At 37.8% G+C, this 121,896-nt stretch overlaps 1 protein-coding gene and 1 long non-coding RNA gene across 7 annotated transcripts; one reads left to right on the forward strand and one right to left on the reverse strand.

Moving 5' to 3' along the window:
- Nucleotides 1-3,649: 3,649 nt before the first annotated feature.
- LOC140691318 (uncharacterized) lies at nucleotides 3,650-32,655 on the reverse strand. Its single transcript, XR_012066930.1, has 2 exons — nucleotides 32,390-32,655; nucleotides 3,650-4,649 (listed from the first exon to the last, which is right to left on the reverse strand). It is a non-coding gene; the product is annotated as an uncharacterized lncRNA (long non-coding RNA).
- Nucleotides 32,655-109,986, forward strand: C2CD5 (C2 calcium dependent domain containing 5). Of its 6 annotated transcripts, XM_072954662.1 has the most exons (28): nucleotides 32,655-33,047; nucleotides 33,204-33,322; nucleotides 41,763-41,849; nucleotides 42,423-42,594; nucleotides 45,098-45,193; nucleotides 45,776-45,931; nucleotides 47,188-47,386; nucleotides 52,439-52,590; nucleotides 55,695-55,886; nucleotides 57,519-57,604; nucleotides 63,422-63,530; nucleotides 75,325-75,439; nucleotides 78,028-78,123; nucleotides 80,607-80,798; nucleotides 84,254-84,440; nucleotides 87,356-87,520; nucleotides 89,004-89,144; nucleotides 91,285-91,348; nucleotides 91,714-91,775; nucleotides 91,976-92,074; nucleotides 92,540-92,629; nucleotides 93,063-93,150; nucleotides 94,164-94,250; nucleotides 102,602-102,652; nucleotides 103,552-103,653; nucleotides 104,957-105,147; nucleotides 107,839-107,985; nucleotides 108,675-109,986. In XM_072954662.1, exons 2-28 carry the CDS (start codon nucleotides 33,233-33,235, stop codon nucleotides 108,804-108,806), a joined length of 3,348 nt encoding a protein of 1,115 aa, XP_072810763.1. In that variant the 5' UTR covers nucleotides 32,655-33,047; nucleotides 33,204-33,232; the 3' UTR covers nucleotides 108,807-109,986. The 6 variants fall into 6 exon arrangements, with proteins under 6 accessions (XP_072810763.1, XP_072810760.1, XP_072810759.1 ...); XM_072954659.1 differs by lacking the exons at nucleotides 52,439-52,590; nucleotides 55,695-55,886 and adding an exon at nucleotides 51,321-51,445; XM_072954658.1 differs by lacking the exon at nucleotides 55,695-55,886.
- The last annotated feature ends 11,910 nt before the right edge of the window (nucleotides 109,987-121,896 follow it).

Raw genomic sequence — 121,896 nt, forward strand, 5'->3', positions numbered from 1 at the left:
AAATTCTGAATTCCAAAATATATCAAACTTCATGCGTTTCTGGCAAGTGGTTATGGACTTGTAATAGTTAAGTTTCTTTTTATAATGGGTGCTCTGTGCCAGATTATTCTAAGTGCTTTATTTTCACTTAATTTACCTCACAAAACTTGCGAGAAAGATAAAGCGGTTACTTCCATTTCACAGATGAGACAACTGACACGCAAAAAGGTGAAATAAGTTGCAAAACTAACAAGAGGTGACACCTAGCTTCAGATCACGCTCCAATCAGACAGCTGAACTAGCTGGCTTTTGAATCAGAGCACAAGACTCACTTACCAGTAAAATCAGGCTCGTTTAATGACCCATCACGCTCGGTTTTCTCACTGTAAAATGAGAATAATATTACTAGCTAGCTTATCTGAGTATTACCTAGATTAAATAAAACATGTAAATCACTTAACACAGCGGCACATGGTGCCTATTCAATGTATGTTTGCTATTGTTATAAGTGTTGGTCACTTTCAGTCAACCTGAACATATCAATCACAATGGGGACCTTGAAATAGAAGCAACTTAGAATTTGCATCCAGAAAAAAGAAAATGTCTGTTCGGACTACCTAGGAAGGCACCTTAAAAATATATAATATTCCAAATGAAATTGATTTTGTCCCTCGTGCTACGGTTTGACCTATGAAACAGTGTTTGACGTAGACCAGGAAATCAATAAATACTTCTTGAATGAACGGTGTTGTAGAGTTATAAAGAGGCAACCACATGCTTCAAATTGTGAAATGCTGATGATATATAATGGTAGATAATGAAAATGTTAATGGGTTTATTGACTTCCTGTAAACAAAGAGTAGAGTCCACAATCTGCACTTCATTAGAGTTGTGCTGGAGATCCCGCCGTGCTTGTCTGACAAGGAGTCTGTGGAAGAATAAAAGAGAGTTTTGCTGTCTGTCTCAATCCCTCAGGCTGCAGACTGGCTAAGTAGGGGAAGCCAGGTGCTTGGGTGAGCAGAAGTGGGTCAAAGGAGGCCGAATTTTAAATAACTGAATATGACTGGGAAGCTCTGGGATCTGACTGGGATGTCCTTAAGAGATGAGTCAAAGGGATGTGAAAGAACAGTTGAAATCATTTAGAAAAATATAAGCTTTCTGTTGTATTGAGGGGAGACTGATTATTAAACCAGTTATGTATATTTTTTTGACAAAAGGGCTCTGAAAATCTTTTAGAGCCCTGAAAGGGCTTAAGAACCCATAAGATACTTCAGAAGAAAATAATTTATAATATGTATGCATCACCTGATATTAACATTCGTAACTAATAGTGTACCAAACTATTACATTAGTTTCACTTATTTTTATCATGACAGAAATATCACTTGTGAATTGTGATTAATGAGTTATAATAAAAACAGTAGAACACTGGAACTATGTTCTTCCTTCAGTTTGGGCCTGAAAAAAGCTCCTACTCCTATTTCAAGTCCAGTACAGATCAACAAAATGAAAAGGCAACATATGGAATGGGAGAAAATATTTGCAAACCTAATATCTGGTAAGTGATTAATATCCAAAATATGTAAGGCACTCAGACAACTCAACAGCAAAACAAGAAATTATCTGATTGCAAAATGGGCATCGGACCCAAATAGACATTTTTTCAAAGAAGACATACACATGGGCTACAGTGTATGTCTTCTTTGGAAAGGTACTCAACAGTATTAATCATCAGGAAAATGCAAATCAAAACCCCAATGAGGTATCACCTTTTACCTGTTAGAATGGCTATCATCAAAAAGGCAAGTGCCGATAAGTACTAGTGAGGATGTGGAGAAAAGGGAACACTTGTGCACTGGTGGTGGGAATGTAAACTGATGCAGCTTCTAAGGAAAACAGTATGGAGGGGCCTCGAAAATTAAAAATAGAACTACCATATGATCCAGCAACTCCACTTCTGGGTATTTATCCAAAGAAACTGAAAACAATAACTCAAAAAGATACATGCACCTCTATGTTTATTGCAGCATTATTTATAATAGCCAAAACATGGAAATAACTTAAGTGTCCATTGATAGATGGATGGATAAAGACAATTTGGCATATTTATATATATTATTCATCCATGAAAAAGGAACAAATCATGCCATTTTCTACAACATGGATGAACCTGGAAAGGCATTATGCTAAGTGAAATAAGACAGACAGAGAAAGACAAATATTGTATGATCTCATTAATATGTGGAATCTAAAACAATCAAACTCACACAAACAGAGAGCAGACTGGGCATGGGAGGTCGGGGAGAGAAAAGAATGGGTGAAGACAGTCAAAGGGTACAAACTTCCAGTTATAAGATGAATAAGTTCTGGGGTCTGATGTTCAGAGTGGTGAGCAGTTAACTATACTGTATTGTATACTTGAAAGTTGCTGAAAGTGAATCCTAAAAATTCATACCACACCCACAAAAAGTGGTAACAATGTGAGGTGATGGATGTGTTAACCTCATTGCACAATATATACTTAAATCATCACACTGTACACCTTAAACTTATACAGTGTTGTATGTCAATTATATCTCAATAAAGATAATAAGGAAAAGAAAGTGTTTTGGAACTAGATAGAGATGAATGTACTAAATGCCACTGAATTGTTGTTTTAAATGGTTAATTTTATATTATGTCAATTTCATGTCAGTAAAAAAAGAGAAAGACCACTACAAACGTCACCTTTAGTAAAGTTATTACTAATATACCTCCACATCATATTGTATTACAAGTATCCGTTTATGTTTCTATTTCCCTAACGGGTGTATGTTCTTAAGGATAGGAACTACATTTTACTTGTTTTGTATCCCCTACCTAGCACCATGCCTCAAATAGTAGGCATTTAAGAAATCATTGAGATAATTACTGAATTGAATAAGTCACGTATATTTCTCATCAGCGAAAAGTTGAAGTTAAGTTTTGGATAACCAGCACATTTTGGGAAAGTCATTGATGTTCATGATCATGAAGTGCTAAATGTGCTAGGTTATTGAGACCTTTTTCCATAAAGTTACAGGAGATTTACTTAACAGAGCTGATAATCGACTTTATTGCTCACCAAATTGCTGACAATAACAAAGCTGTTAAAATAATGAAAAACATCTAAATTGTGTCCGCTTTTTAAAGATTGGTCTGTTTACTGCAGGCTATGATGAATTTATTACTGGAAAGTCAGTGAACAGTTCTAAGAGATCTTAATTTCCCAGTAAGATGAGAGTGAGCTCAGTGGTGGAATATGACACAAGGCTTGCAATTCAACACGAGTGTTTAACTTCTTCAGGTAACTCATTAACCATTTGCATTGCAAATATAAAGGGCATGATGCTTCTGAAAGCTTTAAATAGACTAATAAATATTTTTGGAAGTGGGAAATCCTTCACACTTTTATGCTGTAATAGTGCTTCACTGTTTGTGAGCTGCCTTTCATTCTCTGAGATGGCCCTTCAGATTTTCACTCTATGTGTAACTATCCCAGCTTCAAACATGGTGCAGTTAGTGTTGTAAAGACTACAGCTGAACTTTGTTTTGTGACTCACTTCTCATAACAAGGAACTTTCAGCTTGGCTCAGACTCAAATATGTGCATGGAACTATTCTTCAAAGAAATAAACACAGTGATACAGTAGTGAGTTAAGAAAACATTCTATTACAAAAGTTTATTTAATATTGTCTTTTTCAGATTTTTACATATGGTATACCTTTTAGATTCCAACTAAAGTAATACTGGTATTAATATGGCTATTATCTCAGTTTTATAAGCCTGGATAAAGGTATCTTCATATCTGTTGACTTGAGTAAAGAGTCTAATGTAAACATAAAATTTCCTCAAATAAAGACAGAACATTTTCAGAAGCGGTACTAAGTGAAAACCCAGCTTAGCAACAATCTAGATACTTACGTCTGTCTTGCTCATCTTTTGTTTTCCTGTGCAAAGAACCTGAATTAATTATTTTACAATTTGTGCAAATAAACTGAACAATAATTAAAGAATTTTCTTCCTTTCTGGTACATAACTATGTTTTCCACGTGTAGATTGGTATCTTGAAAACTGGACTGAATGCATCAAATTTTTATAGGCTTGTTATTAATTTATAATGTCATTAAAATAAAGACAGAAGAATAATACTCTTCTAATGAGTATGTGGATAAATATAACCAGAAAATCTAAGCTGATTATGTCTGTGCCTCCTGGGAGCAGAAGTAATATGGTAGTTACTAATACACAGCTAACATTTAATGATCATTACTCTATGGCAGCCAGTGGTCTACACACTTGTGAATATTATTAACTTTCACAAACACTATGAAAGAGAACCATGATGAGGCACATAGTGCTCTTTAAGGAAAGAACTTTTTACTAAAACTTAGCAACATGAAACAATTGAGTCTGTTCCTCAAGGATATTTCCAACATAGTAGACAATTATTTTCAGTTGTATCTTTATAGATGATGTCTAATGCCACATCTGAAACTCTGCGGTCAATTCTGGGCGAGTGAAGAAGGGGGCATCCAGGAAGGTGGAGCAGGTTATTGAAGCATTTCCTAACGTTGCTGCTTGTGGACAGGTTAAATTCACTGCAGCTCTTCGTCACAGAGAAAACAATACTTCAACAGCTGTCTTCAGACCTTGGAAGGGTATTTTAGACAGAACAGATTAGCTTTTGTTTCGTATTGCTTTGCGGCACAAAGAGGTAAATGAAATGGGAGAGTTTGTGAGTGAATGAGTTCCCTTTGCAGTGCTTGCAGAAAGCATTCAAGATTATATAAATATATTCAGATTATCTTCTATTATAGGTTATTACGAGACATTGAATACAGTTTGACTTGGTTTTCAAAGGCAACATTTGGGGAGAGAGTTGCAGCTTATGGAATTTCTTCTAATTGGTTAGTGATAAGATAACAGGGTGATGTTTCTGGAATCTTAACAATCAACCTTCTGGTTCCAACCAGTCTGGGGTCTGTGCGCTTATGGTCAGCATGTAGTCACCATCGTCTGCCTTGGGGGAGGGTCTTAGTTTCCACAAAACAACTCAGAGCCATGCATCAGATTGTTATGTTCTTTTTGGAGGAACCAAGACTCTGTCTTGTTGCAGCACTGTTGTTTAAACTATCATTACTTTTCCTGCTTGACTGCTTTTCCTTTGTTTCTGCATTCCCTCACTCCTTTAATTAGTAAACGCCCAAGTCTGCTCTTTGGAACTCAGAGAAGGCCTAGGAGACCAAAGCCTTTTTTCTACAAACAAGAAACAGGGGACACGGAGAGATCTTTGTACCCAGGAAGGCCCTGCAGGGTCCTGCTGGGTTTCAGTCTTCCCTTTTCTTTGATACTGCTCAATTCTGAGGGGAAAAGGGGCAGGACAGAAAAGAAAGAACGTTTTGGCTAGAGACGTTAATTATAAACTCCACAGGGGAGCTCAGTTTTAGGGGGATCCAGTTTCAATTCTACTTCTGTGCATTTTTCCTAGTGAAATGTTCTTCAGTAAGAGAGAAGCTGTGAGTACAAATATACTCATCACAGTGGTTTTTAAATAGTAGAAAAATAGAAATAATATAAATCCAATTATAGATGAATGGTGCATTACCAACAGTACAGTCACTTATGTATTCACCTTGTGCTGTCATCAAAATGATGCTTCAAATAATGTGAACCAGTATCGAAAAATGTTTGTTGATCAATGGAAACCCTCTTAAAGAAATATAGTTCAAAGAGCCAAATTATTTTTTAAAGGAATTCTAATAATTTACGTGGCTCTCCTCTAAAATTGTAGGTAAATTCCCATTGATACACCCCAGTAACACTGCGCGCATCTCCTTTACTCTCCTTCTCAAATTTCTGTAAGCCCATATTATCTTGGAGTCTCTTACAAACCACACTCTAATAACCTCTTCCCCCTTTCTCAAATGCTTTCCCTTTCTCTCCAGCCCTCTTTGTCACTTTTTTAAAAAAAATTACCCTAGATTGATTAGCTTTTCTAGTCTTCCCACCCCTTCCTAATTTTGAATTTTGCATCTCGAAAGTCCATCAATCCAGTCTGACAGAGTGACCTTTTCTCTGGAGGAAAAGGATATGGGAGGCTAGAAAAAAACAAAACCAACCAAACAGACCAAAAATACGCCACCAAATCAGCATTCTCTCTTTTAGCAGAGGGAGAGTCATTTCCACGTGAAGAATTGTTTATCCTTTCAATTATGAACAGGCTTACACAATTTAAGATACCAAAGATCGAAATTTGGTATCAAGTTTCAAATATTTATTAGCAAACTGGTTTTTTGTTTAAATCTATCAACTTCCAAATATTCCCACCAGAAATCCATCATATAAACCTTCATCAACATTGGGTATTTTATTTCTTTGTCTCTTTTTTTCATGAGCAACTAAGAAAAATGTGATAAATGCACAATTGCCCTCATAGTAACATAAATGAAAGTGCTAAACAGAAAGCACTAGAAAGCTCTCCTAGCAGGAAGGACCAGGATTTTTTTTAGTACAAATAAAAACTTCTATTGGACCTATGTCCTAGGATCCTGCCAATCCCTTGCTGAGTCACACAGGTCTGATCTACATATGTCCTAGTTACACTGAGGGGCCAGATGCTGAAAAGTAGCCAGTGGTTAATAGGGAATATGTCAAGAGGAAGGAAAACACAAGTGAGGGCTTAAAACTGCTTGAAATTGCTTCCTTGTTTTTTGAGTTTTTAAAAATTTCCACTTCTAAACATAATTGATGTGACTAGAGCCCTGCTGCTTTCTCTGATTAAACGAGAAAAAATTAATTGCTACCCTTTGCACCTCACGAGATACTTCCTGTAATATCCTGTTTTCTGTTAACTACTTAATCAATAATTCAATTAAAACTCAGTAGAATTATAAGTGGGTGGGATGAAGTCTCATGAGGTCTTGGATTTACTTTAAAATACTTTAGTAATAGAAAGAAAAAGAGGGTAGATTAAGTCAGTATGGCTAATACTGATCATTTTTAAAATCTTTATGTTGCATGTTTCAGAGTTCATCATTATACAAAGGTGGAGAGACTAGTATAATTGTTCATAGTAAGATTGTTTTCATAATATTTTTCTTAATAAGATTGTAATTTTTTGTAAGATTAAAATCCGTGGTTACATTGAAGGCAATTTTAAAAATTGCCTTCACTTTAAAAAAATAAAGTTTCATATCCCACCAACATCTTTTGTTACATCTTGATTTATCAAGAATAGTATTGAAAATTTCAGATATCTAAAAAGTTTCTAACTATCCAAGGTTGAAAAAAATGTATATGATAAATATCAGATTCAAGACATTTTGACATAAAAGTAATACCAATTTAAAAAAAAAAAAAGTAACACCAACTTGCATTTCCCGTCACAAGTGAAAAATCCTCTCTCCCAACTCCCATCTCGCTCCTCTTCTTGCTCTTGTAACTCTGGAAATTTAGCTCTAAATTTTTTTTTTATCCCATACCTCTACTTCCTTAAGAAAATTACCTATGTATAAAATAGTGTTGCCTGTATTTTAAAATTAAAGAAAAATAATTTAGAGTCAGTTTTAGTGACGAAAGCAAGAAGTATTTAAATCCATACCACCTGCTCCACCGCCACAGACTTCCTTGTCCTAAACCCTGACTTAGTTCCCACTTATCTAAACCCACTTAACTAAACCCACTTAATTCCTCTCTTATCTGAATGGTTCTAACGCAATTTCCCACCACAAGTCTCATTTTCACCTTAAAATCTCACCAAGCATCGCACTTCACAGAGATGCGTTTCTGCCTCTGAATTCCTATCCTGTTTACCATTCATGTTTATATTCTATCGTTAAATTTAAAGTATATGAACTAAAACATAACACATTCGGGAGCAGTGACTGCATTCTGGATCCCTCTGGACTCTTCCGGGGCTGAATGTGGTATTTTACACATAGGCTGAACATCAGACCAAGACTGATTTGGTCAGAACACATGCATTCTTCCCCTACCTCTCTGGCTTTTTTTTTTTAGCTTGGCAACCATCAGGTACAACTGAATGTGAATCTTAGGGCTGTTATTGGTCTACCTAGCAACCAGGAGGGTTCCCAAGGATACAAACCCTGAAGATGAGCCCTTTTGATATGGTAATGGATGAAACAAAGGAGGATGTCCTAAAACAGAGCACAGTTCCATATAAACCGAAATCATATGTCAATATTAGAACTGCTGTATAATTGACTGTGGCTTTATGGTCACAGGAGGAGCCTTTAACGCCTTCTATAATCAAACTTTTTTCATTACACAAATGTTATATAATACATAGCTTCCTGCAAACTGCTTCTTTGTTGAAAATTATGTACAGGTTTCCCTCACTATCCGAAAGTTCATAGAACGTTCCTATGAAAACTTTCCTAAGCCAAAATTATGTAAAGTGAAGAAACAATTTCCTTAGGACACATCCTGCTGATGCACAAAATAAGTGAAGATAGAGCACAGGTGCTCACAGACAGTTCAAAGCTATGGCAGGTTGATGCTGAGATGCTGAGTGTAATTCCCAGGGAAGGAGTTTGGCCGGGCCATTCTCACTGCTTCAGCACACACTATCTCTATAATCACTGGCTGTAAAACAAATGCTGAAGACTATTTTCACCTGTTACTTTTTTCCTAAAGGCAAAAATCCTCTTTGGATTTCTTTCAGTTAGCATAAACAGGTACTAATGTAGGTCTTTGGTAAAAGGGAAGTGTTACACCACACACTTTTGGAAAGTGAGGGATACCTGTATGTGAGCTTGATGCAAGCAGATATATGTAATAGACTCATTTTCATTGCTGCATAGGATTCCACAGAGTGAATAACATGCAATTTGCTTATCTATTCTCTCATTGAAAAGCATTTAGATTATTTCCAGTGTTTTGGAAATTACATACACAAGCAAAGCTATAGTGAATAGCTTTTATATGAAAACATGTATGAGAAATCTCTTTACTGTAAACATTTAACATGAAATGATGTTAATATGATAAATTGTCACAGATTTTTGGGGGGTTGGACCATGCTTATATTGATGGAATAAACCTTATCTGGGCATAACTTTTTTCAATTACCAGGTTGGAAAGAAATTTTGATTATGATCTATGGCTCTGCATTCATAAGTGAGGTTTGTCTATAATGTTATTTTCCTGTAGAGTCTTTACTTAATTTTGAGACTAAGGCTATACAGCTTCATAAAATAATTTGGTGAGTTCCTCACCATATTACTATTTCTAAAAAAGTCTGACTACAGCAAAAGTTATCTCACACTTTAAAAGCACTGGTGTATGTCTGTTTTGTTGATATATTCTGAACTTTTTCAATAAATATTGGAAAGTTAACTTTTCCAGATTATCCATTTAACAATGTTCTTATATTCATTGATGATTCATAATATTTTAAAAATCTAAACTAGATCTACAATTATATTCTCTTTTCATCCAAATATTATTTATCTACAGCTTATCTTTATTCTTCATTTTTGCTGAAGGCTTACTATTTTATTTCTTCAAAGAATCAGCTTCTCAATTGCTTGTCTACTCTCATTACTTTCTACTATTATTATTTCTATTTTCTTTGGCATTAGTTTATTATTCTTTTTGTAAATATTCCACATGTGCTTAAAATATACATATTTTCTGATTGTTGTGTGTAGGCCTATTAAAAGATGAATCATTCAGTTATACCACTCAAATGTTCTATATCCTTTAAAATTACTAGTTCGATTCATCAGTTTCTACTAGTGTTAGTGGAGATTTGACAGTTTTACCTTGAAATTTATTGTTAGGAAAACATATGCCAATCCTTCATTATTAAAGCTCTTAAATAGGTTGACTCCTTTCCATGATGCAGCATTCATTTTTAACGCTACTAATTTTTTTTGCCTTTAATTTTTGTCTGCTTCTAATATTTCCATATTAAGGAGAGAGAGTAGCTCAAGTGGGAGAATGTGTGCTCAGCATGCATGAGGTCCTGGGTTCAATCCCCAGTACCTCCTCCAAAAATAAAATAATTGAATAAACCTAATTACCCTCCCCTGACACACAGATTTCTTTATCAACTGTCTTTATTTTTTTTTATTTAAAAATTTTATCAACTGTCTTTAGTGTAGTATTTGTCCTTACTTAATTTTTCCTTGTTTGACTTTTTCTATCATTTTACTTTCAGTCTTTTCACGTTGTTTTGTACTCAGTATGTCTTTCCTAAGCCGCATGTAGCTATATTTTTATGAATTTCTATTTTGAAATGATTTTAGACTTGCAAAAAGTTGAAAAACTAGTGCAAAGAATTCGTATATACCCTTCACAAATCTTCCCCTAGTTGTTTACATTTTGAATAATTAGAATACAATGATCAAAATCAGGAAATTAACACCGATGCAATAGTATTAACTAACCAACAGAATTTATTGAAATTTTGCCAATTATCCACTAATGTCATTTTTTAAGCCCAGGATTCAATCTAGATATTATCTTTCTTTAATCTTGACAATTTTCCAGTCTTTCTTTGTATTTCATGACCTTAACACTTCTGAAGAGTACCGAACAGTTGGCTTACACAATGTCCTCAATTTGGGTCTGATTTTTCCTCATGACGACATTCAGGTTATATATTTTTGACAAGAATACAACGTAAGTGATATTTTATCCATCTCAGTGCATCATATCAAGACATGCATCCTACTGATATGTAAACTGTGGCCACAGGTTAAGATAATGTCTTCTAGGTTTCTCCACTGTAAAATTTCTTTTTTTCTTTTTGTAATTAACGTGTATCTTATGAGAAGATACTCTAAGACTATGTCAACATCCTGTTTCTCAACACGTATTTGCCCACAACCATTGATGACACTTGTCTACAATAATTATTACTATGGTATTTGCCAAGTGGTTATTTTCTAAACGCACCATTCTTTCTACATTTGTTAATTAAAGTTCCACTATAAAGAAGAGTTTTCCCTCTCTGCCTGTGGAATAAAAAGAAAGATATTTGGTCTTTGTTCCCAGTTCCTGGCACAGAGCTCCTAAAACCCTTGGAATTTCCTGAGTGATAAGGATGCTAGGAGTGTCTTTTGTTCTAATTCAGTGATTCTTGGCTGGCCCCTAGATAGCTTCAGGATGAGAACTGGTCTCAGAAAGACCAAACATAGATTAGAAGCTTAGTTATGGTTTAATGACAACTATAACTCTGAAGCAGGATTGAGCATAAATGATAAAGTAATCTGAAAAAATGTTAACATGAGATGAAAATATTCTTTTGGGTGGCAAATTCACTGAAACTTCTAATACTACACTGTTTTTTTGATCTACATTCATAATTGAAGAAAATATTAATTTTGGCTTAATTAGTGACGATAAGGATGTAATATATTCCCGTCCATGTTCATGAAGCTAAGGTTAAGAACCCCTGCCCTAGGGTTTCTCTTTGGCTTGAAACTGAGTCCTAAGCAACTCAGTGTTCTTACTTACAGAAAGGGGAAGAGCATGAATATATAAGTGCACACTCAGTGTTTCAAAGTTACACTCTGGCAGTATACTACTTCTGCTCAAAAGGACTCGGTCAGTGGCCACTTTTGCTACAACATAAGTTGGGAAATGTGGTCTTTAGCCCACTACCCATGTGTCCAAATATAACTATGTTACATGAGTTTTAGTAAGTAACTAGAAATCTCTTCCACGTTCTTGTAAGAAAAAATGATTTTTACAAAATTTGACATACAGAACAGATAAATGAGAGAGTGGCTTTAACTGAGCATTTCTTTGACATGAAAACTTCACAAGCATTGGAAGCATTTTTCTATGTTTTAGTTTGATGAAATATATTTTCAAATTGCAAGCCTAAGGCAAATAACCTAAGCTAGGGGAGAACCAGTTGAATTAGCTCACCACAAAGTTGTGAATTAGGTCAGATTTATTTCAGTCATTACGATATTTTTTTCCAATCCATTTTTTTTTAAATAACCTCTCCTTTTCTCTCCCAATTTATGAATCTGCATCTTTTAGACTTTATTTCCAACATTTTATTTTGTAAACTTTCAAACAAACTGGAAAGTTGAAAAAATAGTGTAAATGAATATATACCTTCCGCCTACATTCAATAACTGTTAACATTTGCTTTATCCCTCTTTATTTAATAATATATATATATGTATATATATATATATATACATATATATATATTCTAAACAATTTGAACGTAGATTACAGATGTCTGGGAAGAAGAAATTTCCGCTACCCAACTGGATGTGGTCCAAGAATGAAATTGGCATGAGACAGATTAATAGGAAGAAATCAAACAAGAGTTTATTAACATGCATATGTGAGAGAGATCCAGGAAAACTGAGTAACTTACCAAAATGGCTGAAGCCTTTACCTGAAATACCATTATCAGCTAAAGACAAAAGAGGATGTTGGGGGTAGTGGTTTGGGACTTCAAAGGGGAGGAAGGCAACTGACAAGGAGATGGAGAAGCAAGTGCTCCAGGTTGCAGGTTGGGTTCAGGTGTGCTCTGTGTGTTTCTGCAGCATCCCCAGGGGAGGATGCGGGGAGACTGTCAAGGGAGACTGGAAAGGCAATAAGGAAGTTACTGCTGGGGACTCAGAAAGAGGAACCCAGAGTGTGGAGTGGCAGAACAATTAGCAAGCCTGCCATCCATAGCAACTTGGAAGAGAACAAAGTACTCAGTGAACCTATACATTTGTGTATGGGATTTTCCAGGCAGATCATTGGAAGTGATTGTTTTCCACTAACAACAGTATATGATAAGGTATTACAAGAGAAAGGTGAGGGTAAAAAAAGGGACTGTTCTGTTTTCGAGCAAAATTTAGAAGACATATAGAGGGCCTCGGACAGTACTTTCAGCAAGCAAAAAAACAAAACAAAACAAAAAAACCCCTCAAAGCTCAGAAATATCCTGAGAGCAAAGTTAAAATTCAGATTTCTGACAGTAAAACACGCAGTTAAGAGCAAATCAAGGGTGCAGCTGTAAGACCCTTTGTTGAGACTTGAGAATGATTTAGAGAGTCTTGTGGATCCTAAGAGTTACACAGAAGGGCTTCTAAGAATCCTAAGGGCTTTGTCCCATGGCAGCCTAATATGCCCCAAATAGAGACACGTACCTCAACATTCTAATGGTAAAAAGCAGGCTGGGAGAATGACTTATGGAGAAGGAATGATAACGTAGGTGAAGCAAAGATCCCACAGAAGCCAAGCCAAGGATCAATAAAACAGTGAATTTGGATACTGGGGAATGGGCCACAGACTGTCCAGACTTCAGTGCTAGGGACCTGTGGCTTCTCTCTTTTTTTTTTTTCTCACTGGAGGTACTGGGGATTGAATCCAGGAACTGTGCATGCTAAGCATGCGCTCTACCACTGAGCTATACCCATCCCTGACCAGTGATTCTTAAGCGTCTCTCGTTTCCTTTTTCAGAGCACGAGTTCCTCCTGCAGCTATGCTATCCTTCTCTCATCAGTGTATACTGATCTGTTGGGGGGCTGGGGGTGGGGATGGGTAGACAGGTGTTTTTAACTCACAGGTCTCCAGATCAAGGTGAAGTTAACCTGAGGAATCTCATCCACATCTGGACCTAGGAGAGATGACAAGATCTTGCACTTTGAGCTAGCGGAGTAATGGGATGAGATTTGGGGCAGAGGGAGAGATGAATGTATTGTGAAGGTGGGTGGAAGGTAAATTGTGTTGCCAGAGGACAGACTGTGGTAGGCTGTTTCTAAAGATAGCTACCAACAACTCCTCCCATCTCTGTATGTGTGTGTTACTCCATCAATCAGAAGGTACAGCTTCATTCCCCTCCCCCAGAAGTTGGGCTGGACTGTGATTTACATTGACCTATAGAATGTGTTAGAAGTAGCATTCTAGAACATTCAAGCACAATGCCTTAAGAGGCTTCTGGTTTAAGAGGGTTCCAGCAGCAGTAAAAATAAGCCTGGGCTGGACTATCGAATAGTGAGAGACCAGGGACTTCAAAAGGCAACCCCTGGCTTCCAGTGCTCCTTGCCAAGTCCCCAGATGGGACAGAAGCCATCCCGGATATTTCAGCCCAGCTTAGCTCACAGATGCATGAACAACTTCAGCTGACAACATGTGAAACAGAGATAAACCATCGCATCTGAACTCTGCTCAAACTACGGAATCACAAACAAATGAATGAGTGTTTTTAAAAGGCACTGAATTATTGGGCTGGTTTGTTTTGTGGCAATAACTAAAACAAGGTGCTTGAGAACATTTTTGGGGATGGTGGAACACATTTCAGGAAACAGAGAATGATCTAATAGTTAGGGATTCAAATAGGTTGAATTTGAAATCAGAGTGGGACATATAACAGAAATGTTCTGTTGACAAATTTATAGCACCTTTAAGAAGAATAAATCAGGATTGTATATTTATGTAACACATTAAGCACTGCCTGGTTTAACAACTATTTATTGATTATCTATTATGTTCCAGGCACTGGGCTAGGGGTTGAACGACAATGTAAGTATTTCAAGATGACTTAAGTCAATTCAGCCAATTTAGCAGTTTTCAGAATACTTTTGTACACACTGGTAGCTTCTAGCAACGGTAGACAGGGCTGTTTCTCTGCGTCCCCTCCGCCTCTACTGCCAACAGCCTTGATATCAGTCATATCTTACAATGAAAGTCATGGATCAAATTCTGACAGATGTACTAACACTTACTAGAATATTGTTTTAATATATATAAAAATGTTGGTCCTTCCATGATGAGCCAACAGCATTCCATTTAAGAAATACATATTAAGATGATGAAGCAAGACAAAAATTACAATATTAATTTTTCATGGTAGGTTTGAGAATAAGCTATTTGTCTTTGGTATATTTTGATGTTTTATGTTTTACTGCTTTAAGCAGTTTGGCATATTTAATATTTTATAGATTATCCTTATGATCCCGATATAAAATGTTTTGTTGATTTATGTTTGCAATTTTAAGTTGAGAGGCATAAGACAAAGTAATTAGGTTTATAGATAGTATTCTAACTTTTAAAATAACTTGAGATTCGATATAAATATATATACATATTTAATTTTCTGGAGTTAGGAGTTATTAAAATACTTGTGAAGTTCTGCTGATCAGATAATTGAATATTTAACTAATATTATAAATGGGACTAAATATTAATCAAAAGCCTCTTAAAAGCAATTGTTAAAATTTTTTCAGATTTATAAATTAATAATTTGATTTGTAAGTGAAATTAAAAGCTTAAGAAGAAATAATTTTTTCATTTATAACTTTAATAAGTCAAACATTAATTTTAATAACCTCAAGTAATCTTCTCCTGAGTCATTGTCAAGGACACCAAAATATTCTTTTTGACATAATGTAGACTGAGAGTTCAGCAATGTTAGGTACAGCTTTTGTTGAAAAGGAAAAATGCTACCATGCATGTGTGTTCTTTTGCTTTGCTTTCATATTTGTTTAATTTAATTGTTGTTTGATTTAGTGGCTAAAATGTACATTTCTAAAATTCGGTTTGGATGTTTAAATATTTAAAGTAATAAAATGCTACAAAAGAGATTCTTCTCTTTTTTGAGTATTGCACTGAGAGCAGCAGAATTGTTCAAAAGTGGCCCAGAGAACTCGCAGCAGGTTTCCCAGACAACAATAAACAGCTATCTCCCAGGGGCTAGGGCTGCAGTCCAACTCAGCTTTTTCACCAGCTGGTGACTTCTTCTACCTAGCAGGAGGGTGACAATTTTCCACGGGTCAAAGATCTCCAGGAAGAGTTGGATCTAGGTCTTGCAGGGGCCTGAAGTTTATAGTATCCCTGTGCTAACCTTTCATTTTTATTTCCCAAATACATCTCGTTCCTTAACTATGCCATGCGACACTGTGGCGTTCACTTTTACCCTCTTCATCTTAGCTCCTGCTGTTTGTGTGCTGATCCAGGGCTATTACTTTACATCCCTTTCACAGGGAGCACTAGAGGAAATTAATTGGAAACTTTATCCTGGTCAAATACAATGGGAGTGTAAGATACAGCCTTGCAGTCACAATTATGTGTAAATGGAATGTAAGAAAGCTTAAAAAGATACTTGAAATAATTAAATTAGAAATCACCATTCCAATGAGCAAATTGTGACTGAGGTGGAAAACGTTTTAGGTATAAAAGTGGCTGTTGCTGCAAATTATGTCCTTTTGCCCTCTATAACCCTTTTTTCATTTATGCAACTTGTCTTTATTATTAATTCAGGGTCTTCAAGAGGAAACTTATCTTGAGCTGGGGATAAAAAAAAAAAACTAAGTATATGGACTTTTGTTTCTTTAGATGCTCCTGGAGTGATAAATAGTTTTAGGAAGAAGACTAAGAGAGTGGGGTTTTGGTCCTGGTTCTTCCTTTTACTTGATTTAACGTGACTTCATTTTAGATCATATGTAAAGTGGAGACAGTACAGCTGACTCTGCCAACATTTGCAAATCTCGAACTCCCAAAGTTATCTCTTCCCACCCCTTTTCCCCCAGTAACCATAAGATTGTTTACTATGTCTGTGAATCTATTTCTGTTTCGTAGATGAGTTCATTAGTGTCCTCTTTTTTCTTTTTTTTTAGATTCCACATATGAATGACATCATATGGTATTTTTCTTTCTCTCTCTGGCTTACTTCACTTAGAATGACGATCTCTAGATCCATCCATGTTGCTGCAAATGGCATTATTTTATTCTTTTTTCTGGCTAAGTAGTATTCCATTGTATAAATATACCACAACTTCTTTATCCAGTCATCTGTTGATGGACATTTAGGTTGTTTCTATGTCAAGGATTATATATAGTGCTGCTATAAACATTGGGGTACATGTATCTTTTCAAATTAGAGTTCCCTCTGCATATATATGCCCAGGAATGGGATTGCTGGATCATATGGTAAGTCTATTTTTAGTTTTTGAGAAATGGAGATAGAGACTTTAAAGCTAAATAAAGTCATAAGAGTGTAGGGAGGCCTAATCCAAAAGGACTGGTGTTCTTATGAGAAGAGGGAGAGACACCAGCAATAGGCCTGTCTCCCACAATCTATTTTCCAAGGGAAGCTAACTGAAATACATGTGCAATCATGAGACATTTCTGCTTAAAAGTCAATGGATTACTCTCAGGCTAATTCGACAAGCCCTCAGTTGGCTCAGTCTTTTTCCAGTTTCTGCTTACGATTTTCTGCTTCTCTCTGTTTCCTCTGCCTTCTTTTCTCACCATCACCATGGCTAAGATTATGTTTGAGCATGTAATAAGAATGAGCAAGTAAGAATGAACACGCTGTTCTTGAAGTTTTACCTGTATTGCCTCACCCTATATGACGAGGGGGTTAAATACTCATTTTATTTATATACTACTTTATACCCAAAGACATTGAGCTACAAACTTCCATGACTCCTCTCTTCTAGGTTTTGTAGGGGTTTTTTTTTAGGCTTTTCTACATGTTTCCACTACCTGAAAGAGTCCCTAACCTCCTTCTATGGTTCCGTCCTGTGGTAGACTAATGGCTTTCCAAAGACATCCACAGCCCAGTCCTTGGAACTTGTTGCTTTACATGGCAAAAGGGACTTTGTAGATGTGATTAGTTGGGTTAAGAATTTCAAGATACAGAGATTGTCCTGGATTACCTGAGCGGGTTCAGTGTCATCACAAAAGCCCTTACAGGAGGGAGGCAGGAAGATCAGAGGGCAAGAGAGAGAGAGAGAAAGTCATGTGGAAGCAGAGGTCAAAGTGATGCCATTGCTGGAAGTGGGCCATGAGCCAAGCAATGCAGGAGGCTTACAGAAGCAGGAAAGGACAAGGAACTGATTCTCCCCTAGAGCATCCAGAAGGAATACAGCCCTGCCGACACCTTTGAAGGAGAATTAATAAAATGGGCTGCACTTATGCTAACAGATTGCTTATTCTTATGCTTGCCCTTAAAATGGTCAACTAACCTGACTGATCAGTTGCTACTTATAGCTCCAGGCCTGTTGTTAAAATAAAGCTATTAATTTTACTGTTTCTGCTTTATTCCAGTAATTGAAAGTAATAATCATACTTGGTTTCTGAGTCGATCTCCAGGGAGGTCAGGGAACTGTAACCTTACAAAATTGCCTGAATAACCAAGGAGACCATGCCTTAGGTGCTTATGAGATAAAGAGACTGAAAAAGTGACAACCACTAGCCTCTACAGAATGGGTCGCCTGGAGGCATCGTGACGCCATTGAGTCTTACGACGAGAAAATGATTCTGTTGATTGTTATCGAAGCTTTATTGTTTAAGCTATGACTTAAAATCACCCTACCCCATCCCCAAGGTGGGTTCACAGTTTTGAAGGCACCAGCCTGCTCTGAGTTCCACTTGCTCAGCAAATAAAGCTGTCTCTTTTCTTCTAAGCTCCATGACCCCACCTCTGAGTTTCAATTCGATTCATCAGGGATGGGGGCCAATCTTTCAGCAACACCTTGACTTTGGATCTCCCATGTCCAGAAGTGCAAGATAATAAAACTGTGAGGTTTTAAAAATGGAGATACAATTAACATAGAACACTAGATGAGTTCAGGTGTATGGCATAATGTTCAGTATCCGTACATAAGGCAAAATGAGCACCACAATAAATCTGGTTAACCTCCATTGCCACACATAGTCACATTTTTCTCCCCTTGTGATGAGAACTTCTAAAGTCTCTTCTCTTAACAACTTTCAAAAATGCAATACAATATTACTAACTCTAGTTACCACGCTGTACAAATGTGTGTTGTTTGACGTTACTAACTTTGCGGCAATTTGTTACAGCAGCAATAGGAAACACTTCCTCAGGGTAGTTGATGCCCCCAGGCTGAGTCAGACCTCCTCCATGCTCCCTCCCCTCCTTGTCCTTGCCTCTCTCATAGCATTTGCCTTGCTGTGTTGCATTTCTGGGTTAGGAGTGTAGGGGAGCAAAACTTGCCACCCCCAAATGTCTCTTTGGCATGTGAATTACTTTGAGCTTAAAACAATCAAGGCCCAAAAGACTCAGGAAGCAACTTTGACCTTCCCTCCTAGCTGCTTACAAGAATTAGAGAGAGGACCTGCTCCAGGAGGGGAGATATCACCATAGGTAACTACAGTGTGAACCAGGTTTGTAGACAGGGAGGAACCTAGCAAAGTCTGTTAAGCTCCCTCTTTATGTCTCATTGTCTCTATGTGGCCCAGCAAACACTGTTTACATTTGCTTTTCTCCATGTAAATTGCCTTCCTCCCCTCTGAAGTCTCAACTCACTACCCCAGCATCCTCTTTCATCTTTGGCTGAAGATGGTGTTTCATGTGAGGGTTTCGGCCACTTGGGCGGGTTACTCAGTTTTCCTGAGTGTCTCCCATGTACACATGTTATTAACCTTTTCTTTGCTTCTTATCCTGTCCAGCAGTCTCACATCAATTTAATTCTTGGACCAGTCACAACAACACGGAGGGGTACAGGGAAATTTCTTCCTCCCCAATGGGAGACCGAGACCATCTCTACCTCTAGACTGTAAACTCCTCAGAAGAGATCGTGTCAGTTCTTTGTATCCCCAGAGCCTAACTTAAAGACTCACAGCTTCAGTTCAATAGATATTTGTTGAGTGAATGAATGAAAACATGACCTCTCAATCAGAGGGCTGAGATGATGTGTTGACTGGAATCAAAATGCGCAACAGAAAAACTGTGAGTTAAGTTTTATTTGGGGATCTTACTGAAGACGATGGCCTGGGAGACACCCTCACAGACACCTCTGAGCAACTGCTCTAAAGAGGTAAGGGGGAGTCAGGACATATATAAATTTTTTTTGTGCTTGAAGTCTGTCAAGCATAAAAATGATACTGCTAATCACAAAGAACAGGTAGCTAAAATTAATGATTTTAGTGCTTTTCTTTGGGAAGGTGCAGGAATCTGGGATCATTGAAATTTTTTTCTTAGACATGTATCTTAACTGTCTAGGGGCCCAAGATATTCAAGGCACAGAATGCTTCTTGTTTCTCTCCACCATGAATTCCTCTCAGGCTGCACTGTCGGTGGGCGACTTAGGTGGCTAATGGCTTGACCCTTGTAGAATTAGAATGACAGGCAACATTTTTTTTTTTAACCTCTGTTTATACTAAAATCATGTGTAGTGGCTATTAAGTTTAGAAGGCAGCTGAATTTGTCTTCCTGGCCAGAAAAAAAATTCAAATTAAAAAGGTATGGAGCGGGCTTTTTCCTAAACGCCCCATGAATGCAGAGAGAGGGAGTGGTTACCTTGACAACAACGAGAAACCTGCTTTCCTTAGGGAAGCAAATAAAACAACAAAGCGCGAGAGAGTGAACATTTGAGAAAAATCTAAGGTTTAACAGGGGCTTCTAAGTTTTTTACACAGTAAGACACATGCTTAGTCATGACATGGGCACCAGATGCCAGAAGTTTTTATTCATCATAATCATGAATTGAATTGGGCTGGGCTGGACTTGCTGCTACTGAATGTGACTGCTAGCTGAGTCAGGGCCACATGATGCTTTATTTACTCCTATTTTCCTTTTGTCGTGAATCTTCGCTATGCTCTAGTTTCATGATGTAATTTTGGTATGCGAATGCTCAAAGGGAGAATTTACCAAGTTGTGATGGCTTGTTACAGAGCCGCCTGAGTTTCTTTCCCATCGTCCCCCTCACCAGTCGTTCAGAAGTCCAGCCTGATGTGGCTGGGTTTCTCTTCAGAGCATCACAGAGCTGAAATCAAAGTGCCGGCTGGACTGAGATTTGTGTCTGGAGGCTCTGGGGGAAAATTCATTTCCCAGTTCATTGGTGTCATTGGCAGAATTCAGTTCCCTGAAGTTGTTGTAGGACTGAAGTCCTGTTTCCTTGCTGGCTGTCAGCCAGGGGCTACTCTCAGCAACTAAAAGCTGCCCTAAGCCCTGTTCCCCATGGCTGCCATTGACAAACTCACAACATGGAAGGCCAGTCGGTGGACAGTTCTCGAACTTTCTCTTTTTCAACTAGCCGGAGAAAATATTCTACTTTTAATCTAATTAGGTCAGGCCCACCCAGAGCGTCTCCTTATCTTAAGGTCACTTCTTTCACGTAACAACATAATCACAGGAGGAAAAACTCATCATATTCACATGCCCTGTGATTATCAGGGCATGCACAACATGTCAGTGGGAAATTTAGGGACCAATTTAGAATTCTGCCCACCATGCTACCACCCATGAAAATTTATCAGAATGGGGAAAGGGAGTATATTTTGAAAACAATCCAGTAAGTAAACAAAGAACACATAAGGATTTTCTTAGTACCTTTTTCCACATTCTCATCCAGAACCATTCCTTTAATGGAATTAAATCTGAACAACTTATAATTACATAATTAGTTTCTTTCATTATGACTTGTATGGCTAATTCAGTTCTTCCAACATGACTCAACTTCAATTGGTTACACAATGATGGTGCAGGTAATTAACCCTTGGTGGATATCCCTGTTGGCCAATGAGTTCACCTGATTTAGCTAACCCCTAAAATAACAACCAAACTTTTTTTTTTTTTTTTGGGAGAGCTGACAATATCGGGTGATGATTGTATTATTGTACTAGAGTTTTGCTTGCAAGATGCTACTTACTACTGGGTGAAACTGGGTAAAGGGTACATTGGATTTCTTTCTGTATTATGTCTGACAACTGCATGTGACTCTACAAATTTTACCTTAAAACTAAAAGTTTAATTTAAAAGCTACTCATTTTTTGGTGGCATGCTGAATCCCAGTGTCACATGTCAGCTGTCTGGAATGTAGGCATTCATTTAGTTCTTTCCAGAAGAAAAAGCTGTATGAATGAGGACAGGATAGAATTAGAAGCTTGAGGGGGTGGGAAAGGGGTTCGGAATACCCTAAGAGAGGCATCTGACAAGAGCTCAATGGACAACGAACAAAAGCCCTAGACAGGCTCTACTTCAGCTGACTTGGCAGTTTCTAGATTTTATGGAGTGGGTAAATGATCTACTCGTGCTTGGGGATTTGTGTATTTAGAAGATTAGAAATCCAAAGCTTCTCCTAAGTTCCCATTATATTATTCAGAGAACCAGATGTTTTGAGCACCACATTGTGACTTTTGTAACCAGGTGATAGTGAGTGATAGAAAAACATTTTAAGCCCCAAAGAGTGAGGTACCTATTTTCTTCTAGATGTTGCTTCTGTGATTTCAGGTACCATCACCATGTGCCAAGGAGGGCCATCAGTGTGGTCTTCTCTGTGCATAGCCACACCCAGGCAAGAAGAGAAGGCAGCTGAAATGAGGCTTTGATTTCAGTCCATTATGATTTCTACTATAAAAAGGATTTTAAGGAACTATTAAATTTTAGCTTGCTACATCATGAAACATCTAAACAAAAGTATCGTATTTTAAGGTTGACTTCAACTTCTAACTTATCTATTCTATTGGACCTGAAACAAAAATTTCCCAGGCAATTTCCAGCTGCCATCCCCCAACTCTTTTCTCCTCCCATCTTAGTTATTAAATCCTCATGCATTATTACTCCAAGCCTGTAATAACTGAGGTCATTGACGAAGGTGTCCTCACTCTTGCTAATCCCTGCTTATTTTTCACAAAATCACTAATCTTCAGGGAATATCTCAAACCATCATTTCTATTTCTGAGTCAGAAAAACAAAACGCGGAGAAGGTTACGGGTGACAAGGACTCTTGGAACATCAGACTTCAACATGGGCCATGTGACAATCTCTCCTTTATCTGGAAAGAGAGATTTGATACACTGTCATTAGAAGTTCAAGGCACCAGAAAGCTAGGATCATTCTATTCTCAATATGTAACTTTTAAAAACTAAAACAAGACCTAGGGAAACTGTATGAAGGATGTTTTTGTCTTTGTATCTTGCTCTGTGCCATGAGAATTTCTGTATGCCTGTGTTGGGGAGAGAGAAATTCTCCCTTCTATCCCTCTTGCATTCTTGTGGCTGGATTAATCATAGAATTGATACAAGACTGATTACTAGGAGAAAAAGAAACAAAATTTAATTCATGCACTGGGAGTTCTCATAGAAATGGGACCTAAGTGGCCAAAGTAGGCAGCTCTTATACCTCTTAGATAAACAAACAATAAATTTGCGAGGAATTGACAGAGCAAAGAAACTTCGGTTTTGGGAGCCCAAATGGTGAAGAATCTAAAGAGAATTCGGGCTTGGGGTGGTAAGTGAAAGACATCACCAGGTTTTTTCACACAGGCTTCCCAGCCTCAGTTGCCTATCTCTGGTGATAAGGGCTTCCTCCATCTCCAGATGAAGCGAGTGCAAATTTCACACAGATTTGTTTCCTGCCTTCAGGGAGACAGAAAGGTGTGTCAGACTATCTCTCTAGCATTGGCTGTTTCTTAAGTAACTTTATAATAATCAATATGCTACTAAAGTACATTTTGGGGTGGCCTACTCTGAACTTCAACATATGTGACACTTCAATTAAAGGAAGCCCACCTCTTAAGGCCCTAAATATGAAAAATAAAATGTTTTAATTTGATGTCATTTAAGGTATCGAGGTCACTTTGCAAGGAAAGAGGTGATCAGGTCACGAAAATGGGTCCCGACCATAGATGGACTTTTCAGACTTTGGAAGAAGGCAAGAAATTTCACCAGCAGATAGCTTTGGTCCTACTGGAATGCTGCCTCAGACTACCATGTGAGAGCTAATCTACCCTACCACAGGATGGCAGGCCATACAGAGGACACCTGGGACCCCTCAGTGACAGCCAGTGTCAAACTGCCAGCCTTATATGGACACATTCCAATTTGGCCAACCTATATACAGCTGCATGAGTGAGCCCAGCAAAACTGACAGAGGAACCTTCCAACCAGCCCACAGAACTGGCATAATAAATCCTTGCCATTAAGTCACCAAGTTTTGGGGTGGTCAAAAGAAATTGGAACCATTGAGGAAGACTTCATGGACCTCAACATGGATCAAAAGAAACAACAGGCCCCAGATGGAGTACTTATGTTAAGCCCACATCACCAAGACTTGATACTCAACTTAATTGCTATCTCAACCCCCTGGGAATGTGATCTTTAACCAGCCAACCTGGAATTACCTGGTCGGCACTAAGGGAGGTAATCTGCCCAATGGGCCCTTTCTTTCCCCTTAGGAGGGTGGCCTTGCCTGAAACTGAATTCTTTGCCAATAATTTTCTGTTTCCACCCCCTTTCTGCTTTTAGTAGCCTTTCCTTTTCTCAGGGGAGCTTTTATCTAACTGCTAGATGAATGCCACTTGACTCACGAATCATTTAATAAAGCCAATTTGACCCTTAAATTGACTCTGTTGAATTTCTGTTGTTTACCAACAGGTACAAAACTAGACTCATTTTTCTTGACTTGACTTTTTCTAGTAATGGTGCCTTCATTTCTCGTCCATTGCGTTTTGAAACAGAGGCATGTTTTCCCCTTCATTTTCTTTATTTCCCTCTGGATATATGATGTCTAAGCCTCGTCAGTTCTTCCTAATCATTTCCTCCTCAGCTCTCCCTTCTATTAACACTCTTACCATGTTCACGTTAATTTAATAACGAAAGCACAGCAATGATTCTTTGTTTTTGGTCTTCAGCAGTTCAGTTTATCCCGAATCCTCACAGAACTGTCACTGTAACAAAATATTGCTCCAGTTATTCTTCTTTCCTCCAAAAAATCCTTAAATGGCTTCCTCTGCTACATAATAATGGTCTTGCTCCTTAGCCTCATCAATTGAATCACCTCCCTCCCAAGTCTGGTTGCCATGTGTCCTCCTGAGCATAACTAACTTTCTTCCAAGTTGTTATTTTTCTCCAAAAGTCCCAATTCCATCCAAATAATCCTAGTAATTACTTCTAGACTATGCCATAAGCATTCTTTGTTTAAAAACGTTGCTCTTGATTTTATTCCTCAAACGAATCCCCACTATCTAGACCTTGATCACCCAAAAATTTCCAATCAAATTTACCTTCTACGTGAGGCTTCCTCTCAGACCATTCCCAGATTATTCTCTAATTTCTTTAATATTTTGTCCAAACGATTCAGTTAACACCCACTGTGTAATCATTTATTACAGTTACACTTGTCATGTGTAATAAATGTTTTATCCACACACCTAAATAGCAAACTTTTGGAGCTCAAGGTCCAGTATCTCCCACCTTGTAGAAGTATAAAGTGTTATCAGTAAATAGTAATTGGCATTGAAGGAGGCAGTAAGGTTTAGGTAGGTGGGGAGAGAAAGAGCATATTAAAACAAGAGTAACAAGAGAAGATGAGCTGTGTGTCCTGGAGATTGGAAAGATAACATCAAATAAAGGTTCAACTTAATTCCCTAACCACCGCCACCACAAAAGCATCACTCAGCCATTCTTCTTCCCCTTGCTTACTTTTCTCCAAGGCACAAGGGTGCTCATTTGTGCCTCAAGACTTTTACACTTGTTGTGGAAAAATGTGATCACCAAAATAGAATTTTAAAATTACTTTGTTGTTTGCAAAAGCTGTGTCACAGGAAGGAAAGAGGCGGAGTGTTCACTAACCGTAGGCAAATTACCACTCTACCCCAGTTCCTTAACATATAACATTACAGATCTATTTTATACCCTCCCCCACGCCCCCAGAGCTGCCTTGTGGTTAGCAGGGCAGGAAATGCCTTCTAACACCCAGTGCCATGGGGAAGGGAGAGCCCTGTAGTCAGAAGTTCAGGAGAGCTCTTGAAAGGGGTGTTGTTTACATGTATTTGAAACAGTCACACAGTCAGTCCAGTAAGACACTCGGGAACCACCATTTATATGAGCCCTTAACTTTCTCTAACAAATGACAGAGAAAGTTGCCTCCATTCAACAAATTCATTTATTCAACAAATAGTCTCAGTGACAACTACGGCATACACTCTTCTAGGGGAAACATGCCTCACAATAAAAATATACAAAAAAAACAAAGTTTTATGAAAGTAGGAAAAATATATATACCATGGGAATACTGAGCAAAAGAAAGCTAGTCTAGCTGTTGAAGGGGAATGGGGCGTGAGAGGATGGTCATGTCCCAGGTCTCAGGAGTTCCTGGGACTGGCCACCGAGCGAGGGTCCTTGGCTTCGTGCAGGAAAGAATTCAAGAGCAAGCCGAAGTAGAGTGGAAGTCGATCTATTCAGGGAGACGCACACTCCATAGGTAGAGTGTGGGCCGTCTTAGAAGGCAAGAGTGGCCCCAGGGTACAGGGGTAGTTAATTTTTACAGGCTGGGTAATTTCATATGCTAACAAGTGGGAGGATTATTTCAACTGTTTAGGGGAAGGGGTGGGATTTCTAGGGACTGGTCCACCACCCACTTTTTGGCCTTTTATGGTCAGCCTCAATTGTCATGGTGCCTGTGGTAGTGCCATCCAGCATACTGGTATACCACAGTGAGCGCCTAATGAGGCCCAAGGTCTACTGGAAATGGAATCTTTCACCATCTGGGGCCTGGCTGATTTTGACCAGTATTAGTCCTATCCTCAATGGCTGTGTCATTCTTTCAATGGCTGTGCCCTCTCCCCTCCTTCCCTCCTGTCTCATTGCAACATGAATATAAATGAAACATACCTTAATAAAAAAAATATTACTACCAGTTCACTTTGTAATGTTGAGATGTTCATCAGGAAGATCACAATTTTATTTCTGTATCCTCTGAATAACAGTCTCAATATATATATAAAGCAAAAAGTTTGACAGGACTGTAGTAAAAAAATAAATAAACCCACAATCATAACAGATTATAAAGGAGAAGCTAACTTCTTTACCATCCCTTTTCTCCCTACATCTTTGCTCCTTTTTTTCCCCCCAGATATTAGCTTCTTAGAGAGCTATTTTCAAGTTATTCTATTTAAAATAATGCCTCCCTATCATTCTTTATTGGATGTATACTTGCCCGAAGTCACAATATTCATTTATTGCTTATTAATTTCTCATCCACTGAAATGTATTCCATGAGGGCAGAGATGTTTCTCATCCACCATGAAATCTCTGGTTCCCTAAACAGTTTCTGTCACATAAAAATGTTTGCTGAATAACCAACAGTTAACAACTGTTGGATACTTCTGTGTACAAGAAACTTTAAATGCATTATCTTAATTCTCCCAGCAATTCATAATTTTATAGAAATCCTGATTTTTTTTTCTTTTTTTACAGAGTAATTTACTCAGGCTCACACAGTTAGTAGAAGACAGAGTTAAGATTTGAACCCAGGGACACTGTCTCCTTGCAAGTCCTTGGCAGTCCATTGAACTTGGGAATCCACCATGCTCTCTTCTTACACAGGGATGTGACATTTTATTCATCCAATAAACACGGATTAAACTGCTTACTCTGTGTAATATGCTAGAGATGCAATGGCGAGGCAGAAATAGACAGTGCCTGGTTTCATGGGGCTTCTGTGTTATTAGGGTAGGAGACTTTAAACAACTACCTGCCTAATTATTTAATCACAATTATTTTAGTATCAGAAGCAGTCACTTGAAGTACTGTGACACTGCACAAGAGGAGAAGCTGCCCTAGCCTGGGAATTCAGGGCAAGTTTCTTTGAGGAAGTGACATTTGGTTTGAAATTGATTCCAGTCATCTTTCTGATTTTAGCCCAAATATCAGGAGCACCCCTGACACAGGGCGAGTAAAGCAACTCATGGGAGAAGCAGCTTTAAAAGAAAATGTATTAATTGTGTGTACTTCTTGTAGGGGGTGAAAAAAATTTCTCCTCTTCTAGGTTCTTTGGCTGCTCTGATTATTAAATATGACAGAATAACAGGAGAAAACACTTAAATACATGTGTATGGGAGCCCCACCGAGATGGTGAGACTCAAAGACAGTCAGGAAATTGAGGCTTATATGCCATCTCGAGCTAAAGAGAAGTGGGTGGGGGGCTGGGGCTTCAAAGGGGAGGAAGAGAATTCACAGCAAGATGAGAAGAGTAGATGTTTGCTAGTCAGATGTCTGCCCTGCCATGCAAAGACTGGAGAAAAACACATTATTTGTTAAGGACAGAGCAGGCGGAGAAGACAGATGTCTGAACAGGTCGGAGAAGCTTGGAAGAGTATTTCAAGGAGAGTGTGATCAACTGTCAAGTGCCATTAAGAGTCGTGGAAAATGCAAACTCTCCACTGGATCAACAAACGGAGTTTTACTGACGGCCCTATGGAAAGCTGTTTTGGTAGAGTGGTGGTAGCCAAAGCCAGGTAGAAATAGTTTTAGGAGTGCCGGGGAGGTGAGGAGACGGCGCCAGATACGGGCAATCCTTAAGAAATCTTAACTTTGAGGGGATGGAGAGAGATTAAAAGGTTTTAGGAAGCCAGGAAAGAAGAGCGAGCAAAGCAGTAATAGTGTACGTGTTGAAATGTTACTTAGATTTAACTCCACAAACATTTCTTGATCACATAAAGGGCACAGGGCAGGGGACTGACAACTGAGAGATGAGGGAGTAGGAACCAGTCCTTCCCCTCAAGGTGCTCAAAGTTGCATAGGGGAGAGAAGGTAAACAATTATGCATTTGGAGAGTGCAGTAATGCATGGATTAGATAAAGCGGTAGCATAGGGGTGGGAATGCGGAGGATGTTTATTAGGAAGGAGAATGGGAAGACATCTTAAAGCACATTTAAAATGAGTTAGGAGTTCTTAAGCATTTTCTAGGATGACTATGAGAAAGGCATTCCAGGCAGAGAAAAGCAGTTTATCAGAAAACCAGACGTAGACTTTAAAGAGCCTGGGTTCTTGGAATCACATTGTCTAGATAGAAATCCCGCCTCCAGCATTACCAGCTCCATGACTTGGTGTAATTACCATACCTTTGCAAAGCTTCGATTTCCTCATCTATAAAATGAAAGCTGATAACTCCTATCTCAGGATTTTAGAGAGGCTTAAGAGGTGTGATGCACTGAGTTCAGTAGCTGATATGCAGCAAATACTCAACATACATTAAGTCTTGTTATTACTGTAGGATGGAAAATGCAAAAAGAGCGGCAAAGTATAAAGATGAAGGTAATTGCAGCAAAGTATAAAGCTCTGAAGATAATCAGGAGCCAGATGGTGATAGATTTGTCAGGAAAGTTAGCATTGTTCTCGGCACTAATTAAAAGAAGTGAGTACAATCATTAGAAAATAAACTAAAGTTAGGCTTAATTCTACTAAAAAAAAGTCTTCAGGAAGCATCTTAATTATAATCTCCTGTCGATGAGGCCTCAGGCAACAGCGATGTACAAGTACTTACAGGCTACTAATTAAGAGGCTGAACAGCTAACCTCTAATTGTGCAATTTGCAATTTTTTTTTTTTTACATTACAACATCTTGTTAATACGATGCCTTACTTTCCATTAAGATTGTGGCTTAACTTCAATTTTCTTTTTTCTTTATGTGTTTTGGTATTTAAAAAATAAACTAGTACCATGGCAATACTGTGATTTCAGTAAAACAAACAAACAGAAGAACGTTTTCAACTCTACTACCAAAACAAAGCAAAATACACCAGATTAGCTGATCACAGTGTGTAGATGACCTTGAGAGTATGGTCAGGGGATTTTAAGTGTACAGTTATAGACTCCACAAAAATCTGCAGGGAGATCTAAGGAAATGTGCATACGAACTGCGGTCTCCATCCTTTTTCTCACAATGTGAATGGATAAAGGTTTCGCTAGTCCAACAAGCCAGCGATTTACCTTCCAGATTTTTACTTTCAGGGACTTTTTCTTTTCTCTTTGGGGGTCAACTTCTCACTTATGTGAACAATATTCCTTCTACAGAAGAAATTTTTGCCTTGAAAAGACAGTTCTGAGTCACCACTGTCTGGAGTACTTAAACTGTTGAGTATTTTTTTTGAGGCAAAACTAGTGTATAACATTATATTAATTTCAGGTGGACAACATAATACTTTGATATTTGTATATACTCCAAAGTGACCAACACATTAAGTGTAGCTACCATTCATTAGCATACAATTGATACAGTTGATTGCCTTCACCCATTTTGCCCACCCCCACCCCTCTTCTCCTCCGGTAACCACAAATCTTTTCTCTGTATCTTTGGCTTTGGTTTTGTTTTGTTTGTTTGCGTTTTTTGTTTTTTAGATTCCATGTATAACTGAAATCATATGGTATTTGCCTTTCTTTGACTTATTTCACTTAGCATGATACCCTCAAGGACCATCCATGTTGTCACAAATGGCAAGATTTTCCTTATTTTTTATGTTTAAGTAGTATTCCATTGTGTGTTACATATATATATTATATATATACAGGCACACTTATTACATCTTCTTTATCCTTTCATCTATCATAGGACACTTAGGTTGCTTCCATATCTTGGCTATTTTATAAATAATGCTGTAATGAAAATGCTTGCATCTTCTCAAATTAGTGTTTTCATGCTCTGCAGACAAATACCCACAAACAGAAGAGCTGGACCATATAATAGTTTTATTTTTAATTTTTTGAGGAACGTCCATCATGTTTTCCATAATGGCTGCACCAACTTACACGCCCATTAACAATGTACAAGGGTTCCCTTTTCTTCACATCCTCTCCAACACCTTTTTTGGAAATTTTTTTTTGAATTTTTTGTCTTTTTGAAAGTAGCCATCCTAATCGGTGTGAGTTATCTCATTACAGTTTTGATTTGCATTTCCATGTCAATTAGTGATTAGATGGCCACATGCCTGTTAGGACTTCTCTAGAAAAATGTCTATTCAGAGCCTCTGTTCATTTTTTAATCAGATTGCCTAATTTTTTGCTATTGAGTTGTTTAAATTCTTTATGCATTTTGGACATTAACCTCTTATCAGCTATATGATTTGCCTTTATATTCAGTAGGTTACCTTTTCATTTTGATAGTCTCCTTTGCTGTGCAGGAGCTTTTTAGTTTGAGGTAGTCCCACTTACTTATTTTTGCTTTTGTTGCCACTGCTTTGGAGTCAGATCCAAAAATTCAATACCAAGGCCAGGGTCAAGGAGCTTACTGGCTATGTTTTCCTCTAGGGGTTTTAATGGTTTCAGGTCTTACATTCAAGTCTTAAATCCATTTTGAGTTAATTGTTGTGTATGGTGTAACACAGTGTTATAGTTTCATTCTTTTGCATGTAGCTGTCCAGTTTCCTACTGTATATTCTTGGCTTCTTTGTTGTAAGTTAATTGACTATATATGTGGGTCTATTTCTGGGCTCTCTACTCTGTCCCATTGATCTGTGTGCCTATTTTTAAGACAATACCATAGTGTTTTGATACTTTAGCTTTGCAGTGTCATTTGAAATTAGGGAGCATACCCCAGTATTGTTCTTCTTTCTCCAGATTACTTCGGCTATTCATAATCTTTTGTGGTTCCATATAAATTTTAGAATTGTTTGTTCTAGTCCTGTGTAAAATGCTATTGTAATTGTGATAGGGATTGCAACAAATTGGTAGATTGCTTTGGGTAATATGAACATTTTTAAACAATATTAATTCCTCTAATCAATAAGCATGGAGTATTTTTTTTCAATTTTTTGTGTCTTACTTGATTTCTTTAGTCAATGTCTATAATTTCCAGTATATAAGTCTTTCACCTCTTTGGTTAAATTTATTCCTAGATATTTTATCCTTTCTGATACAATTATAAATGGGATTGCTTTCTTTCTCTTTCTAATAATTGGCTGTTAGTTTATAGAAAGCAACAGAGTTCTATATACTGATATTGTATACTGCAACTATAGTGAATTCATTTATTAGGTCTAACAGTTTTTTGGTGGAGTCTTTATATATACAGTATCATGTCATCTGCAAACAGACAGTTTTACTTTTTCCTTTCCAATTTGGATGCCTTTCTTGTGGAGTGTTCTTAAAGTTAAAATATCACCCTGATATCTTCCTGTGGGAATTTTCCACTCTCAATGAATCCAGTGGTATGATCTTCCTACCGAAATTGGTAATGCTGATTTTGGTACTGGATATGGCACGTACTGTTAATGTTGTTTTTGATAACTTGGTATGCAGTGATTGGCATTACTTCCTGTGTGTGTCTCAACTTCCCTAATTTTCTGATGGTCTAACCCTATAGGTTAGGCCTCATTTTAGCACGTTTATATATATATATATATATAATTGGGTCGATTCTGCAAGAAGTTTAATCAAGCTCATCTAGTTCATTTCTTGTAGTTGCAGGTAAACTCCTATGGTAGGTCTTGAACTCTCGCCAGCATTGTGGACCTTATCTTTAAGTTTGTAGCTGTTTAATAACCGTACGGAGAGTGCAGGGTAAATTCCTTCAAGCAGTGGCTTTGGATTTTGAAGTTTGTTTGTTTGCTTTGCCCAAGACCTACCGTAAATCTGCTACACGGTACACGTGCATATGACTGAATAAAGAATGTTACTACAAAAATAAATAAAAAGAATGTTACTACAGAATACTTACTCGACTTTCCGAGATGTCTCTGAGATTTCTCACTCTGTTTCATATAAAACAAAAACTTCACCTCTCCAGATAGAAATTAGTTGATTTCACGAACTACTAATTGGTCCTTAAAGGCAGCCCGAAATCGCTCCTCTAGCAGTCTCTGCTGCTGCTCCTTCTGTTCCAGCCTTTCGGAAATGCAGCGTTTGCAGCTAGGAGGCAGCGGCCCTCTGAAAAGTTAACTGAGCCACACCTGCGATTCACCCCTGGAGGATGCAGCCGGCTTTCCTCGCGGGAGGCAGCAGGGCGCTACCCTACAGCACCCCCAACCCCCAACTCGGTAGATGATGCGGCGCTCGACCCGCTCCCCTGCCCTCCAGCTTCCTCGAAGTCCGCCCCGCCTCCTTAACTGGACTCCGCGAATTTAGTTTCTCCCCTGCGCGGTGGGCCGAGCGCCGAGTGATCGATGCCTCCTCCCCGCCCCGGGAGCCGCCATTTTGGGGGGAGGAGAAACACGGGTAGGGGCGGCAGCGGCTCAACGGGATGTTGACTGGCTTTTGCTTCTCTTGCCAGCGCTGTGGGGCCAGGGCAGAAGCCTCCACCGGGGCCACTCCTCGGGCTGCCTCTCCGGAATGAGGCCTCAGCGCCCGCGCGGGACGGGCCCCTTTCCCCTCCGAGAGTAAGTGGCTGCCGCCAGCGCGGCGCGCCCCCGCGCGCCCCCCGCTGTCAGTTACCCTGCGCGCTCCCGGCGGCGCGCGCCGCTCCCCGCGCGCTCCCGCCCCTCCCCCGCCCCTCTGGGCGCGCTCGGCGCAGACTCGCTTGTTTGTTTCTGCAGGAGCCCAAGGAGAGGCCGAAACCGAGACGATGCCTGGGAAGCTGAAGGTGAAAATCGTGGCCGGGCGCCATTTGCCAGTGATGGACAGAGCTAGTGACCTGACAGATGCCTTCGTGGAGGTTGGTGCAAGGTCCTGCCCCTCCAAACACAGGGAGCGCCAAGCCCTGTGAAGGATCCTACCCACCTCTCCCGCAGCCCCTCAGCCCGTTCCTCTTCCGACTGCCCTGCGGGGTGCGGTGCTTGGCCACCCCTCCCTCGAGGGCTGACTGCCGAGACTACAGCCCATGTGATGGGTGCACCGCTCGCAGGCGTCCGCGGCACGCTCTGCCGCGCGGGGAGGCTGTTAGTGCTCTGCCTGCTGGGGTGACCCTGATGTCAGGACTCCTAACAGGCCACCTGCCAGTCAGGAGATCCCAAGGCGTGGCCGCACGGCCACCGAAACACACACACACACACCCTTCTTTTGGGGGACGGTAGCTGGCTCTTTTAATACTAAGAGTGATGGAGATGTTGTTTAAGAATGTAGATACAGACCGTTATGGACACTTGGAGACCTACAAGACGATCCACTCTTTGACATAGTATATTCTGAATCATTGTGTTAGGTTCTAAAGCGCAGTTGTAACACATCCCTGCTCTTGTATAGACTGGTAGGTCTGATGAGCTGTTTCAGGGCAAATTAGTGCCTTGAGGTAGGAAGCCAATTAAGTGCCATAGATTTAAATTGCAAAATTACTTTTTACATCTAATGATTAGTTTAAAGCTCATGCAAATTAGCACAGGCCTAGGGCCCGGAAAGTAATAATCCAGAGTCTGAACGAAGCCAAGTAAAATTGTAATAAAAATTGCCATGAAGATCCCAGAGCCTTAGAACAGTAATCGTTTGGGCTATTAATGCTTAGAGTTGATAGGAACACGATAATATACCGCCTGATTTTATTTATTTTATGAAATATTGTTGATGTTCCTTAAAGATTCTATAACCTAGTTAAACATTGCCACTGCAGTTCTGCCTCTCAGCTTCATTTTTATTTGAGAAAGTTACTGAGTGTGTTTTGAGGCCAGTTGATGGGTACTGGAGACACACAGATTGTCAAAGCATAGTCTTTGCTTTCAGGTATCTCAGAGACTGACCCACACAGTTTAGGTTAATAAATAATAGCGAAAATGTATCATCTCATTATTGCCAGGTCTGTGCTGAATATTTTTTTAATTCTTAGTCTTTGCAGCAGTCCTGCTATTGTATTGTTATTATCCCGTATTTCAGTGGAAGTACCTGAAAGGCACAACAGGGTATTTTGTTTGTTTTAATATCATATGGACTTTTGTTTCAGAGCAGTATATACATAAAATCAATAAAAAAAAATCTGAAAAGGACCATGAAACCCAAGAAGTGCTAATGGAAATTTGCTGGTACATAGGAGCCTGGAAAATTCAGGAACCAAGGAGAAATGTTCCGAGATAACATTTGCGTTATCAACCTGTGTTGACGCTGTTTTTACAGGAAAAGCTATATTAGAACTTAAAAAAAAAAAACCCTAGGAACAGTTGAAAAAAATTTGCCTACGTTGACTTAACCTTGTAAATCTCCGCAGCCTTGTGGTCTGTTAAATCCACTGCCTCCCCAGACAAGATGATGAGAGTTGTAGAATGTGGAAACTTAATGTCTGTCTCTGAAGGTCTAAAGAGGCTTCCTAAGAAAGTAACCTTTGAGCTGGGACTTCTGGACACCCAGGAGTTCACTAGGCAGAGGGAACATCAGAGGCACAGAATAAGATACATGGCATGTGTAGAAAACCATCTTAGTTTTAGGGTGTGTCTGGAGTCAGAGGGGACATATGGATAGTGGAGGTTGTAGGGGATAAGTCTGGAAAGGTAAGTTGGCACCAAACCTCCTTTTCTGTTTTAAAGGATTTTTCCTTTATTCTGTAAGCAGAGGGTAAGCCAGAGAAGCTTTTCAAGCAGAAATGAAATAAGATTAGGTTTGTATTAGTTTTTTTCTTTCTAGGATAACCTGAATGGTGATCTTATTGCTGGACTGGATGGATGAGATATGAGGCAAGGAGAGCAATTAAAAAGGTGGTAAAATTATCCAGGCAGCATGTCCATGTTTAGAGTAGCAGTGGGAGTGGATTAAAGGAGAAGAATTTGAGGGACATTTCTTGGGTAAAATTGTCAGGCCTTGGTGACCAGTGGCTTTTGCTGGTGAGGGAGGGATTGGATTCAAGGATGACTCATTTATTCCTTCCTTACACAAATAGTTATTGACTATCTGCTATTTGCCAGGTCACCGATCTAGTCGGTGCATGTATGATGGGGAACAAAGTAGACTTGGTTCCTGTTTTTATGGCATTTAGGTTTTGGTGGGAGAGCCAGACATTAAAAAGTAAAGACATGATTGCGTTTATAATGTTACAAGTTGTGATGCGTGCCATGAAAGAAAATGATAGAAAGAAAAATCAGAAACTTTAGGTTGAATAATCAGGGGAGGCCTCCGAGAAAGTGTCAGTTGGGCAGACCTGCTGGGTGAGAAGAGCTAGCTGCTCAGGGAGAGAGAGAGAGAGAGAGAGAGAGAGAGAGAGAGAGTGTGTGTGTGTGTGTGTGTGTGTGTGTGTGTGTGTGCAGAGGGCGGTGGGGCAAGAGAGGCTAGAGGAGAAGAGGGTCTCAGTGGAGGGAGGATCCTGAGGATTTGCTTTGTTGTAGGAAGTGAATGAATGTAGTGAGTGAAAGGGAGGGTGCTGGAAAGTAAGGTTGGAAGCCAATCGTGCAGGACCTTAGAGACCATGACCGAAGTTTGGATTTTATTCTCAGTTCAGTGGGAAGCACTTGTTAAGATGAGCCCTTCTGTTGCTGTCTGGAGAATGGTCTGCAGAGGGGAAAGACTAAAACAGCCAGCTACTTAGATTTCATCACAGTTCAAAAAGATGCGGTGAGGTTCAAGGTGATGGTTTTGGTAATAGAAAGAAATGGATGGATTCCAGAGTACTTTGAAGATAGTAGAGGATTTGTTTGTAGATTGGAGTAGGTGAACAGGGAAAAAGAGGCTAAAAGATGACTCCTAGCTTTCGAGTCATTGGTGGAGACTGATTGATGGGTAGAGAATCAGCTTCCATTTGAGCATGTTAACTTTGAGCTGTCTTTGTGTCCTTTGATTGGAGTTGTCAAGGAGAAAGTTAGATATGTGAGTATGGTGTTTAGAAGAGAAGTATGGGTTAAAAGTGAACTCATACAGGCCAGTCCTTCTCAATTCTGTGAGGCCCAGGCCCCCTTTATACAGCAGGTGTTTTGACATCTACCCTCTACTATCTTGGCATGACATCCGTAGCTAATATAACCTATCTGTGCTCACAATTAAAAAAATCAGTATAATGATCTAACTGTAATGTGATAGAGAGATAAAAGTATTTTTTAATATGCATTTCAATATGGAAGTACTTGTTTATGACCACAGTAGAAGACATGACCTAATCAGATTGAGTCCATGAATATTTATTGAGCCTTTGTATATATCAGATACTATATTGAATATTGTACCGCATGCTGGGGACAGAGCAATGAGTAAAACAAAAATTTCTTTATGCATTAAATTTAGGTTTTAGCGGGTAGAGAGAGTTATAAAATAATTAAGTAAAAGATGAAGTGTGCTAAATGGTGAGAAGTGCCCCACGTGGGAAAAATAAAAGCAGGGGTGCAGGAAAGGGAGCACCTCTCCTCCATGCAAAATCACATGAACGCGGCTGCTGCCCTCCACAGTGAGTCAGTCGTGTCGTTCTGGTGACTCAGAAAGGCCTTCGCTGCCATTGGTTGTGTGATTTTCCAAAATGGTCAACTCATGGGAAAAAAAGAGAGTTGTCCATTAATTTTACATGACAGTTGTATTTCTTGGCAATTACATGTATTGAAACCCCATCACAATACTTAAATCTGTAAAACTGAGTTAGTTCTAGGGAGGTTTTTCACCCATGTGGCCATCTGGTGGGGCCATTTGAAGGTCATGACACAAGACGTGTCTTCATTGTTGGGGACGGTCTCTTGAACTGCAGGACACCTCGCATCTCTGGGTTTGCTCACTTAATACTCCCACTATTCATCCTGAAAACATCCCTAGACATTTCTGAAGTTCCCTTAGAAGCTGGTTCTGTCCCTTTTGCAAACCTCTGAGTTAAGGGGAGAGAAGAGGGATGGATCCTTGAATGAACTTGACATTAAGAGTTTTATTAGAGGTGGAGGACTAGGGGAAGGAAACTGAGATTGTTAGCCTGGCGGGGGTGGGAGAAGTCAGGAAAGTAATGTCTCAGAAGACAAGAGAAGATGTTTCCACAAAGAGGAAGCCCTCAATGGTCAAATGGCACTGAGAAGTCAAGTAAAAGGGACAGGGAAGTCACTGAATTGGACGAGGTGGAGATGTTACAGGTCCTGACTAGAGTGAGAAGGACAGAAGCCCGTACTGGAGTGGTTTAAAGAGGGTTGAAGTACATGGGTGTAAGTTAGAGCAACATGAATTGGCAACTGTTTCACGAAACATCACTCAAAACATTTCTCAGAGGAGAAATCGTGTGCTATTTAGGGGACTGTGTAGCTTTCAGTGCTTAAAAAAATAAGATAGATGATATTAGAACATACTTGTGTACTAATGAGAATAATCCAGCAGGAAGGGAAAGATTAACTCAGGAAACAGGATAATGAAGGATTACGAGATAATAAAGGGCTAAATAGTGTGATGTCGACTCTTGAGAACTATAATGAAGCTGGGCTGGTGATGAGGAATCTTTGTGTTGGACTTGAAGGATGGTAGGCCTTTCCATAGGCAGAAAGGAAAAAGGGGCATTTTTTTGATGAATAGACAGACTTGATAAGAGCAAAAGGAGGGGACAGAGCAGGTGTAACTGGCAGGAGGGTTCTTGTTGAGTAGAAATGGGAAATAAGATTTGGCAGAGTGGAGGGGGAACAGATAACCGAGTGGGCTGGAAATGAGGCGGAGAAGTCTCTACATTAGAAGCTCTCAACCCGTTCCCAGTTAATGGGAACTCCTTCAGTCTTCAGTGCTCTGCGTTTCTGCCATAAACACATGCTTTCGTTCTTGTTTTATTTTCATATTCTTTTTCATCATAGGTTACTACAGGATACTGAATGTAGTTCCCTGTGCTATACAGAAGGAACTTGTTATTTCTCTATTTTACATATAGTAATTAGTCTCTGCAAATCTCGAACTCCCAATTTATCCCTTCCCACCCTCTTTCCCCACTGGTAACCATGAGTTTGTTTTCTCTGTCTGTGAGTCTGGTAAACACGTTCTTGAATACCCATGTTGTCGGATTATCCGCCAGCGTGCCTGCTGCTTCCATTTGCTGGCTGATGTGCTTTACCAAGGGGCAGTTGTGTTTATCCTCAAATCTGTCTACCCCAACTCTGTTTGTTATTTTTATTTATTTAAACCTGGTATAAATCGGTGGAAATAAGTGTGAAAATGAAATTGATAATGCTATGTGAAGACTTACGGATACAGTCACTAAAAATTACTCCTAAATTACATGAAGATTGTGAAAGATCAAGGATTCTATATTCATAGTTTTTCACAATTTTAAGTTCTACCATCACATTTTAAAGAAACCCAAACTGGCAAACACAGATGATACATTATGGGTGTGAGTTATGCAAAAAAAGATGACACAGAACTGTCAGCAGTGGATCCTTACTCAGAGAAGAGGCCTTAGTCTTATGATAAAAGATAGAGGAATGACTATTTATATACTTGCTTATTTGGAAATGTTTATTGTTTGCATGGTTTTTAATGATTATCTAATCTTACCAATTATTTGACTGACTGATCAAATACTGGTCCTGATTGCTTGGCTGAGTGTATTTTTACTGTATATGATGTGAGAAGTTTAGGAAGCCGGAGAAGACCAAGTAGTATTTAAAGATGCTTATGGCAGGCATCTCCAGGCTGAATGGGATGGGAGTCTGTACAAGGGAAGAATTAATCAAAATATATCCCAGTATTAATGTACATGTTACAAACTGTTCTGCTAACCTACACGGTCATTTTGTGTTTATCCAGGAGCCTTTGAGGGAACAGGGAGAGGAAAAGAAATTAATATTTAATGAGCATTTTCTACCAGACATTTTGCTAGGTCTCTACATGCATGATCCCGCTTAATGCTCGCAGCAATTCCCCTTTCCAGAGGAGGAAGCGGCTTTAAATAACAGGTTAAATCTCTTTCTCAAGGTAATTTAGCTAATGAGTGGGGAAGGAGAATGCTTTTACTTTACTAGGGAATCTCGTTAAAATCCCTGATGTTCTCTGAGTTGTAAAGGCATTCATTTAATTGCTGAGTAATAAAATCTTCTTTGAATTAAATAAGACCAAATGAACTGTGATTCTTCTTTAGTAGAAGGGGAATCTTCACAATGCTGGCAAAGTACAAGCTCTAGCCTTTTTCTAAGATCTTGTCTTTTGCTTGTTTTTTTTAATGCAACGGGGGGACTATGAATCTTTGCTACAGCTAGAGTGGACAGTTGACTATAAAAAGAAAAAAAGGCACAGTAAATAATCCATTAAAAAATAGGGACTATATGTGCATGGTTCAAAACTCAAAAGGTCCAAAATGAGTCAGCTTCTCACTGCCTTTCCTTTAACTGATCTGTTGAGTGGCCACTGTTAACATTTTTTGTATATCCTTCTAGAAATAATCTGTTCATATATAGGCATATATTACATGCTTTATAACACTTTGTCATTTTTTTTCCTCAGCAAAGAATGTCATACTGCTCTGCAGCATAGAGCTGTATCTTGGACCTTGTTCGGTACTAGTGCAGAGGGAAGTACTCGGTTCTTTTATTTAGCACTGCATTGTGTGGCTGTACCACACTTAATCTAGTCAGTTACAGATCAGTGGACCTCTAGGTTACTTACAATCCTTGCTACTATAATGCTGCTGATATATGCCTTTGTGCACCTCTGTTTAAATTTAAAGGGTATAGGCATTTAAATTTTTGATAAATGTTGTCAAACTGCCCATCGTCAAGATTTTTATAATTTGCACTCACACCATTGGAGTATGAGTGCCTCACCCACGCTGTGTTTTCAAACTTTGATCTTTGCCAACCTGACTAGTAAAAATGCTGGTTTAGTTTGATTTCTCTTAGTATGAATGAGGTTATCATCTCGATATGTTTAAAAGACATCTATATTTCCATTTCTTTGAATTTCCTTTTTTCTGTTTGTTGATCTTTTTCTTATTGCTTTATAGGAACTTGTTAGAAATTGAGGAAATTTGCTCTTTGTGACATATTTGGCAAATCCTTTTTCTCCGTTTCTTATTTATCTTTGACTTTGTCATACTCCTTACCATGTAAGAAGTTATTATTTTTATGTAGTTTCTTAAACCTTTTCTATCCTCTAACCAAACTGCCTAGGTACCAAATGGTTGGTCTCATTCCTGATAATTCACATTGAATGATAAAATGACTAGAAAAATAGACTGACGATAATAACTATAGTTTTGGATATTTTTGCTTTTAGAAAGTTCTCTGGACTGATTAAACATTAATATCTGCAGGTAGTATAATACCAAAAATAGGATTGTAAGTCAAGAGGGAAAGGAGATTACATAGATTATCTGATTGAACCAGCATTGCCTAAGTGTCTACAATGTACAAAACTCTTTGCTGGGCATTGGGGTAAAAGGGAGAACCTTTAATGGATTTTGTGGTTAAGATAGATATGTAATGGTGTTAATTGACAGAATTAGGGAAGAGCTTGAGAAAGAGATCAAATTTAGGAAAGGCGAGACAATCTAGGAAGTGGTTACCTAGCTATTTTGCTCTGAAGCTTCCTGACCACTTCTCAGGTCCAGTCTGAGGTTTCACAGCCTCCATTCTTTGTTAGGAGCAAATCTGAGAGATTTAGCCTGCTCTCTGCCTTCTGCATTTTCTTCTTATTTAGTTTTGGATTTTGATTTAGTGCCCACCAAGACTGGCTAAGAAATAAGATAGTCTCCCCACCCAGCCCCTTTTATTGTCCTTGAAGATAAGAACATAAAGCCCTTAATGATCATAGTTCATTGGTGCTCACTGTGTATGCCCAGATAAGGATTAAAAAAATAACAAAGATGAGGAAGTTAGGAAATACACCTACTGCTAAGTTCTTAGAATAATAGGCTGTAGTTCTGAATTCCCTTGATGGGATGGTAAGAGTCAGCTGTCCTTTTTACTGTCTGATTTTATTTTGCTGGCTCTCCACCCTTAAGACTTTCCTCTTTTGTCTGAGCTCCTGTTTAGCGAAGGTGGTGTTGACTGCTTCCTCCAGACTGACACAGTGGTCTGTTTTTAATTCCCCTGTGGAACTAGTCAAGCAGAATGGTAGGCAATCCCTTGTTCCAGGTGTAGTCTGTAAACTTATCTGGACCCCTCCATAATTTCTTTCCTTTTGTCTCAGGGAATGGTTGTCCTTTTAACGCTGGTTGGCTAATCTTCCCATTGTTTGGCTGACATTCAATTTTATTTTTATTCACATTTTTGACACTTATATTTGTATTGTTTCTTACTTGTTTTTAGGTAAAATTTGGTAATACAACCTTTAAAACAGATGTGTGTCTCAAGTCCCTCAACCCTCAGTGGAACTCAGAATGGTTTAAATTTGAGGTAAGTTTTTAAATGTCAGCATTTTTGACTGTTTTTTTGAGGTGACCCCTTTTCCACAGGAATGGAGTACCTTTCATTTCAGGTATAGTGATTTTTTTCTAAAAATATTTCCTAGTAATAACTGAGGTCTTAAAAATCATGTTACAGTTTGGAAAATGATAGTATATGAGTAGGAGAAGCCAGATTAAAAATGTATTATATTATTATATAGTAATTTTCTCTGGATTTTAGCATATACCAATGTACAGATTAAAAATTTTTTGAAATTGTAAAAAATGTATATCATAAATATTGTCATTTTAACCATTTCTAAGAGTACGAGTTAGTTAGCATTAATTGCATTCACATGCATATAATGTGCAGCCATCATGACTATTCCCAAAGCTTTTTCATTACTCCAAGGAGAAACTACTCATTCAGCAATAACTCCCCATGCCCTCCTCTCCCCAGCCCCTGGTAACCTCTAATCTACTTTCTACTTTAAGTAATATTTCTATCTAGTATATGTATACATTGATGGTAATGAAGATTTTTAAATTACAAGATTTATTTTTAAAAGGTATACTTTTTTAGGTGGACGATGAAGATTTACAAGATGAACCTCTCCAGATCACAGTTCTTGACCACGATACTTACAGTGCAAATGATGCCATTGGTAAAGTCTACATTGATATCGATCCTTTACTCTACAGTGAGGCTGCCACTGTCATCTCAGGATGGTTTCCAATTTATGATACCATTCACGGTAAGCAGTATAGTTTAAGAAAATAAGTCACAATCCTTTAATTTATCTTTGAAGACTTCTGTGCTCTACTTGGTGGTTTAAAAAATATGTCTCTTCAAAAGATGTCTTCTTTTTAGTGGACATGTAGTGGTATGTATTGTTGATAGAGTTGTTACTTTTCTGAACATAATTTGATATAACGCCTGCTAACTTTGTACCAGACAGTAAGCAAATGCATCATTTAAAAATCATCTAATATTGGCACTCCGTTTCTAAAACATATTTTTAGGTGAATAATCTTGAAACTTGTCTGCCTAAAAAATTCTTCGAAGGAAAAAATATTCTTCAAAAGCCTTTTGTTGCCTAAAGCAAAGTTCTCAGAGTGTGGTCTGGGGACATCTAGGGTCCCTGAGATACTTCCACAGACTCTGTAAAGTAAGATGAGAACTGTTTTTAGCGTAAAGCTTACGTGTCATTGCCATTTTAATTCTAACTTTCTTACAAGTGTATAAAGAAGTTTTCTAGAGGTTTTGTGATGTATGATGTTACCACACATTGATTGCAGAGCAGAAATGAGAATCTAACTATTCCATTAAGCTAGACACTAGAAATTTGCGAAAACGTGATATAATGCCACTCTTACTGCTAAATTTTTTTGTTTTTCAAAAGTTTTTATAAAAATGTTTATTTTGACATAAAGTGATTTACTATGATTACTTTAAATAAGTAAATATTTTTCTAAATTTTCAATTTAAATTTATAATATAGTAAATATTAAAGGTTTTAACCCACATAGACAAAGACTCTTTGAGGTCCTCAATGATTTTGGAGATTGTAAAGGGGTCCTGTGATCAAAAAGTTTGAGAACTGCTGGTGTAGAAATATGTTCTTTCTTTACAATGGCAGATGGACCCATGAGGAACTGGCAGGTGCTTCTGTCTGCAGTCTTGCACTCTTCTCCCTGTTTTACATTCTTGACCTTGCGAGTCCATTAATATAGTTTATTATAAGAAAATAAGACGTTTGATGAGAGTTATGTATATTTGTTGTGGCAATATTTGTGTTCTACTCTTATTTACTAATATTTAAAATGGCAAAATAAATAGGAAAACAGGATTTACTTAAATAAATTAGAGCATATATAGACCGTCAGTTATATAGCTGGAACAAAATACATGTTTTCAAAACAATGGCATAAGGAAATGTGCGTGATATACTACGAATTGCAAATTTCATATCATAAAAGGCTGTTATTAGACAATCTCCAATTTGTTTAGAAACAAAAAAATTTACATATATGTGATATCATTGGATAAATTGGTAGAATAGTGATAAAATGTTTATCCTTGAATAGTTTCATTTTGAGACTATAATTTAACTTTTCTTCTTTGTCCTGTTTTGCTTTATTTCCATATTTTCTACACTGTATGTATATAATCTTTGTAATCAGGAAATAAAATCCAGTCAAATGTTACATTACCAGTAAGAAAAGCTGCTGGAGAACTAATCTGGGCTTGGATTAAAGGCAGTAGCTATACGAGTGAAAGAATTTTCCAAACATTTCATATAAAATATTGTTCACAGTTGGTTTAATATGCTCAATGGGCCCTTTGTTAGGAAAGCAGTCATCTCTTATTTCACGGGTAATGAACAAGTCACTCTTCTTGGAAGGTCTTTCTCCACAAGTGCGAATTTGACATGAAGTCAGAGCAGTCAGAAATATTTAGCAAACATTTCGAGATGGGGGCTAGGCCATTTTTTATGTGTTCATTTCATCTTCTGAAAAACTCTTTTTCTTGGAAATTAAAGTTTAATAAAAGTTAAATAAATTACATCGTGTCAATAGCTAGTAAGAGGTGGGGCCAGGATTAAAAGTCAGATCTTTATTATCCCAAAGTAAATGCTCTTCACCACTAATGCAAGAATCTGATTTAACACAAAAGAAGCTTTATTCTTCTCAGTGAATTAGTTAAAATAAGCTAACAAAGAGATTTCAAGAAAGAGGGTTTTTCAGAAGATGCCCTAACACATTAAAATGACTCAGCCCCTATCTCTGAACATTTATTAAATATTTTTATTTGACTGTCCTGACTTCATGTCAGAGTCATACTTGTGGCAGAAGACCTTATTTTAACTCATAAGTCTACAGAAATCACCTTACTGGGTTGGTGTGTGCACTATGAGATACTGCACATAAAGCATTTAGAACACTATCAGTATTCAGCAAACGTTATTGTCATCATCATCATTGTCATCGATATAAAAGACTAACCTTTCCAGTTAGTCTTGGTTCCAGTAAGTGGAGACTTGTGCTGAAGATGAAAATTACTCATTCCCTAATGCATACATAGTTTTCAGGAAATGTAAAAAAAACTACTTAGGAATGAAAATAACATGGAGAAAAGTTAACCTTGCTATTTTGATTGATACATTATTTTAAAATAACTGGCATTTATTTGCTTGATTGTTTAATTATACTTTAGTTTCTTGAGGTGGTAACTTGATTTTCCTTTTGAAATTATAGGTATCCGTGGGGAAATCAATGTAGTTGTCAAAGTAGACCTCTTCAACGATTTAAACCGATTCAGGCAGTCGTCATGTGGAGTGAAATTCTTCTGCAGTAAGTAAATATATTTTATTACTCACTTGACAGGAAATTTAATAATGTTAAATATGGGAAGTCAAATTAATATTTCAGAAGGCCAATGGAAAACCTACTGTACTTTGGTTTTAAGGCCAAAGAGAAAATTGTTAACTTTTCAGAAACAATTCTGGGGACTCTCTCTGATTTTCAAAAATTATTTTTCAATTTATTATTTAAAAAAAATTTTTTTTCGTTTTGAACCCTTGTGTCGAGGGCTGACTTTCAGTAAATCACAGTGAGGGAGTTGCTCTGCTACGTACGAAGCCCTGACCCAGAAACAGACTCTACCTGATTTTAAAGTAAATGATACTTAATTTGTTTTACAAGTTCAGAGAAATTTTTGTAAGAAAAATCCAGTGGCCATGTGCATACACACAGTAGTCATGTTAAACTTAGAAGACTGATTAGAAATATTATTATAATTGCATCGAGCTTATCACAGTAAATGATGTTCTCGTACTATATATCCAAAAGGTAAGAATTTAGTTGTACGTTTTTAAAAAGTTGAATTTAACCTTGTGATAAATAGAAGCATAATAGATAATTTTCTTTTAACAGCAACATCTATTCCAAAATGCTACAGAGCTGTGATAATTCATGGATTTGTAGAAGAACTTGTAGTCAATGAAGACCCAGAATATCAATGGATTGATCGGATTCGCACACCAAGGGCATCAAATGAGGCCAGACAGAGACTCATTTCCTTAATGTCAGGTATTTTAAAAAAATAATAACTTCGTTACTGATTGACTTAACATGCTAAAATTCTTCACTTCCTTTTGGCATGCTACCTAAAATTTTACAATGAAGACTGAATTGTAAGTGGCTGATTCCCTACCCCTGGCCCCATCCTCCTAAGGTGCATTGCCACCTTATAGCAAGAAGAAATCAGAATCAGAAACGTGTAGCTCCTTCTTAACTAGGTAGAAAAAGGAAATTGTGCTCATGAGGTAGCGTAGTGGAAAGTTCCTGCTGAGCAGAAAAGTAGGAAACTGGGTTCTGTTTTTCCTCCTTTGATCATTCCTTTGTAATCACAGTTTGCATAATCTCTCTAAGGCTTTTTGTTTAAATGTTGCCTTTTCATAGTCCTTCTCTGACATCTTGAAGCTCCTTCTGCACCTCGCCCCCTCCCCCCCAGCCTTGCCACTCTTACCGTATTCTCTTTATTTTTCTTTGAAGAACTTATTTCCATCTAAAATGTATATTTATGAGTGTGTGTGTATATATATTAATAAAAATAAATGTTATATTTATATTTAACAAGTATGTATTATATTTGTATTTATAAGTACAAATGTTAATTTGTATATATTAAACATATAGTTAAATAGAAAGATACAACTATATATGTACTTATATTAATGCATTAATTTAATTGATATTTATAAGTATATATAAATGTTATATGTAACGTAATATATGTTATACTTTACATAGTAAATAGTAATTTAATTATATGCTTTATATTTGTATTTATTCTACATATTTGTATCATATATACATTACATACAATCATATGTAATGAATATATACTATATCTATATTACAATATATTACATGCTGTGTATTCTATATGTTATGTTTATGTTGTATTTGTTTCCTTGTTTTTTACCCATTTCTCCTGCCATTACATAAACTCTGATAGACTTGGGGCTTCGTCTTTCTTGTTCACCTCTGTGTCTCTAGCACTTAAAAGAAAGGAAAAGTGCCAGGCACGTGGTACACAAGCAGAAATTATTTGGTAAACGAACACATGAATGAGTGAACCGCACTTGCCCCACCCGTGAAGTGTAGCCAATAATATCTTACCTTCCTGAAAGTAGGAGGCTGGACCGGATAATCTTTTAGGTTCCCTTCAAGTTCTAAAGATCTACGATTTGGGGGACTCTTTTCTGTTACTACTGTATCCGGCTTTATATTATGTAACGTGGAGCTATGAGGCCGACTGAGTTTTCTTCCTTTTCTCGTAGGCGAACTGCAGAGGAAGATTGGCTTGAAAGTGCTTGAAATGAGAGGAAATGCGGTGGTTGGGTACTTACAGTGCTTCGATCTGGAAGGCGAATCTGGGTTAGTGGTACGAGCCATAGGAACAGCGTGTACACTGGATAAATTAAGTAGCCCAGCGGCATTCCTTCCCGCATGTAATTCCCCATCCAAAGAAATGAAGGAGTAAGTATGACTTGATGAACTGTTCTTACGGAGCTTCTTTTCTTTCACCTACATTATTTTCATTTGATTTGAAGCATTTTAGTAGAATTGTTCAACATAACATTTTTCCCGTGGCAATTTTTCTTATCAGAGATGACCATCAAAGTTTGAAGCTTAAAACCATGTAGATATTCGTCATATTTTCTTTATCCTGTCTTCATATGAAATTCAAATTAAGTAATGTAAAATTAAACTCGTTCCAGATCTTTAGACACTGGATACCTAAAGCATAAAATGAATGTTTATGTATTGTGTGGGATTTTACTTATTGTCTGGGGAATGCTTAAAACCCTATACCTGATAATCCAATTATGCTCGTTACTAGCACACAGGATAGAGAGCAGGAAAGACTGACCTGTGCAGGGGTCTCAAACTCTGTATCTATAGAAGCCAAGCAGTTTATATAAATAAAATAATTGGGAATAAGTAAATGGGGAATACTGGTGAATGTGTAAAGCAGATGTTGGCAGACTTTTTCTATAAAAGGCCAGATAGTAAATATTTCAGGCACTGGCCATATAGTTTTCATCTTTGTTTACCAAGAAAAAAAAAAGTTTGCCGATCTTGATCTAGAGGAATTTAGACTCTTACATTTTTAAAAAAAAAACTATTTGTGATCCAACAAAACACTTCTCTTGGCTCATTTTGGCTTCTTTGTCCTCATTTGTACCTAAGGCAGAAATTCTCACCATGGTGGTGGTGGTGCTGTCAACAAGGAATACTTGAAATGAAAATTTTCTGTTGTAATAATTGGGGTGAGGGGGATGATTCTGTTGAGGACCAGGAATGCTGACTGTCCTACACAGCAAGGGACAACTCTGTACAACAAAGACCTGTTCCATCTTAAATGCCAGTAGTACTTCCATTGAGAACCATTGCTCTACAGATTCTTCTAGATCAAGGAAGGATCAGCAGAGTTTTTCTATAAATTACCAGAAGGGACATAATTTAGTCTTTGCCAGCAGCAAGGACCCCGCTCTGCCGGTGTTGCCTGAAAGCAGCCATCAATAGTAAATGAATGCCAGTATCTGTGTTCCAATAACCCTCATTTATTTTCCGAACAGATGGCAAGGTGGGTTTGGCCTGTTGTGTGTAGTTTGCTGGCCCCTGTCCTGTGTCATCAGGGAGTCAGAGTTCTGTGGTCACAAAACTCGAAATGTTTCCCAGTTCAGCAGTAGTCAAGAGAGGTTGACTAGAAAGCAGTCCCAATCTTTGTAAAAGTGAGATTTTTCTCTTTATCTCAGCTTATTGTCTTTGTTTAATCACTTCCCTTCTGCTGGCCTTTAATGATTAGGATTAAATTTTAGTTACAAGAGGGAGCACAGTGTTACATATGTTGCCTAATTTTATTCAGAAATACATTAATAAGTTAAAATTTTGTTTTAAATAAATTGAGTGACTTTGCCGTATACTCCATTTAAAATATGTCTTCAAAAGATATGAACTGCTTGCTGTTATAGGTAAAGTCAAATTGCTATAGGTAACTTTTTGAGGGATTTAGATTTGTTTTTTTCTCTTTCCGTAGTAAATTTAAGTAAAGACCTGGGTCCCTTCTTCTGCCACCCTCCCACTTTTTCTGTGCTGCCTGAAGGGGCCTGGCCTTTGCAGCTGTGATGTCTGAAGTTCTCCTCTTTTCATCAAATTACTTAATGGAAAGAAAGCTGTACTTAGAATGGTATATGGATAATGGAGGAGTACATTTTGCCTACATTCAGGAAGAGTTCCATTAATGTAAATTTGGGATTGTCTAATAAGTTTTCTCTTTTTCTAATTTTGTTGTAGCCATTTGCCTTAAATTATCAAACATTCACTCCATGAAGAATTTAAGTTGCTTCATTAAGATTTTCTGATGGCATCTTACTACCTAAGTCATGTTATTTAAAGAACAAAACAAAACCCTCAGGCCGCTTTATTTCAAGCAGTTTCTTTCTATTTTTGATAATGAATCCCTTTGGGTGCTAGTTTAAAATTGTTTGACTCAGCTGATTATAATTATTCTGGTATTTAATTTTAACATTCTTGATTCTAGACAGGAATTTGATAAAAGGTAGTTTGAATTATGTCCGTGTCTGAATGGATTTAATGTTAGAAATAGCACTAGGGTTTTATTGTAAGGCAACCTTTCATGAAAGGAGACTGAAAGAATTAGGACTCCAGGAATACATTATGGTGAAGATCCCTGCAGTGTCCTTGGATTTTAATTTGATGTCATTATTTGAACGTTTATCAATGTTCATATTATTATTATTATTATTTTTAATGTTCATATTATTTTATTCATTTTATTTTACTTTTATTAATGGTATGTTCTACTCCATCAGTTTATGTTTTCCTCTTAGATGTTTAGTATAAGTCTCTTTGGTGTTCCCTAGTTGAACTATCCTGGTGGTAGAAAGTGCATTTAAATGATCTATCAATTCTCTACTTTAAAAAAAAAGTACTTTCTAGGAGACTTGAGCCATAATTTATCCTCTGTACAGCATTGATTCTTAGACTTTTAAACTCCATTAGTCACTTCAACAGAGAAAGAAGAAGCAAAAATAAAGCCTCACTCAATTGTTTGTATATAAACTGATCACCAGTGGATATTTGATTTATATCAAATACGTTTAAAATTTAAATTAGCAACAAAAGCAGAATCATTTGTCCTATTGTAAAAGCAATGATATTTCAGAAAGTAGCCTACTGACCCTACAAAAGACCATTATTGTCCATTAATGGTAACTCATGTTTGGAATCTCGACAAATTGTGATTGTTGGGAATGTTCACTGGGCAATGGAAAAGGGGAAAAAAAGGCCAGGGAAGGTTGTGCTCTTGACCTACTTTCAACTTGAATTCTGAAAAATGGGAATATGATAGTTTTTCAGAGGGCAGTCACTTATGATTCTTTTCATCTCACTGAGCTTAAGGGAAGGCTTTACACAGTGAAATAATTGCTAATATGAAGTCTAGGATTCTTAATTATATAAGATACCATTTTTCCTTATCCACTATCACTAAACCCTTTTAGCTAAATTTCTTCATGAAAATTTTAAATGACACAGATGAATACATATCTGTGTGTCTGGTCTAATCTTTACACGTGCATAGCTGCGGTCTCTTCCCGGATGTAAGTTGATATCTTACAAAATTTCAATTCAGAATGTAGTTTAAATAAGTTTTGTTTAAGTTTAAATAATATATTCTGTTAGAGAACTAGACAAAAGTCATTCATATTGCTTAGTTAATGTGTTTTTAAAAGCAGTGCGCCTTTGCTTTGTTTTGTTCCCAGTGTAGCCTGGTTCTAAGCTCTGTACTTGGTGTGCTGAAATATGGAATGATCAGATCTGCTTACACTCATTCAGTTCACTCCTTTCTCTTGACGCTGTCTGTCTTTTTTATATTCTTAAGGACCCCTATCTTGAGATCCTAGATGGAAACAGTTCTGTTACATAAACTTTCTCCATATAAAAATATAATTAATTACATCAGCAATTATTGATATCTCAGTTTCAAAGGTAGTATAAGAACTTCACCTTGGACTTTTCATTTTTATGAGTGTTTTCTCCCTGAAATACTGGTTAGAAAGCTCTATGGTGATCAAAATAATAACAAACATTTCAAAGCAAGCTAAAATCCAAATCTTAGTCTTTCTTATCTAATGCCACTCACAGATCTGCTTGCAATTTTTCTTATTCACAGTCCTAATTTATTAATCTGATCCTTGATACCTGTATCCTAACAAATTAATAATTAGCTGTTCCTTTTCATTTCAACCTGTCTTGTGCATGCCAGGGAATAAATAATAATTCCTCTCCCCTAACTAAAGCGCCTTTGAAATTATTTTAACATGACTTTGCTATCTGTTGTATGTATTGTTTTCTTTTCTTCCACTTTGACCGCAAACTCCCCCAGGTCTCCGCTGGTTCATCCTCCAAGCCATGGATGCCGCTCGACTCACAACAGCCCAATTCACACTGCTACTGGCTCACGACTTACTCAGAACTTCTCTGTGTCTGTTCCCACTCTCATCTATACTGGTACGAGACCGCTCAGACTGCAGAGCTGGGGAGGCAGGCCACGGGCAGAGTGGCTGCAGAGGGCAGGCAGGCAGGGAGCGTAGGCAGGTACCACCAGTCTTTGCTTCCTCCCTTTCTCAACTCCTAGTCCAGCGGCAGCGAAGAAATCCTGTGTTTAGTCGCCGCTCTGAGAAGCTCTAACTACATGGAAGTGAAAGTGTTCTTCCCACTTCCAAAGTCTCTTCCACAGATCCTCCAGGAACCCTATCTTGTGTATCTGTTCTGTGAGTTTTTAGGAGCATCCTCCAGTATGTATTTTTTGCCAATATTTCTGCATTTGGTTAGAAACAAAATTGCTGATTGGAAGACTCTAAATACGAAAGCTGCCAAGGCTTCCGATTTGTTTATTTTTTTACTTTATGTACAAAATTTGTTGCAGTAGGGTCTGATGTGTTCTGTGGAAGAGAGCTGTGGAAAACAGGTAAGTGACTATTCTGCATCAAGTGCAATGTTTCTGTGTAGCTGTATTCATGTTCCACTCTGCTGTGTTTTTAGCTGTGGCACTCTTGATGCTATAGGATAAGGAAACATGCTTTTCTTTTAAAGATATCTGTGTGTGCAAATATAAAAACTATTGTGAATATTTACACACACTGCAGTCATCATTTTTTCTTTTGTAACTTAAAAAAGCATTGTTTGAAAATATTTTGTCATGTGTTTATTCTTTTCGTTTACTTCTTCTTTTATTAATGTTTTTTACCCCTTTGGTCTGCCATTTCATGCTTTTTTTGCTTTTTTACGTGGCTTATTAACTGTTTCAATGCAGATAATTATTTATCTGGAGAATGATGAATGGTTAAACAGCAATTGGATGTCTTTGGCCTCATACCCAGCTCCACTCTTAAGAAATGACTGCTGGCCCTGCCCAATACTTTCCTGGTGTTTGGATCATGCTGCCGCCGTCGAGTCCTTTGGCACATGATTACTTAATATTTTTCCACCTTCTTCTGGCAGGATTCCCTTCAATGAAGATCCCAACCCCAATACTCACTCATCAGGACCCTCAACCCCTCTGAAAAACCAAACTTATTCCTTTTCACCTTCCAAGTCCTACAGTCGACAGTCCTCTTCTTCTGACACAGATTTGAGTTTGACACCCAAAACTGGTAAGGCGCTTCCACTCACCTTTTCTTTTTTTCTTTTTTTTTTTATTTCCCCAGATTTGTTTCTGTTCCTTATTAGCTTTCCATCCAAGCCTTTCTTCCTGTTTTTGGCGTTCAAGTTAAAAGAGAATGTGAATGCTGATCGTTTTCAGTTACTACAATTAAAGTGTGAAAATTTTGTATAGTTCAGAAGTTATCTTGTTCAGAGATTGACATTTTGTTGATTTAATCATACTGTAGATATGAAATCTAGGATTTACTTTTGCATGTAGACATATTTCATTTCATGCTCAAATTAAAAGGAATAACATCTTAACGCATTTGAATAGAAAGTGACATTAGTAGCTTGTAATCCAATTCCTCATGCAGTATAAGCATTTTTTAATTCATTGTTTTTATTTCTGGATTTAATTCTAAGATTTTTATTATGAAAAAATCTTAAGAACAGCTGATATGCTTATATTGGAGCACATATATCTGTCTATTAGCTTCTTATTTAAAATGTTTGATTTTGCTAGTCTTATTCTCTAGGTTAGAAAACAGCATTTTTGCTTTATTTATTCTTGCATATTTCTCAATGTATGAAATTTATCATTTTTCCCTCTCCTATTTGTATTTTGATAATCTCTGCACTTTTATAAATGTTTTATGATACAAATTGATTAAAAAGCAAATTAGTTTCATACTCCTTAAAATAGAATTAGCTTATTTAAATCACTAAATTATTATTATTAAGAAAAATAGGAAAATAACAACATTTAAAAGTTAATAGTTTACAATTTTTGTAGATAGTATTTTTTGTCTGAGAGATTTCTTGCCAGATTGATGAAAACATTTTGCCTGATTCTTGTTTGCATTTTTTAAACTTACCTTTAATAACCTATTTTTGTGTTAGGCAAGAAATTTATAAAATGACCCCAGATTTTATGAAAACAGTGAAAAGAAATCTAATTCTAGAACCAGGGCTACTTCCGAGGTAAAGAAAGGGCATTTTTAAAAGGCCTATAGATATAACATTTATTTTTATAAATATAGTCACAAAACATAAAGAAGATAATTATTAATATCTACTTCTTTGAAAAGAATAGCTTTATTTTTACACATATAATTATGAGTAACATCTTAAAATAATACGACATTTGATAGTAATGGATGCTTTGGAATGTGGCATTTTAACCATATTCATGTCATAAACACTGAACCACTGAAATTGTAAGGAAGTGGGTTTTTTTGTTTTGTTTGTTTTTAAATAAAGAATGAGAGTCTGGCCTTGAAATTCATGACAGTCAAAACAAGAAGGACTTAGGATAGTATTGAAGAGTAAGTTTTCTTAAAAATATTTTTGAGGCTTTGTCCACTGATGGTTTATTTGTGTATTCCAGGCCAGTTTTCAGTATTCTTGTCTTTATTTTTCTTTGCCATTACCGTAGACGCAGTTTTGAAAGTCTTTCCTTGGTCCTTCTGCTTCTTTTTCTTTAATTCACCAGAAAGGCCAAGCCTAAAGAAAATTGTCAAGTAATAGATTAACTGAACCAGACTTTTCTCCCCTTAGCTTTCAGGTAGGCAGTCAATTGTATTATCAATGAAAACACTTTTGCATTTTATTTTCTAGCTTCAAATTTTTAGTTTTCAAGAATTCTTTTATAATAGAGGTATTGTTCTTATGTATTTATTTATAAGCTGCCTCTAAATAAGTTATTTCGTTTTGCCAATAATTATTCACTACGTCAATTTCATATTTATAGGATATTAGCAGGTTTTAGTCCTTGGGCCTTATCATGAGTCCCTAAAAATTTCCGAATACTCCTGAGGAAGGTTTTTATTTCTCATGGAAATTTAAAATGGCAAAATTATGAATGATCTAAAATTTCTAAAGCTATAGTTCAGCAAGTGTTTCATGATTCTTTGCCTTCTGATTTACCTACATACAAACTCAATCTCTTAAATAGAATAGATAAGTTGTTTATGGTTGACTGATTCTGTGTAAATTGGAGAGCCAAAAATACAGTTAATAAAACTTAAACTGAGAAAGTTGGTTTTCTGTTTGTTAATTAAGCTGTCACCTACCTTCAGATGGGTCTTGTTTTTAAAAGATTTCATGTAACTTTATTTCTGTAGATTCTAATTTTTGACATTTTACCAGGCTTTACAATTTCATGTATTTTTTTCAAGTACTCAATTAGTAGAATTGGAACTTTTAGAATGCTAGTATAAGGATATTGATTTGACACCTGACTCAGGCTAATTTTTACTTTTTTTGGTCAGACTTTTTGCCACGTATGTTTTTTTCTTTGGCCCTTAGGTACTCTTTTTAAATGCAAACAATACTATGATCAGATTTGAGCATGTAAAATTTTAGAGGAAAAAGAAAAGCGTAATTACATCTTGAAGCTGGACAGAAAGATGTTAATATTTTATTTGAACTTAATAATGGCAACTGTCTGCTTAACATGGTAGCAAATTTTTGATTTTTTTAATGGATATTCAATTAAAAATACCCATAAGTGGTATGTTTTAGTTAGGAATATTTGAAGACCTATACTTTTGCCACTTTAGTGTTTATTTTTTTGTAGAACTTACTTATTTTAATTTTGAGGGTAATTAGGTTCATTTATTTATTTACTTATTTATTTAATGGAGGGACTGGGGGTTGAACCCAGGACCTCCTGCATGCTAAGCGTGCACTCTGCCACTGAGCCATACCCTCCGCCTTTAAATTAGTGTTTATATTTGAGTTAGCAATTTTCCGGCTTTAAAAAATGTGCATTTTAAACTTACACATTCTTCAGCAAAAAAGGCAGGTAATTTGTTTTTAAGAAGTCAGCTAAAAGTAGTTAGAATGGCATAAAATTCTATATCAGTGATTTAAAAATTTTTTAATGAATGCATAGTTTGTAAAGATCTTGTTAAGTTTTAGACTGTACCTTTTATTTATGTTATGTTGAATAGATGATCTTGCTAATGACTTCATAAGCTTACTGTATTTTGTACATGCATTTTGCACTTCATTTTTACTGTTATGTTTTGCTTCATCATTGCTTTCCTTATTCTGCATTTTCTGATCATCTTCTGAATCTGCATCTTTTCTCTGCTACTTTCCTCCACAGCACCTTACCCACAGGGGCCTAGGATTTACCTGTGTCCCAGCTCCCCCTCTCTCTCTCGTGGTTCCCTTCATCTTAAAAAGTCCTGTCTCCTCCTCTCGGAATCTAGCCTTCCCCCTCATCCTTCTAGCCTTGTCAGCCCAGTTCTGAGGAAAAGTGTTTCTTTCAGTGAAGAGCTGTTCCTGGCTGCTTCTGGTAGGATCACATTATGTCAGCTTTTTAATCCCTTTATTTGAAAGCAAGTTTGAAAAAAATTAATTATTTCATACCATAAACAAGTGTTGGGTATTTTATGCAGAATGTACTTCTGATTTTTCTTACTGACAGAGTTAAATGATTGGAATTATCATGAAAATGTAATTGAGAATTACTTGATGGATAGTTATGAATATTCTGCTAAAATTATTTTATATGTTAAAAATTATATGTCTGAGGACATAGATCTGCATATTTCCAATAATTAGGTTCTCATTACTAGAGTTTCTGTTTTAGATGCTTTACTTTCTTTCCCTTCACACCAACTCCACTCATGTTGGACCCATATCATCATGTTGCTAAACCATATGGTTACATTATTAAATTATTCTGTTTGAATCAGTTTAAGTCTCATTTTTGTGACAATTCTTTCATTATGCATTTTTTTCTGTCCATTGCATTAATTTTCAAGTTACTCTGTATTTTCTGATGTTTCATTTATCTCAACAAAATTGCATTTTATTTTATGGCTTTCAGTATGCTTCATATAAAGATCTTAGTTTCATTTCGGTGTTTAGTATTGTATAGTCTCAAAAAACCATATTTAGGTTACTACAAGAAAAATAAGTTTCTTTCTTATTTTTAAGGAACAAAATGGGGCTATACACATGCTAACCTTTGTTTCCTTATCCAAGAACAGCTAAAAATGTAAAAGTAAATTAGTTCCTTTTTAAAGTCATTGTAGTAAATCTGCCTGTATGTATCTATAGTTTTTAAAGGTGGGACTCAACTAATTAGCTATAGTTCATAGAGTACTGGCTTTTCACCTGTCCCCTGCTTTCTATCATTCTTTGACCATAGTTGGTCTAGTAATATTATCAAAAGAATAAAACAAAGTAGGGAAAGAAATTTAAAATTAAGCCTTTAAAAAAATACATCTAAGAGCTTGGGAAATGTAATTATTTCATCCATAGTTGTATACATTTGTGATGTGTCTATTATATGTCCATGATTTTTAGTTTTTCAAAAGATTTTATGTTAATTTTTGTAAATGAGTGTTGAGAACTGTGATATGAGTATTAGTACTATGTTGTCATGAATGTTATGTTTAGGAATGGGAAGTTATCAGAAAACAGATATGACTGTGTTTCAAAGTTACCTAAAATTCATGCTCTTTAGAGAATTTTAGAATATTTTAAGTGAGCACAGCTAGTACTTTTTCTCTATATTTACTTTTAAATAAACATTTAATGTTTCTCTTATTTATTTGAATATTCTTAAATTGTTAGCACAGTACAAGTAATTGGTATTATATTGATTATTTTTTATTAGAAGTTTGAACTTTTAAAATGGAATATTATATAAAAATTCATTACCTTAGCATAATTTTAAAAGTAACTTTTAGAGTAAATTAAGTTTAAAACTAGCTGGGATTTGTAGGACTTTGACATCTTGCTTTTAAAGAAAATGTTGTGAATAAATAGAGTAAAATATGTTGCCATCACAAATGCTTTAAATATTTGGTTTGTTTTAACTGATTTTGATTCATGATATTTATGAAGATGAATGCAATTAAACTTTCTGTTTCTGTAGCTGTTTTTTGGTTGTCATTTATGTACTGATGTTCTGTAGGAATGGGAAGTGGTAGTGCTGGAAAAGAAGGGGGGCCCTTTAAAGCTCTTTTAAGACAACAGACTCAGTCAGCATTGGAACAGAGGGTAAGAGTCACTCAATATTCTTTATTCCTACACTGTTAATGTGATTTTATTATCATGTTTCCATGTATTTATAACTTATTTCCATAAACTGGTTTTGGTCATCTATCTATAATATTGTAATTTCAATCCAAAATGTACTTAAGGTATCAGAGTTTTGTTTTATGAATAATTACTTTTAATCTGGAATAATTCTATAACTATTTTTGTTTTGTCCTCCAGTCTTATATTAGAAATAGTCTATTTGGAAATATCCATTGAATGGTGAAATCATTTCTAATTTTATCTGGAAATTATATAAAAGGAAAAGTAGACAGTTTCCTAGAAAAATATTTTATTTGTGTTGTATTAAAATAATTCTTTAGTATATTAATATTTATTTGCTGAATTTGCTAAAATTAATATATTTGTTTAATCACTGGCCAATCTCTTAGCAATAAGAAATGCAGATTCCATATTTCTGTAGACCAGCATAAATAATATGGTTGTTCAGTATGTGACTATACCTTTTAATTATTATAAATTTAATGTTTAGTTAAATATGTTAAATGGAACAATGAATAGTTAAAGTTTTTGGATGATTTTGTCTTTTTTTTTTTTTTTTTGTATAAACTTCATTGCTAAGGGAGGATCGCCTCATAGGTTCTGTAGAAGGCGGGTATGTTTCTGGATGTGTGAGAGCCTATTTCATGTGTTGGTAGCTTTTCTAGTTTTAATCTTGATCATTTAAGTTTTATTTAAGCTTTTAACAAATGTTGCCAGCTTTTTTTTCTTTTCGTAATGCAAAGTCCTTTTTTTTTTAAATTTAATAGCACTATGAGGCTCATTTTTTTTCTACTTAATAATACAGTGCATGATTTTATATGTCATGTCAGTTATTTTAAGGCACAGTTTCATAACTTTCATTATGTCTGATTTGGAAGTTATAAGCGTTTACAGAGTTTTCTTTCACATGTTCCATTTTACACTAGCATTAAATAATAAAAAAAAAAAGATGAAACATAAATACCTATAAAAGGATGCATTTTATAAAACAAAAAAAGATTTCTTTTCCAGAGGTTGGCTTTTGAGAATAGTGTTTTTCAGATCCTGTTATTAGAAACAAAACAGCAAGTAATTTTTTTAGACTTTTCTTTTCTGGTGCTGAAATTATCTGTGTGCACTGTTTGCCTTGTAGACAAGGCTGGAAAGAACAGAGCTGACTAAGCAGAGTGATGGGACTTTAGCCATACCCAGTTCTTTGTTTTAAACCCTATCAGGCAGCAATCGCCTTTCAAGCTACTCTTGCATCTGGCGGGCATACCAGCCACTGCCCTCAAAGAGCCCACATAAACATTCAAACTATACATTGAAACCAAACATAGAGAAAGACTGACAACCCAGGGAAGAGGGGAAGAGTAAGGGTGTGTGTGTACACTTGTATTTTTAGACCAGAATGCTCTTCTCGCCTTCCCCCTCCCAGTTTTACATTCTCTGGAGTCCCTCACACTAGGAATATTTCTTGTAGTCTAATTACCATTCTAGAATTCACACGAACAGAAAAACTTGAGTTGCCTTGACATTTGATGTCAGGAGATTTTGCCTGTATGTTGAGCCTGTGACTTCACTGTGTACTAAGAACTTTAAAAAGCACCTTGCTTTTAAAGAAAAAAATACTAATCGATGGCAATTGTTTTGGCTTTAGTTTGGATGAAATCTATGTTTTCAAATATGCTTTTAAACATTCTTAAAATTTTGGATACATGAACACATTGGGCACACATTACTAGATCATCCTGGCTGGCACTAACAGCAAACATGTGGACAACTGTAGTTTACATTTCCAACTTTGTAAAACCCGAGTTGGTAATATATTTACATTGCTGAACCTTGCAGTGGCAGTTACTTGAATTTGTGAGACTCCCTCTCCACCCTGTGTATATAATAGAAAAAGCATTATCATGTTTGGCTTTCCCATCACCTTTGGCTGCCATTAGTATGGTTTTGTTTTGGGAAAAATTTGTACAGAAGTATGAAGAATTTTGGCTGGATGTGTTCAGATATACCTTAACTCTGCCAAGTTGGACACTAAATAAGTTGAACACATGACCTACTAAATCATTTTATATCTTCATTTCAAAAATACTCCTTGCTGCTCTTAATAAATTACATGGCTTTTTTCTTCTTATAGAAAGGAGAAACTTTAATTTGCCTATTATCTTTCATTTTATGAGTTTTTCAAGTAGCAGTTCTCAAAAATATGTGTTGTTTTTTTCCTCTCACAAAAGCATTTAAAAATAAGTTGACAGGATCTTGGTAATAGATGTCAGGTTATTAGGAGATGAGAAATAGGATAAAAGATTTAGATTTAGTTTCTGCCTATGAACTGTTTTATGTAAAGCCAATAGATTTTGTTTTCCAATATGATTCTTTTTTCACTTATAAGCAAAGTAAAGTTACTTTTTAGATCATGGGATTTATATTTTTCTTCAGTAAGGAAACCTAATTAACTTAGTTTAACCTAGTATTTCCCAAATGTATTTTAACACGGAATATTCCATTTAAAATACCTATTAGGAGCCCACTTTGCAAAATATTGATGTAAAGTAGGCTCTTGATAAATTATGATCTTTCTGAAAGTGAGGGTAAAATTATGTAATAAGTCATAGTAGGAATCTGGCATGGAGTTTTTATATCTGGAACGTTTGCTCTGGTGTCTTGGGATAATAAAAAGAATCTTTGGTTTCAAAAAAGTCCAAACTGCTTAAATATCTTATAAGAAAACTTCTATTTAAAGCTTAAAAAATTACCTGTTTTGTTCTCAGAATTTTCAACTAGCTCATCTTTGAGCACATGCTCTTAAATAGATGTATGCTGCATGTACTTGGCTTCTGTCAGAGCATCAACATACGAAGCCTTACTAGGTTCCTCAGGGCGAGACAGTCTAACTGTAAGAAGTTTCCGGGGGAGAGATCTTCTCCAGTCCCTGGCATTCCCATCTGGACACTGAAAGCAGGGTGTGCTCGGACTTACCTTAAGGAAGCTGTCCTTCTTGATGGAAGAGAACCTATAAATTCATCAGGTGTAACAACAGACTAGAGGTTGAAATCAGTTCTTTAACTCAGCGTTTTAACCAGAAAGGGCAAGAAGCAAGATGCTAAAGTCAGTTGCTCAGAGACAATCTACACCCTCTTCATCTAAGTCTTCCACTTGAAACGTGGAGATGATAGTACCTCCCTCTCAGGGTTCGGGAAAGATTATGAAGCATAGTTGCAAGGTACTGTGGCCAGGACAGGCGCAGGGTGGGCCACTGGTGATGGTGGTGGAGATGGTTGGTACTTACCAGTCAGCTGGGAAACTGGCAGTAGTTCTGCTGAGAGAGCTGTCTGGAGATGGTAGTGCTGGTTGAGTAAGAAGGCCGTTTTTATTCTAGGTTAAGTTTTGTGTGTTCAGGTGAGGGCGTGTGCAGATGGGATGAAATGGGGACCTGTAGGACAGAATGGAACTTGGCACGGGGGGCCTCCGCCTCTGGGCAGCCAGTATCCTCCTTCTCCCGTGACCAGTGTCAGAGTGATGCTTTACCCCCTGTCCCTTAGTCCCATCGTCTGAAATTTGGAGAGAAGAGTCAAGGAATCCGGAAGAGAGAAATCACTTGAGTTCATTTTTTTTCATACTTAGCTAAAATCTTACATGCATGTGTTTCCCAGTATGTGAATTTACCTAAGTTATTTCTCAATTTTAGGAAGAAATACTGCCTTCCATTTAAGCATGCAAAAATTTTATTTTCAGTGTCTCTTACCCAGAGAGTATTTACAATGTTCAGTATAATGATTAAGTGTCAAGCGCTCAGTAGTTTGAGGAAATTTTAAAACTTCGGTATTCTTTAAACTGAAAAAATATCTTAAAGATCTAACTCATTAGGTAAAATACTCAAGTTTCTCATATTATAAGCTTACCTGTACATTGCTCATTAAAAAGATTTTTTTTAAACCTTATTTATTTATTTATTTTTGAAAGGGAGGTAATTAATTAGGTTTGTTTGTTTATTTATTTATTTATTTTTAGAGGGATAACTGGGGTTTGAACCGAGGACCTTGTGCATGCTTAAATTTATGCTTAAAAATTTCAGGTAGAAATAAGGAGTCATTTTGACTAACCATTTAATAATACTTTTAAGTGAAATTCCCCTCCTGTCCTCTCCCTTCTCTTCATTTTCCTCTGCCGATCAACTGTGCCACACCTGTCTGTCCCATTGACTGGGTTTTTACTCTTTTTTTTTTTACGTAGCTGAGGTTTTTCTTGCCCTTGTTAATTTAAAAATTACTTTTAAACTCTAATGAATTTATTTCCAAATATGTGAGTGTGTGTGTTTACACACGCGCGCACACACACACAGTTTTTGATACCGTATCTTCGTGGGTTGCTGAAGTGTGTAGGACTGTCTGCCTCTGTGCTAAATGACTCCAGGTTGCTATGCTGTGTGAATTATGCTTTGGTCAGTTCGTCTTCTCCATGCTTTAAGCAGCCAGTCAGTAATCTTGCTGTGTCAAAGGTGCCTGCTTCTAGTAGTATTCTGTATCTCTCTCATCTCCCAGCTTTTATTTGCTGCGTTCCATCTGCGGTGGTCCAGAAAAAAAGATACCGATAGATTTTAGAATATGTTCCTAAAATTACATATTTATAAGGACCATATGTCATGGTATGAATAGGGTCCGTGGGGATCTCTTACGAATGAAGTACGTGCAGTTGGGTGCTTGGGACGATCATAGTTCTTCGACTGTTGAGAGCCCTGTGCTGCTTACTTTCAGTTCTCAGTTATGTCCTGAACAGCTCAGGCTACTGGTACGTGACTTCGGGTTAAGTGAGCTACATTAATATTGCAGCCAGATAAGTTGGCTGTTAAGTTTCCTTTACTTGTGTCCACTTTGTATAATGTGAGAGGCATACTTGGGCAGTCTCAGGAACTCCCTTTCGTCCTGGCTGCTGTTTCAATGAATCTCCTTTCTCTGCTGCACCGTTTCTCTCTTGCATGCTTCTGTCAATTGATGAATTTGATGTCCTTGAGAGAGAAGGGGAGAATGAAGCCTGAAAGAACTCGTACAGTTGTATTCCCTCCCTTGCTGTCATCTACAGACCTGTCCCCTTCCTTTACCATGCACTTATGTATTCCCATTTTTCCCTGCTGCCCCTGTGTTGAGAGAGTAAATAGTCTCACAAGGCAATTCTCTGCCCACCTGAACTTAACATTTGCTCGTCTCTTCACCTTTCTCTGTAACCCTAAAGCTACTCTGCTCATCCTCTCACTCCTCCTCGCTCAGTCCCACGTTCTTTTAGATCTCCTGCCCCAGGCCTTCAGAGCCTTCACCTGTAGTCTGGAACTGAGTGTGTGTGTGTGTGTGTGTGTGTGTGTGTGTGTGTGTGTGTGTGTGTGTGTGTGTGTGTGTGTGTGTGTGTGTGTTGGGGGATCTACCCCACCAAGAAGTAGATGCGGGGAGTGGGGCAGGCAAATCCCACCATCTCATTGCAAGGTTGAATCAGAGTAGGAGCTTGAGAGGAAGAATGTGTTTAGATATCCCAAACTGCAACTCTGAGAACGTTTTTTTTCTCATTGAGAATTGATAAAAAAAGTGTTGGGATTCTGTATAACATGATATATGTGGGAAAGTGGATGCACAACTCTGACCATCCAAGGAGAATGACTTACAACACATCTGTAGTGTATAATGGGTATCTTTTGTTAAGGGATAGAATTCCTTTTCTTAATGACCGGCTTTTTAACAAGCACGTTGTTGTACTTTACACATGGTCAGTTGTGTTTCCCCCCCCCATTCTTTCCACTAGGAATTTCCGTTTTTCACCTTGACGGCGTTCCCTCCTGGATTTCTCGTGCACGTTGGGGGTGTAGTTAGCGCGCGCTCAGTGAAGCTTTTGGATCGTATCCACAATCCTGGTATGTTCTTTAAAAGTTTGTTTTCGGTGTTTCATTTACTTGCATGGTGATTGTTAACATCGATTTTTGTAATTTTTTTAAAGCCAACTCTATTGGAAAAGAGAAATGAAGCAAAAGTATAAACTGGCACATGTTTCTTTAAATATTTGCAGTGATTTTTAATCTTTAATCAAACTAAGTATTCCTGTATATTTTAGTTACTTTTTTATACAAAGCGAACAAATCTTGATTCATCTTTGGCCAAAGCGGATCACTTTGAGGGGATCCTTATGTCACTTTTTTTTTTTTCCCAAACAAATATAGTCAGTTTACAGTGTTGTGTCAGTTCACTTTTGAGTCAGCTACTTTCTTTGACCCAGGCACATAACAAATTTTACAATTTGACCATTGTGGCCATTAGCTTAAGATGTTAATTGTTTTCACGAGTAATAACTCTTTATAGATTATTTGAATAATTTTCTTATTCATTAAAGAAGTATTCTTTTGAGATGTAATCGTAAACATTGTGTAGAGTACCTAAGAATTTTAAATAAGCAAATACTCCCTCTGGGTCCTCGGCTTCTCTTATGAAGCTGATTGTTCTATCTAAGCAAACGGGGAAAAAATAGCTCTCTTCCTTAAAGCGTGGAGCCTTGTTATAAAAGAGGAAAGAGGCGTCCAAGTCCCAGTAATTTCAGGCCCTTGGATTAGAAATGCTTTGGTGATTTTTCTAAATCTAAAATAAGCACGACAAATGTGATAGGAACTTTCCACAAGGAATGTGTTCTTGCATCTCTCATTGTCAAGATAGATGCCCAATGACTTGCGCAAGTCATTTAATATTCTGACGACATACCTTAAACCTGAAGCTATATGAGTCTTCTTACTTGGCACGTGTACATAAATATTTTTGAAAGTTTTAAATTGTCAATTCCGATAACCCCTTCCTGAGGCTTGTGCTCACAGCTATAAAAAGAGAAAAATGCTTTGAAATTACTGTATGCCAAACACAGATAGTTATTTTGAGGATCCAGAGCATTACCATTCTTTTATATTTTTAAAAAAATTTAATCTGTGCCCCGTGGTTTGTCATTTGAGTTAAACAGAATGGAATTTTTCAAGACCCTGAATGAGATTTCAGAAAAACAATACTAGCCAGGATTATTTAACTCTAAAACTGAGCAAATATGTCTTTAAGGCATCAGTCTTCTCTTTTTCTTCTCTGGTTTATTTTTTTTTTTCCTGTTTCTTATTTTTTGGGGCCAATTTAGGATCCTTTCTTCATGATACAGTATTTGTACATTCTGCAGTAATTAAAGGCAAATTAGACTGATGCCAGTTTAATATTTTGAGACCTGGAAGACTATGCCAGGTTTCATTTCTATGTGTTTAGGAACTTGAATTATTCGGAAAGTGCGAGGAAATACTGAGTTAAGATACCTGACGTTGGCTGGGTGACCCAAGGCTAGCTAGCTACCTGTGTTTTTGTTGACCATTGACTCAAATATTTTGATAGATGGCACCCATCTGTGGATCTAATTGCTCTAAAAATGGTTTCAGGAATACATTCAGTTGCTGGTGATGTTTTCCATTTACTGTAAACATTTTGATTCCATTCTTGCTTCCATGTACTCTGAGTAAGTAAGCTATAGAGTCTGGGAGAACAGAGGTTACTTGAGTAAATTTAAGAGCCATATTTAAAATTGTATTACTTTTTACGAAAACCCCCTTCTTTGGGGGGTTTTCCCTACTTGCCAGTTTATTCTGGCTGTGTAAGAAATGTAAGAATCCAGGCCCAGGGAAGAATGAGTTTTGTATATCGCACTGCAGCTCATCCATTCTCTTCCTTTCCTCCCCTGTCAGACTGTTTTTTTCAGTTCACATGTAGAAATCCTCAGTTACTAATGGACTATTTCCCAGAAGATTATGGGCATATACGTACACATTTTTAATGGTATATAAGTTATATTTCAATTTTGTTTCATTTTCAGTTAAATACAAATCAATTATATATGCTAACAGCCCAGATATTACATTATTTTGATATAATTATCACCTTTTTTGGATTTTATATATATATATATAAAATGCATTAAAAAGGAACATTTGCTTAACATTTTATTAATCTCCAGGCCCCTTAAATAATTATTTATGAAAATTTTTAATTTGTTGAGAAAAGCTGAATGTTAAAACTCAGTTAACAACTACTGTAATGATGATGTATTGATTTTATGTCACTAAATTACTCTACCAAGAGAAACTTAAGGTGGATTGAGATGCATGTGCTAATATCAAAAGTGCTGTATTTGCACCCTCAAAGGAATCTTGCTGCTGTTTTATGACTAGCAAATATGGGAAATTTTCATTTCACACTGAGTGTAGAAGAAAAAGTCTCATTTTAAAGCCACTACCACCTGCTGACTCTATGAGTAATTATTTTGGAGTTATTTCTTTTAGAACTTCTTCCTTTTAAAATATTAAGCAAACAGGGTCATACCGTAAGAGAAAGAATGGGGTGGTTTTGAAAGTCAAGGTAATTATCTGAAATAATTAGACTTGAGTTAATGTTAGATTATGATAGCATGTTCCTTCTTCTCTTTCTATTTCTTCTTCTTGTTAACTCTGCTGTCTGTGTCTTTCCAGTTCCTGTTGAGTGGTGTTGTCAATTGTGTTCTTATTTGTAGTGTTTTTTGTTTTTTTCCTACTATTCTGCACCTAAAACTGATCTACTAATTTGCTGTTTTGAACTCAGCCTTTGTCGGAATTATGGGTAACACGAGATCTTACAAACTGCTAGACTGGAATAGTTTCAATTCAGGTATTTTAATGGTCATTCAGTACTACATATGCTGACAAAAATTATGGCAGCTCAGTGAAGTTTTTAGACGTGTTCTAGATTAAATAGGTTTAATGTCAATTCAGTTACACAGATACATTTTGCATTACATATGTGAAACTTTCATAATTTCCGTGGAAATGTAAATACAAAAATGTGTTAATGAAAATGAATTAATCAAACCCATAGAAATCACAAATAAATTATGAATGACTTTTGTTTGGTGATTAACTTTCAGAATGGTAATTTTAAATTATATTTATTTCATTTTGGACAGTTTTTTTATATCAGGTAAATGACAGGCATTAACTTTATGATTAAAGACATATTAATTGTTAAATGTATAAGTATTAAATGACTAGTTTGATAATCTTAAAGTACATTTAAACTTCAGTTTAGTTTTGAATATAATTTATTTAGTGTTCTATAAATACTATAAAAGTATAATTGTTAACATTTTTATTTATAATTCTAGAAGTGTTCCAGCATTTGACAAGAGCAGATTTTGGGGGGATTAACAGCTTTCATAAGCTTTCCTCCTTCCCTTTCCACATAAGAATATATTTTTCCTTTTTAAGTAATTTTATATATGGATATAGTTTGTAGTGTTTAAAGAAACTAAACTAAGATAACTTTACAGCTGATGATGTGGTTAGAGTCAAAGCCAATTAATTTTTCTTTTTGATAAAAGCATATTCTCTTAATATAAACATCTACATTTTATGTTATTTATAGTTTAGAATTAAATAGTAGAACTATTTTGATTTAGTATCAGGAACTGATATTTTGCCTAAAGAACTTTCTCAGTAATTTTTGTCAGAAAGAACATCTATTTATAGAAAAACAGAAACAGAAACACCAAGAGGATCAGCATTTTAGATAATATCCCATCATCTTTTCAATATTGTAAACCTTTTTTGTTCTTAAGAGTCCAGGATGTAAGTTCTGATGTAAGTAATGCATGTTTGATTATGAAGTAACTCATGTTCATCGTGAAGATTTACCTACAGTCAGTCTAGTAAACAATGTGACCAGGTCCAACCTTTGCAGATAAAGACCGACATCAGTTGGTAAATCTTTAGGGAAATTACCTCTATTTCCTATCCAGGTTTTTGCCAGCATGTATCACATTGATTAGAATAGATGGAATCATTTGTAATGTCATGCTTTATACTTGGTTTTTAGTGAGAAATTAAAGATATCCTGCTGGATTCATTTAATAAAAATAAGGATATATTTTTAAAACATGGCCAGATTAGTAGAGTGGACCAGAAAAAAAGGCTAATTATTTAAGAAAAGGACATTGAGGGCATTGATCATTAGTGATTTAAGGAGCTGAAACCTTGTGGGGGCAAAGATGTTTAGGATGAGAGATGTATTAGATGATGGAACAGCATTGGAAAGTGGAAAAGGCAAAATTAAACCTTACAGCAACGAAAAAGACTTTGTCCCGTGTAAGCAGTATTACAGAATTTGGCAAGGAGAAACATGTTTGAGGAAGCAGTATATCTTGCCATCATTTAAAATAAAGTCAAGTAGTAAGTGTATGAAAGAAAAGATCGATATAAGCTCTAACATATTAAAAGATCATGAAAGATGATACTTTCAGTGTAGTGGTCTCATAGTTGTATGCTTGTGATTGAGGTATTAGAATCTTTCTGGTAATAGTTGGTATATATTCAGAAATCAAGCTTTTAGTACTCGTTTAGAAAAATAACTCAGTAAGTCTAAAAAAAGTGATAGATTTGATAAATATATTCAAATAATGTATATATTAATCTCAGTAATTGGGGAGTATTTAGCCACTCCTGTTCTGTATTACCATAGGAAATCAAGAATTGACCATGTCAGTAAGAAAAGTAATTATTGATACAATTTCTATTAATGCTAGAAATTGTTCCTCAATACTGTACTTCCTGGACTCGCTGACACCATAGATTGTATGATGTATCACCAATTTATTAATAGCCTTCTAAGAGGAAAGAAGAACAAGCACATTAATTATTAGACATTCTCATTTGAGAAACATTAAAATGTGGAAAGATATAGGAAAACATATCACATAACAATATTTCACAAAATCTATTGTGCAAGCATTTATTAGAATTTATCTTGTGCCATGCAGTTTGCTAGATAATAGGTGTGCAGAGAGGCTAATCCCCCTGTTTTCAGAAAGCTCATATTCTGGGAGGAGAGAAGGAAATGTGAATGGCTTACTGTGTGGTACGGTGTGTGAGACAAGATACAGGGTTAAAGGAAGGCAGGATTAACTCTTATGTGCCGGGGGACCTTGTAGATGTGGTGATTCTTGAGCTCAGTTTTGGATGACATACGGGAGGTTCACGTAGATTTATATTTCAGATTGTGTTTGGAGCCATGTTAGTATGTTCTTTGAATGTAGTTTTGAAACTTCAAGCATTTGTAAGACAGTATCCTAGTCGTTACTCGTTTGATGATGTTTGCATAGTTGCTTCATACTTGCTTTGGGTTGTTTGCCATTGAATACAAGATGTCTTGGTTAGCTTGGCTTTTTTTTTTCTATCCCCTTTCCTCCTGCTTTGTTGTTCTAGTTTGTGTTAACTACAGTGATAGAAAATATTTTTATAGAGGAGGAATAAGGAAACTCAGTATCTAAGGATTTATTTTTAAATGATTACTTTTTCTTATCTTGTTTCTTATTTTTCTGATGTGTCAACAGACTGTGAGAAAGACAAGATGAATCTTGCTGCTTGGAAGGAGGACATAGCACTTAAAAACTTGTGTATGTGACATAGCAGGACCAGGAGGTGCACAGGAGTAAGACAGCGTAGCCCATGGTCACATTTGCGTTAAATCATTGACTATAGGACGGCGAATGGATTTAAATACATCAAGACTAGAGACAGGGAGACTGCTTGGTAGACTGCAGTGGTCCTGGCCAGATAAGTGACGGAGGATTTGGTGGGGATAGGAGGGCTGACGGCTTATAGAGCACTCACTGTGTGCTCCATTCTCTTGGATCTGCTTTATGGTAGTACCTCATTTAATCCTCAAAACAGAGCCCTGAGATAGGCACTATTCCTGTTCTAGAGATGAACAGTATGAAATGTAGTGGTTTTCCCAAGGTAAGAAGCAAATGGCTGAGCCGCAGTATAAACCTTACTACGTTGGCTTCAGGGCTAATGCTCTTAACCGTAAACTTACAAAATATTTATGACTATGAAACCAGCAGGACTTGGTAACTGATAGAACGTGGCAAGTGAAACAGGCTCTTGGCAACTTTCAGCTGAGAGAGGAAGATAGCTTATGATTATCCTGCACATCTGCAAGTCTGAAATCCCAGGGAGCAGGTGAGGCCCATCTTTTGGAAACTCAAACCTGTCTGAAAGTTGAGTTGTAAATTTTAGGAGTAAATTTTAATGGTCCTAGGTCATTGTCTCTCAAATGGCTGTTGTCCTGTTTTTCTTCTGAGTTCACCACTAACAGCATTTCTGAATAACTCACACACATATTTTTTAATTAGTAGTAGTCTCAGTGAGTTGAGGAAAGTCTCTTATTCTTTCTTGTATGTCAGCTTAGATATTTTGGGGGGAAGTGACAAGAGGAAACGTAAAGTAGTGATATAACGTGGTTTAAAAAGTACTAGTTTGAAATAACTTACAAACTTAGACAATATTTTTAAGAGTGAATGTTTTATATCTTGAATTAGTAAAACAAGATGTAACTAGATAACTTTTCTTTTTGGGAAGATTCTAGAAGGTTTTTTTTCTTTTTTAATGTTTTGGACAGATTGTAGATTTTAAGACATATTAGCCTTAAGGTTGTCTCAACCTTAAAATAAGTGAACTTTTGCTAGTGATAATGGAAGCTTTAGATTAGTGGTCTGAATTTAGAAGATGTTATTCCTTATTGTTAGTTTTCAGAATTGTAGTTGTTTAGAAATTTTACTTTAGTTGGGGGGCAAAAATTAATAGTTAAAAACCTAAAAAAAGTATAAAGTATTTCTTTAAAATATTTTATTTTAACAAAAATGTGAGCCAGCTGATGTGTAAGGGAATATTTATAGAATATACATATCAGTGTGATCATCCAGATTTTTTCCAGTGGGTGTGGAGTGCCTGCCATGGCTTGAGCACAGTGTTAGAGGCTGGGAACACAATTTTCACCCAGGCAAACATCCTGTTCACATAACCAGTCTAGGCTATCTCTTACGTTGTTTTGCTGTGTGTGTGTGTGTGTGTGTGTGTGTGAGTGTGTGTGTGTGTGTGTTAGTTACATGGAGATAGGCTTTCTTGGAACTCACATTCTGCTAATGGTCTCAGCAGTTATTTTTGTACATCTGAGAGGCAGTAATGAGGAAATGTGCAAACTGAACCTGAAGTAATTAAGCAGCTTTTGGTTTTTAGGATTTAAATAAGGTTTTCAGGAAGTCTATACATAGAGTTCAAGAAGGCATAAATATAGCATGTATGATATGTGAGCTTTTCTTTATATGTAATGTGACGTATAAATATAATATATAATTTTCCTTCTATACATAATGTAACTGGATATTCATTACTATCCATTCTTTACTGTCTGTAAAAAAAGTCAGATATTTAATCTCCTTAATTGTAAAATTTCACTCTTTATATATTTATCTGTAAAATGTAACTGGATATTCCATTACATTATTATAGCATATTGTAAATGTAATAGATCATTTTCTCTCTATACAGAATAATGTAACTGGTCTCCAGTTACAGTTACATTATATATATGAAGAGTGAAATTTCACAGTTAAGGAGTAGATTACATATTTGACTTTGTTTTTTAACACAGTGAAGACTCTAGCTTGGTTCAAATGGATCATATCCCAGCCAGCATCCTAATATTCCAATTACATCTTGATATTTGCTCTGAATCTGCACATCACCTCTTCTGCAGTGAGATTCTTCTTAGTCTGGTCCTAGAACCCAATTTGAAGGTGTATACTCCCTTGAGTCTGAACTTTCCAGTTTCTGTTTCGTTAGGAGAAATTGATCTTCTTCAAAAGGTTGTTTTAGGTTGGAATATTACTTTTAGGTATTTGAGAATGTAGCTTTTTAGGCTGTACATTAACAAGATAGACTGTCATTGTATTAAAAATCCTACCTAACACTTTTTCTTGTTTATTTAAAAATTAGATTGAATAACTGTTTCCTCCTTTTTTTCTTTTAAGTAGGTTAAAAGATTCCTGAGGGCTGAGTTACTCTCTTCTAGAGCTGAATAAAAATAGAACTAAATTTAACAATTTAGGGAGTCAGTGTTTCTTAGTTGCAAATGTATAATTTCTAAAACCTCAAAGGGGTTGAGTTTTATGAACACATATTAGGTTGAGTGTTCAGTTCTTTATTTTTTTGAGATGTAAACTATTACTGTCATTTGAGGAATCTCTGTTAGTGTCACCTGTACTTCAAAAACAAGATAAAATGCTAAAAAGATGGCAAGATATCAAACTATGGCTATGCGCTAAAAACCTAACAACAGAAAAATGAGTTAATTGTGATGTCAACCCAAGTGAGAAGGCCATTACCCCTAAAAGAGGCATCAGTGAGGTATCGATCTAGAACTCAGTTCATACTTACAATTAAAAGGATATATTAAAAGATTTCTGATATTATCTATGAGGAGTTTTGACCCAAAGAAGAAAAACATAAAATAGTATGAACTCTAATTTGTATAATTAATGTTATCATCTCCCCAAATGATATCTTTTTATAATTATAAATAATGCTGTAGAGTATTGGGAGGAGCGTGGTATTCAAAGGGAAGATATTTTTTCCTGACATCTCTGGAATGTTTTTTGGCAGCCTCACATCTCAGCTGTATATCCTTCAAGAGACCAAGTTGTATCCAGTTTCATATATGGCTTGTAAAGTTGCCAGTCAGTTTTTAAGCCAGACTTCTTGTTCTGCATTTTATATAAGTGTGGTTAATCCTCAGTTTTTACTTTTGTAGGGTGAATAAAACAATTCAAATTTACTAATGCGTTTCCTCTAAGAAGTGTAATTAGCAGTTTTTAAGCTTTAAAAATTCCATTAATAGAGATCAAATGCTATGACATTCCTGAATTTTCAGCGACCATAAATTAGGCTGAATCATAGTTACTGCTTGAATAGTCTCTGGCTCATCTCTGGGATAAGTATAATATAAGCTTTGAAGATAAATTTAGTTTTCCTGTAATATTAAATAAATTGATTTATCTTAATTAAACAACCCCTAAATTTAATAGCCAAAAAAACTCATCCTTTGGCTTCTTGCTTACAGTTGTAGGTAACTATTGTTAATCCAATGGCTAGTTTGTGATGAAGTGCTCCTACTGTATGCTTGCCTTGCTTCCACCTAGAATCTAGGGCCATTACTTTCTGTAACCATTTCAGTGAGCTGCCATAGTTTTCAGTCTGTACTGTCACCTGATCCAAGCATGCGCCAAAATACCCACTGTTTCTGGCTCCTGTCTGCTGAATCTGCTTCGCAAAACCCTTCGTTCTTTGAGCTTTTGCTTTAGCCAAAAACCAAATTTAAGAAATTCTTTGGAGTGTGGACATATGCCATTTGCTTCCTTAGCCCCCCTGTGATGTTAACTCTTGAGCTTTTATCAAACTTGTAAATACTTTGTTAAACACAACAATGGCTTCCCCATGTGCAACTGTGTGGCTCATGTGTCAAAATAAAGGCTGCTTGTGAACTTGTCAGAAGAATATGAATGCTCCACTCGGCGCTGCATTCAGCTGTTTGTTTTGTTTCTTTTTTTAAATCAGCCACTTATTCTTTCATAGTGTTTGGTTTAATTATCTGATTATTTTATGTGTTATACCAAGGTAAGTTTGATGTAAATAAACTTTGTATTCTTTGTGGTTACATGTATCTCATAGTAATTTTTATTACATACTTTTCCATTTAGGCATGCTGACCTTTCTAAATAAATAGCTCTTGAACTTAATATCAGTAGCTTCCTCTGTTTTTCATTAATTAAAAAAAATACTGCAGACTACTTCCTGTAAAATTCATTTTTAAAACAAAAAAGCTATCATGGGTTGCTCATAGTAAGATGTAGGCAAACCTAATATGAGAAGATCTATTTTTATAAAAATGTAGTATACAATTATGTGGCTTAGCAAACAATATTTTAAACTTCTGGAATGGTTTAAAAAATAAATAGCAGGTTCTATTACAGTTAAGAAAAGTTAGACTTTTTATTTTACGTAGCTTTTCAGGAAGTATATTTCTCTTATTATTTGTGGTATCTATTTTCAGAGAATCATAAATAATTTGATGGACTGAGCAACTACTTGAATAATAGTTTGTCCTGTGATACAGAAATTCCCTATTAGGAAAGGATGATGTTAATTCGATGTCCAAATTGGTCTGGAAACATGTATGTCTTAAAAAGAGAGAATGGATTTGAAAGTGTATTTGTGCTGTTAATGTCTACATTTCAGTTAGAATTATAAAGAAATTCTCTAACGTAATGGTGTATGTGCAAAATAAGACCACCGAATTCCCTCACACATCTCAATTCATAATATTGATGTTAATACCCTATTGTAATATGTCCTATTTCTTTCCTTTCTTTATTTTATCTCGTACTGTGATCTTTTCTCCAGTTTCCTGGAGTTTGCATTGCTTTCTTTTCTTCTGAAAGGAAGTCTTAAGGTAGCTCTGTTTGGATCCAGAACTTTAAATCAGGAACTGCTGGCCTCATTTGTCAGTCCTGGCTTTTATCTCCTCATTTCTCCCTTTTGCTGGTTTCCTCCCCGTGGAGGAAACAAAATCACATCCTAGGAATGTGAGCTATAACAAGCCTTTTAACCTTTCGTACCTTGCTGTCTTCAGTATTTTACTAGTGAGTATGATTCTACTTGTTTTCCTTATTTTTAAAAAAACGTGTTTGAAACCTGCCTGTGTCCTGAGATTCAAAAAAAGGAGGCTTTTGGGTTGTTTGGTTTTCAGTTTTAATAGTGCCTTTTACGTGGAAAATTTACGACAGGAGCTTAGCATCTTGTTTAGAGTTGATGAAGATTTTTCTGTTTCAAATTGTTCCCAAACGGAATTGGCCACAAAAAGAAACAAATTCGAATATGCTGATTATAGACTGTTTCCGTTTTTAACATCTTTGCACATAAAAAGTTACTGTACATGCAGCTGCTGCTCACCAGTAGTTTGCAGCTAAATGCAAGTGATTAGGAAGTATGTGTGACAGATGTTCCATTTATGATGCTCCGTTCCAAGCAGTATTGGGCTTCTCTGCGATTGTAAAGTGCAGTTCTGTGATCCAAAGGCACTTTCTTAATGACAGAGCCATATATGGAGTTATAGTGTTCTGTCTGAAATTTGTCCTAGTATACGTTAACCAAATTCTTTGTATTAATCTTTTAAATGTATTTGCTTTCTTTATTTTGAATTGGCCAGTCCCCTCATTTCTTGTCACTTTGCTTTAGGACCCACATCTCTTTAGAAGGTTGGCTATAGATGGCTTTCTCTTTTTTAACATTGACAAATCTTTGCCTTGGAAAGAACCCAGAATATAGTGTGTTATAAAAAAAAAATAGATACCAGGAAGTGAAATTAGAATTTAAATTAAATTTATGGATATGACTCATAAGGTGTTCACTCATGAGGTGAGACATGAGATGTCCTTGTAGTTTAAGATTAGAATCTGGAAACTCTGGGTCTACTTTTTAAGTTGTATCTAATAAAATAAGCCCCTGTAGATGCCCCTTAAAGTAATAAAGCAAAGAGAACTAGGTGGTTTATTTTCTAGCAATCAAGTTTAAAATGTTAAACTTTTTGAGAAGTAGCATCAGATTAAAGTGTCCATCAGCCTTTTGAGAAGTAGCATTTTAAAGATGTGGAGTTTTCAAAGCTGTTGTAGAACAGTACTTCTTTGCCTTCCAGAGTCTGCTTATTTTAAACATTTCTTGTTCCAGTAGACAATGTGCTATTGAGTAGTGAACTGATTTAAAATTTATTTTTCAGATGAACCAGAAACTCGAGACGCGTGGTGGGCAGAAATCAGACAAGAAATAAAATCACATGCCAAAGCGTTAGGCTGTCATGCCGTAGTGGGCTACAGTGAATCTACTAGCATCTGGTAAATGATAACAACGGCTTGATTTTCTAGATGGTGTAATTTACAGATTGTCATCTGAAAGGGGAAGAGCTTTATGCAAATATAGAGGAAAGAAGAATAGTGGAGTGATCCAGGAGCATTGTTTTTTTTTTAGAGTACGTCGGACTGAGGTTCATATGCCATTTTTGCTATTTGATTAATGTGAAACTTTGAGAAAGTTGCTCTACTCTTCTGAGCCCCAGTTTATATGTTGTGCTGGAGAGAATAACCACCCATCAATTAAGGTTCTTGAGGGATTAAATGAGAATATAATACTGGCACATAGCAGATATTAACTCCAGGCCTACTTTACTCCAGTTTGTGACTCCACTAACTCCTTCCTCTGGGATTTTGGAACACTTGATCTGTTGTAAATGAACTGCCACGTGTCTTTAGAGTTCATGTGTAAACTCTTTCTGTCTTCTTTTACTAACTGTAACTGAACTTTCCTGCCAACGAATCGTCCTTCCTAACTCCATCCAGTTAGGAGGGGGCCTGCCATACTCTTAGTTCTCAATTCCTTTTACTCCTACTTTTCATTTGGACAACCTCTCCTCCTTAAAAGTCCATGCCATTCCACAGTTCAGAATTTTCTACTTCCAAAACTTTCTCCTGCCTTTCTTAATTACTACTCTGCCCATCTCCTCCAGCTAAACACGAACATCTCCCTTCTCACAGCCTAGCTTTGTCCTTTCTCATTCTCAAGTCCTCTGCCCCCACTTGACTTTCAGCCTTATTTTGGACCTCATTATGGCTCGAAACTGTTCCTCTTTAAAAATTTGGAGCCATAAAATCTCACTCTTGGATCGCAACTTGATGTTTTTCCACCCATCCCATTTGCTCATTTACACCTGGTTTGTTTTGACCGTTACTTTCACCAAGAGTTTTCCTAGTTCCTTACTCAGGTTCTGACTTTACTTGCTGTCTGCCATCCTTGAACCCTCCTTTCCATTTCTTCAAAAGTTTTATAAAAGATACCCCCTAGAAATGGTTTGACCGTCGGCTGTCTTACTTTTCCAGCTTCTGTTGGACAGTTCTTGCTGCTGGCTCTTGTGTGCATCACTCCCTTGCGGTTCTGGCGATCACTTTTGTTGGAGAAGCACAATTAGACTGTAGTTAATGAGGGTGTTGCAGAGCTACGCCATTCCACCTTCTGAGCACACCATGTGTGATAGTCTGGAACTCCCTGTTCCCATTGTAGCTGTTCTGCTCTTGTTAAACTCCTAGCTATGCTCGGCTTATCCTGCCCTATGCCCCAGTGGGTAGTCTTGCCTCATTGATGGATTTTGTGTCATACAGCCTTCAGGTATTTGGGATGTGGTTATAAAAGACATAGTTCTTGCCATCAGATTCACAGTCTTCTGGAGAATTTTGACAAGTATAATATATTTTATGGATAGAGATATCCCAGGATGCTTTAGGATCCCAGAGGGCTGGAGGTTAGACGTAGGATTGGAAGAAAGTGTTAATGATGTAACTGAAGCTTGAACTGAATCTCGAGAGATGAGTATGAAATATATAAATGAACAGAAAAGGTACAGGGAGAGTGTTCAAGGCCAAATGAATAGCACGTGTACAATGACTGGAGAGAAATCACAGAGGTAGGCGTCTACAGAAATGCATCCAATGAATAATTAGAAGTTTGGATTCATCTGGAACAAGCTTCTCTTTTCCCTCTAGACCTCAAGAAATCTTTGTATTTAAATCCCGTCTTCACTAATTTTTTTTTTCTCTGTTCTGACCCGTCCTACTTACTCTTACTGGGTTAAATTCATTGAGATGCGCACCTGCTCCTGTAGCTCCTTGATGCAGTGCCTTCAGTGGCTCTGTTATTTTTCGGATGTTCTCAGTGCCCACTTAAACGTTGTAAGCCTGGCCTCTCACAGATCAAGTGACCATTTCTTTGATGTCCTCTCTCCTGGTCCATTTATGCTTCGTTTCTGGTGTTGTGTCCCCAGGCTGCTCCTTTTCTCATTAGCTTTGGGTGATCTCATTCAATAATTGTGTAGGTTAATTTTTTGGCTTTCAAGTTGGGTGATATACAACAAAGGATTCTTTTGAAAATCAATTTTTGTGATACATATAATGATGTAGCTTAAGCTCTGTTTAGTACGTTTGGGATATTATTTGCTTCAGATATGTATCTTTTTATTACTAAGTTTAAATGAAGCTGTAGCAATGCAGATACTTACGTAGTTGGGCTTTTAGAATAATTTCAATAAAATTGAATATGTATTTAAAGAGTGTTTTGATACAGCTTAATGGGCTATTGCTGGATTCAGCAATATAGTTTATTTCTACTTTTATTTTGAAACATTCTAGTCTTTTTCAGCTTTACCATATTTTAAAGGAATCAATTGTTATTAATATTATACTTTATCTTCTACAAATAAAGAATTCTTACCCTCTCCATTTTAACAACATTACTTCTATTTTCTATCCTAGGTTTAGGAGGTAATCCTGTGATACTAGTATGTAGTAGAGTCTAATTGTGATCACTTTGATATTGAACATTTTCCGAAGTTAGATTGCCTGAAAATGTTAACGTGTTATGTTTTCTTCTTTTATAGCGAAGAGGTCTGTATTTTATCCGCGTCCGGCACGGCAGCTGTACTGAACCCTAGATTTCTGCAGGATGGCACCGTGGAGGGCTGTTTGGAACAGAGGTTGTCGTGACAGCCTGGCTTGTTTTCCTTAAGGGTGGAGAAGGGAGGGACTGACTGTCTTCTTTTCAGAGCTGGGACGGTTCTTCTCTGTGAGGGCGGGTCTTAGGGGTGCAGCGTAGAAATCAGGACCAGGCACTTTACTGATTTTTCACCTCATCTGTAGCAACAGAGACGTATTGGGTTCTGCACTGCACGATACACACTATTATTTCTAGTATCATGATAAGTGACCCATGTGATTACCAGTTGAAGAGTTTCAGGAATACATTGTTTTGCTTGCTACAATGCAGAAATAATTTTTCTGGTTTGGTTTTTCTCTTCCTTTCCTTTTCCTTTCTCTTACCTCCAAAACAGAAAAAAAGGTTATGAAACAATTTTCTTAAAGAAAATTCTTAATTTACAAAACAATCAAAACACTATGTTGTACGAAAATTATATATAAAGAGCTTCATGGAAAGTGAAATATAACTAATATGTGTGAAAGAGAAAGTAAAAGTGAAAGCATTAGGTAAAGTGAGATTACTTTTTGGTTTATTTGATAATTGTCCCTTTAATCTGTTACCTTCTGTAAATGTCATAAGCACTTCCCATAAAAAGATGAAATGATCAAATTTATGAACAGAAAACTATTAGTTTGGTGCCAGAATTTACCCAAATAATATAAATTTTAAATACTCTTTACCTCAGTGTGCATCATCTGCTTTCTTCCTCCCAGTATTAATGTATTAGTGTGTATTAAGGAAGAAAGCAAAAAAAAAAAAAACCTGCATGTGATCAAATTTAATATAAATTTGCAGATCTCTATATAGGAAAGAAAAATAGTTTAGCTCTGGTAGGCAGACAGAAGACCTGGTCAGTTTCTTCTTTTGTCAGTGTTAAAAACGGATGTCGACCGTAGTATATTTCAGAGCATTAAAAGTCATAGTAAATAGGGAAATGAAGGTGGGAAATTTTGAAGTCTGTTAAGCAACTGGAATATTCTGTTGAGAAAACTGACATTGCCAGTAAGTTGTCCCACTGCCGCCATTTGGTGGTCACATATGTCGGTAGATTTCATTCTTCAGGAGATAGAAGCCTCATTTAACAAGTGACTTTTCCCGTGCCGCTTGCTTGTTCTGGTACTGTGGCTTGGATGGACACAGTGAATTCTCTTAAGTGGCAGCCTGATGCAACAGATACCATCCCTGTTTGTCAAAGAGGAAACTTTTTCTTTTCTATTATGAAATTATTGGTGCTTACTAGAGAAACTGAAAAATATAGGAGAGTAGAAGGAAGAAAAAATTCCCTATGATACCAATATTTGGAGAGAGTCCCTTTTGTACCTTCCCTATTTCAAATGCTTTCATAAATTTTAATACTTTAATTTTTTTATGCCTTATGTTATACGACTTTTGTTTGAATTTCTGTCAGGCTTTGAGTTAAAAATGGTCCCATTTTTTGTACCCTTTTGGAACATAGGGGCTTTGGATTCAAACAAAGTGGCATTAAAATCTGAGGTCTGCTACTTAGTACCTAGTGTGACTGAGCACGTTGCATACTATCTCAGGTTGGTTTTAGGCCGAGTGGAACTAGTTTTTGTTGCTCTCTGCCATGCAGTATATTGCAGGGGGTGTGTGTTTGGCTAGTTTTCTTACTTAATCTTCAAAAAAAAAAAAAGAACCTTTCTATAGAGATACATATTGTTGTTCTGGGATGGAAAAGGCTCTGAGAGGTTAAATGGCTTGGTCGGGGTCACACAGCTCCCCAGATCTGTCCGATGGCCCTTTGACTTCTAATAGGCCAGAATACCATCTCAACAAGAAAGGAGTTCTGTCTGGGAGTAACTTAGAAACTTAGAGGATGCCTGCTTTTTTATTGAAGTATAGAGGCTGTGTAATATTATATAAGTTACAGGTATCCGACCTACTGATTCACAGTTTTTAAAGGCTGTGCTCCATTTATAGTTCTTATAAAATATTGGCTGCATTCTCTGTGTTGTACAGCACATCCTTGTAGCTTATTTTATGCCTGTCTTTGACTTACTTTTTTCTTCTTAAATAGATTGGTTTCAACCGTAATGTTTTTCATATTGTTAGGTTGTCTGGTTAAAAAAGATTTTTTTTCCTTTTAGAATTTTTTTGTGTGATTGTATTTGAGTCCTATTTGTCAGACAGTAGGAAGATGTCAGCCTTACGGTCTAGCCATTTGTTTTTATGCTGTATCCCGAAGGAAAAACCTGAGGGATAATCATGGGTTTTGTCAGGTGATAAGTCGTCAGACATAAAAATTGATGCAAAATGACTTTCTACTTATATAAGCTTTTTCTTTCATAGCGAAGTGTATGGTTCTGATTTGGTGGTCATTTCTTACTGGTCATAGTGGTACCTACCGTGGTGGAAGTTGTGGTGTAGCTTGTATGCAAGTACTGTATATATAACATATATTTCTGAAAAAATGTGTACAATTTTCAAGGATGCTTTTTTTTTCTTACCATATTTATATAGGCTAGAAGAAAATTTGCCTGCAGGCTGTGGATTTTGCCATATACCATACGATGAACTGAATATGCCATTTCCAGCTCATCTCACCCATTGCTACAACTGCAGGAAACAAAAAGTTCCTGATGTTCTCTTTACAACCATAGACCTGCCAGTGGATGCGACAGTTATAGGAAAAGGTTGTCTCATTCAAGCAAGGTACTTTTTAGAGACAATATTTGGGATCCTTGAGGGAGAATGGGGTATGGAGTCAAATAGACCTATTTTCAGATATCTACTCTGCTGTTTCCTACCTGTGTGTTACTGCTCAGACAGGCTAGGCAGCTCTGTCCAAACCTTGTATTTTCCTGTATGGAAAATTGGGAGGAAAAAAATCCTCTTTATGAAACTCTTAAGTTTTTTATGCAAAAACAATTTTAAACATTGAAATTCTGTACAAGTGTTCATCATTATGAGAATTGTTAATTAACCCATTACAGGCTAAGGATGTGATTCAGGATGCTTTAACAACATTAAATATGTAACACATTTGGAAAATTTGATTTTTTTTTTCCATTTAAAAAACGGTACACTGAAGTGTTTCTTTGACAACTTCACCTAGCTATCAGGAGTTCCTTTTAAAGTGTCCTGGAGTAGGAAATGCTAAACTGTGGTAGGCACACAGGAAACAGCTGTGACTATCCAGGTTACGGATGGCTACCAGGTTACCAAATCCAGTGAGCACTTCTGTCCTCTTTTTACTTGGCATCTCATCAGCAATCCCACAGCTGATCATTTTCTCCTTCTTGAAACTCCTTTGACTTCACTTTGCCACGCCTCCTCTTTCTGCCTACCTGTATGTATAGTTTCCAGTCTCCTTGCTAGTGCCTCCCTGGTGCCTCCTCATTTCTCAGTCCTTGAGAGCCATGGGTCTGGACCCTCTTCTCGAAGCTAGTTGACTTCATCGACTCCTCTAAGTCTGTGTGCTGTCTGTAAGTCTACAACTGCCAAATTTATGGCTCTATTCCAGAGCTTGCTTCTGCGTTTCAGGCCCATACACTTCCCCGTCTACTTCACACCCCATTTTCATAGGCATCTCGTACTTGTTCCAAATTGAACTGCTGATTTTTTTCCACTTCTTTCATATTAGCCTTTTCTATTTTAAGAAACGAGCCCTCGCTCCATCCAGTTCTTCATTCCAAATATGGCATTCTCAGACAGTGTCCTCTTTCCTAACCTACCCACATCAAAGTTACTACAAAGGCATGTTGCATTCTCCTCTAAAATACATTTCTCATCCATTTGCTTTTGCTTTCATTCCCTCTTTCTCCATAGACCTCCATTTAGCACTTCTAGTTTTTCTATTGCCTGAGCTATCTCAGGTATTTTTTTGGTGGGTCTGCTGGTGGTGAACTGTCTATTTTTGGTTGTCTGAAAATGTGTCTGTTTTATCTTTAAAAGATATTTTGGGCTGGCAGTTATTTTCTTTCAACACAGCAAAGATACCCTTCCACTGCCTTCTAGATTTCATTGTGGCTGTTGAGAAACAGCCTGTTAGACTGACTGTTGTTCCTGTGAGGGTTTTGCCTGTTTTGTTTTCCCCAGGCTGCACGTGAACGGTTCCATTTGCCTTTGGTTTTCTGCAGGTTCCTGTGACCCTGTGAAGTGTCAGGCATGGAGTTCCCTTCATCCTAATTGTTACCCATTGAGCTGCTTGAGTCTGTAGATTGGTGTCTTTCATGTGTTTTAGAAAAAATTTAGATTAGTTCTCCTAGGTTTCAACTCTTCTCTCTTCTTGATACTCCAATTGAAAGTATGTTAGACTTTTTCACCACCTCCTCTATGTCTGTTACTCCTTTGTCTGTATTTTTTATCTTTTGGTTTCTTTATGCTGTATTTTGGATGTTTTCTTATTTATCTTTCAGTTCTTTAATTCTCCCTTCTGTTGTCTTTAATATGCTATTAAGCCTATTAATTGGGGGTTTTAATTTTTGATAGTCTATTTTTTCTGGAAGTTTTCTTTTCTTTAATATCACATACTACATAGTCTGTGATTGATTCTGTAACTGATCGTTTCAGTATCTAAAATTTCTTTGTCTTCTGTTGTTTCTGCTGGTTATCGTTCATTGCATTTTATTTGCTTTGACTCACAGGAAGTTGCAGAGATTGTACAGGGTCTTTCATCCCCTTCAGCTAGCTCCCCCCATTGGTGACATCTGATTCAGCCGTGGTTGAGTGCCAGCTGGGAAGCTGACATTGTTAATGCTGCTCTTAACTATGCCACAGACCTTATTCAGTTTTTCCATTTTTCAGACTTGCATTCATTTCTGTATTTGTGTATAAATGTATAGATCTGTGCAGTTTTATCCCACAAGTAGAGTTGTGTAAACCGCCACCACATTCAAGAAACAGAACGGTTCCACCACCACGGAAGAACTTCCCTGTGCTGCCTCCTTATAGTTATACCCTACACTTCCCCTTGCCCTGGTCCTGTGATGCTTTTAAGAAGATTTTTAAAAATACATAATTTACCCAGCTTTTTTGGTTTCAGGGAGGAGGGGATTAGTCTTCAGCAGCAGTCCTCAGAGTGTGCCCGCGACCAGTAGCATCACTGTCCTTGGGGGAATGTGTAGAAACGCAAATTCTCAGGCTCTGTGCCAGAACTGCTAAATCAGAAACTGCGGATGGAGCCCAGTAATTATTTTTTAACAAGCCCTCCCGGTGATTCTGATGCAAGCTAAAGTTTGAGGACTCCTGGCCTAAATAGCCTGACTTGCCAGTTCGAGAGTCTTTCCTTCATCTTCACTGCTGCCTTTTCAGTCCAGGCTCACTGTCTCCCACCTAAATAGCCTCTTGTCTACATTCCCACGTCAGTTCTCTCATCTTTACTCCATTCTCTGTGTAGCAGTATAAGTGATGTCCTTAAGTTTCCTTTTCATCATATTACTACTTAAAAACCTAGCTGGGTGTTCCCATTGCTGGCAGAATAAAATCGAACTCCTTACCATGACCCATAAACCCCTAAGGTGATCCCACCTCTGCTTACCTGCACCTCACCTGTGCTGCGCTCACCTCTGCTCCCCTCAACTGAGCTACAGTCATCTCCTTTGGTTCTTCGACTCCATTCTGCCAGCTCCATTCTGTCATCGTCTTTGTCTGGCTCTTCCAGTTCCATCGTGTCTTTACAATCTCAGCCCAGTTGTCGCTTCTGCTTTGAAGCTTGTATGGTTATTGTCACTTTCTTCACCTGATTTATTTTCTGCACACACGTGATTCTTAAGCATTATCTGTGGTCGCCTTCTTGCTTTGTTTGTTCCTTCTCCGCTCCCACTGGAATATGAGCATGAGCAGGGACTTTGTGTTTTATTCATCGATCAGTGCTCACCACCTGAAACAGTATCTGGCACACGGTAGATACTCAAGTTAAGGTTTTTATTCTTTAAATGAGTAAATTAGCTTTTTCCTTCTGCTATCCACCCATCATATGATCACATGGAATTATGAAACCTAAGATTTAAAATTATATTCTCTAGTGCTTTTGATCTGTGTTTATTTCATTTGAGATTTCTCCTTTTTGTTTATTGAAACAGGACTTTTAGAAAATTTTAAAAATTGGATATTTCTTAAGGTTGTACCAAGAACACCGTCCACTGATGAAATGTTTTCCTTAACAGGTTGTGTCGCTTAAAAAAGAAAGCACAGGCAGAAGCAAATGCCACAGCTATCAGTAATCTGCTGCCATTTATGGAGTATGAAGTGCACACTCAGCTGATGAATAAGCTGAAACTCAAAGGAATGAACGCTTTATTTGGACTGAGAATCCAGATCTCAGTGGGTGAAAACATGCTCATGGGCTTAGCGGTGAGTTTAGAGGTCTTGGTTTTGTTTTGTGATTCCTGTAGTTGTGGTACATTCTCTTTCATGTGATTTAAAGAGTCTTTTAAAAATGAAAAAGGAAAAAAAAATATATAAAATAGACTTACCTGAGGAACTGGCATCAAGACTTAAGCATTACAGGGATATTATATAGAAGCAAAAAAATCTAGTGATAGGCTTTCAAATACTTTTATATTTATTTATAAAATTATTATTTGAAATTAAATTAATAAATTATTATATAAGTTTTATCTATTTATATTTCTGTTATTACTATATTTTTGCATTCTGATCATGACCTCTGTAGTCAGATTTCTAAGAATCACCGTGTACAGCTTGTTTAGTAAGTTGGCCATCGTTGTTCTGGACTTTATTCTTGTTTATACGTTGCTAAAATAGGGTTCCTCCTTCTCGGCGCTGTTGCCGTTTGGGGCTGGATAACTCTGTTTTAGGAGGCTGTCTTTGTCTTGTTCATCGCAGGATGTTCAGCATCCCTCGCCTCTGACCACGAGATGCTAACATCCTCCCCACAGTGTGACAGCCAGCACCGTCTCCAGACGTTGCCAGATGTCCTCTGGGGGATAGAGTCACTCCTGAGCGAGTGGACCACTGTGCCTGAAATAGTCTTTAGTTTTAATGGAGAAAATAAAGCAATGCATTTGAGACACAAGCACCAGTGACCAGTAGTAGAATGTGCAATAAAATACATTTCTTAAGTGCTAATAAATTGTGAGACAGTGAAAAGTTCTTTATCTCAGCTTCATGCTCACCTTAGCTTGTTAGAAAGTAAGTTCTGACTAGAAAGTTGTCAGGGGAGAAAGTGAGAACTGTCTGAGACTCAGAGAACTCGAGGCCTACAAAATGTTTATGGAAATCCTCTCAAATGCTAGACATTTTGCCAGCCAGAATTTTTGTCTGTGTCACCAGCATTTCTCAAATTGGTATTCTCTGCCATCTTTCTGAGACATGCATAGAAATGTAATCTTAAGAAATTTATGGAACTTGGATTCTTGTTCTCAGTATGAATTTATAGATAAAATGCTAAGTTGTTTCCTGTTTCATCTGTTCTTAAGATAAGGGCAAATATGCAAATTTCTGTATGTAAGGGATAATTGTGTAATGATGATAAGCTAATTGGGTAATCTCAGGTTTTTAACAAGAGGAGTTTGTAGTGATTAATAAGATAATTTGATTCATACTAAAATATTTGATATTTAGATTAACTTGGGGAATAAAGCATTCATTATAATTCATCCATCTGAAAACTCGTGTGCTTAGCAAGGGCATAACATAAATGTGTAGTTGGGCTGAATGCAAAACTGTGGCTATTGGTGAGTGTCTTGGGAACTCGGAGCTTGGTTCAGATTCGGAAGGTTAGAGGATGTTGTGCCAACTGTATCAAATGATGGTTGAGCCCCAGGAAACCAGTTTGTGGTCCTGGTGTAATCCTTCAATGCCGGCCTCAAATACTGTCATTTATGATTCTTAATAATTTTGTCTTCTTGATCACTAGTGACACGAATTATAACTGTTTGAGATTTTGATCTTTGTGCTGTTTTAGCCGGGCAGTTAAATCTCGAGGTCCCAAGAGTAGCTTCCACGATAGCGAGTCTCTGAAGAGGGCTTCCTGGGTGTCCGGCGCCCTGCCGCTCCAGAGCGAGGGTGGGGTTATCTTCACGTTATAAGAGGGGAGAACGGAGGCCGCGATAGGCTGAGACTTGTCCAGAGTGATGTGATGTGGTTACATGGACCAGAACTCGATCTCAAAGCCCTCGCCTGTCTCGTTCCAGAGTTTGTGTCGTCAGTCTTCTGGGGCTGTTGCCTCATTGGTGAATGCAGTCCAGGAGGTGCTAGAGATGGTGCCCTAAGACTGCATGTGGCACAGAGGGCGTTCTGAGCTGGGTCGTGGGTGCAGTCGTGGGCACAGATGAGCACCCCAGGAGGGAGAGCTGGGGGTCAGTTTCATCTGCGGTACAGACTTCATCACAGAGCACCATACCTTTCTAGGATGGACTTCTACAAAATCAGCACTTGTTTAATGTAATAATAATAACAACTTTAACAATTCAGAATGTACAAGTATCCAGAGCTAAAGGATTATCTTCTCTTTCCCCATTCCGCTCTTTTTATGTCAACAATTTGATGTTTAAGCTTTTTTACATTTTTTTTGCTTTGCTTTGCTTATTTAAGCATATATAAACATAAATGCACATAGGAGTGTGTGTGTGTGTGTGTGTGTGTGTGTGTGTGTGTATTGTTTTGCATTTCCCCTAGTAGTTTTTCAGTACTAATGGCATGTTAGTACTATTACAGAGTCAGAATTTAATAGTCCTTTGATTAAATATTTAAAATAAATCTGTACGAAGTTTTCTTTCTCGTTGATTATGGAGGCAAGATGGTATAGTGAAAAGTTCTTGGTTTTTGGAGTCAGAAACAGATTCAGATCTCGCCACCACGTTTATCGAGTGTGGTCTTGCCTAAGTTTCCTGTCCTTCCTGCTTCACTTGCTTTGTAGAAGTTTCCCTTCTCCTTTTGCCACTTTAAAGGTAGACTTCTCATTCATTAAAAATTTTACTTTTTTAACAGCTTTCAATCACTTTTTCCTAAGCTGTTGTTTCAGTGCTGTTTATTTTTTTCGACTACAAGGGAAACCTTTGAAATGCAGTTGGGTGCGCAGTGGAAAGTAAACGAGCCTTTCACGGCCGTCCCCGAGCTGCGCAGGGTGCCCGCCAGCAGAAACCACCCGCCGTTCCTCTGGGCCCTTCCACATACGTCCTGTGCAAACACTGGTGCTGATTATCTTTCTCCTGCAGGGCGAAGTCCACATCCCTGAATATGAAAACGTAAGGACTGTTATTCTTCAGGCACTTTTCTGATTATAGCCCCATTGTTTTCACCAGTCGGCCACAGGTGTGTACTTAGCAGCCTTACCGACGCCCGGAGGTATTCAGATTGCCGGCAAGACTCCTAACGATGGCTCCTACGAGCAGCACATATCTCACATGCAGAAGAAGATAAACGACACGATTGCTAAGAATAAAGAGCTATATGAAATCAACCCTCCGGTAAGTAAAATCAATCAACACTGTGAATACGTAAGTTATTGCTTAGATATTAGTATATTTATAGGTTATCTTAAGGAAATTTTTCCCCCACTGCCTGGCTTTGCTCTCCTCATTACTCATTCTTTCACCTCCCTTTGTGTCCGTGCTCAAATGCCTTATTCTGGGGGGGGAGGCCAACTCTGACCACCCTATTTACAAAATTGTAACTCTCCCATCAATTCTGGGGACTTCCTACCCCCTTCTTTGTTTTGTTGTTTTCTGTTTCTTTTATCTCTGTGTGTCTCTGTGTGTGAGATGTGTTTTTGGCTCTTGTCTCTTGCTTGATACTCCCAACAGAATGACCTTCCATCAGGGCTCTGTTCCTCATGGCCAGACCACTCCCTCCCAGTAGTAGCTTCTTAATAAATACTTGTTGGATGACTAAATAAATGGTTTAAAATTTTTTTTTTTTTAGTGAAAAGAAAGATTGCTTATCTATGGTAAAAACATTAAAGGATACAGAGTTTTTAACTTTCTCATTTTGTAGTCACTGTAATAGGCACCCTGTCAGATTTATATGGGGCAGGTTAACGTAAGGTATACACGAGCAGTGAGCATTTAAAACATAATTTCCTGATCCTTTTAAAAGATAGCTTTGTTACACCAACAACAGGCTATGTCTTTTGCATTTGTGCTCACATATCCACATTCTCTTGGTATTTATTCCTTGTGGACAGCAGATATTTAGAACCTCCAGTCAGCTGTGATCTTTGGCTATAAAATAGGTAAAAGCTTACAAACCCATGTAAGATTGCACCATACACTGACCTCAATGAGATTGTGATTGTAACTGTCAAAGTTTATTTAGCTTAGTAAGTTGCACAGCAAAATACATGCATAATGTATGTATCTATATATATATATGTGTACATATATTATATTCTCCATTTTACTATCTGGGGCTTTGAAACGTTCCTACTGAGTAAAATAGAAAAGATTAGAATCTTATTTGGGTCTATAAATCTCTAATTATTGGTTATTAGGACTTCTAAATGCTGCGTAGACAGTACCTTCTGAGGCTGGAAGGACTGCCAGTTCCCTACTGGTTGTAGTGTCTTCTTTGTACACTAGGTGTCAGTATTGCCTCGCCATGTCTGTGACAATGTATGGATGGATTAGTGTATCAAGATTGCTGTTATTAATTAAAGGAAATATCTATGTACTCTGTAAAAGGTTAATTAGTCACAAAAGTTATAAATATGGACTTTGAATACATTTTACAGACTCCCTCCCCTGGTAGTTTTCTACTAAATATAAAAATTTAAAACCAAACTAAAATGTCCAACTATCAAATCATCATGCTGAACACCTGAAACTAATATGTTACATGTCAGTGATACTTCAACTGAAAAAAAGAAAAAAAGATAGGACTGCAGTTTCCCCCCAAAAAAACCCCAAAGCAGAAAAAGACAGTCATGATACAAAGCCATTATATTTCTTTTAGGAGATGTCTGAAGAGATTATAGGGTCACCCATTCCAGAACCGAGACAACGCTCAAGACTTCTGAGATCGCAGTCAGAAAGCTCTGATGAAGTTGCCGAATTGGACCTTTCACATGGGAAAAAAGATGCATTTGTTTTGGAGGTATTATTGTATTGGACTAATTTTTTTTTAAGTTTTTGGAAGACGAGATATGTGTTTTTACAGTCAGATCCTAAACTGGTGTGATGTTTCTGTACCATTACAGCTGTTATAAATATCAACTAATATTTTATTATAGAAGTTACAGAAAGCTTGAAAAATATCAGAACTTGGTAATATGCTTTTTTTGTTTAGCACCAGATGACTGATACAATAATGTAGATGGTTCTGGAAAAATTAATGTTTGGGTTTAAATGAAATTAAATATTAAAATTTTGGAGCCGTTTTTGTAAACTGGGACTAACTTAAATAAGAAAGTTCTTCTCTTCCACTTAGTATAATTAACTGTAATTATTACCTGCTTTATATGTTATGTTACTGTAATTATAGTAGCATTTTACAGGTAATAATATAAGCACTATGAATTCTGATTGTAGTGGTTTCCTATTGAATTCAGAAGATGTAATTGAACTTTTATGATAAAAATACATTCAGAATGAACTTCCCTAGAGAGTAAAGGGGGCATGATTTGTTTATGGAGCCTCTGCCCTCACAGATCCACTTCCCTCCCCTCTGGAGTGATTAGAATCTCTTTGGAAGAGATAAATAATCTTCCTTTGATATTGAAGGAAAGGAAAATAAATGAGGATCCTTAGAAATGTTTTCCGGTAAAGTGTCAGTTGAGAGAAAAAAAAAATCAGATGCCTGGGTCTCAGTAAAGCAGGGAGCTGATGGTGGAATTGCTTTGGGTTGGGATTGGGGGTTGGAAGATTCTAGAACAGTGCCTGTGACTGTGGTCAGGATGTCAGCTGTGGGGTGCGCGAGACTTCACTGAGGTGAGGGTGTTACCTGGTAGAAAACTCAGACTGGGTGGATTCGTGCCTCTTTCTCATATTCTCTTCAGCCTGAGAATGGGGGCAAAAGGGAAGTTAGTGAAAGAATGTGTCAGGTTAAGGACGCGGAGTTTCCAGGGACCGCTCCGAGCAGTGCTGCCCAGTGTGTTGTGCCGGCGGCGGCAGCGTCTAGGCGCTTGTAAGAAATACACAAATCCCTCAGACCTGGTGAATGAACATTTCAAGGCTGGGCCCAGGAGTTTGTTGGCAAACCCTCCAGGTGATTCTTAGCATTGCTTGAACTTTGATCTGGAGCGTTTTTGGAGTTTCTGATCCTGGGATCCAGGCTAAGCAGAGAACAGAAGTGCTTCAGGTGCGGGCAGAACGCTGAGGGGAAGGCGTGGGTTCAGCAGGAGACGGGCGGGGAGGCGGGATTGCGGTTGGAAAACCCTTGAGATCTGCATGCGGAGTACCTGGGGGACAGTGGATTGAGGTAGGGCCACAACTCGGCAGCTAAGGTGAAGTGCAGGGAAAAGTAGTGCTTGAAATCCCAAGGGCGTGAGTCAGAACTTACACCCCAGGGTACAGGTGAATGTCAGTGTACGTCCCTTTGGGTGTGTTCACCGTTTATAATCCACAACCGAACACTGTGTCGGAAAAATGGAATTTGGACTTATTCTTTTAAGACGTACCTTTAAATTTAGTCCTATGTAATTTTATTTTAAAACAGTTCTATATTCAGTCAAAAGATTTTTTTTAATTGTACTTTATTAATTTAAACAAATAAAGGTAATGTGCTTATGTTATCTTTGAAAATATTTTGAGGGGGGAGGGTATAGCTCTACTAGAGTTTGTGTGCTTAGCATGCACAAGGTCCTGGGTTCAAGCCGCAGTACTTCCACTAAAAAATCAAGTAAAATAAAAAATTAATTAAAAAGTGTATAAAGAAACTTAATTACCACCCCCCCCAAAAACAAACAAAACAAAACAAAAAAATCTTTTGAAACATGCCCTTATAAAGGCTTCAGGAAAAGGCTTACTTTTTAAAATTCAATATACTTTATAATGTAAAAGATTTCATTTAGAAGTATTTATAAGTATAAATATTTATAAGTATTCATAATATAGAGAAATATACAGGTACTAGAAACTTTTTTTTCAAGTTCTATATTTTAATTTAGGAAAACATGGCTCTGCTTGTCCTTGACCCTTATGTTTTCTCTTTAATAAATAATAAAAACAATTTTTTTAAATGTGAAATGATTATATATTTACTACTTATGTGATAGTTTTAATCTTTTTATTTTGAGATCGACGACACAGATGCTATGGAAGACGTACATTCTCTCCTGACTGATGTTCCGCCTCCTTCAGGTGAACAGAGAAAAATTACCTTTAGTTTGAGACTCATTTCGCATATCAGTATTGTAGTTCATAATTGTTATAGCACTAACTTTATTTTAAAGGCTCTATCAAGTGTTGCATTGTCATGTTTTTTGCTGCTCCAAAAGCACATAGTTTAAAAATATTTACATTAGAACTTAGGTGAACTGATTTTTAATCTTTTTATGTTTACCTAATTATTTATTAAGATGGTCTATAATTTCCCAAAGGTATAGAGTTTTAGGAAAAAAGAATAATGGATCTTGTAGTTAGAACTTTATGTAATAATTAAAAAATATTACTAACACAAAAATGGATGAAATATTGTATGTTTTAACTATAATTTATTTTGACAGGCTTTTATAGTTGTAATACAGAAATTATGCCTGGTATAAATAATTGGACATCTGAAATACAGGTAAACCTTTCTTAATTTTAAGCAAATACAGTGTATGTGATTTTGGCAATTTTCTTCTTAATGTGTGTTTTCCTTTTGGCCTCCTTATTGTAATTAAAGTGTTCTTTTTTTTTTATTATCGCATTAGTTATTATTGTTTATTTTATTAACAGTATTTAGTTAAAAGTAATAGACGTGCTCTCGTGTCTCCCTGTGTTTAGATGTTCACATCAGTGAGAGTAATCCGATTAAGCAGCCTCAACCTGACGAATCAAGCTCTCAATAAGAACTTCAATGATCTCTGTGAAAATTTGCTTAAGGTAAGAATCTTCTTACTAACTGTATTTTAGACGCTCCTGAGCATCGTGAAATTTAAGAAAGGGGTTATGTGGGCCGGAACACCTTACACAGTTACAGGCCAAGTTATTTTTATTTACTGATCAATCTTAATCTGCTGTCAAGTAAAATGCTAAAGTTGTCCTCTCCATCTTAATATACCATCTTCTAAAAGAAATATACTTTAAGTTATTTCGTAACTTTAAGCTTGATAAAAATCCAGATGTGTCAGTTTTAAAAACCCTTTTTTCTTTTTTTAATGACTTACAAATGTGACTAAATCTTATTGTCCACTTAAATATTAAAAATGTATTCTTAATGTAAGAGTAGACAAAACAGGAGCGTTTTAATCTCTTAAACTTCATTTGCCATAATATGCATTAAACATCAGTTTTTATAAATGTTTAAATTAAAAGAAGTGATGTTCCTAATATTTTCTTTTTGTCTAGAGCCTGTATTTTAAGCTACGGTCTATGATCCCCTGTTGCCTTTGCCATGTAAATTTCACAGTGTCTCTCCCAGAAGATGAATTAATTCAGGTAATTAAAGAGTCAGTCTGTTATTAAAGAAGATGTCTAACTTTGATCGGTTTTAATAGTGTAAGTTTGCCATAATTAAATAAGTATAAGGTGTTTTTAAACATATTAGTGTGAGTCAGACTGGGTATTCATTTTTGTGAACGCTGGTTATCTGAAGGTGGAATCACACGTGTGTTCCAGCATATACACACGTGTGCTTCTGTGGGGTTTCTCCAGGCCCCATCTTTTAGAGAAGGTTCTTGAGCTCTTTCTGGAGTATCTAGGTTTAGGTATACATGTTCGGCTTAGCTGTGGTCTGAATATCTGAACTTATGTGTGAAAAGGCACGTTAGCCAGTTAGTGTCTAAGTTGTTCCATGGCACTGAAAAATACTTGTAAGGAGCTCATTTGGGGAGTGATTGTTTTGCTAATCATACTGTTTCTGTGATTCTAGGTTACCGTCACAGCAGTTGCAATAACTTTTGACAAAAATCAGGCTTTACAAACCGCAAAAACACACGCTGAGAAGTCATTGCAAAGAGGTAAACCTGTGATGCGTGGAAGCATAGCTCATGCCTGTCGATGTGGTAGTTCAGTGATGAAATACGGAGGATCGGCAGAATAAGTCAATGGCTTGTTTCTTGACCAGATGCTGGCACATTTCTGTTTATCTTTATTGAGATAACCATGTGGATAAGCATATGGCTGACGTGATCTTTTTCACACACGAATAGGTAGTCGACTGATGTTTACATAGAGAATGCTGCTGTTTTTAGACTTACATTATGTAGCATATTAATTTTTCAGTAATTTAGAGGCTCCCATCCTGGGAACTCTGGAGAGATCCTCAAAGACATCTGAGAACCTACCGATGCAGTAAGCACCATGGGTTTTTCTCAGGAAAGGTCCTAAAGTGTTCAGCAGATTTTCAGAATTGTCCTTCTATCCAGTAAAATTTAGGAAGCATCATTCTTAATATGTTCCAAAGAAACCCAAAATACTAGACACCATTTATGCGTTTTGGAAAAAAAGGAGAGGGAAATAGTATACTTTCTAAAGTTTAATGACTTATTGGCTAAATAAATATTCATGGTTACCCTGTAGTTTTTTAAGTTGAATATATTCTGCATGGATAGCACTGAATTAATGTCAAATAGATACATTAAATGATTATGTGTTCAGATATTTATTGGAGAAGATAGACAATAACTGGTTTAAGTTTCCTAGAACTAGTACAGTACAAGGAGTAGGATGATTATTGAGTAGAATGATTTTGCTTATTTATAAACTTGCTTAAGTAATAATACTGCTTATTGTTTGCAAGGCACTGTGCTAAGAGGTTTGTCCACATTGTCCTTTCTAAATCTCCAACAGTCCTACCAGGGAACATAGCAACCACTCTTAGTGTCGTGCAGGGGAAGGGACCCCATCAAGGAGAAAATGACCAGAATAATCGAGTTGGGGGGAAAATATATATGTTATCCTAGACTCTTAACATTTAAAAAATCAATAATAGATCATTACTAAATAACTAGTGTTTTTCTTGCCTCTCAAGCCTCTACAGATAATGAAGAACTCCTGCAGTTTCCACTGGAGCTCTGCTCAGACTCACTCCCTTCTCATCCTTTTCCACCGACTAAAGGTTGGTCAAGTAAGGGAAACACACAAACACTAGTGTCTGGTTCCTTTCACTTGCTTCTTCATTCTAGGTAATCTTACTTAATTTTGAGGTGGAGATTTGTTCTTCATTCCCTCATTGTATGTTTCTTCATGTTCATAAAGGGGAGAAAGTAATATTGCTTTTAGTTTAACTTCTCAAATAACCTCATCATAAATTATTAAGGTAATTTTTCATAAGATATTCCATTCTTACACCTTAAACATATGATAGTTTTATTTTCAGAGATTTGGATATCCCAAAATAATTATTCACGTATGGTATATCTGATATTTATATTACATCTGGTAAACTTTTTTTCCAGCAGCAGTCAAACCTTTGCAGAAATTTTTAGATTTTCATAGACAGCAAAATTCTTATTTTCTCCAGAAGATATGTGGAGAGATTTCAGGTGGAGGTCAGTACAAGTGAGAAAGGGGTGAGATTTCTGTCTTTCGGGTGGGTGCCTTGGTTATATTTGAGGAACATGGTTACTTACTTACAAGACGCTGCCATTTGTTCAAATACAAAATGATTGTCCCTTAACTCAATAACAGCAAATCTCCTTAGATCTGTAACAATATTTGGAGAAAAATGGGAGAGAGTTTTTTCCATTCCTCTTACAATTTCAGTGTAATTTTTATTATAAAAATTCCAGAATTACTGTACCTTATATTGTAACATTACGTACACAATATATGCAGTTTGTGTTTTTTTCCTAAATTTTTTATTCCGGGAAGTGATGCATTTGTTATTTAAAACAAAATTGGCTTTTCTAATTTCTGCATTTTGTAATGCAAGTGACCTCATTTTATGGTTCCTACTTGGCAGTTATTTTACTGACATTAAATTAGTTATACTTGAACAGAACAGTTTTAGAGTTACATTGTGTGGTTGTCTGTGGCGTCTTTACCAAATCACCGCAAGGCCTGTCTGTGTAGAGAAGTAGCTCCCGTCTCGTACCTTGAAGGTGAGGAGATGAGCTGCGTTCACATTCTGAACTTCCTAACGTGGTAACTGTGGTTCTTCTTCCTTTTTGTCTAAATTAAAATTCTAGTTTAGAACTCCATAGAGAATTTTAGCATACCTCAACTCCTTGAAAGGATAGAGAGGAGAAATCAAATTCAAAGATAATGTGAGTTCAGATTTAAAAATTAAATACAGCTTCCAGAACAAAAAGCAGAATTGTCCAGAATCTTCCTTGAAATAACTAGATAGGAATTAAAAAAAAAAACAAAAAAAAAAACTTGCGTAGAAACTAGCATTTAACACAGGGTTAGTTTCAAAGCACTTTTAAATATCACTTCATTTGTCCTTCCCCTGCAGTCGGGATTGAGGGGAAACTAAAACCAGAACCCCAGTCAACAACAGCAAAAAGATGTGGCCCGTTGCTGATCTATACAAATACAGGTCTGTGGGTTTGGAGTCTCAGTGAGCTCGCTTTTACCATGTTAATGGCTCCTGAATTCTGCAGATTAGATTTAAACTCTGTAAGTTTGTCATGTCTGTGTCTGTAACTTACAGTTTCTGCAGGAGGTTTCAAAATGTTTCCAAAGGTGCTTAGAACTAGTGCTTATTGCAGGGAGGAAGAATTTGAGTAGAATACTGTCATATCTGAGCAGCACCTGAAGTACTTGCAATCCGCTTTAAGGGGTGTTGGCAGGGTAATAACGCAGCCGCCCTGGCTTCTCTCCGCAGTCCTGCTGCTGGGAACGCGTGGGCACCTGGGCCAGTTAGCCTCTGATGGAGCCAGTTCAGCCTCACGTTGTAAAGTGTGAAAGGATTAGGATTCTCTCCAGCCTTTAAAATTCTCAGATTTCTTGGGTTTCCATAGTTTATGGTTCTTCAATGATTAACATGCCCCTTTTATTAAAAACATAAAAGCTAAATTATGCCTGAGGTCCCACTGAGCTTCTGTGAATTAAGTTTCCAAATAGTTTCAAATCAGTTAAACCAATAATTTTTCAATTCTGTTCCTCCAAACGGCAGAGTTTGTTTAGAGGTGCCTGATGGCCTTCCAGGAGGCAGGGGGCAGTGGGGTGACAGCCCAGGTCTCCCGCCCCCGCCTCAGAACTGGAGGAGCTTCAATCCAGCACACTTCACGTGTCAGTTTTCTATCTGTGATGTTGTTGGAAGGAAGAATTTCCACAAGTTTGTAAATCACTGAATGAGGTCATGCCACCTTCATCGTCACCGTCATCACCATTGTCAGCTTCATAATGATCCGCGTCATCACGTGTAATACTAATATGTATACAGCTTCTAATACTGAGTGCTTAACTACAAAACCTATGTGCCCTTTCTTGAATATTACATTTTAAAATCATCAGTGAACCCTGAAAAGTTTATCTGTACTTTTTTTTTTTTTTACAGTTGTGTAAATTGTGGTCCATGTTGCATGCTAACTTACCGTCTTTGCTTCCTCGTGTCTTTTCAGGAGAACGTGGGCTAAACTATGTGTATTAGAAAAAGTTATCCCAAAGTATTTTGGAAAACTGGAGGACAGAATGGGTTTTGAAAAGGTCTGAAAGGTGTGAGAATAGAGTGTTACAACATGAGGGTAGTCATTGAGCATTGGAACATGAAGGAAGGCTTTGAACAGAGGATAGAAGTCGCTGGGGAAAGTTAAGCTTAGTGGTTTAGAGGAAATAGGTGGGAGGGAGAGAGGTCAGGGTGTTAGGAAGAAATGCTCAGAAAACCTCTACTCTCTTTCATGCAACCGCAGGGGGCTTAAAAGTCGACTGCTAGCACTAATAAGTAAAGAAATACATAGTTTTTTTTATAGTTTTGTTAGATCAGTTATCTAATCTGATCGAGCTTTATGCTTAATTCCAAAAGCCTTGAATACTAATTTATTTTTCATGTTCTCATCACAGATAGGATGATTTATTAAATTTTTTGTTTTGCCTTACACTGACAGTAGTTTCAAGAGCTGTGCACAGTATGTTTATCAATATTTCCATCTTTTCACTTGTAGATAAACCTTTCCTTATCATTTTGTGTTGTTGAAAAGGAGTATTATGTGAAGAAAAGATGCTTCAGTTACATGTGTCCTAACTGTGTAGAGTAAACCTGCGCCTGAATTGTCCATCCGTGTTCAATTTTTTTCCCTCCACCTTTTGTTCTATGTGGTTTTGTTTCTCAAGGTAACATAATAGTTTGATGGATTTCTCAAATTTATGGTTGATTTGGTGTTACCTTGCTAGTTATCTTGATTTTTCTGAGTTGAAATATTAAAAAGTGCCGAGCCTAAACAGTTTCTTCACGGACGCTATCATGCGAAGGTCGTCAGGGTTCTTTGATGACTTCTGTGAGGAGCACAGGTAATGTGGTATCAGAATAAATTGCTTTTTAAAATATGAGGCTGTGTTATGAGAAAAAAATGACTATAGCAAGTATTTTATACCATTTTCATGTTTTTTCCTCATCATTAATGTCTACGTGTCACCTTTCTGAATATCTACCACTTCACTGCGAAATGGTTTTTAAGAGACTTTTAAAGTGACATATATAGAGAAAAGAGAACACATATAGTAAAAATGGGGAATCTGAGTGAAAGTTATCTTGGTGAAAATTTTTTAAAATAGCAGTAAGACATTTCTCATAGGCTGTAGTTAATCTCAAAAAGTTTATGCATGTAATTTTTATAAAAGGTTAGCATGTTACATTAGATACATGTCTAAAGACCCAAATCTTGAGATGTTTAGATACTGTGGAACTTAAGAACTTATATTAGACAGATGTGTGTGAATCATATACCATATAAATAGATCTTTAATACTTTATAAATCTCATCTATAATAGGGTAATAGTTTTCATTAAAATTCTGAGCATTGAAGGCTCTAATGATTAAGTCAAATTTAGTTTTTATATACCGATGGATGAAACTGTATAGAGGAAGAGTTTTTTTGTCCCCCAGTCCCTCAGCCGTGTTCCTGCATTCATTTTTCTTTATGCTGGGGTGATACCCTCATATTCCTGGCAGGAGCTATAGGCTGGCAGGAGTTCTCTCTTCACTGAGCAGTTGCTGACTGATGTGACAAGCAGAGGTCGGATTCTGGATTTCAGTGTAAAAGAAAACAAGTTTGCTTATAGCTTCAATATGTTGTACTCCATAATTAGGTACCCACGTTTCAAGTTTTTTTTATCTTTATTTTATTGTATGCTAGAAGAGTTACTTTTTGTTAAACCAATTTCAATTTTAAAAGAGAGTTTAACTTTTAAAATGTAGTGACTTGTCATATTATTTTAAACTAGTAATTAGAAATACAAATTTATAAAAACTATGAAAGTTAGGTTTTATTTTTTCCCTGCCAACTAATGATTCCAATTTCTTGCAAGTATATGTAATTCTTTATACTAACTAAAAATATTTTTATATATTAGCAATGCATTGCATGTTTTCTCCCTCTGTGTTATTTTTGTAAGATAATATTTTGTCACTATGACCAAATGGTGGCAACAGGAAAAATTGCTCAAGTTCTCCATGTTATTGGTGGCCACAACAGTCAGTTGGGGTGGGGGGTACTGAAAGGGGAGAGATGCTGAGGGAAAGGAGAATGAGAGGAAAACAGAAACTGAAGAGTAGAAAACATGAAAAACTCATCCAAGAAATGGGAAGGGAGGAAAGGGAGATTTGATGGAGATGCAGAGATGAGGAATTGCAGCTTCTGCAAGGCAGCTTGAGGGCAGAGAAGTCCAGAGTCAAAGGGAGAGGGAGTAAAAAGCACAGAAAATTGAATTGAAATTGAATTGACAAAAAACAGGGATTATTTGGAAAAAAAGGTACAAATGATGGGAGTGAGAGGAGGAGTGAATACCTGGAAGCAGAGGAGGCAAGAAAATAGAAGATAGGGGTTGAAGAAGAAAGACAGGTGGGTTAGCGTTGTACACCTGTAGTTGGAGAGCAGTTAATTGTCTTGTCACTTGCTGTGTGTGTTACCTGTGTATTGTAGCTAAATTGCTTTTCCCTAGTGGAATATCCAGATTGAAGCAGTTTCTATCTTTCTCTCTGCCTTAGTTTTAACTGCAATATGGCAGTTTTTTTTCCATCAGTCCACCAATATTTGAATACCATTGTGGACCAGGTTTACACTGAGTGTTCATGTACATTATTTGTCTAACTCAACCATTAAGCCAGATTTTATAGTTATATGACATAGCTGATCAATGCATTAGAGATTGATGGAAATGCCTAAATGGATATAAAGCCAAATTTTGATCATAATAATTTAAAACTGAAACTGCTTACATAGATCAATAAAACATATATTTTAAAGATTCCAGATTGCATATGTTTTAGTTGGCTAGAGAGTCTTTTCAGAATTTGCAGGGATTTTTTTCAGTGTTAATAATTCTCTTTTAAATTGGACAAGACTCTCAATCTGGGTAAGATTGTCTGAAATATTTTTTAACTATTCAGAGCAAAGATCGTCTGTAAATTCTAATGGTAAGTTGTCAGACGAGTAGTCTGCATGAAACCTTACCAGAGCCAGCTCACACCTCTGTCGTTGGCGATGACAGACTATTCAGGACAGTGGAGAAGTATCAAACCTTGGAAGCGCTGGAGCACGTGTGATTGAGGGAGGAAGGATTCTTGCCACCCTTCTTTCTGCTTGTCATTTCCACTAAACTGCCTTTTAACCTAGGTTAATCCTCCTCCCTATACCGCGAAGCCTTGTTAAAAGTTGCTAGAATGTACTAAGAGAATCGGAAAAGTGTGTGGTCTGTTTGCCTTACTTTCTAGGGTTATTTGGGGAGAGGGGGATCATCACTTACTAGTGACTTCTTGAAAAGCAAAACTGTTCAGTGAGAAAGGAAATGGTAAGATAAGGGGGCTGCTGTGGGACCTAGCGTGTTGGTCTCAAACTCTTCCACGTAGATGTTCAAATGGGCAGCACTGAGCATCAGCTCCTCAGCAAAGCCCCAGAGACTTTTAGTAAGATTTCTACCCCTGAGTATGAAATAAATTGTCTTTATTTTTTTTTTATAAGCACTGGCTTAGAGATTGCATATGGATTTACTTCTTTTCAGCCAGAATCACTGCTTTGTCATCGGGCCGGACAGCTTCTGTCTGCAGGACCTACTCTTTTGAAGAGCCTGTTACCCGGGAAGCCAGACTGCTCAGAAAGAGCGAGTGACTGAGAGTCTGAGACACTGGGTTATTTGAGGTGTTCAGGCCAGCCCGAGGTGCCGATGTCCGCCTGCGGCCGGGACCAGCTGGCCTTGGGCCTTTTCCCTGAGAGAGAAAGTGAACATTGTAGCGAGCACGCTGGGGGGACCCGCTCCCCTTCAGTGAGGTCAGGAGGTTTCTCCCTCAGCCTTTCCCTTCATGCCGCCAATGTAAAAACTTTATTCTTTTCAAATTTCACTTCAACCACATTCATACTTGAGGGCAGGGAATAAATATTTTCTCTCACTTTTTTTCTCCTCTTCCCCACCTTCTGTAAAAAATTTTTTGGGAAAAGTGATCAGTGTGCTAAGTGTCCATGGTGAAAATGTCGAATCCTATGAAAAATCATATAGTCCAGAATAAAGTTCCGCTCTCTATCTTCCTTCCTAAGAGGCAACTCTCGTTAACAGCGTCTCTGCCTTTGCAAGGATACCCTGTTTATCCTTTTTTAAAAAAACACAGATATTCTACAGATCATTGTATACCCTTGTTTTGTCCACTTGACACAGTAAGAGATGGGAACAGATACCTTCTACATGGCTAGACTATTTCCGTGGACGTTTGCCGTTAACTTACACACACTGGTGACTGGGGAATTTCATATTACCTAGACAGTATCAAGGTATAGAGGATCATTTTAGTAATGTTCACTTTTGCTTTTAGTTGTTCTCTGCTGTCCCCACATTTTTTAAACTTTTCATGGCATACCTGATGCCAACTATATGTTCTGTAAGTCTGTACTCACCGCATAGGACACATGAGAGTGCTGGGGCATGTAAGCCTGGGGTGGGCCGTTTGCTGCCCCAGCTTCTGCACTGGGTCTGTTTGGTCCTGAGCTGTCCCTAGGGGTCTGGTAAGCCTCTGACGGTCAGTTCTGTCCTGGTCTTCTTCCTCCTGGGCTTCCAGTGCCCCTCAGGATCCTGAATCAGGAGGACTCTCCCCGTCTAGGTGTACGGTCTGAGGGCATGATGGTCAGGGCGCGTCCTCACAGTCACTTCGTGGACTCACCCAGTGATGCCTTTTACTGGGCAGCTCTGTATTGTAAGAGGAGTGTCAGGCCCTGCACACTGTCCAGTATTAGCTCGTGGTCACTTGCCTTATACAAATGGGGGTGGGGGTGCAGGCAGTAGGTACTTCCACTGCACCCAGCTAGCAGAAACGTGCTGTACAAATTGTATTTTTGAAAAGTATAACTTTTATGAATTGAGGAAGATGACCAAAAGATCAACACACGAAGCAGGAACAAAAATATGTTTTTACTTAGTTTATCATTTAAAAAAAAAACAAACCCAAACCCTGGCTGACCCAGATATTCTTAGTGTTTTTTATGGGCTATTTCTGCCTTGGCAGCACTATTCTCTCGGTTATAAAATCCCTTGAAACGAAAATTCAAATATGCTAGTGCGGGTGGAGCCTGAGCACTAGAAACAGATTACAGAGTTTTCTTTGTAGTACTGTGTAAGTGCATGCAGTTCCTTAAGTAGCTATTCTAACAAGATGAAACATCAGGGAGAATTCAGGACGCTGCTTTTGTGAGGCTCCTGGAGAGCGAGTGATTCTGGTTCGGGATTCCTGGTTACTTCTGCGGAGACCAGTCACCCTGTCGTCCCACAGAGTCCGGGGGCTCCAGAGAGGGCTGTCGGTAGGAAAGGCTTTCAGCAAAGGAGCTGGTGGTGACGGGTGGGTTGGGCTGGTGAGCAGTTGGTATTTATCTGTGAGACATGGGCCATTGCCTTGTGTGTAATTTTTAATCTTACTGGCTTCTTTCCTCCCACAAACATCTCCCTTCCATGTTTCCTGTCAGATTTCCTTCCCAGCACATCGACTCTTCTCTGTTCCGTGTTCTCACGCCCTGTGGCTTCCATCCCACTAACATTTGTTACTGTGTGGACATTTCCTCACGTCTCTGGAGTCTTTGAAACGCTTTTCGTGTTACAGTAACAAGTCATCTTTCTTGGCACGGTGTTTGTTAACTGAGCTAGTTTTCCTGTATCGATGGAAACCGCGTTTTAAACCTAAATATCGTATTTGATTTGCTTTTATAATGACACCGTGAAGATTTCCTCCTATTCGCCTGGCTTATAGAGAGAATTAACAGAGCAAAGAAGAGATAACTGGCTTGTTCTTAGCATCCAAGCTAATGTTGTTCGTATTGTCTTATTAGAACACCTGGAGAGTGCAAGTTCTAACTCAGGTATACCAGCTGCACAGAGAGGTGAGTTTGTCTCATTAAGCAACTAGTCACCAAAGGTGTGAAATTCTAGTGTGATTGGTGCAGAAACATACGGACATCGGAGAAATGCACCGGACAATGGAGTAGACACCAAAGTGTGGCTCTGTTGTAGTTGGAATGTGCCTTACAAAATACTAATTAAACTGACATTTAAAGGTTTTTTTTTTGGCATTTTAATAGTTTCTCAGTTTCTGAAAATAAGATTTTAGCTTTTTCGTACTATTTTTTCAGTAATAGTAAAAGTTATTCTTCTTAAAAGGAGAACTTGTTAGGTACACACTTGTCCCTCACCCCATGTTATCAGAAGCTTAGCTGCCAAAATCAGATATGGAAATAGAATATTCCCAAAAATAACCCTTTGGCTTTTCTGTTACTGCTGGTAGAAAGAAGGTATTTTAATAAAAGATAAATTCACTAGTGATTTTTTTCATGTATTCTTCAATATACAGTTCTCATTTTCATATTTGGTTTTAGGATGGAAATAGGGAAGGGGATTATTCACAAAGTTTGGATTGTAAATTAAAGTCCTGTGTGACTGTAACAGCTAAAACATTGTAAAGTAAAAAGAGTGGGGAAAGAAGTTAGTTAAAACCCAGCGTGCGGTCCTTTCACTGAGCTGTTAGACCTGCTTCCCTTCCTCCTAAGCGACCACACAGCTGTGACATCACCAGCGATGCTCTGCCAGCTGAGAACGTGGTTTTGCACAAATTAGTGTCTAAAGCTTGACTCTTTAACGTTTCTCCTGTCTGACTTGAAAGGGACCCTCTTCCCCTTAAGTTACAGTTAAATTACGTCATCGGAAGCAGTGTTATGACGAGTAAGAGACGTCATCCATGTTTTTTCTTTGTTTTTTTCTTTTGTTTTTCTGTCTGTGTTTTCAGCGACGTCAGTTGATTACAGTTCCTTTGCAGACAGATGCAGCAGCTGGATAGAGCTCATTAAACTGAAAGCTCAGACCATAAGGCGCGGATCGATTAAGACAAGTAGGCGGAAGTTTCTACCACGTTTCGATCTGAGAAGCACATCCCTGATTTCCCGGTGGTGAAGGCTAGCCTTACTGCTCAGTGATAACATTGCCAATCAGCCACGCGCTGGAGTGTGAAAGCTGCAGACCCTGCTGGCCGTTTAGCAAAAGTTCCCGAAGGGCCTTTAGATTTGTTCATTTTGACTGTGGGCTTGTGTTTTTACAATTTTACCTTTTGTGAATGTATTCTTAAAAGTATACAAATAGACAGTATATCGTCTATTGGAAAGAAGTTACGAGGTCCCTTACGGAAGAGACCCTCTTCCAGGACCCAAGGTGCTAGAGAGTAAATGATGTTTGTCAGTTTACGAAGGGTGACATCCAGAGTGAGAAAAAGGAGAGGAAGTAGTCAGGTCTCATCTCACTGCCAGAATCAGCGTCATTACTCGTATGTTCTTTATACTCCAGGTGTTTTGGCAGATTTGGAGGTAAATATATTTAAGTAAAAGAACTTACAGTACATTAAAGGGACGGAACTGTGTTTGAGAGGGACGATCACAGGGTACGGAACCAGCCAGATCTGGTTATGAATCCTGTAAGTGCCGTTTTAAGAGCTGTGTGGCCTTGGGCAAGTTATTTAGCTTTTGTGAGCCTTAGCTTCCTCACGTGTAACGTGGGGATAGTAACACCCAGGTTGCTGGGTTGTGAGGATTATGCATATATGTGTCTGGTTTATGGTAGTTATTCGCTAAGTGGTCGCTATTGTTTATTCTTTCATGAACAGTCCACTTTCAGACAGCCCAGGTCATTTGTTAAGTTTTTTTTAAATCACGAGTTTGAGTAAGAAGGTTTGGAAAAGAAACCTACTACAACTAGTTAAGATAAGGTTTATCTACAAGTTGACAATGATGAAGATGTCTGAAAAAAAGGTGGAAAAAACTGCACTGGGAAATATAACAACTTTCACACTCTCCTTGTAATGATTTGTTCCCACAGCAGATAATTTTTAATGCTTGACTGCTTTTTCTTTTTCTTCACTTAATAACGATCATCGTGTGTGTAGCTACACCGCATCGACATTTTCTTTTGCAGGAATGCCATTTTTCTTCCAAAAGATTCCATCCCAGCCTTTCCTCTTATGTTTTTCTTTCTCTCTCTATTTTTAATTGCATGCAGTGCATGAGAATTTCTTTTCTTTCATGACATGGCTTAGCCTCACAGATAGCTGAATGTTGTCACCGCTTATTTGGAAACCTTAAGGAATAATTGAATTACCAGCATATGATCTTGATTCTTTTTTTTATTTTTCTCTCCCATTTCAGCTGTGACAGTCGAAAAAGCGAGTCCAGTGGGTGAAGGAAATTTCCGGAATCGTTCTTCGCCCCCTTGTGCCAATTCTACAGTTGGGGTCGTTAAAATGACACCCCTTTCTTTCATTCCTGGAGCAAAAATAACGAAATATCTTGGGATAATTAACATGTTTTTTATTCGGGAAACCACTTCTCTTCGTGAGGTAATTTTATAGTTGTTATTTCATCGTTTTGTGTGAATTTCCTCTGATTGAAGACATCAAAACCAAACAAGTTTCAAATTGGTTTTTTTTTTTTTTTTTTGGCCAAAAGTCTTTCACACACACACACACACACAAACACACACAACACACACACACCCCTTTTTGTCAGTAACCTGCCTGAATTGGTTCTAGATTAGACTTAACCAGTTTTGCATAGCAGCTGGTGTTATCACAGGAACTGTGTGTTATTAGAAATTCCAGATCCTTATCATATGGTAAGTAAATAAATGTATCCATGTTTGATTAGAGGTTTAAAATAGCCCTGAACACAGGTTGATTTCCTCAGTGGGTATTTACCTGAGATCTATTTAAATAGCAGTTTTTTAGCGTTTACATCTAGAAAGAGTAGGACCCTGTATCACAGATGGATGTCTGTGGGAATTGTGTATATAATTTAGCTCTGTGGGTTTTCTCCCTCTGAAAAAGAATGAGGCTGCGCATTTTCTTCCCTTCTCTCCATCCGTGCATGAGAATGCCATTTATTCCAATTCTTACTTCACACTGGGTATCACTAAACTTTAATTTGTTTTCTAAATAACAGCAGTTAAAGTATTTTATTTGTTGTTTGTCAAAGTTAAGAATCAGTCAGCCTCTTTTATCTTGCATTACACAGGCATTTAAACTCAAGAAAACATATCGTGTCAGGTTTTAGAGCAGGGCTGCTGAGCAAATTAATATTGTGAATAGGGAAATTTGTAAATTATTTAGGTGTGAAACCCAGTAAACTCCAAAATTTACTAAAGTAAATTTAAAGCAGTAGTTTTTATTTTTGAAAGGTGTGTTCATTACCAACATGACTTAGCTGTGTTTTTTTTCCTCTGTTGCTTCACCAGCCGTGTTTCTATACTTTCTTGGGAATAACAGCCCGTTTACTCTTTTTTTAATATCAAGCTCCCCATTGTGCACCTAGCCCAGTGCCCGGCACAGAGGAAAACATAAGACATTTTTGTGTAAATGAGTGAGTGACTTCGGGCTGATTAAGTAATCAGATTGATGTTCCTTTGAGATAAATCAGTTCTAATTGTGTTGAGACGGAAAAGAAGCTATCTTAATCAAGATATTCTCCAAAACCTTTTAATGTGGCATTAGATAAGTGACACTTTTTTTAAGTCCATTTAAGTTTGACAAGGGAGTTTGGGTGTGAGTCGCTGGCGTAGACTGGTGAATTAACCTCCAGTTGCTCTTAGTAGCATGTGGATGTTGTACCATTTTGAATCCATAAACTTTTATTTCCTCAGTGCCCTCTCTACTGCTTCAGCAACCATAGCCCACAGTGCTGCTTCACAGAGTTCCCTTTAGCAGAGATTTGTCCTACTAACTGCACGGCATAAAATCCCAGAATTATTCATTGTTCGACGAGTTACTTGCTTACAATTATGTGATCTCTTAAAAATCACCTCTCTGTAGTCCTGTTACCCTGCTATCAGAATCTCTTGATTTGAGATGAAGGAGGAAAACTGATCAAAAGTAAAAGAAAAAACTCTCCTGGACTATGATTGAGTTGGGGGCAGGCTGAAACAACTTACTTAATTCCTTAATCACAGAGATCCCTGTACAAAACCACATGTTCCTAGGATCCTGTGGCTTTTCAGAAGGATGTGATCTGGTCAAATGGTTTTTCTAACAGTGCATTAAATGTTGCCCTTAACTTCCAGTGTGAAGTTGGACATTTCTTCCTCAACTATAAATAACCTCCAATAAAACTTTGTGGAAAATTTCAGTTGAAAAGCACGTTAAGCTGTCAGCTAGCCTTTCATTTCTATTTTGTTTTTGAACGCTGAAAAAGTTCCCCACGCTACTGGATTTCATTCCCTAACACGTACGTGTGGAGCACTTAGTATTTGCATCTGCTGCCCCGGGCGTTAGCGTCTATGGTTGTGAGCAGCGGATGCAGTGCCTGACCTGATGGCGCTTACCGTCCAGTGGAGCTGGAGCCTGGTGGACATGAGATAATCAGGCTAGTAGATAATTACTAGTAATAGTAACAAAGAAATACGGCAGAGGCTATCAGAGAATCTAACAGGGGAACTTAATTTAGGTCTGGTAGGGAAGGTTTCTCGGAGGAAGTCACATGTAAACCGGGACCTGAAGGACTGAGTACGCATCACCCTGGTGGAAAACTGGGCGAGGAGCCTTCAGGTGCAGGGCGCCCGAGGCAGGGTGGGTGTCACACCTTTAAGAAGCTGAGAAAGATAAGTGTGACCGGAACATGGTTCTTCTTCATAATGGGAGATGTGTGAGCAGAGAAATCTCACTGTTTGTAGTCACCATCGTTTATTTGAATGATGATGATGGGAGCCATTTGATGGGGGCGACGCTGAAGACGGGGGCACTGTTTGGAGCCTTGCTCTGCCGTCTGTTTACTAGCTCTGTGGTCACAGCCAGTTGTGGGCACGTCACAGACTCTCCGCGCTTCCCTCCCGTCATCTGTGAAATGAAGAGACAACCCACGTAGACGCATGTTCAGTAAAGGCTGGCTTGTTCGTTCACGCGACAGATCCCCATTATGAAGAAGGCAAAATGTTCGTCCGCTATGTTGAGGGCACTTCAGATGTTCCAGTGCACTGTGGTGGTTCACAGACCCTCGCGTGCGCAGGCCTGGGGCTGATTTTCTCGGGCGTTGCTGTTTAGGAAGGAGGAGTCAGCGGCTTCCTCCACGCCTTCATCGCTGAAGTGTTCGCGATGGTGAGAGCCCACGTGGCGGCGCTCGGCGGGAACGCTGTTGTCTCCTACATCATGAAGCAGTGCGTCTTCATGGAGAACCCCAATAAAAACCAGGTGAGACGTGGGTGGAAACCTCCGCTGGGGGAGCCTGCGGATTTCCCCCGTGGCCTTTTCTCCTCCCGCCCTGTCCCCAAAAAGAGAATTGCTCCTCAGAGCTCTTTGATTCTCGATGCTTAGAGCGTATTTTAATGAGCAGATTGATAACCATGATCATATGTAGGTCAGATGCTGTCTTCACATCCCCAGGGACTAGTTATTTTTCTTAAATACCTCTGGAAGTTTTGCTCCAAATGATCGTTTACACCGTCTTCTTGGTGCGTCTTTGGAATACAGCGGTGGCTAAGTGAGGAGGGCTGAAGATGCTCTCGGGTTTGGACTGTGACTCTGCCCAGTTCTAACCGCCATCCTGGTGAAGGGTACATGGTGATGGGGCCACACTGGTCATTTCTAATCAGTAATGTAATTCTGTGAATGGGGGCGAAGGGGTGTGGCTTAGGTTAAATTCTAGAATCAGTTTCTTTTGTCAGTAGTGTTAACATAATAACCCACTTACAGTTGTTAAAGATCCCTTAAAAAATTAAATAACTGTCTTAATGAGTGTTTTTGCTTCCTTCCCTGTGCGTCGCCTTCTTGTCCTCGGCTCACGTTTCTCTTGGGTCGTTCGCTTTCTCGGCTACGCGGCCCTGCCCTCAGGAGGGCAAGTCGCCGAGCGTGTGACTGAGCGTGCCCTGTTCTTCTTACAGGCACAATGTCTGATAAACGTCAGTGGAGACGCCGTGGTTTTTGTTCGTGAATCTGAGCTAGAAGTGGCATCAACCCAGCAACCCACTGCCAACTGCCAGCCAGCCTGCGCTGGAGGGGAAGTTACAACCTGAAGTCGGTCAGAAAGGAAGCGCCCAGCTGAGTGGCATTCACCTGTCTCCATGGTTTTGTCATTAATTATCTTTCTCGACTTAAAAAGTGAACTTCATTTGAGATGATTAAGAATTGCTACATCTTATGAGTGTGTTTGATTTGTCTGGAATCACTTGGAGGCAGGAGAACTTTCAAATCGTGCCGAGACTGGCAGCCCCGTGGGGCCTTGACCCCCAGTCAGTTCAGGTAAATTTCTCAGAGGACTGTAGCAACGGTGGAAGCTGTTTGTAATTTATTTTGATTTTAATAAAATCATAATTTAAAAAACGAGATGGTAAGGTTATCAGGAAATTGGGATAGCTCTCCTAGTATAGTTTAGAAAAACTAAGCAAGAAATTCGCAGTTTGTTAATGAGTAAATCATCTGAATGTGTAATGGGAAAAATGGAGAAGAATTTTCAGAACACTGTGTGGGTTTCTTAGTGTGTGATTTTGATGAGGAATTTGGTAACAACTGAAAGGGAAGAGTGAGTCAGCCATCTTTAAAAAGAAGTTCAAATTCGGCAACCTGCATCCATAGTAAGTCCCAGAGACTGGAAAAGAAAAAGTCATTGATCAGAGCCAGTGTCCTTCCATTGGAAGTTTAAATAGTGTCTGTAAGGAAGGAGGGGAAAAAAATACCGTATAACTTTGTTTCTGGCCAAGTTTCAGTTTGTGTTTATCAGTTGGTCTAAAAGAGGCTTGGCTTCAGCTGGGAAGAAAAGGCCAGTGAATTTTGTTGAAGTGGTTAAGATACAACTGACCTAGGAGGAATGTAAAATTATTTTCTCATAAAATTGTACCACACTCCTCCCAAATAAACAGCATTTTAATAATATCTTAGGGATTTTTGATGGTAAGTCAGACTGTATTTGGCATAGAATCTGGAAATGTAACTTGAATGTAAATACACTGCAGAATGCTGAATGTATAGAGGGAAACTCTTTTTCTGTCGATGCCAAATACCTGTTACAAATGAACCTGCAAAAGTACATTCCTTCTTTGCACAATAAAATTTCCTCATGAAACTCATGGTTTTGCTCGTCCAGGATGGCAGCCGCCCTAACGATTAGGAGCCCTTTCCTGGTTATCACAGGCGTCAATATTTTTCTGTATTTTGTTTATAATTTTATTTTTTAAATAAAAAGTTTATAAAGATAAACGGGGATATTCCTAAATCTCTTTTTTTTTTTCCTCTTTGACGTAAGCTGGTCAGTGGTGGGAAATCACTTTCCGTCGGATCCGCGCCATTCTTTCCTCTAGCCAACAGACATCTTTTGTGCTTCTGCTACATGTACGGCCCTGTTCTTAATTTGGGAGAAAAAAAACTACACGTGTAATTGTGCCACTCATTGCCTTTGGCAGGAAAGCTGCACCGCTGAGCGAAAACTTGCGTAGCTTGGGATGAAGGTCACTTCCCAAAGAAAACAATACTCAAGCTCAGCTGGGAAAATTAGGCAGTTCCCTGGAATTGATGAGCTGGTTCCTAGTTTTATTCATCCATCCATCCATCCATTCATCCACCCATCCAACAGCTACTATGTGGTTCCTCAGTATGTTTCTGAGTCCTGTCTTGGCAGGGGGTTAATACTGTAACTGTCACTAACTGAGGACCTATTTTGTGCCGTATCCTGTGCGTATATATTATTACTAATTCTTAAAACAGAAAACCAGCTGGGTGGTGTTACTTCCGTCTCGGCACGAACAGCTGGACACTCAGCGGAGGCACAGGCTGATGTCTAGAAAAGCTGGAGGTGCTGCAGCCCCTCCGGCTCGCTGCGCTATCGCGGGCCGTTTGCGCCACCTCTGAAGCACCGTCAGCCCTCGCCACAGCCGGCTCCTTCTAGAAAAGCTGATGTTACCTGATGCCCAAAAGCTGCTGCTGTTCCCCATGTGCAGATTCCCTTAGAAACACTGGTCATTTTAGACAGACGTGCCGGTACTGACTCTTGGAAATATTGAGGCCAGTTACAGAATTCATTGCAGTTCTTCATTGCTGCTCCAAAGCCAGACTACACAATTTGACCAATACTTTGTTAGATTTGCTGGACTCACTGCCCCACATCCTCCACCTCCTACTCTACCGTAATCCATTACCCACTGGCTTCCATCACCTAATCTCCCCTGAACTGAAACATGCCAGAGATACAGGTATTGGACATTGCACAGCTGTACTGCAGGATTGGAGGGCTGGCAAGCTTTTTTTATGCAGACACATACAGTTTTTCATCAGTGCATGAATGGGATCATGTACACAATTTTTAAAGTGGTTTTATTTTTAACCTTTTCCCCTGGCTTTCTCTTCTTCCCCATCACATCCCTCCCAATCCATGGTAATAGCCTGGTGTGTATCCTTAAGTATTAAAATACGGGAATGAGGCATAATTTACATTCAACAAAATTAATCTATTTTTAAGGGTACAGTTCAAGGAGCTTTACAAATGGATTCAGTTGTGTAACCAACATAAAGAACATTTTTATCACCTGAAAGGCCTCTGGCAGTCGGTGTGCTTACCCGACTATGTAAATAGAATCGCATGTGCTTGGTAACTTTCACTGAGTATAATGGTTTCTAGATGCAGCCACATTTGGGCAACATTTTTGCTATTATGAATAATGCCTTTTTTTTAAAACATGTTTTATTTACATTTCCTATGAAAATTGGGTTTCTTTTCTACAGAGACTTTTGACTTTTTCTAAATGTCAATAATTTGCCATACGTGTGACAGAATTTCCCCTTTTTCTGTTCTCCATCCGTGTAGTTTACGGCAGCTTTTATCATGTCCGTAACTTTTACTATGGACAATGTGACCATTCTTCCTTAGATTCCCTTAGTTAAGATGATCTCCCCTTGATTTTTTGGCTGCCTTGAAGGTCCATCAGTTGAACTGGTCCTGGATTGCTCTCATCTTGGTGGCTTCCCCTCAAACTTGCTACTACCTTCATTGTTTGTTATTAGGTAAATGCCATCATCACGTGGCCAGTTTTGGCTTGTATCAGACACCCAAGAGCTTCAAATAATCAAGTACTCTTCCCGTGACACCACCCAGTCTAAGAATAAGATGCACAAAAATGTGCAAGCATGAAAGTGTATGCTGTGTGAAAGCAACACATTTGTTTACAAACCCTTTTGTAGTTTTTTTCCTTTTTTTCAGGGGAGGGTCTTTCAAAGAGAACTTTGAGAATCTAAGCTCTGGACCTTTTCTCCAGAAAAATAAGCATACATGTGCAATTCTGCACACGATTTCAGGAGGTTTACTGAAACCCCTTCATTGACCTCAAGTTTAATCTAGTTTAGGCTGAACGGAGGGGAATAAGGAGCCAGGCAGAAGGGAACATTACGAATGATTAGGTAAATGCTGTTCTAAAAAGTTTGGCTTTTCTCGCAGAAAAGTCTAGAGATTTCTAAGATTAGACTTTTAAATATTAAAAATATAAGTATATTTATGGTAGTCAGGGTAATTCCCTCCCACCCCCCACCCCCAAAGATGTGCACAGTCTAATCCCCAGGACCTGTGAATATATTACCTTATATGACAAAAGGGACTTGCAAGTGGGATCAAAGCTGAAGACCTCGAGATGAGGAAACTATCCAAGTTTATCTGCGAGTGTCCTAGAATCTAATCTCAATCCTTAAAAGTGAAAAAGAGCAGGTGGAAGAGTAGGTCAGGGAGATTCCGTGAGAGGTGGGTTCAACCTGCAGCCGCTGACTTTGAAGAAGGAAGAAGGAAGCTACAAGCCACGGACTGCAAACGGCATCTGGACGCTGGGAATGGCCCGCAGCTGACAGCCAGCGAGGAAACGGGGTTCTCAGTTCTGCACCCGCATGGAACTGGATTTCGCCATCAACTCAAGTGGATGAGGAAACGGATCCTCCCTGCGAGCCACCGGGAAGGAACAGAGTCCTGCCACAACTTGGTTTTAGCCTTGTGAGACCCACTTCTCGCTTAGGAGCTCCTGAATATAAAAGAAACTTGTTTAAGTCACTAAGTTTGTGATCATTTGTTATGGTAGCAACAAAAAACTAACACAAATTCTTGTAAGTTTGAATTATAGCGGTATATAAAGTATCAAGTTACCATACAGTTGTGCTGTTGAGGGTAACATCATATAATATGAAATGTTTCACCAACTCAGGGTGCAAGTACAGTGGACTCTCTTTTATTCTCTAATTTTTCAATATGCTCATCTGAATAATTAGCAGGAATCCATAATCTTCAGCCTTTGAAGTCGTCTTCAATTCTAGGAGCTACACGCAGTCCCCAAAATGTTCAATTCAGCTTCCACACTCAAGCTGTTAATTGTACAGGAACCTCTTTGCTTTGCATTTGCTTCTCACTGCCACATGGTGTCGCTGTCGGAATGGGTTCCATACGGCAGAGCGGAAGGTGCCGGTCTTCTGCAGTGAGGATGCCAAACTGGCCAAGACTCCCACCCAGGTTTCCAGGATTCTTCAGCAGTCTTATTCCCATCATCGCTACTCCATCCGTGGAAGCTTGGCAAGTTTCATTTCCTAGTGCTGCATGCAGCTGTCAGTTGGGTTGTGAGAATTTCTTGTAAATTGTAGAGATCAGGGTTTTGGGTTTTTGGTTTTTTTTTTAACAAGATATGTATTTTGCAAATATTTCCCCTCAGTCTGTGGCTTATTTTGCATTCTTTAAACATCGTCTTTTAAGGAACATTCGTTTTTCATTTTGATGAAACCTAATTCTTTTATTTTTTTTTTTTAAATTTCGCAGTTTGTGTTTTCTGTGCTCTATGAGAAATTTTTGCCTGACCAACCTCACATTTTCACAGTTTGGGGCTTAACATTTAGGTGAATGATCATTTCAAGTTAGTTTTTTTTATATGGGTGAGGTACTGGTTAGGGATTGATTTATGTATTCACTGATTTAGTCATTCATTTATCCATCTGCTTACATATGGATGTCTAATTGCTTCAGCAATGGCACAGTGTTGACTAACTTTTCTAAACTGGATTGACTTGTCATCTTTGTGGAAAATTGCTTGGCATATTTATCTCTATCCATTTCTGGACTTTCTCATGGTCTACATATCTGTCCTTTTTCTAATGTCAGACTGTCTTGATTCTTGTAGCTTTATAGTAGGTCTGGTCTGGAAATCAAGAAATGTGAGTCATAAAACTTTGTTCATCACACCAGTTAGAATGGCCATCATTAAAAAGTCTACAAACGATAAATGCTGGATTGGGTGTGGAGAAAAGGGAATCCTCCTACGCTGCTGGTGGGAATGTAGTTTAGTGCAGCCACTAAAACATGGAAAACAGTATGGAAATTCCTCAAGAGACTAAAAAAAGACTTACCATGTGATCCAGCAGTCCCTCTCCTGGGCAATATCCAGAGGGAACTCAAATTCGAAAAGATTCATGCACCCCAATGTTCACAGCGGCACTATTTACAGTAGCCAAGACAAGAAAACAACCTAAATATCCATCGACAGATGACTGGATAAAGAAGCTGTGGTATATTTATACAATGGAATACTACTCAGCCATAAAAGAGTGAAATAATGCCATTTGCAGCAACATGGATGGACCTAGAGATTATCATACTAAGTGAAGTAAGCCAGACAGAAAAAGATATCATATGATCTCACTTATACATATAAACTTAAGATTCTCTTGGGCTGATGTGGAGATCACCTCGCCTTGTGGTCCCAAAACAAGCCTCCTGAGTTAAGTTCCCTTCCTGGTTACACCTGCCACCTACTAATCGGGAATGATCTGCCTCTTTCTTCGGTCTCTCCTTGCCCTCCGTGTAGAGGGGTCAGTTTGAGAACCAATGAGTTGCCTCTCCCAGATCGTCAGTCAGAGACATCATTTTGTTTCTACCAGACAGGAGCAGGAAGGAGGGGCCCTGAGTGACTTAATAAAAACCACCGTAGGAACATGAGGAGCGGAAGCGGAAGTATTCCTCCCAAATAAGTCATCAATGCCACGTCTGCTCTTTCAGTGATCACCCTCACAGTCATAATATGTTGGTTTCTTACAGCTGCTATAACAATGACCACAGGTTGGGTGGTTTAGAACAACATATGTTTATTCTTTTACAGTTTTGAAGGCCAGAAGTCAGAGAGAGGTGTCACTGGGCTGAGGCTGAGGTGATGGCAGGACCGTGTTCCTTTCGGGGGCTCTGGGGTATGAATCTGTTTCCTTTTCTTTTCCACCATCTAGAGCTGCATTCCTTGCTTTCCTTGGCTCATGGTCTCTTTCCCCATCTTCAAAGCCAGAAGTTTAGCATCTTGCTTCAGTCATCGCATTGCCTTCTGTCCGTGCTGTCATCAAATCTCTTATATGGAAATTTGTGGTTACATTTAGGACCCACCTGGATAACCTGGGATAATCTCCTCATCCCAAGATTCCTTTTTTTTTGTATATATATATATATTTTATTGAAATATAGTCAATTTACAGTGTTGTGTCAATTTCTGGTGTACAACATAAGGTTCAGTCATACATGAACATGTATTTTTTTCATATTCTTTTTCACCATAAGTTACTACAAGATATTAAATATAGTTCCCTGTGCTATATAGTATGAACTTGTTGTTTATCTATTTTATATATGTTAGCTAGTATATGCAAATCTTGAGTTCCCAGTTTATCCCTTACTCCATGATAACCATAAATTTGTTTTCTGTGTCTGTGAGTCTGCTTCTGTTTTGTAAATAAGTTCATTTGTGTCATTTTTTTTAGATTCCACATGTGAGCGATCTCATATGGTATTTTTCTTTCTCTTTCTAGCTTACTTCACTTAGTATGATAATCTCTAGGTCCATCCATGTTGCTGCAAATGGCATTATTTGATTATTTTTTATGTCTGAGCAGTATTCCACTGTATACATATACCACATCTTTATCCAGTCATCTGTCGATGGACATGTCTTGGCTATTGTTTTATTGTTTTTTGATCCCAATGTTTCAAGATCTTTTGTTTTATCACTTTTTTTGTAGGCGTGTTTTTGGAATCGCTGATATTTTAAAACTAAGGTCACTGGCCAAGAACCCTTTCATTCATTCTTTTATAAACATCCTGGCTTTAAATACCTGCTGTCTAAACAGCAATCAATGTAGAAAAGAACAAAAAGCCAGTGAGGTCAATTATCCCTCTGCCCAAACTCCAAATTGATACCCTTCAAGGATACTGGTTTTGTCTAATTGTTTAAAGCGTTGGCAAAAGCCTTGATAAGAAAGTTGACATTAAGTATTTGTGTTCCTCCCTCCCTTCCTTCCCACCTTCCCTCCTTTCTTTCTTTCTTTCTTCGGCATTTCATAGGGATTTCAGGATTCTTTCCTCTGGTCACTTACTGCATCAGAAATTCAATACGGTTGATGCATAAAACACCACCCAGCTAAGGTGTTTCCATTTAAAATGACCAGATGAAGGAGTAGGTGGCTTGAATAAAGTCCACATTCACTTTGAAATAAGAGCGAAAAAAGCTGTGCTGAGGCTTTGGCACAGGAATTACTCCGCTCGCCTGCCGAGGTGTGTTGGCAAAGGCGCTGGTTTTCAGGAGCCGCTTCCAGCCCTGGCTCTTCCTGGGAACCTCCTAGTATTATTGCCCCTTCAGCTTCAAGCTGCCTTCAGGAAGTGAGCGGCTTGGTCATTTAAACAAGCCCCGCAATCTCTCTCTTTCACATCACCTAATGCATATTCTCTACTTGGCCCTTGTCACTCACTGTTTGATGCTTCTCTTGTTTATTTCTTTCGATTGTCCTCCTCGAATTCAAGCTCCAGAGACTTACCTATCTTTCTTCTTTGCTTAATATCCAGCAAAGATAGAGAGGCAGGAATATACCACATCTCATCGAATCGAACACGACATCAATTGTAAGACGCATCATCATTTTACATGTGTATGAAAGATAACGCCACCATGTAAGCGATGGGACAATGCCTTCTTGTCATGTTAGACTTTTAATTTTAATATATTGAAGAGACCTTTTAGATTTATTTAGGAGGACTGTAAATTTATCATCCATCTTACTGGACACTTGAAAAATAAGAACATAAAAATTAATTGATTAAGCTTTTTCTGAAATAATTTCTCACTCAGAGTCCAACTCTCCAGTATCAATTTTTTTTATTGAAGTCTAGTCAATTTACAATGTTGTGTTAATATCTGAGCATAGTGATTCATTTACACACACATATATATATATTTTTTATATTCTGTTTTTACTATATGCCATTACAAGGTATTGAATATAGTTCCCTGTTCTGTACAGTGGGACCTTCTGGTTTCCAGTATCAATTTGCAATGAAAAGTTGCCAGTACACACAGTTTTCCACACAATGTCACTGTGTTACCAAGAACATCGGTGAAGCAGTATTTCTTAAAAGATTGACCCACTATTGTCTTTGAGATTTTCTTCCCAGATGGTGACATTCACTCTGCAGGTTCTGATGCTCCCACCTCGTCAATGCCTGGTGGACAGCAACTCATCTCGATTTCCAAGATGTCAAAATGGGAAAAATTGCAAAAAAATCCACAAATTGCAAAAATAGGATTGTAGATGATAAATCAGTGATTTTTTTGAATACTCAAATAAATGACTGTTTTCAGCTGTGTCAGTCCTTGTTTATTCTTTGAGTCTTATTTTTCTCATTTGGAAAATTAAGATGTCAGACTCGAAGCACTCTGAGATCATTTTTTGCTAAAAGAAATTGCGAGTGCTTTGTAAGTGGCTGGAGTTTATAAATATAAGACAATATAGTTTTGGTGAATGGTTAAAAAAAAAAAGTATTCTGTGCAACCTGGTCTTCAAGGGTTCAAGGCTCTAGTTCAAACAGTAAGAATCCCACCCAGCTGTTCTTTCAGATAATTGATCAGGATGGGGAGGTACAAGAGCTGAGCACAGGAGATAAAGGTTGTGCAGTGTGTGGGGATTCGCGCCACACTTAACTGGCCCCTCTCTCTGTCTCCGTGGTGAATACAGTACACAGAGCACCGCCATCAGAGACCAAAAAAGCTACTCAGAATTTACGAACAGGAAGAAATGTATGCTTCACCTCTACGCGGTCAGTTTCAGGATGGAAGGAAGAGATGACCTCTGGATCCTTTGCCAAGTGAGAAAGTACATGGAGGGGCCAAGCAGAGACCAGGACTGTGGTTGTAGCCGTAAAAATCTCTCGCCAACACGGGACTCTGGCCTGACGGCAGGTGACCCATGGGTAGAAGTTAAAAAATCTTGATTGTCAAGGTCTGTTCTAGTTCCGTCTATACATAGCCCTCAGAGTCCTATGTCTCCAGATATGGCTAAATGGTCGCTTTGTGAATACAGAATGGCTCCTGGAGCCTGAAGTCAATGCCTATAAATTTGGGGAGCAACACCATGGCCCACCAGATAACCCGTGTATGTATGCAACCATCCAGCTACAAATGTCTGTGGACTTTGCCCCACATGGCTGTCTCCACCAGTCAATCCCTATGGCCTTGAACTTGCTGTACACCTCACTGTGTCCCAGGAGGCCCCATCTTAGACACAGGGACCTCCCGCACATCAGTGAAAGGACGGACACTAGAACAGGGGAGGCTGGGACTGGTTTCCCCTTTGTTTCTTCTATTCCTGAAAGTATCCAGCTCTATTGTAATCAATTTCCTCCTGCCTGTTCCTTTCCCTAGGTTACGAGATACTCCCCAGAGAAGGAGGAAGAACGATGGAGCACGTTATTAACTAAAATCAGCACATTCCTTTTTTTTTCTTTTTCATTTTAGCTTTCCTGGAATAGATAATTTATTGGAGTTTGATGCCTTAGGAAACATTCCATTTTGCTTACATGACACGGAGAGGAACTGACTTAACCTTCCCCCACAGACCCCTTCATGCACTTGGCATGGCGCTAACACCTCCCACTGGTGTGGAAGTCTTCTCTCCCTAGCACAGTCTGAAATTCTGCTTCCAAGTCAGAATCAAAGAAGGACTAGAAAGATGTCCATTTCAATTTTTAAAGACTGCTTCAGACTACGTATAATATCCTGCCAATTATGAATGTATTATATTTACTAAAAACTGCTAAGTACCCTGCCAAATTTTTTGCTAATATTATAATCAAAAGTCCTTAGTTATTGGTGCTTATGCAGCCACTGAAAATGCCAAGTAATTATATACAGAATATATTTTCTCCTTTGAAACTGCAAAGCCCCAGAGGTGCAAACTAATGGCCGTGCTCTTCCACATACATTATTCATTATATACTAGCTTTTAAGAATCCTACATTATGGAAAACTAATTACCTGCCACATTTTAAGCCACATGTATGCTAATTTATAGTATGAGCATTTTGAACAATCTTTCACTCCTGGTCAATTTGTTTTTTTGTTTTTTTTCAATGATAAAGGCACTGAAGATTTTTTGGTAAAGCTTAAAAAATTAGAATAATAACAAATCAGGGCAATTTAACCAACCAAGAATTTGGTGGAATTCATTGTTAGACGCATGATAAACAAGTCAAATGGAAGATGGGTAAGAGATTTATGTGCTGGGTCAACTGTTTAAATGGGAGTCTTCATTGCTTATGATTCTGTACGGATGCTAAGTAAGGCCAGAAACGTCTCCCAGTTGAGGATGCGAAAGACACCACTTAACCAGTCTGCAGGCAACACCTTTGAGAGGATTAGACAGGATGCTTTTTCTAGGTGCCCTGCTCCCCAAATATGGAAGCTTCCCAAGGGATAGTGTATGGAATTATATGCCCAGAAGGGGCTTTCGGTTTCCTGAGGCCAGTATTCTGTCCATTAAGTTTATTCTTTGCTACAGTTTTTAGGAAAGGATATTCAAAACTTTTCTCAAAGATAAGTCTTCAGAAACCCTAGGAAGCCCTGAAATATTATCACAGATAGAACAAATAGAGGGAAAATTAAACAGTAACAGCAAACCAGGTACGACTGTGTTAATGACCGCTAGAACACAGACTTCCGAGTCAAACTCTCTTCATTAACAACATGACTCCGCATGGATGTCATGCTAACTTAGGATGCAATTAAAATCCTGCAAGATTCTATGTGAATTGTCCTTTGCCACCATCTCTGGTGACATCAGCTCCTACCACTCTCTCCCAGCATCCCCCACTTCCTCTGCTTTAACTACAGGAAGGTGGCTACAATGTCTCTTGTTCATCACTGTGTCCCCCAGAGTGTTTCATGAATATTTATACAGGTCTACAAAATGGGGAAAGTTATATGTATACATATATATGTATATACATAAAAATACATGTTTCAGGGCATATATATATTATATATATACACACATATATATATGTTATTATTTAAATAGCAGTGCTTTATATTTTTCAGAGGACTTTAATTTTTTTTCCCTTTTGATTTCTATCTTGTTTCCAGAAACTTTCTAGGAGTTTCTATCAGTTTTCTAAAAACTCACCTATTTTTGAATATTAAGATATTAGCAGTCAGGAGAAGTCACTGGTAAAAAGAGGAGTCAATCAATGTGGCACGTTGATGTCACTGAAAAATAAAGTAGTACCAACATAGAGAGGGAAAGTGCATTTATTCGCTGTCAGAAAATACATGAAAACATCGGTGATTCCGGTTAGAGAAGTCAGACCAAACGTGTGAATTTGAGCCCCGTCCTTCTAGATGCAGACGGAGCACACAGGGTGGCTCAGCCAGCTGAGGTGGAGTTCATGCAAAGAAGCTGCACTTAGGGGAAACTTTGTGAGTCACAGGCAACAGCCTCAACCCAGAGCAAAAAGTCACGCATCCTTAGACTGGAAAATCTGTCACGTCCTTAAGCCTCACCCGTATGAAGGCGATGACAATGCTTTCCATGATGGTGCCACTTAAGGAGAGGAGACAACCTGGGCTCATGTGCCCTGGACAGGACGAGTCATTACCGATAATTCACACGTGTGTTCAGATGCTATTTGTGCTTTTGCCATGAATGGAAGTCATTTCCTAGGTTACATGAAAACAAACTTTTTTTTCCCTAATAGAACTATAGTTGCTGTACAATATTATATGTTACAGGTGTATAATATAGTAATTCACAATTTTTAAATGTTCTACTCCATGCATAGTTATTATAGATTATTAGCAACGCTCCCTGTGCTGTACAATATATCCTGGCAGCTTATTTTATACATAGTAATTGTACCTCTTAGTTCTCTACCCTGCACAGCCCCACCCCCTTCCCTCTCCCCCCTGACAACCACAAGTTTGTTCTCTGTATCTGTGAGTCTGCTTCTTTTTTGTTATAATCACAGGTTTGTGTATTTTTTAGATTCCACAAAGAGTGGTATCTTTCAGTATTTGTCTTTCTCTGTCTGACTTGTCTCACTTAGCATAAGGCCCTCCAAGGCCATCTACGTTGCTGCAGATGGCAAAATTTCAATCTTTCTATGGCTGAGTAGTATTCCATTGTGTTTATACATTCACCACATCTTTATTCATTCATCTGTAGATGGACACTTAGGTTGTTTCCATATCTTGGCAATTGTAAATAACGCTGCGATGAACATTGATGTGCATGTGTCTTTCAGAATGAGTGTTTATTTTTTTCAGATCGAGTGAAAACAACCTTACCTGCCTCATTGAATCTCCAATTCCAGCTGCCGTGTGAGCTGGGTCCTGGCCACGTGGGCTGTGCGCCCTGCTCAGCACTGAGCCTTCCCCTCCCTTATTCAGGGTGTGACAAACATCAACAGAAAGTACTCATGTATGTATCACTTGTCTCTGAGGTTGAAATTAAATGGTTTGGTTTAAAAGCGCTGTGGAGGTCTTTGAAGGCATCTGCATTTCTCCTAAGTCAGTGGTATTTCGGATATTTATAATTCTTAAAAAAGAAAGGTGCACATCGGCTTCTATTTCACTTTAGATCATTGGAAGCTGCTAAAATAGAAATTATGGTGAATGCTTAGCAAATGTGGAAGAGGAATCTTCTTTCTGTTTTTTTTTTTTTTTTGGAAGAGGACTCTTCTGCTGCCTTTAACCAGCTACATATAAAGTAATGTCTTGCTGATCCTCTTCGGGGGAGGCTGAGGTGCTTTGATATTTGTGTTGCTGAGGTTATAAAAATAAAGAAGTGGAAACA

Source organism: Vicugna pacos, chromosome 34 (assembly GCF_048564905.1).
Source record: "Vicugna pacos chromosome 34, VicPac4, whole genome shotgun sequence".
Taxonomy (NCBI): Eukaryota; Metazoa; Chordata; class Mammalia; order Artiodactyla; family Camelidae; genus Vicugna; species Vicugna pacos.

Coding starts and splice junctions, on each gene's coding strand:
- C2CD5 (XM_072954662.1), top strand. CDS start 33,233: ATGCCTGGGAAGCTGAAGGTGAAAATCGTGGCCGGGCGCCATTTGCCA. Junction 45,194..45,775: donor TGGAGTGAAATTCTTCTGCA/GTAAGTAAATAT, acceptor TTCTTTTAACAG/CAACATCTATTCCAAAATGC. Junction 93,151..94,163: donor TGAGAAGTCATTGCAAAGAG/GTAAACCTGTGA, acceptor TTGCCTCTCAAG/CCTCTACAGATAATGAAGAA.